Below are 128424 nucleotides of genomic sequence, written 5' to 3'. Positions count from 1 at the left end.
GTCCAGGCTTGAAGTATATTAAGACTTGTGTCCATCTGTCATTTAAAACAGCTAGTTTAGTTTTAGTCTTGGGGGGATTTTTTTTTTATTGTTTTGGTGAGGGCTTTTTTTGGTGGTTTCTTTTTTTGTTTTTTTGTTTTTTTGGTTTTTTTGTGGGTTTTTTTGGTGTTTTTTTTTTTGTTGTTGTTGTTGTTTTTTGTGGTTTTTTTTTTTTTTGTCTGTTTGGTTTGGTTTTTGGTGGGTTTTTGGTTTTTTGGGGTTTTTTTTTGGGGGGGGTTGTTATTTTCCTCTATGGAGAAGAAAAAAACCCACCAATATTGCAAACCAGGTATTTTTCCTTCAAGGGTTGGGTTTTCCTTTGACTGTTTGTTTTTCACATCGCAGTGAAACTTGAGCGCAGGGCCATTAGGACAAGAGCTTGTATTGCAGGCTGTAAGATGATGAAAATGGCAGTAAAGATTGTGCAATTGTCTTCTAAAGTGCAGCTCTCTAGCTGGTCATGTATCATCTGAATATGAAGTTCCCTTCGTGCCCTTCAGCACAAACTGAACACAAGGGAAGGAAATCAGGCATCAAATCTTTGAAGCTAACCCTGCTATCAAACTGGGGCTCTCACCAGCCTAATGGGAGCTTGTTAGACCATGTGGTTAAGCTTAATTGGATGTGAGACATAGCTGACTGTATATCAAAGTCATGTGCCTCCAGCAGCTTTATCCCCAGGTAACCTCAAATGAGAAAAGTATCACTGTTATTATTCTTTATTTGTAGTGCAGCAGAAGCTACAGGTCCACTGCCTTTATTATAGGCAAGGCACAAATCCACAACAAAGACTTTCCCAGGCCAAAGAGCTTTAAATCACACTTTCTGAAAACAGACAACAGGTGGATACAGGCAGGCAGGGAAAGCAGCAGGTAACCATGAGATTTTGACTGGCAGCAGAAGAATAATTAAAATGAGTGTTTACCCAGGGGCTTATTTTTGGATTTATGGGGGATGATTCAAACTACTTTCCCCCTCCTCTGGTTCTGAACCAGGTTCACTCCCATTTTTCACAGCTTGCAATTAACCTCCTTTTTTTCCCCTAGACAGTTGCATTAGGAATACAAAATTCCTCCTTGATACAGTGGGTCTTGGTGTCCTCTGGTCCCCAGCCATTGAAGTTTCAGTCTCCAGAGGTGGAGCCTTGACCGAGGCTCAGCAGGAAATGTCCTGGCTCCAGACACCTTGTTTGGGTCACAGCTACAGGCCCTTGCTTGCCACTGAGGAAGGAGGTGGCTCTAGATGGCATCTCTGCCCTGTGCAGTTTCCTCTTCTGGAGGGAGATGACTCAGGTGAGCAGTGCAGGTGCAGAGCTCAGCCCCACAGCCCTGATCAGAGCCAGACATTTGTAGGGCTGCTTTGGACACCCCATCCCTTTGGGCTCTGTCCTGACAAAACAGCAATCTGCAAAATCCTGGGAACAGCCAAATGGGCACTTCCCCTTCTGAGAAGGTCCTTCCTCCCCAAAATTTCAACAGTTGAAAGCAATGCCAAGTCTCAATTAGCTCCTAATGATGCCCATGATCAGTTTGCAGCCTGATGCACTTTGAGAACTCAGAGCTAATCTCCTTCCCTCTCCAACAGGCCATCATGCAATGCTGACAGGCACTCCTCAACTTGTCTCTACTACCTATTCTGCTGAGAAAGAATTCTGCTGTAGGCAGCCCCTTACCTTCCTCAGCTTGTGTAAAAATGTGCTGTTTCTTTTGGTTTATTATATTAAACTCTTGACTTTTTTTAGTTGGCATAATTTGTCATCACTATAATCCACGCTCTTTATTTTTATATATATATATGTATATAGCACAAAGCAGGCTCAGGTCTAGCCAAACAAATATTGATATTTAAAAAGGAACTTCCTTAATATATCAAAACCATTTCGATACATCTCAACCAAAGATTGCACTTTTGTAATAGGGACTATGTTTTTCATCTCTGTGAAGTCTGCATTGACCTCAAATAGTCTTTAATGTCAATCTGCAACCTACTTCCTTTGAAGAAAAAAATGAAAGAATTAAACATTTTCCCCATTAGATCAGACAAAGTTTCTGGCTTTGACACTAAATTAGTGTTAGGCTGGTTATATTCAGGGTTTTTTTTCTTTTCTCTAAGGATTAAGGCTGTGATTTGTTGAATTATACTTGAACTGGACCAGATGTACTATTTATTGAGCTTATATAATCTTGTTAATTTAAGTTTTGGTTTGTAAACAGTTGAAATTTGTTAGTACTTGTTTAATTATGTAGGACCTGTCACCAATATTAACTGATCTGTGTAACTGATTGCAAAGTGTTTCAATTTGTGTTTCTTAAGAAGAAAGATTTTAATAAAGAGAATTATAAAGCATATACATTGGTGGGCAATTGACCCAGAAACAACATGCTTCTAGCTTCCCAGGGGATCTATTAAAAATCAAAATGAATAAAAGACAGTTTAAGGAGTAAGAATGAAGCAGGGGTGTAAAAGGTTTGCTTTTAAATATTATTTTTACAAGTTGTGGTTCGTGGTTCTTGCCAGGGAGCTCCCACTGTACAGATTGGGAGTGATTGCCATCAGCTGGTGCTGAAGTTGAAGTGAGCACATCTCAGCAGTTCACTCTGTAATTATCATTAATTGTTATTACCCACTCCTATCCCTCTAGATATGTCCTTACTTCCCTTTTTATTTCCAAATGAACTGGGCAACCTGTCTATTCCCACTGGCTTTTTGCTGTCTCCATCCAGGTTGTCTTCTCAGCCTTCTGAAAGCATCACATAAAATATTGCCCAGCCAGGAACTTTCTCCATGCCATCTCAACCTACGTCCCTTAAGTTTACCCAGTTCTTTTGTTTCCCTTGTGCTCTCCCTCTGCCTTTCCTGATTTTTCTTCTTTTCAGCAGTGTCCTCCCCAGTGCCACCCCAGCTATACGAGGACCTTTCCCACTCTGGCCTTTTCCTGGCTCACCACCACTGCCACCACCCAGAGCTCCTGGAAAGAAATACTCAGCCTCAGCCAGGGTGACCTAAAGACATTCTTGTACTAAATATTTAAAGAATGCAAAGAGGACAAAAGCTGAGGGGAGACTTTATCACCAGATCTGATAAATTCATTCAGTGGAAAACACAGGGAGGAAAGCTGAGACACCAATGTCTGGTCCACGTGCAAGGCATGGCATGGAGCACTATCAAAGCATGAGCTACACCTCCCCTCCCCCTCTCTGGGAGGGAAATGGGTCCTGTCTGCCCCACTGAATGGCTGGGAAAATTCTGACTCTGCAGTTCGTTAAATCAGTGCCTTTTAAGTAATTGTTTTGCAGGTGAGGCACACATGTCATATATTTTAAGCACAAGTGGTTTCAGTTCTTCTGTCCTGGATGTACTGAAACCTTTGTTCGTGTGATACGATCTCACTGGAGCTGTGAATCTCTCGCTCTAGAAATCAGGCAAATGAAATAATATATTCATACCAAAGGGAAAAAACATCCAAACTCTGGTGTTCAAACACAATGTTTCAAGTCCAGGTTTTGTCACACTTAATATTCTTGCTGGAAAAGGGAACTCGGGTCTGGAAAACTTCACAGGTGAGCAAAGCATCAGCTTGGCCTTTTGACACACGGCTGTGACTGAGCTCACTTGGACAGCCAGGCTGTGAAACAGCAGGGCTGCCCAGCCTGCCCACAGTGCAGGTCAAGGCTGCCCCAAAACAGGAGCCCTGTGTGGGAGGCTGACCAGGAGGGAGGGCAGGGGCATGCAGGGAGCTGGGCATGGTGCTGCCAGCTTTGGGCCAGGCTGACGTGGGGCTGCCTGCGGGGCGCTGCCCTGGCACATCAGCTGGGCTGGCAGGCCCTGTGTGGAGCAGCCTCCCCTTCCTGCCTTTTCGGTGCCCTGGGACTGTGCTGTGTTTGTGCAGGTGGCAGCAAGGGCAGCCCAGAGAACAGGTTTGCCTTGGTTACGTTCCCACGTCCAACTCCAGCGGCCTCCACGGATCTGTGTCAATAGGTCGAGCTCTCCTCACGTGCTTCGCTCGCTGATGCAATGCTGCAGCACGAGGCCATGGGAGCATGTGGTGTGTATTCGTGGAGGGGAAGGTCCCTTGGCCGGGGACAAGAGGGGGACTCAACAAGAGACAGGGATTCTCCCTAAAACATCTTGGTGGAACTAAGTAATGCAGCAGTGGAACACAAAATACCGACGAAGATCAGCATTCAGCGCCCTGTAGTTGTGTCAGGGGAAGTTTAGTTTGGATATGAGGAAAAGGTTCTGCACCCAGAGGGTGGTTGGGATCTGGAACAGGATCCCCAGGGAATTGGTTTTGGCTCCAAGCCTGACAAAGTTCAAGAAGCATTTAGACAAATAGCACATGGTGTGAATTTTTGGACTGTCCAGGAATTGGACACGATGATCCTTGTGGATCCCTTCCAACTCAGAATGTTCTGTGATTCTGTGATTGTCACTGCACGGCCTGAGCTGGCCTTACTGACCTGATGGTCAGCAATCCTTCCCAGCTCTCCTGCCATGCCCCACCTCCCCTTTCCTTGCCTTCAGCAGATTATGGTGTATTACAGCACTGGCAATCTGGCCCCTATCATTTTGGAACAGTCTCGTACTAACCTGACTTACTCATGGCACCATGGGAACCTCAGTCCCCAGATGCAGAAGTGAAAGAAGCAGAAGTAGTTTCCATTTTTTCCCTCCTACCTGTCCCCTTTTGCTGCCAACATCAGGAGGGCCCTGGTTGGTGCCACGGGGGCATGGGAGCAGGCAGGAGAGCAGTGGGGCCACCAGGATCCATCTCCCACACTGTGAAGATGATTTTCTTAGGGCTGATCTGCACACAATTGCATCAGCCTTCTGCAGGGTGAGATTTCTAATCAGATACCCAAAGCCAGCAGCTCTCTCAGTTCACATCAGGCCTGTTCTGGTTAAAGGGCTGCCTGTCAGGAGCAGCACTCAGCTAGCTACCTGAACTGGCTTCCTTTAAATTGAAATAGGAGCATACATCAATTTTTAATTAACTGGATCATCTGAATGAGTGGGCACGTCCAAAAGCTTTTTGTGAACTAGAAAGCTGCGTAGGGCATGCTGAATTCAGCCTATTAAATGTTTAAATAATTGCCACACAGAGTCTTGGACACTATTCCTCAAGGTAACACAGTAAAGTATCAGCAGCACAGCCCTGGGTCAGGAGGCAGCTTTCTCAGCCTAATTTCTTCCCTGTGCCTTAGAAACAAAGGCTCTTTTTTAAAAGCTGGCCTCCCGTTGTTCCTGAGCCTTGTTTGAGGACATGCACATTAGTTCCACCTTCCTTAAACACTGCCTTGGTGTCTTTAGAGAACACAGGAAGCCTGTTTTGTTTGTGGGTTTCTTCTCTGGCTGGGCTGCTTTTGCATTGCAGCTGGTTTATCTTTGGCAGATAGCAACGTGTTCTTGGCAGCACATTTTCACCTTGAGCTCACGGGGTGTAGCCACACTGTGTTTTGCACACCTGTGGTGGAGAACTAGGAAAATGTTGCCTCTTTGTGTCAGTGCTGAGATGTAAAAACCAGTTTCCCAGCAGAACTGTTAGTGCATTGTAGAGGTTCTGGCTCCCAAGGCGTGGGCACACTGGAGGGTGGGTGTGCATGTGTGTGCATGAGCAAGGCTTGTGCTGCTGCATGGACTTTAGCACTGAGCAGCTGGCAATGGGACATGCTTCTCCATTACAATCACAAGTAAAGTTGTTTTGGTGTGCCCAAGCTGAGTTTTTGACCTGCTTATCTGCCCTGCTCACTGTCACCTCCCACAGCACTGTCTGTAGGTGGAAGCTGTGGTGACAAGCTTGCCAAGACACGGCCCCACCAAGACATTCACAGGGACTGGTGTCAGTGTTCCCCACAGTGCCCTTGGACAATCCACAGGGTCTCTGGAAAGAAGGGAGACCTCAAACAGGCGTGCTCAATAGCAGAGTCAGAAGAAAGAACACTGAGACCAGCAGCAAGAGCAGCCCAGGTGTGTCCTGATGCTAATGGGGATCAGCACCACTCCAGCTGAGCTATTCCAGTGCCTGGTTCCAATTGAGAAAGATTTACTCAAGCAGGCAGGATGGATATGCTAGATATTAGTCTGCCAAGATATCAGCAGGCTGATGCCCCTGTGACTGCATGTTCACAAGCTGAGTTACATGCTCCTCTGCTTTTCTCTTCCTGCAGAGGCAGGTGCTGATTCACGAGCTGCTGCTGTAGTTCAGCCACCAGCACATCTCTTCCCAAACCCCTTCTGGGGGGTCTGATCTTAAAACCAGCAGTGAGAGTCTGGTTGAGCACTACTTGAGCACTAAGGTAAGTTAAATACTTGTTTAAAACAGTAGCGGATATGAGCAGTGTGAGGGAGCACTCGGCTCTGCCAGCCTGGTGAAAGGAGGAAAAAAACTGGAAGAAACCCCTCAGAAATATTGCTTGGATATGTTCCTTCCAGGAGCTGCCCATCTCTCTGCACTTGCTATGTTGACACCATAGCAAGGAATGGCATGAGCTCACTTTCATTGATCACTTCCTGTCAGGCAGGCAAAGTGGGAAGTGAATTCTGTTTGCTGCAAGCACCATGCAGGTGCTCTGAGAGAGTGGATGTTGGCTCAGCAGGAGCAGGGAGTTGTGAGCAGGGAGTTGGGGTGGGTCAGCTGGTACCCAACGAGAGCCACTGTGGTGTCTTGATTGCCTGTGAATGAGCCTGAAGGTGCTCAGGATAAAGCAGAGTGATGCTCATGAGGGTTTTGAAGCTCATATTTGCTCTTATTTGGTCCTGGAGGCTTTCAGCAAAGACCACCCACTGAAACAAAGAAGAATCACTTTCCTGAAATGGAAGGGACCAAGTCGTATATTCAATCTCTTTCATACAATTATGTGATCTTGTGGAGCCTTTGAATTCTTCTTTACCTACAAAAGGTTTTCTGCAGAGCAAAATGAGTTCCCAGAGCAGAAAGATGCTCCTTTTTCCAAGGGGATATGGGTTGTTGAGGCTTCAGGTAATGCTTCAAGGTGAGTTGTCATACATTTCTAAAATAATCTTTTCCCACCACTTTCCTCATGTCAGCATTTCTAGAGCTCCAGTGCATTGTGGTTGCTGTTGTTATGTAAGGATTTATGAATGGCTGCAAAGTTCAAAGGCATATTGGCAACCCCAAGTCCCAAAAACCAGGAGTCAGCCCAAGCCCTGCCCCACTTCCCAAGACAAAGTTGTTTGCTGACTATTTCTTTTCTTAATTTTTTTTTTAATTAGCCCACAAACTTTAGGATCTCTTAATTCACCTCCCAGGTTTTTTTTTTTTTTTAGCTTTTAGGTTCACTAGTTTCATGGTTTCAAATCTTTCATCCACAAAACCTTGAGGGCTAGGGGCATACTTTGTTTATAAATGAAAGCTAAAATTCCCTTGTTTCAAGGAGCTGGGATTTTAGGATATAATCCCCAAAGCATATAAATTGTGATAAAATCACAGGAGTTTCCAGCAGTGCACTGTCTTCTGTGTTTGGAAGAGGAGGTATTGGATTGCAGTGAGCTGCAGGCATCACTAGCTACTGTTATTTAGTGAGTCAAATAAAAATAATATTGTGGTTAAACATGAGCTCTGCAGGCCTAACTAAAGAAGATAACCTCATCTATCTGCAGTGCTTCACAAAAGCACTGCCTTTGCAATCCTCTGGATTAAGGTTCACACTGAAGCACTCTGCCCCAGAAGCCTCTGCATCCCTGGCAGAGTGCATTTAAAGGATAAAGGCTCTCTGGGATGCAGGGGAGGCTGGTGCCAGCCAGGCATCTCCTGGGACATGTGGTTGTGGCTGCTTCCAAACCAGGAGCATTTCAACCCAAGTAATCCTTCTTTCTTCCCTCTCATTGCTCTTGAGTGTTGCTTTCATTTCAGTGTTGTGCTGCCTTTCACGTAGCCCCCCTCAGCCTGAATCAGATCCCCATTGTCTGTGTTGTCAACACAGCTGTTTAAATCCCTTCCCCCAAATTCCCCTGTCTTCCAGAAAGCTGCTGTCTGCAAGGCCCAGGCACTGCTCTGGGTTTGCAGCTTTCTGTCAGGTCCTGGACTGAGCTCAGATTTCTGTTTGGACCAGCATGAGGTAAAAATGGAAACAAACTCAGGAAAACGCTGCACTTGAGCAGAGCCTGTTGCTCCCTGGCTGCCTGCTGGAGGCTGCTGCAGCCTGAGACTGGCACTGCAGAACGAAGAGAATGATTAGCATTATTAAAAATGCTTTGCAATTATGCAGCACCTTTTCATCTAAAGATTTCAAAGCTTTGTAGCACTCACACAAAGTTACTTATTATCCCTGGCGTTTAGCAGAGTCAGGAAAGGCAGGAGAGCAGCTAAGTGACTTGCCTTAGGTCATGCAGTAAGTCGGCGTCAGAGGTGGGAACCCAGCCCCGAAGTGCTGACTGTGTGGCTCATGCCCCAGCGAGAGGACACACCCCACCTGCTCCTGCAGAGAGGGTGCCAGGCAGCTCCTCGGGGTGGGCAGAGATGGGGGAAGCACTCAGCCCAGCTGGAGCATGAGCACAGCCTGGGCAGCGCCCTGGAAACCCCTGGCTGGGAGCAGCACCCACCGTTCCCAAGCTCTGCTCCGTTCCCCAGAGCCCTGTGGCTGAGGGGCTGTCCTGGGAACCCTTGTGCCTGAGGCTGCAGTTCAGCTTGCCTTGGCATGCTGTGGGGTGGGTGAGTGCAGCCAGGGACCTGGAGGGCGAGGTGTGATGGCCCTGGGCTGAGCATGGCCACTGCAGCCCCATCTCCAGCCCCATCCCTCCTGCCCGCTGGCCATACTCACATGGGAAGGTCACAAGGACCTTCCTCAGCAGGGAACAATTCAACCTGGGGGACACCACTGAGGACCAGAGGTGGCTTTCCCTGTATCAGCACTGCCAGGCTGCTGTTCTCCCACCAGTTCTGGCTACAGTGAAGGTGCAGCAGCACTGGCGCCCTCCAGACCAGGTGGTCCAGCCTGGCAAGGAGCCTGGATGCACATTCAGACACCTGCCAGGACATCAGGAGGTGTTACACTCTTTGGCCAGCTCAGCGGGCTGGGCTGTGGGAGGCACTGGGAACCAAACCTTTATGCCCTGCAGCAGCAGAGCTGAAAATGTCAAGTCCTTGTATGCTGACACTTTTCTGGCTTCAGGCCAGTGGCAGGACTTAGGGACAGTGTCCTGTTTTCTGGGAGGAAAGTCAGAAGGAGGGAGAGGAGAGGTGGAGGAAAAAGCAGACGTGAAATGGGGTGAAGAAAAGCATGTAGACATTTAGACCTCAATGGTCAGGAAAACACCTTGGCTGAGTCTCTTGGCCCCAGTGAGGCAAAACACCTTGTTAGTGTTAACCACAAAAGGTGACAGGCACAGTTATAAATATAAAGTTTAAAAAAGAATATTCTAAAACACCGACTACTTCTGTTCCACCACTGAGCTACTTATTTTTACCCTAGAACTATAATGAAAATCCACTCTGGTCAATTTTTTTCTTGGAGACTTGAGAGGCTGCCGGTTTTTTAGTCATAAACAGTACCCTGTTCAAAATATTATATCCCATTTATGAAGGCAGGCGTGACTGATACAGCTTCAGAGTTCCAAGGGGCATATTTAAATAAGTAACAGGAACTAATCCATATAGTCAGCTTTCCTTTGGAGCCTGGGGATTTACATGTCTAAATTTCACTGGGATGAGACTCCAGGATAGGGGATAAAACTCTAGTTAACTGGTGATAAAACCCAGGAAGGGGAAAAGCTTGGAGACAGATGCTGCAGTTGAATGAATTTATACCTCAGAAATGCTACTTAGAATGAACAGTCATTGCAAGGAATCATTTTAAAAAGCAAAAGAACTGATTTGGTATAAAACTCCCTATGTCTCAAAAGGGAGTCAGAATTTTGTCTTTTAAAGGACATTAATAAAGAACAGGGAAAAGTTTTTCCTGCTTGCATAGAGCTGAAGAAAACAGGAGGAAGAAGAAATTATAGGGGATAGAGGTTAATATGCATTGGGTAAGTGCAAAACCTGAACTCACACTTTGCTTTAACTTTTGCTGAGGATGTTAATCATGTGGCTGCAGATGTGAGGGATAATAGGATGGGAGTATGGAAATGTTTGGGGCCAGGATAGAAGCAAATCTCAGGGCTGCTTCCTGCGCTGAAGGCAGAGGAACGAGCCAATCCACATGCCAGAGCTCTGGAAGAACTGGCCCGATGTCTTTAACAGGTCCCTCAGCCAGGGACAGGAGCACGGCAAACTGTACAGAAGTGAACTGATTTGGGCAAGAAGAGGCATGAAGGTTTCAGCTTAATAGCATAAGGACAGATTCAGAAAAAATGGTGAAGGAAAGGCTAGTGAAAGAGAGGGAGGTAAATGGCATGAGATGAAATGGGTTTATCACACCCATTTATCTTTCTTGGGTAAGGCAAGCTGCAAGCCATTTGCTTAGTGAAGGAAATGGGGTGGATATCACCTCTCTGGATTACATTGCACATTTCATATTGTGCCACGTGGGAAGTTCTTAAGAAAAGGGAGAGGTGATTTTGCACAAGGTATAACCCCCTTAAAGACCTGGTGTGAGAGCAGCAGAGCTGTCAGGCAGGAGGGCACTTACCTGGGGAGTGTTGAGCATCACTCTGCAGATCTGGCAAAGTGCTTTTGTAAATGAGCTTGGCACTAATGTTACTTGAGAACTGGTGAATTTGCTGATGACAGAAAATATGAAGCAACCTCAGGAGAAAGGAGGCTTGAAATATTACACAGAGAAAGGTAGATTGCAGAAAGTGGTGGTCAGAGGCACAAATGACCAAAGCCTTTCCTACAAGCTCCCTGGCAGTTCAAGCTTTGATCGCCAAGTGACTGACTTGTCAACAGTGGAACTAGGAAGTGAGAAATGCAATCCTGGAACACAGCAGGAGAGGTGCAGCCCAGGCTGCACTGAAGGCTGGGATGAGCTTGAGGAGAAGCTATCTCACTCCATTTTGCAAAGCAAATACTGTGAGCATGAGGCTTTCTCCACATAAACACTCCTAGGAAGGGATGAGAGAAGAGCTGAGGTGCTAAGGGCCAGTGCTGGTACAGAATAAATGATCAAAAGGAGGCATCAGACATTTTGATCAGAAGATCATTACCAACCATTTGACAATGTGGTTCTGGAGTGGCCTTCCCACTGCAGTCATGCATGCAAAATATTGAATTGCTTTGAGGATGGAACTTGACAAGGTCATGATAAGGATTATATCACAGGGTGCCTTTGATAGGAGACCTGATAGCACAGAAGTTCCTGCCAGTTCTAAGCACAAAGGTAAATGTTCTGCAAGCCTCTGTCCATATAAATATAGAGCATGTGATTATATTCACACAAAAAGCAGGCACATGATTTATTAATCACAGGACCTCAACTTGTCAAATAATAATTACAAGGCAATAACACACCTTGTTTTAATAAATGGCTCCCTAAGACTTTCTCCCACAGTAAACCAGTAGAAAGGGTCAATTATTCTGAGGTGGAGGTGGCATTTTGTGTTTCTGGTTGTTAGCTTTTAAATGAACTCACCGTCTGGAACTCTTAAATCAAGTACTCCCATTTTTCTGCACATTTCACAACTTCAGCCCTTTCCTGTAAAGCGTCTTTTCAGATGCGTGGTTGCCCTTTGTTAAGGCAAGAATGAACAGATGACAGCGGCAGCACGGAGCTGACATGCCCGGAACAGTCGGACGGAGCGAAGCCGCTGCTGCCGCTGCCAGGAGGGCGCACTCGGAGCCCTGAGCAGGGCAGGCTTCTTGTGCAATGTGAGGGGCAAGTCCTGGGAAGCCACGACAGAGACGGGAAGGCAGTGGTTCGGGAAAGGGTTTATGCAAAGCCATGGCAGTGGGTGACCCCTCGGTGTCCGTGCTCAGGGAAACGCAACGCGATCCCTTCTCCGAGGGCGCCCAGCCCCGATACCCAGGGCACCCAGGGCTGCAGCGCTGCCCCGCTCCCAGCTCCCGCATGGAGCTGCACGAGGGTGTTCAAATGAGCTCTAATTACTGAGCATTAAAAAAGTGAAGGCGTGTTTCAGTACCCTTTCAACCTGGAGCTGACGCTGCCTGATGAAGAAGAATGGGTGTGCTGTGTTTGCAGTTCATTTCATGAAGGCACCTTAGCAGAAGATGCAAAATTAAAAGTAATCTGAAGGGAAGGAAAGCAGAAGGCCAAGAGACAGGCAACTGAACAGAGCAGATTGATTTAACAGATATGATACATTTTTGCTGTCTGCATTATGTGTGGAAATTCTTATTCCAAGTGACACAGTAACAGACTCGACTGTAATCAAACAGCACTGCTGAGGTGTCAGGAGCACAGATGCTGCCTATCGAAAATATTTAAAACAGAAAGTAAAACTTTGAAAAATCCGCAGTGGGGAGCGCAAGGGAAATGCTCTGCGGCGTTTCTAACCCAAGGCAACTTCTCTCTGCTTTTCACTGCTCTCTCTGGTGCGGGAGGTCGGAAGCCGTGCGTGAGGCAGCCCAGCGGCAGCGCGGGCAGAGCTCGGTGAGCAGCGAAGGCCGGGCAGCCGGGGCAGGGCAGCGCGGACACGCGGTGTGCATTGTGCGCCGGGCACGGCACGGGGGAAGGGCCGCTCCACGCCTTTGGGGCAGCTCCAGCCAATGGATTCCTCCCCTGGCTGCTACGGGAGGGCTTGGCCTGCATGTGAGAAAGGGAGGGGAGAGTTTGAAAACAACCCAGCAGGCTCTAAAGGAAGGAAGACTGCTGGAGAGTGGCCTGCTCGCCTCCGTGCGAGCGTTTTGCTCCAGGTGATCGGCGGCTGTGGGGTGGAAGCGCGGCCGGGGCCGGCGGCCGAGGCGCGGCGCAGGTAACCCGGGATGCGGAGCGGGGGCCGGCCGGACACCCTCACCGCTGCCTCCAGCTGCAGACACTCCCGAAACGCTCCAAACAATTTGGGAGAATTTTTTTTGTTTGTTTTTTTAGATTTTTTTTCCCCTTTCTATGTGAGGAGGAATTTTGCTGTTTTGTTTTCATGGGGTTTTGGTGGTGTGTTTGCTATTAATATGTCTGGGGTAGGGAGGGAGGGAGCGAGTAGGTCTCTACAGCTCAGAGGTTAACATGTGATCAGCTGTTTTCTACTTATTGTAGGCAGCTTTGAGGTTAGAAAGGGAAAAAGAGGTGATGTCTATTAGTAGGCTGGTTGATACAATGGAAAAATACAAAATGTATTTCATGCACATCAGCTCTTTTTCAAGTCACAGTGCTTTAGAAATCGGAAAATATGTGCAGATGAGATTTTCAGTGATTGATAGCCCAGCTGCTAATAGAGATACTCAGCAGAAGAAAGAAAAACTATACAATTTTCTTGTCTGGAGGTGTGCTGGATGGTTTGGTGGTTTTCATCTTCTTTTGATTACTGACCCAGCTTTAGGCCTCTTGGAAGTGATCCCGACCTAAACTTTAGCAGAAAATCCTTTAGCAGTTTTCCATGGTGCTTCAAAAGGTGTAATTGGCATGATGCCATATTTTGTGCCATCTTCTCCTGTGCAGGTTCTGGTTACTGTTTCAGCCTCTCTGACACCTCTTTCTTCTTTACAGAAAAATCTCTTTAAAGCCCTACTCTGCCTTGCAGGGAAAGCTGAATCCCACCATCAGTGTTAACAGGTAGATTTAGTTTCCAAATCTCGGTGATGACACTGTGGTGGTTTGCTTGGTATGCACGAGTCAGCAAAGGTGCAGAGAACAAACCAGGAACTATTTTTTGATTGATGGAGAAATAACATCTTTTAAAGCTGCCTCTAGGTCGCGTGTGAAAAAAATCTTGTGTGAGCACTTTGGACTGTTCTGACTTGAAAAAGTCTGCAATTTAGTGTCTTCATGGGCAAGAAAAGTTTTCATTCTGTCATTTAGCTGATGGGGAAAATATCATGAAAACATGGCAATCGTGTTGCACATTCTTTTAACAGATTGTTGTCTGAGATCTTAAACCTGTTTTGGATGATTCATGCAGAGCCAGGCCAGTAAATTAATTCTGAGGCTCTAACACCAGGGAACTCTTATTTCAGGCAGAAGTGTACCTATGTGGAGTGGAATTAGATAGGAAAAATATTTAATAATACTACAAAAGTCAAGTCATAATCTGGTTAACTGAGGAGGTTACTCTCGCTGGCAGCTGGAAAATCGTGCTATGCACAAGTACCAAAGCAGAAGGGATTTGTATTTACTTCCCTCATTGCATGGGCTCTCTGGAGTGACAAATTAGGGAGAGAAGACAAAGAGTGAGCTGAGTTTTTGAGGAGAGGCCTGAATGGAGGCAAAGCACATGACAATTAGAGGAGACTGTCATCTTTAATTAGGTGTGTGCCCTCAGGCACTTCGTACAGAGTAAACAGGAGGGTAAATGTAAACTGAAACAAGGTGGGAAGTTTGGAAGGCTGTGGACCGACATGCACGGTTTGGTTGTCAATTCCAAAGCTAATCCTTAAACCTGTGTTGAGGGTTTCGGCAGGGCCGAAGGTGGCTGTGAGCAGCAGCGATCCCGCCGGACAGCGGCCGCCCTGCCCCAGCCCCGTCCCCACGCTGAGGGAAGGGCTTGTGAGGGAGGCGGCCAAAGGCCTCAGCTCCACTTCTTGGCAGAGAGACACACACAGATAAGAGGTCATAGGTTATTTTTTCTGATGGTTTTCTTCAGAAAAATTGACTTTTAATTAAAGATGTAGAACAGCACGTGGAGGAGGAACCAGGCACAGCTGCCGCGTTTCCGCGACCGCCCCAGGGCTAGCACCCAGCACCTCCAGGCGCGATGTGAGGAGCCGCTCTCGCACATCCCGGGGGCTGCCGCTCCACACCTGCCCCCTCGGCGGGCGGGCTCAGGCGATGCTCTCCCGGGGCGGGCGCTCCGGGCCGCGTCCCACAGGGCAATGGAGGATCCGGCCCAGGGGCGCCTCAGCTCCCCGCACCCACCCGCGATGGTCTCGCCCTCCCCGCTCTCCCCCGGCCGAACGCGCGCCGAGCCCTGCCCGCCGATTGGCTGCGGGGCGGGCGGCAGCCAGCCAATGGCGGCGCCGCGGGTGGCCGTGTCGCTGGGGCAGAAAACGCAGGCAGGCAGAGGGTGGGGCCGGGTGGCGGGCGCGCGCACGGCCGGCAGCGGGAGCGCGCGCGGCGGCGGCTGAGGGGACTCGGCCCGGCCCGCGGCCCTGAGGGAGCGGCGGAGCTGCGGGCGTATCCCGGGAGCTGCGGGCGCTCCCGGGCCGGGGCAGCCACTGCCAGGCCCTGCCTGTGCGCCGGTCCGGCCCCGGCGGCCTGAGCCCTCGGCCCCGCTCCCGGCGGCCTGCAGCCCTCGGTCCGGCGGCCTGAGCCGTCGGTCCCGCCCGCTCCTCAGCGCCGGCGCTGCGCCGCCGTTGGTCCCGGCCGGCGGCACGGGTTTGGTAGGAGTACCGAATCTTCCCGTGGCTTTTGTGTGTGCGGCTGCGAAACAGCAGCTGCTGTTGGCAGGTCTCCAAGCTTCGGTAACGGGGGGGTGTTTGCCTAAAGTTAGCGAGAAGGGAAAAGTGCATGCTCTGTGAAAGTTACTCGGGGATGCTTTGCCCCTCGGGAGGTCTTGATAACTTTTGGAAGCTTTGTCCTGCTGCGTGTGTTGTTCTAAAGGTCTTTGTGCCTGCTGAGGTAGATTTGCCTGTTTAGGTGAAGGGCAAGAAATGGTAGTGGGTACAGAGCACCGAACATGTTTCATCGGTGGATTTCAGTGACTTAAAAAAATACCCTTGTCTTATGAACTACTTTAAAAGTACTGTTCATGTCACTGATTCATCTTAAAAATTGCCATGGTGTTTATGTTCTGCCTAAAGTGGCTTCTGTCCATTTTGTTCCTGTATTATCTCTTCCGAGATGGATTCTGATGTTTTAAAAGCACTTTTGCAAATTGTGTTCCATAGTTTTATCAGTAGTGCTGTATGATGTAAGTCTGCAAATAAGAAAATGATGTGGTTTGGAGACAGTGATAAAATCCCAGCATCCTGAAGCTCCAGAATCTTCTGGTTTGAGTTAGTGAGAAGGTGCATTGCTAAACTGAGAGTGTATCTCCTATCTCCTGATCAGTGTGACAGCAGGCTGTAAGGCTTGGATATTCCATCACGCTTGTTATAATCAAAGCAGGGTGCTGAATCTCAGAGTGGTACTACGTGGAAGTTGGGTTGTTATTTATTATGTTGCCACAGGTGGAGGATTTCAGCTAAGGTCCTGTACAGGAAGAGCATTTCTCCCCTTGAAGTTTAGAACTTGGTTACAAATGATGAAAGCTGTGATTATTATTTAACACAGGTTTTGTCCTTTTTTTGTTTTTTTCCCAAGAGGTGGACAACTGATGGAACGTTCCACTAGGAAGGACAAAACTGTTCTTTCAAGGTAGTTTGTGTGGATTAGACTGAGACCTGCACAGAAAAATATCTCAACCAACAGTGACTGGAACACTTGAGAACTCCTGAATGATTGCTTGAGGTAACTCACGAAAAGTGTTGATTTAAAAAAATGTGTGGGGCAGGGAAGACTTATTGCACAAGGCTGGGAACTGTTTGGTTGGCATTAGGAAATACAGGACCATGACAGCTGAATGCTGTGCCCCAAACCAGAGTTTCTTTATTGCCAACGGTCTGGGATGAATCATTTGCCATTAATGGGTCTGTGGCAGGCAAGTGGGTATGAAAGGGGAAAACCAGGGAAGAGAAAAGGGGAAGGGAATGCAGTTGTTTGGTGTCACAATCTTGCCACTCAACAGTGAACAGTTTTCAGGGCAGCAAAGAATGAGAGGGGGAAAAAAGGGCTCCTGAATTCCTATGGGACAGACACAAACACCAGTAATTCTCCAAGGCCTCTGAAGGGATTTGTGAAAATGTTGCAGGTGAAGAAGTGTATGAGGGAATTCTGGCACTGCTTAATATTTTGTGTACATAAAGTAAAGATGGATGATGCCATCCTCTTCACAGTAACATGAGTTGATTTGGAGAATAGCAGCTACTAGGAAGGGGGAGAAAGAGGAGCCAAAAAGAGAAGTGTTTAAATGAGAACTTTATCCCTTGCAGATTGAATGGTGGTTGCAAGGAGTGTTTGAAGGGTGCAGAAGCACAGATGTGAAAACTTGATAGCTGTATGTACACATACAGCAAAAAAAACACCGTGTCCTTGAGGGGAGGATCAAAAATTAGCTTGTTTTCTAAGGGCTGGGCTGAACTCCATATGTTGGTGCCATTTTATCAGCATCACTCACATGAAGAACGTTTCTCTTGTGGGTGCAATTATAACACTGTTATTGTACATTCATACAGATAACCACTTGGCAGAACAGGACAGTCTGAGTTGATAGAGGTGGCTTTTATCAGCTAAAAAAAGCTGTGTACATGGGGCTGTTAGCCTTAAAATAACGGCTCTTGTCCCATTTATAAGCAGCAGAGCTGAGAGCTGCTAAGGCATCCAGGCTTAGGTGTGCTGGAGGGTGGTGCCTCTCTCTTGCTGCACCATTTACCTTCCCAGCAACTTTACAGCTGCTTCTAATAGTTAATTGTAACTGAAGCCCTCCCATTTTTATATTTTGTGAGTGAAGCCTTTGCATTTCACTTTGATCTAGTGGTTTTTGTTCTTTAAACTTCTCTGTTTCTGTTTAGGCCTTGGAGGGAAAACATTAAGACTTTACATTTCACAGTCAGCTCTCTTAAGCAGCTATGGAAATAGAAAAGGAGCACATTTACATTACCCCAACAGGTAAGTAATATATTCAATTGGTTTGAGTTTTTTTAAACTTAAAGTTGCTTAGCTGACCAGAAGGGCTCTCTGTAGAAAAAATGCATCACCTGAGAATTTTTTTAACAATACTGATTTAGAAAATAAAATAATCAAAACCTTACAGAATAATTCCTTCAATTGTATATCAAAGAACCCTGCTCTATTATGTTTATTTAAGTTTTATTAAAATAAAAAGTTAGCATTTCTGTAAGTTACTGGGTAGTAGTTGTACTTTTCTCCTTATCATCTGAGTTCAAGTAGTGCTGGTGTGAAGAAAAGGATAAACTTAAAAGTAAAATGTGTAGGTGTGTTTAAATTCTGCTTTTATGCAACAATTTACCTTAGAATTAGGGGAAACAAATGTGGAAGGGCTTGGCTGGAAGTGGGCTGACATGGGAAAAATTTAGGAAGTACACATTAGAGACTGCCATGAAATGGACTCTTTTGTCCATATCACACATTTATTTTATGATGCTTAGTCAAGGTAACACAGATTCATGTTGTTTTCTGTATCTTCCAAAGGTTGTGATGGTCTGCCCTGACTCTTTCATGTCAAAGAGATTTTAAGTGTTTTTTAGAATAACATGTATCTATTTTAAGATGGTGGGTAATGCAGTTGAGGTGGCAATATACTCCATATGATTTCTGATATTTAACAGAATTAGGTTAGTGCAGAAGACACCTTGGTTGTCACCATTTTAGAATTATATATGGCTAATGGGTGGAAAGCTGCAGGAGAGCTGGGTTGGCAAAGTTTGGACAGTTAAAATTGGTAGAAGGCTTTGTTAACAAAGGTAGCCCATAAAAGCACACATTTTAACTGAGCCTGCTAGGCTGAATGGCAGGGTAATGAGATAAATTTGGATAACTTCTTAATATATAGTAAGCAAAGTATTAAATTTGATTGAAGACTGTTGCTGCCTATATATGTATATGTTCTGTGAGGTGAAAATAAGAAGCTAGAAGGAAGATCTGCACCATTTGATAGGTTCTTATTATTTTATTTTATTTTATTATACAAGTTTTTGGAAAATAGTATGTGTGTTTAGTCTGTTCTTTGAAGCCTAACTAGGTAACTAATAGTGGAGGACCAGTTGGTTACCATATTATAGAGAAAGAGGCTTCAGCTGGAAGTTACAGTGTTATATAAAACCCAGTGTAGTAAGAAATATTAATTCTTCTGGGTTTCCTGTGGAGGATTTCTTTTAGTCTTGAACCTGAGATCAGGGCTGTGTAAGGAGGTTGGACTGTAGCCTCCCTTTTAATCCTTAGCTGTCAGAGTCAGGGCTGACTTGTGTTAATTGTTGGCAGTTTCCTTTGGAAACTGAGAAAGGAGTAAGTGGTCTTTGAAGAGTGGAGTTTCTGGACAGCCAGAACTCAGGTGTAAACTGGAGAAATTCATGGGAGACTGAGCATGAAGAAGAATTACAGTGGATTTGACTGAGAGGAGCTGGTTGTTGCTGATGGGGTCTCCTGGGGAATGAGAGGAAGGAAACCTGTTTGGGTTTGCTCTTTTTTTCCCCTCTGTTAGCTTTATGCAAATCCTTCATTGTTTTATTAAAATGTTAGACAAACAGAGAAAACCGCTTGTGAGAAATCTTTTCCTGGATGTGATGCATGCTTTTCTTTTTTAGCTTGCTGCAAGCATAAAAGGAATGCTTTTGTGGGAGTAATGAGTGGAAAGATGAAGCTTAGCCTGGAATAGCTGCACTATTGCTTAGCTGTAGCATTCACATCTCTGGACACCAGTATCTAAATGTTATTTCTTTGATCACAAAGGAGGCAGTTCCATCAACTTTTGCTCTGCTTAATATAATCTTTGATATGGGTAAATACTTGGAGATTGGCAATATTTTATTAGTCCACTTGGCTTTAAAAACAAATGTTCGTGAACTTGTTTCAAAGTGAAAAAAAACACAATTCTGAGAAATATTGCCAAATGCAGGTTGCTGATGAGCAGGTATTGGAAGGGTGAATTAATATGTTAGCTAAGTTCAAATGTAAATTTTGAATACTCTTCATATTCTGGGTTTATGGCAGTGAACTCTTCTGTAAAGCGGTTTTGGAAAAGCAGCTTCTTCTGAGTGCCCTCATCTTGCCCTGCTAGTGTTGGGGCTCTGGGTTGTCTTTAGTGCTCTGCTCAGTTCTGAAGAAATGGAGAACTGTGTAACAGAGAGCTGAGGCTGTTCTCTGTGTCTTCTAATTTGCAAAGACTCCCAGGGTACTCACTGAAATGTAAATTGATTCTCAGGTGCTTTTTCTTTTCTTCTTTTTTTTTCTTTTTTTTTTTTTTTTTAATCTTGATTAGTTAAGAAGGGGAAGAATAGCTTGTGAAAGCTTTTGTTTATAATGCTCTAAATAAGACATTCTGCTGAACCAGACAGCAGTAGTGGGGGACAACCTTAACTTTGTGAAGTAAGACTTTAGACCTAAACGTTAAATGTGCTTCCTCAGAGAGTGAAGTTATTGTATATCTCGGTGCTCCGAGATATTTACAGATCCTCAAGTAGTGAGAGAGTTTTTTGTTGGGTACAAAACAAATGTATTATGTGATTGTGTTGTGTGTAGAAGCAGTCTTGACAGAAGCTACAGTGAGAGACAGTCCATAGAGAAGAGAGATCCCACTGATTCACAGGACTGTATATTCTAGGAGTCTTCATTACCAAGCTCTCCAAGCTTTGTAGTGAACAGCATTTTTCCCCCATAACTTCAAAACCAAAAAATAAAATGAGTACTGTTTTAATTTTCTTCTACATCTAAATTGTTGCTTTTCTTGCTAGTGAGCTGTGTTTGAAATTCCTTTAATTGAATAAGGGGAATGTTGGTTGATGACTTAGGGAGTTAATTTCACTTTGGTGATGAGTCTTGTAACATTGGTAAGTTCCTACAGAATTTACTGAATTGGCAGTTTCATTTGTTTCTAAATCAAGGGAAGAGTGGGAGGAGTGAGAACGAGGCACTTAGATCTATGCACTTAGGAGTTGGGATAGTTTTTGTTTAACAAGGGTGGGGTTTTCTGTGGTTTATGTATTTATGTATGGTTTTATTAATTTGCTCTCCAGCTCTTGACTTCTGCTCTGTTTAGATTGTGGATATTTTGTGCAGGGGAATAAGGAAGTCCTTATTACTGCAGTATGCAGACATACCTTAAAAACAACCTCTGCCTTTACCCTGTTGAAAACAAGAGTTCTATATGATCTTACAATCCTTTCTAAGTGGAATGTGTTTTGGTATTCTGACATAAAACTGTTTAAAACTATAAGATTTTTTTTCTGTCTTCTTTTTAAGAACTTGAGAATCTAAATGATGCTCCATTTTCTGGTGATGAAGAAAGTGGTGGGTCTGAGGAACGAAAAACTGAAATCAATGGAAATTGGATTCCCGCAACTTCCATTACTGAAGCCAAAATAAACGCTAAAGCAAAGAGAAGGTTGAGGAAAAACTCCTCTAGAGATTCTGGGAGAGGAGACTCTGTCAGTGAGAATGGAGAGACACTGAAGGTTGGAGTTGTACCAACGAGCCCAAAGGGGAAACTCCTGGACAGGCGATCCCGCTCTGGAAAGGGCAGAGGTCTACCAAAGAAAGGTGGGTATGGCTTAGTGGAGAGACTACAATGAGAAAGATAAAGGTTTGTTCAAAGCACAGTGCATTTTTTTCTGCTGGGAATTATTTTCATAAATCACAATCTCTGTGCAGGCTTTTGGCCCTTTATGTTATTTAGTGGGTGGCAATAGCAGGTGGCAGCAAATCTAATATGTCAACATCTGTTTTTGAGGGAATTACATTTCCTTAGCAGGCTTAATACACAAATCTGAACTGCTCATGGTTCATGGGACTGTTACTAATGCAAATTGAAATCATGATTGTACTTGAAAATACAGTTTCAACCTTCAGGAATTCCTGTGCAGTCCATACTGCTTCTAATGTCTTTCTGCAAAGTGATGCAAAGTGGCTGAGGAAGTGGGAACTTGTCAGACAAACACACACTCTTCAGCATGTATTGTTAGTCAGGAGATGGGCACAAGCAGTGAAAGAATGCTGTGTTGAACTCACAAGTGTTGTTTGTAGGCTGGTGGTCCTTACTTATTCTCCCATATTTTTGCCAGGTGGAGCAGGTGGTAAAGGAGTGTGGGGAACACCAGGTCAAGTGTATGATGTGGAAGAAGTGGATATTAAGGATCCTAATTATGATGATGACCAGGTATGCCAGTAGTTTCTTTGCAGTGTTGGTTTATATTTCCTTTTATCAATTTCAATGGCCTTGTGAGTAACATGAATGTCAGCCTGGCTACACTGAAATGCTCATTTTTATGCTCAAGAACAGATTTTTGGCCAGTAAAAAGTCAGCTGGTGTAGAAGTCACAGAGTAATACTCACAAATCTTATTCCCAAGCCCTCTTTCTGTGCCTGAGTAAGCAGCATCCCTTTCCCACGTGTGTTCTCCACTGCTGTTTCCCACAGAGGTGGATGTTGCAGTGCTGCTCCATATTGCACACAAACACTGTGTTAAAATTGCAACACAGACTTGCTCAAGTGGGGAGGTTAGTGGGGACAGTGTCCTTTATAATAATATAATAATCCCTGTATTTCCAGCCTGCCCAATGTCTTGTCTGCTTGGTGTAAACACTTCATGAAGCTGATAGCTTGGACAGTTTGTTGACATATGTTTAGAATATGTTATGGAAGATTGTATCTTACAGCCATATTACTGAGAGAAGGGGAGAGAAAGCAAAGCTTATTGAGCAGAGGGCTTTCCATCATTGAAAGGGAAATGGTGATTAGGAGCACAGCTTGCTGAAGTCTCTGAGATCAGATCAATTGCAAGACAGACCATCAGTACACTCTGTGTGACATAAGCAGAGCAATGGTGGTGTCCTTTGAGTAGAGGCTGTTTGCTGTAGCCATAGCTGCTGAAGGTATGGTATGTGAGAATATCAAAATCTTCTTCCAGGATCAATTTTCACTAAAATTTGACACTTTACATTACATTAACAGAAACAGCCATTAAAATGGAGCTGAGAAGTGTATAGAACAAAGTCTAATGAAGAATGAGCATTCTGTGGAACTTTGATATGATGGACGGATAGGTTTTTTTATTTCTTCCATACTTCTTGATCATGAAAAGTTTCTTTCCATTAAACATTGGTTGAAAAACGTCTTTGATCATATGTCTTTGTTCAGCTCTGTAATATTGCTCTGATTGCTGCTTCTGTAGGTGCAGAATAGGGAACTAAATTAGAGTGGGGAGATGTGGTGCTGCTGGAGCTCTGCTGGACAGGTGATACATGAGGCAGTTGCTGTGTGCCTCTTTTTTCCCCTTCAGGGAGTGCCTTTGCTCACTGATGTTGTGAAAATGCCTTTTCTGTGATTTGTGCATGGCACCACCTGTCTGGTCACAGAGTCACCGAGGAGGAGGGAACAAGGCAGGGCTCCTGCCAGGGACAGGAGTGCCACTTGCAGGGGAAGGTGCTGTGGCACAGCCAGCTCTGCTGGGCTGGGCCAGGAGCTTCTGCTGCTCTCCCTTCAGGATGGAGGCACTTGGCCTCTGCTCCTGTGGCATCAGCTGAATCCTAGGAACCCAGTTTGGTGTGTTTACCATTGTTTAACAGTAAATTCAGCCTTTCAGTTAAATTGAGCTAACAGTAAAGTCAAAATATAAAGAAGTATGACAGTTAGCCACCATTATCTGCACTTCTATAGTAGAGACAGAGTCTAATGTTTTTTGGCAGAATATTGACTACCAAGAATGAAGTATTAAGGATTAAAAGCCCACTATTTTGATGCTATTAGTGCTGCATAAGTTGCAAGAAAAGACAATAAGGATATCTGCTTCTGTTGCCTTTTAAAACAGGAGAACTGTGTCTATGAAACAGTAGTTTTACCTCTTGATGAAAGAGCATTTGAAAAAACTTTAACACCAATCATCCAGGAGTATTTTGAACATGGAGATACCAACGAAGTTTCGGTATGTTATGTGCCTTTTTATTTCTGTGTGTTAGGGGTCAAAGCTGTAGCATACAGGGTAGTGCAATTGCCAGCTGTGAATGCATTTATAGAGAAGTTTGCAAGAAATATACTGTAAGAATAGCCAAGCAGTTATACTAATTATGTGAGCAGAAGCATATATGTAATTGTATAAGCACATAAATATATATTTGAGGTCTATTTATATATTTAAATAATAAAAATTATGAAATCTCACTGTTTTGTTTTTCAAACCTTATCTAGGAGATGCTGAAGAACTTAAACCTTGGTGAAATGAAATACAGTGTGCCAGTGCTGGCTGTTTCCTTGGCATTAGAGGGGAAGGCTAGTCACAGGGAAATGACATCTAAGCTTATCTCTGACCTTTGTGGGACAGTAGTAAGCAAAACTGATGTGGAAAAATCCTTTGATAGACTGCTCAAAGAACTACCCGAATTGGTGTTGGATTCTCCCAGGGCACCTCAGGTAAATTTGTAAATCTTTATGCCAGTAGTCAAAAGCTTTTTGTGGCTGAAATAGATCAAATAAAATGAAATACTCTGTGTTTTGAAAAATACCAATTGATTTTCTTACTGTCTGTAATCCTCTCCCAGTTACCCAGGCTGTGTTTTCACTTTGAAACAGCTCATTTAAATAAAGCCTGGAAACCAAACACATAATTATCTACTTAAAACTTCTTTGAAATTCAGCATTTAATAAAAAATGTTTCTGTTGTGTTGCAGTTGGTGGGCCAGTTCATTGCTAGAGCTGTTGGAGATGGGATCCTAAGCAGTACCTACATAGATGGCTACAAAGGCACTGTGGATTGTGTCCAAGCAAGGTAATTTCCTTACTTTCTCTATAGTTATCCTTGACATCTGGAATAGAAAATGATCAGGACTTTACAGCTTCAAAATAAATCATGCACTTCTTGAACTTTTTTTTTTTAATTTGAAATTAAAAAAAAAGCCCAAAAAACCAACAAAATCCAGAATGACTCAAGTCAGAAGAGAAACACTGAGTTCTGAAAAATGTATTAATACATTTGAGTTATCAGGTTTGTTGTCCAGCGTATGTTCAAGAGTGAAAAATGAGCTGTAAGAAGAAGTGGTTATGGAAGGTTTTGTCTTAGAAAAAGCTTTGATGTGATTAATGGGTAAATATAGCATCAGGGCAGCTGCTGTAAATATATTGTGAAATACACAAGGGATTAACTGTTTTGCCTTGCAAAGGTTTGAAGCCTGTGCAGTGATTTCCGAGACTTTCTCTGTAACGCTGTTTGTTAAGAAGTACAATTGTTTTCCATGTCAGTGTGAGAAGTTTGAAGGAGCAGTCTCTGACAAAGAGGGATGTTTTAATAATGAGTCATGTTTTTTCTTACCCCCATAAGTGTATGTTTCAGGCCTGATATGGAGGTGCTGAACTCTTGTTTCTTCCAGAAGTTGCATTTGCAGTGATTATAGTTTGGCACTTTCAGAAGGAGGAGCAGTTCTTAGCTGCCTACCTTGGGGGCTCAAATTGAGAAAATTGTCTGTCACTTATATAAATGTGTCCTGTGATTTGAGGGATTGTAGCCTGCATTCTGCACATCTGGGATGCTTTGCTGCCTTTGTTATTTCTTGGCCAGTCTTTCCTGCTCATTAAATCTTGGTGAATAGAGTTATTGTTATTGGCTTGCCCCCAGCATGAGGGCTGGGAGAACTGTTCCTCCTTTACATGGACGGTACATACTGTATCCCAGACTTCTTTTTTGTCACCTCACTTCCCTTTTTATACTTTTTTCAATAAACTGGCAGGCATCCCTAGCTTGTGCTATTTTTCCAACTACATATTTACCTTCTGAAGTGTTTTCTTTGGCTTAAATTCTCAAGGTTTCATAATTCTTCAGACTGAAATGGAAAATAGTATTTCAGTAGAAAACTGTTCTTGAGCGTGGCAGCGACTCAGGCCTTTTTTGTTTGAGATCTACCTGCCAAGCTGCATTCTTGGAGGAGTCTGGATAAAATCCATGTCTGCATAATAAAAATATTCAGGTGTTTTTTGTGAGGATGTTTCAGGTTCTGCATTGGTGATTTAATCTACTGCCATCACAGCATTGTTACCTGTCCTTGGTATGAGCAGCAGTGTAAGGTGACAGAAGGGCGATGTGGGGAGTTTATATTTTGCTGGTTTTATGATCTGGATGGTCACCTGCTAACCCTGACCCCTTCCCAAAGATCTGGTAGCTTTGTCTGAGGAGCTGTGGCCATGGGGGCAGTTGCAGGTGCATTAATGGAGTTCTGTGATGAGGTTTAAAGCTCTGCCTCTGCCTTTAGAGCTGCGCTGGACCGCGCCACGGTGCTGCTGAGCATGAGCAAGGGAGGCAAGCGCATCGACAGCGTCTGGGGGGCTGGAGGGGGCCAGCAGTCTGTCAAACACCTGGTCAAAGAGGTAAGGCCACAACTCCCCACTCTCCTGTGGGCTGCTGCTCTGAGCTTCTCTGTTTGGGGTAGAGGGAACAGGGACGAGTATCCCATACTAAAATGATGTCTTACGTCATGAGTGTTGGCTTTGTAGATAATTTAGTTGATTTCGTAGTATTTGTCACTGGTGGGAGCATGCTAGTACAACATTCTGTATTGCAAGTATATGTTTATCTTTGCTTCAAGCAAAACTTGTAAGCATTCAGATTTTTAAGACCTCACAGTATAAAGTGATGAAGTAATTAAAAGAGCCAAGATGAAACTGGCTAAACTAGATAAACTATTATATTTTGGCATTGCTGATCAAAAGCACAGTAATAACTGAAAAAAGAGAGAGGAAGAAAGAGGAATGTTCAGAGATCCATGCTATAAAGTAAGCAGGTTTAAAGGAAAAGGTCATGTTACAATTTCTAGGTTGGGAGCCTAACAGATGATAGGAGGAGGCATTCAAGGGAGAGGATAAACTTAATGCCACCCACATGCTCCTTTTATGGTGACACACAGCTTATAAAACAATGATTTTGGTGTTTCTGTATCAACACTGTGGATAGGTATTTGGCTTACACTGTGTTCCAGGTTACTGATAATGTCTCCGCTTAATTAATGCCTAAATTTAATTAAATTTATAAAAGCATTGGCAGCAAGTTTGAGGAACTAACTTGCTGCTGGGTTGCTAGTGGATTATCAAAATGGTTGACAGCTTTTACATTTTATCTCTAATTAGTGTTGGGTTTTTGTTTTCAAATTCAATAGATTGATATGTTGCTGAAAGAGTATTTGCTTTCTGGCGATGTATTGGAAGCAGAACGCTGCCTTCAGGAACTGGAAGTACCCCATTTTCACCATGAACTTGTATATGAAGTAAGGAGAAATCAGGTCCCTTTAATAATTGTTGGTGTTTTGATGTGGGCATGCAAATAATAGAACTGGCATCTGAAGCTTAGGTTGCTTGCTCTGTTATTTGAATAACTAAATTGTTTCATGTAAAGTTAAAGGTTTGTGTGTGCACTGTGCAACAAGTAAGCTGCTGCTGACTCTGGGAAGATCCAGAAGTAATTTCTGGGGGTTAAATAGTTGAGTTCAGATTATTATAAGTTCCTGAAAATAAGAGCTCAGTTTATTTTCTGCTGAGGAATAGCAACAAAGAAAATCCTCCCATGCTTTGTTTTGGTGTTTATTTCCTTCTAGTTTCAGATATCTGGGTATTCTAATGGGTGTTACCTGTTTTTGTTAAGTTATAGAGCTTCCTTTTTCAGGGTGGGATTGTTTCACCCAGCACATTTGTAAAAGCTTACATATTTCAGACCCAGCCTATATGGGAGGCTGTTCCCATTTGTACTGTTTTTTCTGCCAAATTGAGAAATGGTTGTTTACCAATAAAGCTGAACACCCACAATCTACAAAATTTCCTTTTCAGTAAATTGACTTGTAATAGAAAATTGCTTCACAATAGAACTACAGAATCATTTCAGTTGATGGGGGTTGTGCAGGATTGTAGATTTTAAGCTTCTGGGTCCTCCTAAAATCACAGATAACAAACCCCCATGGATACAAAATTAAAATCCCTTGGATACAAAATTAATTTCACAAAATTAATTAATTGCCATCTGTACTGCAGCAGCCATATGGATATAGTTATGTAGTGCTGAAACCAGATAGAGAAAGGCAATGCTTTTCACTCTGTCTAGTCCTTTCTGGTTTTTCATACCTTTTATCTTATCCAAAGGATTTCATTAGTTTTTCTTTTCTAATAATAATAATAAAAATATCAAACTGAAGGCGTGAGTGCATGTAGCAAATGGGCTTTTTTACCCAGAAAATTCATAATGACACATTCAGTCCTTTCTGTACCTCATATGCTCACACACCTTGTACCTGAGCCAGTGTTTTCATTTTAGTCAAAACACTTGCACGGTTTCTTTTAGGCCATTGTACTGGTTTTGGAGTCAACTGGAGAAAAGACCTTTAAAATGATACTGGATTTGCTGAAAACTCTGTGGAAGTCTTCTGTCATTACTGTGGACCAAATGAAAAGAGTAAGTATGGCATTTAGAGAACTTTGTAAAAGGTCTTCCAAAATTTCCATCTGCCCTTATGCAGTTAAATGGTTAAAACTAATAATCTAAAATGCTGACATATTGCTTCATCTTTTAAATTTGTCTTTTTATCTGGTAGTTCTTTGTAACTGAAGTAGTACAATAAAGGCCTACTAATTACAAATGTCAAGTAGAGCAGTATAAAAACCAGTATTTTCAACAGTTGGAACCATCTGTGACTTCTCAGGATGAGTACAGACAGCAATTCTGTCCCAGGGCAGACTGGAGACCACACCAACACTGGCATAAAAATTGACCCAGCTGTGTTGCTGGTGGGAAGTGATGAAGTCATCTCTGTTTTCCCCAGTCTCCCCTGCTGCATAAACTTGTGTTGGTCATTTGTGGCTGCATTTTGTTCACTTACATGGAAGACATTCATTTTCTTCCCATGTTACTGCCCTTGTAGTAACAGGCAGGTTAACATACAGATTTCAAACTGTGAATTTCTGACTTCCTTAGAAGTTAAAAGTTCAGGTTGTGTTTTTATATGGATATTTGTATAATGGTATGGGCTGATATTATATACCTTATTTCTCTGCTGACTTATAGCTGCAATGCTTTAGGTTTGTGAAACCATATAAAAAAATAAATCCTCTGGAATGCAGAAGGGTATTTAAAAACATTGTAATAAATCATAAAATAACCCAATGATTATGTGAATCCTTACACTGCAGGGATATGAACGGGTTTACTGTGAAATCCCAGACATTAACCTGGATGTGCCACACTCCTATTCTGTGCTGGAGCGCTTTGTGGAGGAATGCTTCCAGGCTGGAATCATCTCCAAACCACTGAGAGACCTCTGCCCCTCCAGGTACTTCTTTCATTGCAGATAGGAAAGGCTTTTCATTCCTGTCATAGGGTACAGAAAGCAGCATCTGGGGACCAAAGTGTTGCTGATTGGAAACTGGAGGATGGACCAACAGTTGGACTGGAAAAATATGTATTAAGAAGCTGCACTGATGTGAATCCCAGGTAGCACCCCTCAGTGCTCCTCAGAGGATAAAGGCTGCCTCTCCTCAGGTTTCCTGATTTGCTTGGTAGAAATCAGTGCAGCACCAAGCTGGAAGATCCAGGTGTCACAATGGTCCATGTAGGTGACAGAGGAAAACTGTCAGTTATACTGGGGAAACAAAAAAATAATCCTTTAGAAATGGTTTAAACTTATCAAAACAGCATGAGTAGAGTTCTGAGATGAGACAACCAATCCTAATATTTACATAAAATGGAACAGGACACTAATAGGGGATAAGCTCTGCACACCCCATTCCTCATATCTGTCCTGTGATTTGTTTAATGCTTTTGGGGTTTTTTTTGTTTTGTTATGGCTTGGTTATTTGTAGCATAAATGATGCTGTGTGAACTGTACCTAAGCAGTATGGTGTTACCTCCCTACTGGTCACAAAACTGTTAAAAAGTTTCATTTCCTCTGGGGAATATATGTAATTTTTTTAGTAGTATATAAATACTATTATTCACAGTTTTATGCATTGGGAATAGTATTTATTTGACAGGTCTTTTCTATTTTGGTGTTTTGTTAGAGTTCTTAAATGTGATAAATTTGGATCTTGGAATGTTAGCATCTTTATCAAGAACAGCCTCCATTTGTGGACTTCACACTTAAAACTCTGTGTGTGTGTGTTGGTATGAAATGCTTTGCAGGTTTGGGTGTGTGGGAGGATAGAGAGTCATCACTGCATCAAAAGCTTGATTATGCTTTGGTTACCATTTATATGTTGAGAAGCATTTTTGGTTTATGTACTTCAGTTTTAAGTAAAAACCCACCATTCCTAGGTTTCCAAACCAGCATTTTTAAGCAGCTGAGCTGACATTGTGATCACTGCTAACCCTGCTGAACTCACACTTTATATTTGACTTCCAAGACCCAAGGGAAGATTGTCCTCAGCGATAAAAACCAAGCAATGCTACTGTAAATGACTGAAAAGAGACTTTGTACTTTCTTACAGGGGCAGGAAGCGTTTTGTGAGTGAGGGAGATGGAGGTCGTCTGAAGCTGGAAAGCTACTGAAAGTGAGACCTGCCTCCTGCAGCCCTGCAAGGGAACATAGCTCCTGTCCATGTATACAGCACGCATGCTCCTCTGGTGTGTGTATGGATGCACCTCTGGGACTGACCAAATTTAACAGTTGCTTAGCACAGTTCGTATTTTTTTAAGAGCACATGTTTTGGGTACAAATTGTTTTCTTTTTTTTTTATTTTTAATAGTTTTGTAAATTTCAGGAAGAAGTGTTCTTTCTTTGGGCATATAGTAGAACAACTAGCCACTCTGCTGTGGTGGTGCCTTGAAATAAGCTATCTCTGTATGTGCCATGTTTATGACCTAATCATTCCATGTGTGCATCGATGTCTGACTGCCGCTCGCTCTTTCCAGGACAGTGCTGTCATCATAAAATCACTGGTTTATACAAAGCTTTATTATAGAAGGGTCAAGTTAAGCTGCTGTGATCCCATTTCCATTGCTGCTAAAGAAATACTGTGCTTTGGGAGTTAAAAAAAATTAGCAGTTTCTTTGTTTTAAAGAGCCCAAGAAAATACAGCTGGGGCACAAGACTAATTCATCTGTTTCAGGGCAGAACACTGGTTGGTTTCAGCCCCCATGTACCAAACTTGTCTTTTTTTCTATGTAACTGGAAAAGTGAAAAGTTCTGGTAAAACATATTAAAAATATTTTTTGTGAAGCTCTTGTTTCTGCCTCCTTTTTATTTATTTTAAACAGAATAAATTAAGCAGTACATCTAATGCTGCCCTTTGGTATTGCAATCAGGAGGAGAGCACAGAATAATTAAATTCATGGCAAATGAGTATTTACCAGAATGTTTTGGAAAACACGACTGACTTGCGTAGGAGCGTCCAGGCTGGCACAGATACTGTGAACCTGTCTTTGCAGCAGAGCTTCGTGCCAGCCCTTGCTCAAGAACAAGATGGATCTAAGAATGATTCGCTTCCAGGAACTCGGTAGAGCCTCTCCTTTGTTTTTCAGTTTCACGTCAATATTTCAGGTGTTCTGAAATGCTGGGAATAGCCATTCCAGGCCGGGAATAGGCTGTGCTCTAGGAGCCAAGCGCTTCAGTGCTCAGGCGGGTCTGGTAACCCCGGCTTGGAGCAGGGGATGTGGAACTCGCTTCCTCCCGTCTGTCTTTTCTGGTACCTCTAAAGACGCGTTTGAAACAGCGCCAGGGCAGCGACCAGCGCAGCTCCTACCCCGCCAGCGCCCGACGCGCGGCCTCCCCGCCCAGCCGGCACCACCGCCCGCGTTCAGGCCGCGCTCAGCGGCAGCGCCGCTCCACAGCGGTACCTCCGATCGCGGCTGCCGCCGGGCACGACCCTCCCCGCGCTACTGCCGGGACGGCGCGGGCCCCGCGGACGGCGGCGGGGCCGCCTGGGCCGCGTCCAGCGCCGCCTTCTGCAGCTTCTCCAGCTTCTCCAGCGACACCGACTTGAGGGGCAGAATCTTGGGCTTGCACAGCACCAGGGCGGGCGTGTCCTCCACCGAGAGCTGCCCTGCAAAGGGAGAGAAGGGCCGTGAGCGAGTGCCGGGCCGGGCGCGCAGGGCCGGGCGCGGCTCGCCGCCGGTACCTTGCTTGGGCAGCACCTCCCGCAGCGCTCCGGTCCCCTCCGGCATGGCGGCTCCGGCACGGCACCGTCCTCGGGGGCAACTACAGCTCCCAGCTTGCACTGCGCGGCGCCACGCCCACGCACCCCTCTCGTGCCCCCCGGTGCGTGCTGGGAGCGGTAGGCCCGACGGGGCTCCGGCCGCCCCAATGCGCGCTGGGAACTGTAGTTCTTGGCGTGGCGCTGGGGTTGGGCCGCCTCGGACGCGGCGGGAGCGGCTCCCCCGGGGCTGTCCCGGTCCCGGGATTCCGGGATGCCGCTCCCCGCCTCAGCTGCGCCGGCCTCTGCTCTGGGGTGGAGCCGTCCCACCTGCGCGGGCCTGCCCGGCCCGGCGAGCTGCTGCCTGCCCGCCCGCTAGGGCCCGCCGCGGAACTCGGGCTTTGAGGCGCTTTTTTGGTTTATTTTCTGCTTCTGTAAATAAAATCCCCACCAAACACCGTCCGGCAGACGGGCGTGGCCAGGGCGTACGCGTCCCGGTTTTCGTTTCCAGGCAGCGCCTCGGGATTCGCGCTGTGAATCACGCTGCTGTTTGACATGTAAACAGCAGGAAAAGCCGCTGTCTTTCTAAACGCTGCGGGCTCGAATGCCGCCGAACCGGACGGGCCAGTGCGCCGGGATCCCCCACAGGGGTCCGCCTTCTGCGGGATCTTTGCACCGGGAGCAGCTTCCCTGGGAAAGCCCCCGCGGAGCCGCGTGTGTGACCCGGGAGGGGCCGGCAGGGATTCACCCGTGCTGGGCCTCGGCCGGGCCCCGGCGAGCCCCGGTGCCGCGATGTGTTGTAATTTTAGAGTTTGCTAATGAGCTTGCCTGTGTGCCCTGCACACCCTGTGCGCCTGGGGATTGCCAGCTCAAACTGGTAATCCTGCTAACCTGGCTCCTTTCAGTGTGCTGGGATTGAGATCTGGCTTCTTGCTATGCACAGGGATGGCCGTGGATGAGTAAAATGAGGGGGAAAATTATCTTTGCTAATAATTGTTTTCCATTCTGCCTTGGTGGTGGCTGTCTGCATGCTTCCTTCCCTCTGCTAGCTCAGGGGGGACCTGTCAGCTGTAGGATCCAAGGTTTGCTGGGAGAGTAGTGATAAAACTTTTAACTTCCAGTAAGTGGCACCTCTCTGACAGTTATTTAAAGCCTCTGTCTGCATTGTTCCAGAACAATTTCCTTTTTCCTCTAGGCAACCTAGAGTAGGAAGCTGACAATCCCTCAGGTACCCAGTTCCACCTCGCTGGAAGCCTCTCCTGATGCTGGGTTGGAGGCCAGCAGAACCCACAGAGCCTGGGAGCAGGGCTCCTCCTCCTTCCTTGCGGAATTGGCCAAAGGGAACTCTCCTGGGCTGCTCCAGGGCACCACAGAAATGGGCTGGTTTTGGCCTTACTCACATATTCCACTGTCATGTCAGAATATCAGCATTGTGAGGCTGTGAAATGGATGTGTTTGCTGAGGACATCCTTCTCTACCCTTTGAAGTGCTCAGAAGCATTCCCACTGATTTCTTTGTCTGATGTGCTTTTCCATGTGCCAGTCAGTATTTTTTGCTGCCTGGAAGGGAAAGGACAAGGCACTGCTTTATGATGGATGTTTTTAGACTAGGGGATTTCAAACAGTACATGCAATTTGCAGATCAGTTATTTGTAGATGTTTGTCATTTTGTTTGTAAGAACTGATCCAGCATCTTAGGTATGGCTGTGGCTAAAAATGAGCATAAAAGACACCCAGTTATGACTGAAAACTTTGCACTGTGAAAGCAGGAGTTATTCCTGTGGTAGCAAATATGGCCTGCAGAGCAACAGAAATGAGCTGAAAGCAAGATGCTGAAATCAAATTGTAGGCCAGGTTTTTCGCCAGTGTCCTTCACAGTGCCAATGCCACCTGGAGTCCAGCATTATGTGAACACTTGCATTTGGAGTCCATCTCAGCTGTGCAGGGAATCACTTTCCAAAAGCAGTTTTCCTGCCAACAGGGTTTGTTTGCTTGGTGATAAGAAACAATGGTCAGCTCAGTTTGTTGCTTGAGCATTTTAGTGACTGAGAAGTCTGGCATCCTGTACTAGATCCATTTTCTTAGCTACTCAAATGCCAGCTTGGCAGCCTATCTAGGAAGCTGATAGCGCTGGGACAGGCGTGATTGTGGAGGTTGTTTTCAACAGTTTCTAGTAAGTCTGTTTTTAAGACAGCTCCTTCCTTTTTTCCTTTCCTGGGGAAAAAAAATCATAGTTACCACCTTCATGACTGGGAAGTCTAGATGAGAGAGGGGAGGGAGGCATGGGCATGCAGCTTAATATCCTACTTTTCAAAGTGCCTTAAAAACAAGACTGGGTTTAGTTTTGAGTAAGGCTGGTATTTATTCATAGTCATACCCCATTTTTTGACCTTTTTGGCCTCTGGGGTTGACATGTGCTCAAGCACCCATTCATTTCTCTCATGGGCCTTTCCAGTTCCCAGGAATAGCTGGGAAGCTTTTGCCAAAACCCTTCCATCTGGGAAAAGCACTGTGCACTTGCAGTGGGACTGTGCTGAGTCAGTGCATTATCTTGGTGCCATTCCACAGGGCTGAAGAAGTCAGAACAAGACTGTCCTTGTGCCCAGGTCTCAAGTTGTGTCTCCATGGCATGAAGCTTCCCAGAGTCCTGAGACTCGACCTCGGGCTGGAGCCCAGTGTTATTTGAGAAAGCCTGAGCATGGTATCCATGGAGAGGACAACGTGCTCTAGGTGGCACATCCTTATTTTACTGATGTCACAAACAAGTTATTCTTGTGCACTGCAGAGAGCCTCACAGCCACAAAACCAGCAATAATTTTATAAATGATAAGCTTGTTTTCCTCCTCCTGTTCCCAGATACTCTGAGTGCAGCAGACAGCAGAGATGTGCATTGCTGGAATCCAGAGGGTTTCGTAATTTGGCAGCCACTTGCTGAAAGCCCTGCAGATACAAAACAACACTTATTTCAAGTCTTGAGAAACATCTCCTACTAAGTAGAAGAAAAAAGCATTTAGGTGAAGCAATGTTGCCAGTCCCATTTGTTTATGAGGCTTGGGTTTTGTCTTTATACATTTTAAATGCTTTTTATTTTCCTCCTGCTTTTTAAGCCTTTCAAGTTCATGTTTTCCATACGACAAGAAAGTCTGGAATCAAGTTCTTAGTTTTAAAAGCAAAAATTTGGTTCAGAGTCCTGTATTGTCATGCAGCTCCAGACATGGTGTGTTTAAAAATAAAGCCACTTTGATGAGAACTACCCATCTTGAAGGTGACTTTCTGTTCTGAGTTTAAGTAAATACTTTGTTGACAGTTTAAGAAGCTTTTCACAGCACCTGATCTGTGTTTGCTTTCCACTTGGATGTCTCTCTCTTTTCTTCTTTTCTCACATTCTAGAGCTTGTTTCACCTCTCTATGTGCTGATGAGTTCAGAAATGTAGTGTGGCAGCATTTGGTAAACAATGCATCCCAGTGCTTTCAGAAATACACCTGCAGATTTCATGAAGTTGTCCCTGAAGCTGCTAAGTGGTACCCTGGGACACAGAGCCCAGCTTCAGAGAGAGGAGGAGGAGGAGGAAGGTGGTTTGGGTTTACTGGGTGGGGTGAGGCAAGGAACGGAAAGCCTGGCGTGGCTCCCTGTGGGAATCCCAGATGCCTTCGGAGCCTCAAGCTTGATTGCTTGGTGTTTAACCCAGTCCTTGTTTTTGAAAGGAAGTTGACAGACAAGTGATTTTTTTTTTTTAGTTGAGCTTTCTGAATATACTTATTTTAAATTTGTTGTTTGGTGCAGTTTGATGGAGTTTGATCCTCACGCTGTGTGCAAAAGGCAAGGAGGCGTGCCTGGAAATGCATTATCCAAGGGACACAGACACAGCTTTTTGACAGGCTGCTCTTCCTGCTAACACCTGGTAAATGCAGAGACCTGGCTCCATGTAAGTCCCATTCTGGGCTCCTCAGCCAAATGCTCTGCACTGGCGTTTCTAGGAGGTTACTGCTCTACTTGTGTGGTTTGAATCCCTTAAGTCTTTGGCCCCGTGCCCTGGAGTGCCAGCAGAGGCTTGCTGTAATTGCCCGTAAGTGCACCGTCTGTCAGATTATTGTTTAATTATTCCAGCTTCTCACCACCACACACTGCTCTGTGTCTCTCTTGCTATCTTTATTTAATTGAGTGGAAGAAATTCGAGACTTGTGCTTCTCTTACATCACTTTGTTTTTACCCATCCTTGCCGTATCCTACTGTCAAGTCCCACCTTTTGTTTGCAGAAGTCAGTCTTCTTTTAGAGAAAAAAACCATTGTCAATATCTCAAGCATATGTTAGAAAGAGAATCAATATTTTAACACATGATAAAGTCAAACCATAAATCTCTCAACACAGTGAAACGATTGTATTATTCTCCCTTGAAACACCGCTCCTCCCCCTGGGAAACAAGAGAGGGAAAGAAAACTCTTGGATAACCAAGCCCTTGTCCTCACAATGCAGGACTGTTCTTAGCCCTTCTCTCTTTGCTGCTCCTTCCTCTTCAAGACCCATCTTTCCCCAGCCCATCCCTGTTCATCTGTTCCAGAGTATTACTGGGATATCAGCTTGTGATGACCAGTTCCACTGCCTACCTGCTGCCATTCTAACACCTCTGTGCTTCTTCCCGTCCTTGCTACCAGGCTCTTAATAATGTGTGTTGGTAAAATAATCTTTCTGAGCTATCTCTGACACTCCTTGTCTGTATGGCCTATAAAAAAACCTGGCAACTCTCTGGCTGCCTTTCTTCTCTCATGCTCCCTGTGCCTGTGATAAATATGTGTCATTTTTCTGGTCTTACACTTGGCTTTCAGCCTCTGAATCAAAACACTCTTTTTGTACAGCCCCCCACACAAAGATCAAGGCTCTGGTGCACTAGCACAATAATAGTAAGCATTAGGGTTGTTGCCACTCTGCTCTAGTTTTCATGGCTCTGGGCAGAAGGAGTTTAATGGTGTCCTTTTGGAAGATCTATCTACACCTGAATGATTTAGTTTTCAGGGTTTCATTTAGAAATCCTCAGCTGAAACCCCCCTTTACAGGTGTGCTCCTTGACTGATTTTTGGTGTTGTTCTTTCCACTTCCTGTAACTGAACTGTAGGATTACTTATTTCATGCTGCTTTCTGATTTTATTTTTCAGCCATCTCTTTTCTTCAGGAAGGAGCAAGTTATGTAAGAATTTCAGTATGGAACTGACTTTAGGCTTTATTGCTGTTTGTCACCCTTCAGGAAATACATCCCTGGCTCCAGCACTCAATCCCTGCTGGCATTCTGAAGAGGAAGAGAAAATAATAGAGCTGCAGCTATTAAGACCAACAGGCAAATATTTTATTCAAACTCAACTGCTTCTTCCTGGGTCACTCTTAAGGAATATTTTTCTGATTGTGAGAATGTGAATGAGGGTTGTGATTGTTTGTCTTCCTGGAGACTCCCCTATTCAGCTGATCTTCATCTTCTTCCACATTTCAGGCAGCAGGGCTGGCAGCAGTGACAAGCTGTAATCCCAAGGAAAACTGCTTGTGCCTGTGGCCTGGGTTAACCTGCTGGCAGTGATACGTGCCTGGGCAGGGGCGGCTGTTTCACACAGCTCAGCATGGACGTGCTGCCACTCCCAGCCACTTTTAGGACACAGGTGAGGTGTTTACAGCAATCTCAAAAAAGCCTGTAATAAAGTTGTTCTGCCTTCCTGGAGCCACCACTGCCTGAGACCTTTCCCCTTTCTTGGCTACTGTGGGAGCCTCCTTCCTTCGGCTTCACACCTTTATCAGCTGAAATGATCCAGTCAAGAACTGGCCGAGGTCAGGTTCTGTCTCACAAGGAGGGGCTACACTGCCACTCTTGTGGCTGCTGAGAGCAGGAAGATCAGAGCAGGGAGGTGGAAGCCTGCTCCCTCTTTTATGTGGAATAGAGTCAGGATATGCCCTTGTGTGAAGCTGAGCAGAGAAAAGCTTGGGCTGCCCTCGCATTCCTGCGCACCGTGCCATTCCAGTCAGCCTGGTACTAATCTGCAGGGATCTCTGGAGGCATGAAACAACATGCAGTGCAAATGAAATCTGAGCCACACCACAGTACCGGTGCCAGCCTCTTTTAGAAGGCTGCCATGAGAGCCAAGGGAAACAGGTACAATGGTAGGAGATGCCTTGTACCACCTGCAGGCACAGACCTACAGCACTCCAGCAGCTCGTGAGCCATGTGAAAAGCTGGTGAGCCCAGGGCCACTTAGACTTGAATGCACTTTCCTGGGGAGGAAGTGGCTTTTCCCTTGGAAAGCTCAACTCCCCAGGGTCTGCATGAGGTCAACGGAAAAAGTGATTTCTTCAGAATGTGATTCAGAGTGCCTAAGCACTGGGCTTATCTTACTGACTACAGAGGAAGCTCAACTTCTGTAGATTTAAACTCACTTTTGAGAATACTCATCCCCTCTTGCCCCTTAGGTGTGGGAGTTATACTAGACCTGGATGTGGTTAGGCACACTTGGAAGGCACACTACCTACTGAAATTCAGGTGCTGCAGACCAAAATTAAGAAAACTTGTCTACCAGAGCACAGGGAGTCCTGTTGGATCCTGTTTTGTCCTTTTGAGTTACCCTGGGATGTCAGAAATGGATTTGCAAGTACCAGAAAGGAAAATTAAATGAAGAAAGGTCGGTTTCTTCATGGTTGTCCTGACTGGAGCTGGAATAATCAGCATCTGTTTCAGTTTAACTGAGTTTTCATTCTGGGCTTTTTCCCCTTTCAAAGTACAGGCAACTGAAGCCTTTAATTTGCCCTGTCTTTCACTGCAGAGGAAAATAGGAGTCTCTAACAGCTGTTACTATCCTTTCTAGAATAGCTACACTAAAAAAAATACAGTTTATTGTCTGTTGTGAATGAAAAAGCTCTTGCTTGTTTCTGTTGTTTGTTGTGTTGACTTTGAAAGATAAATTGTTTGAACTGGTTGACTCTCCATTTATATAATTGAAGATTAGCTTGCTTGATAGCCTGCTGGATTTACAGTTTTCCCTTGCTCTCAACAAACTGAAGAGCTGCTGGCCTTGGGACAGTTAGGACACAGCACATACTGAAAAAAGTTTGTGCTCATACAGGTAAATAAGAAAATAACTTCATGCATGACATTATGGATGTGCTGCTTCAGTGCTGATATGTCCTGTCTTTCCACCTGGAAGAGTTCTGGTAAGAACTAGGAAGCCTTTTTAAAAATTGCTAACAGACATGGATAGGTGGCTAATGAGTTGAAAGTAGAAGCTGGCAGGACCAGAATGAGTTTTTACATGGTAGTTCTAAAATCCTAAATCATGCTGCTTGTGTTTGAGAACATAGATACTCTGTCCTTTTATCATACATTTGCTTTGTAAAAACAGTTGGAGAAAAAGGAAAAATAACTTCTTGTCACTCAAGTAAGCAGACCTGGCCCTGAATATATAAAAGGAAGTTACAGTAAAAATAGCAACATCTTATTGTACTGTAGTCCTTCAACAGAGAACCATATCTTGAAGTTCCCCTTCTTTGCATCCTTCTTTGTATTGCAAAGACATCTTGCCCCAAGCAGAAGCTTTTGCTCTGGGGGGTCAGAGTCTGATTTCAATGGGACAGAGCTTGGTGTCAGCCAGTGCACTGAGGATCAGCTTCTAGACATTGACAAGGGCTCTGACCCTCCATGTGCATCCTCCAGGTTTGGTTTCTGTGCCTTCCTCGCTCCCCTTCTGCCAAGTGGTCCAGCCTTCCCAGTTTTTGTCTACTCATAATAAAGGCAGTGGAGCCGAGGTGCCATTCAAGGGGGAGACAGAAAAGAATGACAAAGGCATTCACTATTTCCATGATAGGCATGGTACTCACAAAATTAAGTGGGATTTGTTGTGCCATCAGCCTTCAAAACATGCTTCTATCCTTCAGAATAACTAAACCCCTTGCAACCCTTGGCCAAGAGACTGAAGCCAAACTTCTGGTAAACTGACAATTCAAGGGAAAGGAATGGGATGTGACAGGAAGGTCTACATATACTGAGGTGTAGATGAGAGGAAGGCAAAATGTAGTGTGAAATTTTGAGATCTGAGACATGATAGTGGGAGATTGAGATACAGAAAGGGAGAAAGAAAGGGAGAGGGAGGGAGGGAGGGAGGGAGGGAGGGAGGGAGGGAAGAAGGAAGGAAGGAAGGAAGGAAGGAAGGAAGGAAGGAAGGAAGGAAGGAAGGAAGGAAGGAAGGAAGGAAGGAAGGAAGGAAGGAAGGAAGGAAGGAAGGAAGGAAGGAAGGAAGGAAGGAAGGAAGGAAGGAAGGAAGGAAGGAAGGAAGGAAGGAAGGAAGGAAGGAAGGAAGGAAGGAAGGAAGGAAGGAAGGAAGGAAGGAAGGAAGGAAGGAAGGAAGGAAGGAAGGAAGGAAGGAAGGAAGGAAGGAAGGAAGGAAGGAAGGAAGGACAACTGGGAATTAGAGTTTTATGTTGAGACTGGTTGGCAAGGAACTGGCAGACAGAAGGCACAACAGAACTTCAGTAAAAGGGAAGAAGGAGGAAGAGAGTGGAAAGTCAAGGGGATAGGCAGTGACATGAAGAACCACACAAGAGACTGGACTAGGACCTGGCATGGGGAACCAAAGCTGGAGGCCCTATTGGAGATTAGGAAAGGAGGGACAGTCTGGGGAAGGAACAGGTGATCCAAGTCTGAGAGTGGGGGTGGGCACAGGCAGCAGGGAGGGAATGGAGTAGCAGGGGGGAGCTGTGGGAAGCAGCCCCACACGGGGCAGAGCAGGGGCTGTGTGGGTGGAGAGGGGCACCACGGGCTCTGCCTGCTGGGACATCCTGACTTGCAGAGCTGGAAGTGGAACAGAGCTTCCCTGAGGCTGGGCTTCATGTTGGCTCAGCCAGCAAAGAATTTGCCTCTTGTGCTGCCTGCCCCAGCAGCAGCAGCACAGAAACCACTGGAGCTGAGTGTCCTTGGCTGAGGCAGCAGCAGCAGCAGCTGCCTGGGGGAGGAGAGCAGGCTGTCGGGCAGTTGGATGACAAGAATTTTACAGTTGGGAGGAGGCAGTGAAAAGGCCACATGACCGAGGGAGAAAGGGTCAATTCATTAGTCTGGCAGCCACTAAATTAAGAAAAGGCAAGTGGGACTATATATCAGAGGTATCTGAATTCGGTCAAAGATGATTCTGAAGTTGCTAGATTGATCTTGTGGTCGGCTTAAGCAAGCTTAACTAATTAATTGCTTTATTTTAGTTCATTGTGTAAGAGCTAGCTCCTAATCACACTGTTTTGTAGAAACATGCTTGAGACAACTGTGTAAATACTAAATAGCCTTAGGAATGGTCTTATGAATCCACTGAATAATCCAAATTCCAACATTCATCCCCCTCTGCTGCTGGTCTGGATGGAGGATAACAGCCACTGCTGCTGTAACTTTCAGTAAAAGGAGAAGTCTGTGCTGGACACACAAGGGTGGGGACACACAGCTGATGGCCCATGGAGGTGCTGTGATGCTGCATGAGCCTGCACCAACAGCTGTCCTTTTCAGGAGCACAGGAAATGCTACAGGTGTTACAGGAACACTATGAATGTTGCAAAGCCAAGCCTTTAAACGTTAGGCAATGTCCAAATGAAATTGCCAGTGAAACCTTTATTCAGAACCATGTAGATTACGAAATGCTCTTTAATTATATTTCTCCTCCTGCTTGTTTCAGTGTGGATGGCAATACAGTCCTGTGGGGTTTCTGGGACAACAGTCTCTTGATCCTGAGAGACCCTTCACTAATGCCTGTAAGGACTGTGAGCTCCTGTATTCACCCTCTGCTCTGGGACAGGTCTGTGCCCATGAGATCTGGGGACAAACATTGGTGATGGAGACTGGGAGTAGGTTGGAGCTTTCCAACTCTTTCCAAGCTGAGCTTTCCAGCATCCAGTAGGAGGGTATAAATTTACCTACTCCATTTGGGCAGATTAAAAACAAATCTTTCATGCATGAATTCTGCCTTTGCAAAAATGTCTGTTAGTTCTGATTGTTGGCACAAGTATTGCCATAGTATCAGTCTAATCTCATATGACACATTTAAGGATTTGCAGCAGAAGGGTGGAGTTAGCAGTGTAAATTTCTTGGCTGATTTATCTCTTGTGACAATTGTCCTGCTCTGCTTTATATCAGCTTTTCAGAACAAATCAGGGGTTTTGAGTATAAAGTAACATTTCTTTAGATTTCAAATAGTATTTTTTTAAAGCAAAGTGAGTGGAAGCAGAAGTAGACTCTCCAACAGAACCAGAGTACATGTAGCACATATCCTTGGTAAATATTTCAGTGCTAAGGCAACTGGGCAGTGACACTTTGCACACAAAGGGCCTGAGAAATGTAAAGGTACATGACAAAACATTCAGATCCCCCTATAACACTATGCAAATGCAAATGACTGTGTTCAATTAACTCACACAAGAAACATTTTTTTCAGACTCCAAGCTCTCAAGGCAGTGTGTATTTCCATGTCTTGTAGAGGATCCTGCACAGTCCACAATGAAGTTTTACTGATTAATAACAGCAAATAAACATCCAGTCATTGTAAGAAATATTGCTACTAGGAAATTTCAACTGGTTTCTGTCTTGTGACCCAATATGCTAAAAATCCAATTCTGCTTTTAATGCTGTCCAGCATTTATTAATAAAAGCCCACATAACCACATTGAACTGTCTGGTTTGCCAAAGACTCACACAAAGGCAATTGGCAGAATTTTGGTATTTGATAATTGAATGTGAATAGCCTTGTTTCGCTGAAACCAGCCAGATGATTGCCAAAAGTTGTAAAAAATCTGATGGAAATAGCAGATACTCAGATCTGACTATCTGATGTGGCTCCCACTCATGGTTTTGATTCTGCTGAAGTAGCTGCTGAACGTGAGCCTGTGGGCCCAGTCCAGACTAGCAAGTACTGAGATCAATTAGTAGACTCCTATTAATTTGAACGTATTTAGAAATTATAAATTTGAGATGCTACTGCTGTGCAGAATCCATCAAGGCTTGAAAGGGGAACTGATTGCAACCACCTGAGAACTTAGCATCAAAAAGCTAAACCTTTCTCAGCAAAATACTGAAAGATCTGTTATAACAAGTCGTCAAGGAACTTGCTTTTAAAGCACATCCTGAAATGAAAGGGCGACTGATGGCAGGTGCTCTGTCACACTTGGGTATATTTGTCTACACAGAGGTGTGGTTGTCATCCTCTGGTATCCCTTGCAAATGCAGCTTGCTTGGGCTTAGCCTGAGCTGTCTGCTACAGGAAGAAGAGTCAGCACATTGGTCCGAGGTTACATTGGCTGCCAGCTGCGGATGGTCCCGATTTTGTGGCAAAAGGAGACAGGGGGATGTCGCGGTGCCCGTGCCCGTTTCTTTGGCGGAGTCTCAGCGGCTGAAGGCGCCTTGCAGCAGGAGCTGTGCCCTGAGCGTCCAGCACTGAGGAGAGCCGCTCCACAGCAGCCATCCCTCCAGAACTCCCGGTCCTGGCTGCGCTGGGGCCAGCTCGCCATGCAGCTGTTGGAACGGCAGGAAAACACCTCCTGTTTGCTGTAACACTTCAATGAACGGCACTGGGTCACCGACCGAGTTACGGGCTGCCCTCCGCGCCGGGTACATCCCGGCAGCGCCGGCCCGACGGCAGCTTTCAGCGGGGTCTGCGGGGCCGGGCACCCACCCGGGGACCGCCATGGGACAGCGCAGGGGAGCCGTGCCGAGCCCCGCGGGGAGCCGGCCCGGGCTCCGGCCCTCACGGCCCCTCACGGCCCCGCACGGCCCCGCTCCCGCCGTCGCCACGGGCAACGCGGCGCTTCCGCCGTAACCTGGAAGCGCTCGGTGTCCGCGCTCGGCGGGCCCGCCCCGAGAGCCGCGGGAGGGCCGTGGGCGGGCGGTCCCGTGACGGCTCGGTGCGCACAGACGGTGGCCGGCAGGGCAGGGCCGGGCGCGGAGCGGGTGCCGAGCGCGCCGCGGGAGGATGGCGGAGCCGCACGGTACGGGGCGGGCGGGCCGGGGGGCTCGGCCGGGCGGCGGCTGACAGCGGGCGGCGGCCGGGGGCGGCGGGAGGCCGCGGGCACAAAGGCGGGGAGGGCCGGGGCGCAGGTGGGGGCGGCGGGGCGGCCGGCGGGGAGCCCGTGCCCGCCCCGGCGGGGCTGCCCCGCCCGGTCCGCGGGGCCCGGCGCAGGTGGGGCGGAACGGGCCGGGCCGGGGGCGGCCATCGCCCCCGCGGGGCTCGGCCGAGGGGCTGCCGGGCGATGGCAGCGACCGCCACAACAACAACAACAATAACAACAAAAAGAAAGGAGGAAGCTCCGTCTTACAGCCTCACCTCTTCTCCTCGCCGCCAGCTCTCGGTGCCGGGAGCTGGCACGGAGAAATTGAAGCGATCTGGCGTGTGTGTAGTGGCGGCGGAGCTCCGGGTAATGATTACCGGCGTGCGGGTAATGATTAGCGCTGCCTCTGCCCGTGTCAGTGCGTCCCCCACCCTCTCGCATAGGCGTGAGGCTCTTTTCCTGTTTCACCCCATGTATTTATTGTGGCAGTTCTGATGGAGCCACAGAGACAGAACCTCGTTTCAAAAGTCGTCGCCTTCCTGTCTAGCCAGGTGATTTTCCCGGTATTTAAAACAGAGAGGTGTGACAGAGAAGAGCGGTGTGACAGCTTCCCGCGTGTATTTGTGGCTGTAGAAGGCGTCTTCACCGAGCTGTTCGTGTCTTTCCCTAGGAAATGCTCCAAAAGCTGTAGTAACCTTAGTAAGGTGAACGGCCGCCTTGACTAAAATTGCGACTGGGCGTGAGCTGCACAGCAATTCAGCAGAACTGAAGTTTGGTGAAACTGTGTTGCTGCTTCACTTGTCCATCCTATTTAGGAGCAGGTATGGACACGGAATAAAACGTCACCCTGTGTGAGAAAACAATTGTGAAGTGCTGAAATAGTACTGGTAATCTGTAAGTTGTGTTTTTGAGATGGGACTGTGGAAGCATTGAGTTTTGCACATGTGCAGACTTTTGATGCAGAATATTAATGATCAAGGAGTTGTATTTGTGTGTATTGTCGTTGCTGCAGTATTTGGTGGAGATTTGTCTGTCACAATAGAAGTTGAGATGGTTTTGGTAATCACTTTTGGGATCTTAATTTTCTACTGTTTCTTGTTTGCATGTTTGACCTTATATATTGTTCTTTTTACCTCCTAAACTGTGTCTGTTGGTTTGTTGTTGTTTTTTTTTAATCACTAATCATTATGTTATACTTCTCTTTATAAAATCAAGGGCTTAAAGTAGATGGTGGTCAAATTAAATCATGCTTATTTACAGCCATATTTCAGGCATATGTTGTATAGTGATCTTGATATAAACTTAATCTGGTTTTGGGAAAGATTTACAGTATCTTTTGAATTTGTTATTACACTACTGTGCATACATTTTAATTTTAGTAACACCCTTATCATCTTAATTCCCCTTGAATGTTTTGGATTTCACTATTTTGTTTTCTATGTAATTATTCCTTGCTCTGGATGAGTAAAATGGGAGATAATTTTCCTCATGTGAAGCTGTGTTCCTTTAATTTGAGGCGGTTTGTCGGCCATCAGCATTTCTGTACGTGTGGCAAGGCAAAGCATGTGTATTAGGCAAAAACTAATTTTATATATAACCTTGTAATGCACAAAGATGATTCCAGACAAAGCTCTCCTTGTGTCCACAGCCTTCCTTTGAGGAATACTGAGGGATCCTCAAAGAGGATGCTGTCTTCTTCCACATCCCTCTGTGTGCTCTTTCTAGAAACAATCCTCAGCGCTTTTTGTTTGCGGTGATGGCAAGGGAGGGTCCATGAGCAGTTCTGGTTGTGAGTAGCTGCAGTTGCCGGTGTAGTTTTTCCTGGTGTAGTTTTTCCTTTCCAGCGTGGCATATCTGTAAGGCAGGAGGTGCTGGGAGGGGCGTTCCTTTGTTATGTTGACACTTTAATCGCACTGACGGGTGCATTCTCCTCCAGGAGTTCTGTGTGATTGAAGGGATTCCTTCAGACGAGGAACATTTTCTCCAGCTGTCTCCCTGCGCCGTTAGCCCGTGTACAGAGATTAATTGCTCGGAAGATCACTGCTGTGCGTGTGCCTTTTAGGAACCCCTTGGATTGATTGTGACTTGGCTGTGGCTTTCTAGAAAAGCATGTTTCTGCTGGAGCAGCGTGTGTGTGGCAGTCCTGGCTTGTCACCCTGAGCCGGCAGCTGTGTCCAGCACCCGTGAAATAGGTGGATGTACATGCTCGTGTGTGGGCACGGTGCTCATGCATGGTAATTGAATTAGGGCTGTCAAAGCATCTTCTGCACGTTTGAAATAAGGATCACATTCTGTGATCCCTTCTTCACAGGGCTGAGGAAATGCAGTAAATAACAAAGCTCTGTTTTGGGAGGGTTTAGTATGGTAGCAAGGAAATAAAACTGCCTTAAGAGACCTCAGTGGTTCCAAAACACCACTGTGGAGAATTTGGATGGGTGCTAGGAAGGAGCCATGTCTCTGTAGGAGCAGGTTCTCCTTCGTGTCTGAGGAAAGATGAAAACTTCTGTGCACGGGAGGGGAAGGTAGCGTTGTCCCTTCCCGTGTCCCACCACAGCCCCTGGGAAGGCTGTCCCTGGTGCCCACCTTGCCCCTGCCCTCCCCAGCGCCTGGGTTTGGGGTGTCTGTGCTGTTCCTGGGTGCAGGAAAAGCTGCTGCCATGTCCTCATGTCCAGCCCGCCATACCCTCCCGTTCAGCATGGCCAGTGGCATCTCCCACCCAGAACACCTCGAGGCTCATTGCTTTGGATTTTATTTTTCAGGGGCTGCTCTTTTAATTGAAGTGAAGCTTGCTTCTCGCTCTGTTGTTGTAATACCTTGTATTTATTTTTACTGCTTGCAGCTGCATCTCAGAGGAAATATTTCTGCCTCTCGCTTTTTGGTGGATTTGTGTGTGTGAGAGAGGGCTGGGGAGGATGCAGTAGAGAAGATTAAAAAGCCAGTTACAACTGATGGTACAGATAAAAAGAACTCTCGTTTTCTGGAAACTGTACTGGCCGACGTGGTCTAGTCTGTTTGATACAGTGGTCTTGCTGTGTTACAAATGGATAAAATGTAACAGGTTGATATAATAAGCAAGGTAATGTTTGCTGTATTAGCCATTGACCTTAATTCGCTTGTTTTTTGCTGCATTGCTTTGCCTTGACTCTGTTGCGAAATACTCATCATGTACAATTATAAATCTGGGAATTCTCCAACATCAAATTTGGTTCAATAAAGGCATTTTTAGGATATCCAGGTCTCTGGATGAAAAGGGAATTTTAATTACTAAGATTTTTTTTCCCATCGTTAAACTCCAGGTAATGTATCTTTTTAATAGAAATTATGGACAGTTTATAATTTCTTTAAAAAAAGTGAGTTTGTGCCGTGTGGTGACTTTAGACTGTTTTAAGATTGTCGCAGTTTAAGAGGTTCTTTATCTATATTGCTCTACAAGAGAAATGAGAGAGCCCATCATATAGTTGCAGACATGCTGACTGCTGTGAGGATATATTAAGAGGCTGTGAATTGGTGTAGATAAATACTAGGATGCACGGTCAAAGAACTTTTTAAAACAATCTGGCTTGCCGGTATACTTGGTTGTTTTAGTATTGTTTTACATTAAGGTGTACTTGTTGTAAAAAAAAAAGGTGAATACTTAAGTCTATTAGTTTGCTTTTTGCTTTCTCTACAAAAGCACAGTCTGTTCTCAGAGTGGATGTGCATTAGATCCTGGTTTGCACGCCTGACTCAATCAGTGCTGGAGAGAATTTTGTTTTGTTTTGTTTTGGTTTTTTTTTTTTTTTTTTTTTTTTTGCCACAGGAAAGTACGTCCCCGATTTTTATGTACTATTTTTGAGCCAAGTTGAAAGTTTGCTGCTGTGTGTCAGCGGTAGGGGGTTTTGCCGGGAGGAGCAGCCCTCGGGACCGAGCTGTGCTCTCTAGTGAGACATGAGGCTGGTGCCCGCATGGAGTTGGCTGTAGCTTGTTCTCACCTTTGCTGTGCTCATCATCTCCGTGCTTTTGTGCCCAGGGACGCTTCACACTCCGGGTGTGAGCCCGAGGTGCGCTGCGATCCAGCAGGCAGGATTTCCATGGGGCCCTGTGGATCCCGCAGATATTGTATCCGGTTCAGCGGACCTGCCTACCCTGTGGTCGGAGGCTTTTTGTTATGCATGCATCCTAATTGTTCTTTCTGTCGGCATTGTGCGCTGACTGAAGGGGCTGTGCACCAATGCAAATCGCCTTTCTAATACCTTCCGCATTTGCATTAGAATGGCTGCATAAATATTGCAGCACATCTCAATTCACTCACTGCTTTGACTGCTGGGCTTTAAAATAGGTTCTTTCTGTAGCACAGATCTTGTTCGTGGTTGGTATTGCTTTGGAGAGGGGTTCTGAAGTGCATCCCTATTAAATAGTGGGGCTTGTTTGTGATGAGGTGCAATTTTAACTTAGCTATGTTCTAGTCTCCCACTCCTTTCAGCCCACAGGTTGATACATGCTCTTGGAGGCAAAAAAATTTCAGGCTTTAGCAGTTTTTCACCAACTATTTCTAAACTCACTATATTTGGGGTTGCAAAACATGTTTGCTTGAGGTTTTGTTTTGCATTAATTCCAGAAATCCTATCTGTGAGAATATTTCCTACATAAGGAATGTGAAACGTTGTGCCACTGTTGTTTTAGTGCTGAAACATTTGTTGACTTACTGAAAGTGTCGATACAGGGATGTGACTGAAAGCAGACACTCTTTTTGGGAACCGGTGGCAGATTGCCATCACCTGTCTGTCAAAAGTTTGCTTTACAGAGTTGTTAAGCAGACCAGTGATTAGTATCACGTACTTGACTCTTAGTGATTAATAGATGCACAGAGACTTTTTAAAATCATCAGAGAGTGCAGTTTTTCTTGTGGCTATAGACATGTTATTGATGCAATGTGTCAGATTTTGGGAATGGTAGTACATGAAACTAGTATTTCTATTTTTTGGCTAATCTGTTTTAATCCTAGGGTTCACTCTGTTTTATGTGTTTTAGTGTGTGAAAACTGCAGCAAGAAAGGTATGTTTAAATCACATCTGATGTTAGTAGCTTGTCACTCTTCCACTTGTTTGCACACATATTAAAGCAGTACGAGTTATTCAGGTTAAGGATATGCAGAATGAGTTTGTTGTAAGAATTAAAATTACAGAAAGTGTTTTCTGAAACAGTAACTGATAGCATTGTAGGAATCCTGAATTTACTTAGGACTTCTATATGATGATGGATGATTCACTTGCATATGAAGTATTCTGTGTAGTGCTGCAAACAGCATATGTATTATTATAATACAGTACTTTTAACACTTATCCTGTCAAAAAATTGTGTCTATTAGAAGTTTAGAATAACCGTAGTGATGGGCATGAAAATGCAAGGTTAAATAATGTTATGTGAAAGCATAAAAATAGTATTGAAACCCCAATACCTGTGGACACTAAGCTATAGTGCATCTATACTTAATGTACAGATATATATGGATTTTAATTATCTATTAGATATTACAGATAATGTTGGTTTAGTACATCAAGAAATATGGCAAAACCACCTCAGGATTTGCAGTTGTATTTAGATCTGTGTTTTCAATGTATCCATACTAATAGGAATTAGTAATAAATCAGAAGTTGAAGAGTTATTTCATGACAGCTTGAATTGTCAGAACAATCCATTGGTCTGGCATGTTGTCTTGACTGGGAAGAAAAGTAAGTATATTTATTACTTTTATGAAGAAATACCTGACTGGCAGCCAAAACAACCAGAGCCTGATATTTGTTTGTAGCTGAGGTGCAGCAATGATTGTGGGGAGTCAGATTTCTCCCTTTTCCGTTTCCTTTCTCTTGCCTGTGCCCCAGCCATTTAAATCTTGGCAAATAGGGGATTTTGCTTTCTCTTTGTTATGAGGCTTCTGTGCTGTGACTGCCAGTAATGGTGGTGTGTCTAGCTGTAGCATGTGAACTGTCCAGTCTCCTGTATAATAAGATCCCTGACTGTTGTAAGTTTATTTTTTTTTTGATGCTGAAAGTTATAATCTGTTTTGTAATGCACAGCATTAATCGTGGTTATTGAGAATTGTCCTGGGAGGAAATACTCATGTTGTGTCAGAAAAACACAACAGAGCAAAAAAAACCCAAAAGCTCAGAGCAAAAAAACCCCAAAAGCTCTTTTTTACTATTTCTTAACTGTTGAATAGACTTTTCTTTTATAAACAAAAGAAACCTATTTGGTGTGTCACAACTTAAAGCTTATATTGCACAGTAGTGAAGGTTGTAGTAAATCTATAATTAGCTAAAACTCTGTGTTCAGTGCAACTGCAGGTGCTGAGTAAAGTGCATTGTGCTATGGAAAGGTTCAGACTCTTAGCTTCAGTCTTTCTTTTTTGTTTGTGTTAGACCTAATCTAGCATCATTGCATCCTCATTAAAAAAAGAACACCTTGTAATCTCTCTCAGTGCTTCTCTCCAACTCAACACCCCCCCAATCAACCTGCAGCTGACCAAGGCAAAGAAAAAATGGAGCAATCATTATTCTCTTCATTAGATGAGAAGTTGTGTTTCTGAAATTGTGGTGTTGGAGTTTTGTGTTTTGTTATATTCCCCTTCCCCCTCTGCTGCAGAAAAGCAGAACTGTGCATTTCTTTTAATTCCAAGGGATAACTCATGGCCAGGAGTCTTTTGCAGATTGCTGCAAATACCAACTCTTGTTTAGAAGCATGAAGTTACATGGAGTTACTGTGTGCAGCAGAGAGAAAATGACTTCACTAGCAAACTATATGTCTCCTGGAGGCATCAGGTGGCTTAATATGTAAACAAAAGTCCACTGCAGTCAAAAATAGATCTTTATAAAAAGAAATAGTGCAAAAAGTGGCCTCCTAAACAAGGAAGTGGAGGGCTAACAGAGAATTCATCTGTGTAGTCCTGTAAAATGCTGATTGTAGCAGAATATGAAGGATTTACCATGAAATCCCATTTTGCTGTTTCTTCTGATGTAGCACTTAGAGTACATGACTTTTAAAAATGGTACATGTAGAGAAAATGACTGTACAATCAAAGGGTCTAAAGCCAAGGATATATAACATGCATAATTTGGAGTGATTTGCACAAATTTCTTAATGAAGGGATGTATGGGTTAAATGAAACCTCAGCTCAAATGTTCTTGTTAATATGTTAAATTGTGACAATTACTTTTCTAATAGTTGTTCAGATCTGATGGCTATTGTTCAGTACTTACAAAACCAAAAACATTACTTATTAAAGAGAACTTTATAATACTGGCAGTTGCATAGGCTTTATTAAATTTAAAATTGTCAATTTCATGAAAAGGGAAATTCATATTAGTAAATAGCACAAATGAAAATACCTGGGAGCTTGTGTTAGTGCAGCAGATTTTGTTTTGGTAAGTCTGTTCAGGTCTTTTGGACTCTCTGACAGTGTGCAGATATGATCACAGATTTCAGGTAATCATATTTGTTTTTCACAGTGGGCTATGTATTTGCTTTTTGGAATACTCAAAAAATTGTTTGGCAGTTGTCTTTATAGCATATTGTGTGTGACAGGCCTAGCTAGGAGGGAACAGAAGTTTAAATATTATACCTTTGAGTTGTAATTCAGAATTTAAATGCAAGATGGATTTTTTTTCCCTCCATGATGTCATTTCATCCATAAATTTATTTTCTGTGTTTTAGGTCATCATTAGGGACATTTTCACAGTAGTAATTTCTCTTTTCTCATCCCCATAAGAAGTCTTCAGATAAGTCTTTGTGGTTATTTCTTGCATTTAGGCTGTATCTTGTCTTGTCTTTTAAAATTTATCTGTTTGCAGGGCGGCTCTTTGGAGAAGCCCTAAGTCATACCCAGCTATCGAGGTTTCAGTTACATGTTCTCACTGTAGTATCATGTTTTCTTCTTCTAAACTGAGATGCTGTTTATTGAACCAATTAGCTGCTGGGTGCAAGCCAGAACTTTCTCCTGAAATCAGAATTAATGAATAAACAAATTCCTCTGGAGGGATTCCTGTTCTCACCGGGCAGTGACAGTGAACGTGTGACAAGGGCGCTGTTCGTGTCCTGTACCTCAGTGCCCGTGTGTGTGTCTGGGTCTGTACTCGGCCCTGCCAAAATCCGTGGGGTAACTTCTGAGCATGGATCACAACGTTCACATCACATATTTGATGGTATGTCTGTCTTGGGCTGGTTTTGAAACCATTCCAGCTCTTGTGCAGTCAGCAGATGGGATGCATACGCCTTCATTAGCAAGCAGTTAACTCCGCTGCTGGGGCTGTTTCCATCACGCTCCGGGTCTCTGACTTGGCTCTTTCTGCATTCCAGCTCCCACTGTTTGTTCTGCTGTCTCCAAGAAGAAATCGACAGGAGTGTTACATGCTCCTGCCCTCCTGTGGTAATGAAAACCCAAATGTTTTCCCCAAAATCAGGTTGTATAAAAATAAAAGAGAGAGAGAGGAGAACAAGGAACTAGTTTGTCTCTTCTGGAGCAGCTGCTCACATCTCAAGATGTGCATTTGCCTTTGGTGAGATGTTCTGCTTCAGAAGCCCTGGAAAAATCATAGTTATTTCTGAATTTGCTGTTGCAGGATCAAAAAGACCTTGTAGCCTTTTATAGTCTTGAATAAGCTTACTTGCCTTTATGTGTCATGTGTACTATCCCTTTTGCATTAGAGAAACTAAGGCGCAAATTAGAGGGGAGAATTTGGCCAGCAGCAATGGCAGTGGGATAGCTCTGTCTTCCCTCCTTTGACCCAGTGGTAGCTGAAACTCAGTCCTAGGATGTGGCTTGGAGACACCAAGCTCACCATGGTTGAGGAACAGAGGTGGATCCCAGCCCCAAACTCCTCACTCCTCCCAGCCAGTTTGAAGGTGGAGAAAGGCAAATGGGCACAAACCCATGGCTGCAGTGAGATCTTTGTTTGGAGAGTAGCATGTGTCATCTTTGAATGTACAGTGTGGTAACAAGTAGTCATGGGGCCTGAAAGGATCCTGAAATGGTTGTAATCTGTATGTGACCTCTTATTTCTTAATGATCCTCTGTATTAAGAATACTAAAAGAAAGATGCTCTCAACTTCAAAGCTTGTGGTGTATATAAACGATGGGCTTACACCCTCTCTGTAGGCAAATCTTTGTGTTGTTCTCAACCTGTAAAGTCTTGGAATGAGAAATCTGTGTTTGTCACAGCTTTTAGTCCTGTGATTTTCAGTGTCTACTGAAACTGGTTTGTTTTGTTTTTTCCACTTAAACCTGCTTTATGTTAGCAGGAAGACTTTCACAGTTTGCATGCTGTTGGTTCTTTGGGCCAGCTTGCTGTCTGTCTTTCAGAAGTATTTAATATAAGCTGATCAGTTGTATACCATGGTAATCTAAAAGTATCCTTGAGAGCTGCTTCTACTGATTTTTGCATTGCTTTATACTTTTACAACATGATTTTAGCTCCCTCTTCATCTTTGAACTACATAATTAATTGTTGAAATACCTTCTGACAAAAAGAAATGGTCCAGAATATTTTTTTTAATCTTGGCTATAAATGTCTTATTTTTTGACACAGAAACAAGTTAATGCAAGGCTGAAGTGTGTAGAGAGCATGAAAGGTACTCACTGTGGCTGCTTGTCTGTATTCCCTTATCCTGAGGTAACGTGAGGTATCCTGCCTCCATTAATCTTAATGCACACACTCAGGTATGTGTGCATGCCTGAACTTTTTCCAAGTCACTGCTATGCTTCCACCATTGAGTTACTCTGTTTGCAAGTCTAAAGGTATAAAGTTTTCTAATAAAAGTAGGGGGAGAGAGCATGGGAAGTTTGTGAGTGCCACTTTCAAATTACTTTTTCTAAATAGAAATTAATAATGGTTTGAACTTTCTCATGCACTTTTCCAGTGCTAGAGCAGTGACTTGTCATGTGAGCAAAAAGTTCTGCTTGTGTTGCATGTAGCTGTAAAAGCTCATGGACTGAATTTCAAGTTTTCTAGGTGCAGAGTGTAAAATTACTGCTGAGACTCTTTAAATACCTTCCAAGACTAAGTTTTCTTTCATGTGTAAGCAACTTTCTCAAGTAGTGGAGGGTGAGATCAGTAACAGCTCTGGATATATCTTAGTTATGATTTTGATGTAAATTCAGTGTTGTATAGCCTGGTTTATAACTAAATGAGGCTAGGAACTCAGGAACCAATTAACAAGTTTTCTTTTGTGGGGTTCTGCTTTGATGGATCTTCCTGAAGTACTTCAGGTGTGTGTTTATATTCATGCACTACAAATGTGCTGCTCTTCAGTTACCAAAAGTAAATGGGCAGAACCTGATTAATAGAATAGAATGAATTATGATGAAAATAATCTTTTCACCAGATTTTGACCGCTTTTCAGGTAGGTACTCCAAAATAAAGTTATTGATGCATTACAGAGATGATTAGTCAAGAATCACAGCATTTAGGATTCATTTGGATTCTCATTTTCCTTGCTGTCAAAACTCTTAATTACCAGCTAGTGAGCACTGTAAGTTCTCTTGTCAGTCAGATGTGGGAGGCTGGTTGTATGGCCCTTTTTCTCACCTCCTCTGATCATGGGCACTTTTCATCCAAGGCTGCTGCTTGGTTTTGATTATTATTATCATTATTAATGTGCAGCTTTTACCGCTGCCTAGTGCTTGCAGCCAAGTGTAAATAAAATATCCCAGCTTGAATAGCAGTGACAAATGAAAGCTTAAACAGGTGATCACAGAACAGAGAAATTAGCCAGTGCAAAGAAGTGATTCTTTTAGGTCAAGTTTTTTATTTAGATTTAAGGGTCACTTGCCTTAAGGGTCACTTTTTAGTATGAGTTGTTCTGATATGCTGACAATAGTTGTTATTATGCCATTATAATTATATATCCATCCATATATATGTATATATATGTATATGTATGTATATATATATATACCTATAAAGGGAGGGGGGAGAATTACTTTGCACTTTGTGAAGTTTACCAAAGTCACTTGTGGATCACTCCCAACTTTGCTTTGGTACTTCTGGCGACAACTAATAGTACTTGAATTAAGTAATGTGACTTTTATGCAAACCTCCTAATATTTGAGACAGTATCTAGAAATAATAAATAACAAATGGAGAGCTCCTGGTGATAATACAGATGAGGAAGATATTTTAACTGGAACAGATGGTATTTTTTCAGCCTAATTTGGATTTGCTGTGTTATCTCCCTTTTTATTTAACGGTCAGCCTTTTGTATCTCTATTAGCAACTTCATTTATTGTATATGGAGGCATGACTAATGTGTTGGAGCATGCAGGGCAGCATGGCTTGGAAGCAGTCCACAGGCCAGAACTGCCTTGCAGGGCAATGATTTGCTTCCTATTTCTAAAGGACAGGTGGAAGGGCTATTTGAGCAATAAATACTTTGACACTGTTTTTTTTCTTAGATAGCATTTTGTAGTCCTGTCTAGACACAATGGTAGTATGGCTAAAGGATGAAGGGCATAGACAATTTTCTAGCAGATTCTTGCAGTTATGGTGTGTTTATAAATATGAGAAGAAGTGGCCCCATAGAAACATCCATTGAAGAAACCACATTCTTCTGGAGAGAGATGAAGAGCTCCTGAATCAAAATAATAATTTATTGATAAATGCTAGAAGTAGGAACAAGATGATGCTGTGTAAGATCATGCTGTAATGCAGCCCACAGTGATGAGTCTGAGTGTTGGCAGGGATCATCTGGTCTGGATTTAGTGGTAGTGTTATTTGCTCTGCAAAATAAGCTAAAAGTTGATTGTGAGAAAAAAGAGCAGTGAAACAGTATCAGCTGCACAGATCTGACACGAGGACTTTAGGAGTTAGAGGACAGCACACAGTGTGTCAAAAACAGAGCCTGTGTTTAAACCTTTTTCTCTCAGTCATATTTCCAGCTGCTGGTCCTCACAAGCATGGATCAAATTGAGCCTTAGAAAGCAAGAATCATTTAAAATGAAAATTTCCTTCTTTGCATCATGTCTGAATTTGATCCTCATATGACGCCGATCTAATATAAAGTGATTTAATGTGTATATTGGTGTATATTAAAAAAATTGTTAATTTATGTTTATAGCACTTAAGTGTGCTTCAATACTAAGTTAATACTGACAGTTGTCAGACTATGCTACTCTGTAGGAATTTACAGAAGCTTTTGGTTTGGTAGGAATTTGTGCAGTACACACTGATATTCAGCTCTTCAGATTGCAGCTTCTCCACCTCCTGTTTGAGGAATTATTGTCAGAGAATGTAAGAAGGGGAGGAGGAAGGAGGAGTTGTGGGGGAGAGAAGCTGCCCCTGTTTGCACAACCCTGTGCCCAAGAATCACAGCAGCTGGGGGCTGGTGGGGAGGAGGTTTCCTCAGACATGTGCTGATCCTTTAGCCCCAGACAGGAATAAAATAGTGCATGTAAGTGGATGTTTCTTGCCTTGCAGCAGAGGGAGGGATGGAGCAGGCTTGTGGTGGGATGGAGGAGCAGCTCTGGCTCGTTGTGCCTGGCTGGGAGGGTGGCACTGGCTGTGCCCTGTTGCAGGGCTTGCAGCAGTTCAGGTCCTGCTCCACACATCCTTCTTGGGCAGTTCTGGTGTCCTGCCTGTCTGTCTGCTACTGCTCTTTGGTTATTCCTGTACATTGCCAGAGTTCCTTGCAGCCTGTACCCAGTGCTCCTGTCTCACTTCAGGTGCATGCTGGTGGTTTTCATCTCTCTTCTACCTGTACTGCTGTTTGCTCTCTTTTTCTCATCCTTCATGTTTTTATTGGAAGTGTCATTCTTGTGATTTTTCTTCCTTCTTCACTATTTTGAGAATGGTTGAGTGAGAAAGGAACAAGCAGGTAGCAAGTATTAGTTAAAATTAGTTAATCAACTTCTTTGTTAAACTGATTTTTATTTATTTGTTTTTAGAGTTCCAGGTACAGTGTTTCTACAGTGTTTCAGTTTCTTATTCTTTCTGTTCAGGAGCTCTGTTCTCAAGTCCTCAGATATGTTCTTAGTATTCTCATACTGTTCATATATATATGTATATATATAGTACCCTTATTTTGAACATATTGTTCTGGAGCATATTGTCATACTAAAATTTGTTCAGTCCTTCAAGTGAATTTATGAGGCTGTATATTTTTTCTGAGTGCTTTGAGCATATGTCTAATACTTTTTGGATTATTCTTGGTTTGAAAAGGACTCACTGTCTTTTAATCTGAGTTGGTTCAACCCCTGCAACTCGTGAATGTCACTTAAGTGGTTAAAATATCCCTCTCCTGCCCTGTACATTAGTACAAAAATGAAGGCTCCATCACTTTGTTGAGCTGTTAGCTGGGGGTTGGGTCAGGGTCACTCTGCAAGGAGCTGAGAGCATCCTCCCCTCTGTGCAGGTCAGAGAGGAGCAGCTGTGGGCAATCCCAGTGCAGGGCATCACCTGTTCTCAGCTGGTAAAGTTCAGTGCAATCCTCTGGTCCATCTGCTCAATGGGAACAGATTCTGCAGGGCACAAATATCTGCAGAGCAGCAGGCCTGGTGAGACATTGTTGTACCTGAGCTGCTGTAAAGGTTGCATTTTAAATGTTCACAAACAGAAAATTCTTGCTGAATTATCTAGACATTTATGACATCTGTTTTCTTTCTTAAAGGCCAGTAAGATGCAAAAGTGTCACTCAGTATAAATAGGTATATAGTAAATTTTGATTTTCGTATTGTTAGGATAGTGATGTGAACTTCAGTGTAGCTCTAAGCTAGCCTGGTTATTTATAATTTTTTTTCAGATTTACATTATCATTTTAATTTCTTGGAAAGTGGTGAGGTAAAAGGTATTGTTGCAATATTTATACAATGTTTTATTCAGATTGCATCTAAATATTTTTCCATGACATTTTTTCAGGTTAGCACTGCTGCTGCTTTCTACTTCTGCAATACACAACCCTTTCAAGTGTGCTAGGAGTCTATCACTGAGCTGATTTTTGACAAGCAGAAATCATGTTTTTCACTGTTTCTAGGAAAATTGTAATTGAAGACATTTTGGTGGTGGGGTTTGTTTTTTTTTTTTTTGAAGAAAAGAAAAGGATGCCTCATCTGAACATATTTTGAAGAATCTGCTTGGAAGGGATCATAGATCTTTTTACTTTTTTTTTCTTTTGAAGGAAAACATCTTGTTCCTGTGAAAGGACCCAATTTATCATGTGTTTTCCAGAATTGTTAGTATATGTGAAATAATCTTTTAATTGGGCTCAAAGTTATCAGCAGAATAGTGTTCAGTTCTGGGGCTGAGGGGGTTTGTGCATCAGGCTCTGTGATAGTGGGGATGAGGAGAATTCATTGTAGGTCTGAACATTTCATGGTTTTTAACAGGAAGGTGAACAGAGCTTTCTTGTCCTTGTTTGTTTCACTTTCATCTGCTATCCTGGGAAAGAAATCTCTGGGATCATCTTGGGAGTCTGTAAGAATGTGGATGAACTTGCAATAAATTCAAATGCTGTCATTTTTGGATTTTTTGTAATGCTAATGCATTCAATGTTGAGTGGGGAAGAAAAGATGTAAAAAGCTAAATAAAAATACTCCTAAGAAGTTATGAAAATTAAATTTTCATTATAAAGCAATCAGAATTAGGTAGGTGTGAATGAGATGGCTTCCAGTGCTGTAGGTGACCATACTTGTCAGAATGTGATCAGTACCCCTCCAATCACTACAGAGTCTCCAAGACCCCTTCTCCAGGCAGTGTGTAGGAGCAGGAGTGGTGCCTGTTGACTGATTATTTTCTCAGGATTTCTATGTCTGTGATATTCTCTTATGTAAAATTTCTTATCAGCTGCTTCTTGCCCATCACCTGTGCCATCACTGTCCCATCCTTGTTCTTCTCCAGCTCCTGCCTCTTTCTCAGCTTGCCTGTGCTCCTGGCAGGAGCTTTTCCTCTGTGGGGCTGCTGTGACCCAGAGGGAGGTGGGGAGGACAGTAGGAGGGTGTTTCAGCTGAGAGCAAAGGCCTGTTTGGCCCCTCTGGGTTTGACTTGCTCTGTGGGAATACCTTGTGTCAGAAGCTGTTGGTGTTGAGGAGGTGAAGCAGGCTCAGGAGTGAGTATGTGGTGAAATTCACTGTGGCACCAAGCATTGTAATAGATTTGAAGTCCCTAGTCTAAACTAAAACTGCCATAGTTATGAAACTGGTGTTAGGATTACCTTCAACTTGAATAAAGCCATGTGCTTTTACCAGCTGTTAGTCTTGCAAACAGCTGAACCAAGTAGATTATCTTACCTTTTCCCTCTATTCTTATGCTCCCTCAAGATCCCTCTCTCCAACCCCAAAACAATCCAAAAATTCCTGAGGGCTGGCAGGCAGATGCTGCCAAATGTCAGCTTGAAGGGGTGAAGTTTTGTGCAGGTCAGTGTGTTTGAAGAAGCCTTTGCCACAGAGCCCTGGCTGTAGTGGCAAAGGTGCAGGGCCACCTGAACCACCTCTGGAATGCATCTGTTTGTTTCAGTAACTGCTTTCTGTCCTTGGGTTTAATTCTGTCATGCTCAATGGGGGAAAGCAGTTGAAAGCTTTGAAAGAGGCTTGGGAGTAATTTTGGTCTTCATCACCTCCTCAGGGTATGTAATGAGCCTACATTTCCATGGTGCCATTAATTGGTGAAGTTCCCTGAGGTATTTCTGAGTTGCTTTGGCTTCTCCAGCTGTGGCTGAGCATCGTTTCAGGCAGTGGTGCAGGAACATGGGATCCATTGGAATGTGGTGCCCATTGGAATGTGGTAATCTGCTTAACCATGTGCAGTAATGCAGCATTAGAGGGTGAGGGCAGGGAGGGAATAATGCAAAAGCCAGTTGGAACTGAGTGGGCAGAATGCAATTAAGCTCAGAAATGTAGCAGTTAAAAATGAGACTCCAGCTGGAGTGGGCACACATAATACAGGGAAAATAGCATTTCTCTTTGACAGTTTCTGGTTCTTGCATCTGAGTATTTGGATGGCAGAAGTGGTTGGTCACATCATGTTTAGGCAAATGATTGCTGGAGAAAAGAGATGAGAATATTTTGACTTATAACTAGTTAGCTGAAACACAACAATTTCTTTGTCCTAATGTTATATATACATTATATATTTATATATTCACACACACACATATATATTAACCTGGCCTGAATCAGTTACTTTCACCAGGTAAGATGCATTTGTCTGAAAGAGTCAAATTACAAAACCAAACAAAAAAGCCTCACTAGAAAGAGCACTGCTTGAGCAGTAATGGGGGAAGATGTGTAGATTTTTTTGACTTTTCATTCAGTCTACATTTGTTTTGCTTTCCTGTAATATTTAAATATATAATGTAAAAATTTGGCAAAATATAATGTCATAAAGAAACAACACTAGCTGATCATTGTGCAGTTTTCAAAGAAATTTTATTTAATTTAGTTGTATTGAAGTAGAAAGTTACGCTTAGAGCAAATTTGATGCTGATTGTGGTTGTTATCTTTTCTTTGAAAAGAATGCTGATCTATTCAAAGAGCTAGATGTTTTCTAAGAACTGATCAGATCCAAAATATGTTAATGATTTTAAGGGTGAGGAGATGTGTAATTGGCAACTTGTGGGTAAAGTATTTTTTTGGACTTTGACAGACACTTCTATGTCTTCCAAACTCACAATGCTAGTTGAAAAGTAGATGTTACTGCAGATTTCCTTTTCAATGCATTAGTTATATTTAAACTAGGTGTTCAAGAAAACAAATATGTCCAGACTTTTGTCATCTTAACTGAAGATCAAGAACTGCAAATACTTTTAGCTTAAAACAATAAAAAAATTGAAGAGAGGCCAGATATTGTTCAGTGCTGAGCTGCAATAATGTAGTTTTTGTGGCTTTTTCTGCTAGAACATAGAAGGTAAAGAGTTGTTGCTCCTTTTCGTGTACAAAATTGTGTTAAAACCACATCTTAAGTTGTTTTTAGATAGTTTTTTGGTTTCTTTTTTTTTGGCATAGTGTTCCTCTGCAAAAGGATTCAGTGACATAAAAGTCACTAGTTATGGTCAGAAAATTTGAGGGACTGGTAATCATCATCCAGCACTGAACTTTGTGAAATTGTCATGATTATTACAGAAAAGCATGTTGAAGAAGCTGAGCAAACATACTGTGTCAAATTCAGAGATAAATAAACAGAGAACTGCCACAATAAACAAGATTTTTGGTAGATAATCCTGTGTTGCTCTTAGGGGCCAGGGTGGGATGCTACCCTAGAGTGTAATTGTTTTTGTTTAGCTGTGATGGGGTTTTGTGTGCGCTTTGTCCCAATCTCTGTAGGATCAACACAACTTAATTTGTTGGTAATGTAGATAATTAGTAGATAATGTTACTCTGCTGTTGCTTTGTGTGTTTACTTTCTCTCTTGATTGTAATTCATGTTTGAGTCTCCTTTTGAGTAGATTTTGTTTTGATAAGTTGTTTTTATTGCTCAGAGGAAATGATGAATGAATGAAAAATATTTGATGCTGGTTTGTAGTTTGTTTCATCACCTTTGGTGGGACCAGTGCCATTTTCTGTCAAATTGGTAACAAAACAGTGTGTGGCAGGTTGTTTATAGGAGCTGTTGAGGGATCTGAATAGTTGTGTCTGGGTGCTGTGTAGTGGTAATAGTGAAAGGTTGTTTTATATTGGAAATTAAGTTTTTGCTGATCTTTATTCAGAGGAGGGTATTGGGTGGATTGGGAGTGCTTGCTCTTGTAGAAGGTTGTATGCCACTATAGATAGAGAAGTTGTAGGGTCACAAAAACAAGAACTGGGTTTTCCTAGATTGGCAAATCCATTTAGAATGACCCTTTTAAGAGATATTAGAACCTGCACTAAATCCTGGAAATTTGTTTCATCTAGAAAGCTAGGATTTTCAAATTTCATATATTACGCAGGATTACACAGCCTGCTGATAAAGTGAGTTGCCATGGAAATGGAGACATGCAGCTCAAAAGGTACATGCTGGGGGGCCACACATGTAGAAAGTACCTTTTTACATATTAAAATAAGCTGCTCCATGGAGTTAGCAGAATTCTTTGCTCTTGGAGTCTGTTTTGCAAAAATATGCAATGGTATTTTATAACTTGGCCAAAAAACTAGTAGGTTTTTGTTCCTGCAAAGGAGACGAAGAGAGAGTGCTTCATAAAAATAATGTTGGAGCACACAGAATGAATCACAATATGTGTATTTTTGTGCTTGCTAGGTGAGTTCAAAGTCAGGGCACTAAAGATTATTTCTACCTCCTAGGAACTTAAGACGTGGGTGACTTTCTGTCTGCATAGGTGACTTTCTGTCTGCCAGTGTGGAGCCTTTTTGTCCCGACTGCTCTGGATTTGGACTTAGTGCAGGGAAATGCTTCCAGAGAGCAGCAAAGCTGGTGACCAGTGAGTGAAAAGATGGATTCCAAAGCTTCAAACCCAGCAGTGTGTCCATGTGCCTGCCCATTTGCCCTGGAAGGGCATGGTTGTGTCAGAAGCTGGGATGGGGTGTTGTCGAGGCGGTTATGACAAAAGCAGAGACCACAAGCAGTCTCAGTTGGCAACACTTTATGAGCGTGGCTGATCTTTTATACACTTTCCAATTGTTTACCCTTCTTCTACTTTAACTATTGGCCACAATAAGTCAATACCATGCTATTGGTGAAAAGTTATAGTGACTTCTCCTAACTTTCTAAAAATGCTCATCCAGCTGCAAAGTGCTCTTATCTTTCTTCTCTCGATCTCCTTGGTTACAGCCTTGGAGAAAGCTCCTTATCAGCTTCTTCTTACTTCTCAGCTTCTCGCTCCTTTAGCTAATAGGCCCGCTGTTAGCCCCTTCTACAGGGTGTCCTGGGAGATCTGCCTGGTTCTGCAAGCACACAATGATCAACCTTCAAAATCTTTACAAACTCACTTGCTTATTCATAGTTACTCCAGGTGTAACTGCACATAGGTTTATAATTAGGTGCCCATAGTTACAGACATGTTTGCAGGTTTAAGGCACCACAGTGAAGCATAAGGAAGCCCTTAGAGGTGGTCTGAAAGCAGTTGTTGCCCCCTTGGGCTGAGGTTTGCTCCATCATTCCCTCGGCCCCAGGTTTTGCTGGAATGCGAGGCTGGGTTCCGCTCGGCTGTTTGGCAGCCGTGGAGGCAGCAAACAGTCGGGATGCTCTTGGCTGCAGGCCTGTGGCAGATGAAGATGTTCTGAAGGGCTTGGAGGCTGTCAGGGCCCAGGCCTCCTCCTTGCCCAGCTCCACAGGCTCAAGCTGTGCCTGCAGTGAACAAGCCGCTCCCTCAGCGTGAGAGGGGATTAGGGTGAAAGCTGTGTCACATCCTGGGGTGTTGAGATCAGGCTGAATTGGTAGCCTGTGAACTACCATCTGCTGGCCATCCACTCAGAGAACTGAGATGAATTTAATGGTCAGCCTTTTCTATTGAACAAGCCAACCAGGGTAGCTGGCACCATGACAGTATTGCCCTGCTGCCATTGAGCACCCTGTACTCTGGATTAACAGGTTTCTTCCCAAAGAAGAGAAGCTGTCTAGCTGGCGTATTTCAGGAGCACTGCTTTTGTTGAGATAGATGCTGCTGTTTTTGATCTCTGGTGGAGTGATGGCTGGTTGTTCCTTTGCTGTCTCTGTACCTCTGGGTGAGGTTTTGTGTTTAGAGGAGCTGTGCAGCCGCTGGTGACTGATTCAGCAGTTTGCTCCCAGCTGGTCTGTGGTGGCTGCAGTGGCAGAAGCTGAAATGCACTTACACAGATGAAAACTCTGTAGCTCAGATGTTTGAAGCTAGCAAATTGTAGGAGAGAATGTGCTTTGTTTGCAAGTGACTCGTTGGCTTAAGCTGTTTGGGTTTCAAAATGAAAGTAGTGACTATGATGGTTGAGGTTTTTTTGGGTTGGCTTTTTTTTTTTTGCATATGTGGTATGAAATGAAATGGAAATTCATTGTAGCCACTTGGGCTAAGCTTTAAATTTCATCCATTGCTTATTGATGTGGTGTGCTGGGATATGAAATGTTTTTGATGTATCCCATGCTGCTCTAATTAAAAGGTAAATAATTTTAACAAGGTAGATTTTTTTTTTGGTGTGTGTTTGTTTGTGAAGAGGTGTTGCTGCAATTACCAGATAGCATTTGAACTCTGCCTTGTTGTTAAGAATCACTTAGGGCTGACTAATCAGAAATACCTAGATCAGAATTGCAATCTCAGAACATTTTATTTATTATTATATAGTAGAATAATTTTTTGCTTACTTCAGAGTGTCAAGTAGGAGCTGATTCCTTATTAAAATTTTTTTGCATTCAGAATGATCCTCTGCTGTTTTTTATGTTGAAAAGCCCTAGCCATGGTGGGGGTTAAGTTTAGTACAAACACAGAATAAGGAGAAAAAAAATCATTCCTACTGTGATAAAAAGTTGTATATGTAGTAAAAAAATTTCTTTTAAAATGCAGGCCTGTATGTCTCTTGCTACATTACAGAAGTAAAATTCTGTTACAGTTGAGTGTAATGTGTTCCACTTCAGTGGAAATGATGCCTTAGATATCACATGCTTAGAATATCAGAAATGTTTATGGTTTGAAGTGCCTGGTTTGGCTCCTGAAACACAGAAGGGGAACCAGTAAAGGTTTAGGTGGAGCTGTAAAATGACCATTTTGTAAGATGACGTGCCACAATGATTTTCCTTTGGCAGAGAATCCTGCTGTTGGTTAGCCTCCTCACTTGAGAGGGAAATGTTTCAGCTGTGGGAGACTCTTTATTTCAGTTAACAATTTCTTCTTCAAGCCATCTCTGTGAACTCACAGGAAACTTTCACATAATTACAAGTCACAAGACACTTGAAGGCATCCTCTGGGAAGTGAGGGACTGCTGGGAGTGTTTCATGCAGGGAACAGCCAGTTCTGGGGGGTCCCACTGCTTTGCAGTAGTGGGTAGGAGACAGTTAAGGTTTTTACAGCCTTACTTGAATAGCAGTTGGCTGAAATCCTTTATCTCAAGCCTCATATTGTGTTAGATAGTGACCAGGAAGCATTGGTATTTATATTGCCAAATTGCACTGATTAGTGTAGTGTTATTCCTATAACTGCAAAATGTTCCTACATTACCGCACTTTTAATAAAGCATGTATTGCATAAATGTTTTAGGTTGTGTTGCTCAGAAAAACTGAAATCTCTTTTCAATTACTTTTACATATTTTAAACAATTGATTAAAATTTACAAGGTAAATGTGTTCCTCTTTTCCACACAGTAAGGAAGGTGATACAGTTTAGGCTTAAGTTGCTCCTGTTTCTGAAGTTTCATCAGTTACAGATGACAGAAAAAAAGAAATGCATCTGGTTTATGTTTACCAGACATCAGGAGGAGTGGATCAAAACTCTGAAGTTGGTTATTTATAGCTATTTACAAATATTTTACTTTATAAAAGTAATACTCGGAACAGGGAAGAGAAGAGATTATTTTCCTTAACTTCTTTAAACGTTATTTTTCCCCTCACATACTGTGCCAAGCAAGAGTCTTATTAAATTTTCCAAGTTCTCCACAACATAATAGTTAAATGTTTTTATGTCAATTAATATTGACAGGAAGTCAGTTTGAACAGCATTGGAAAATGGAAGTAGTTGGCAGAACTAGCTAATTTCACTTAATTTCCTTTTGCTAAAAATATCTCTGAAAGAAGCTCTCCTTTTGGGATACAATGAATGCTTGTTTGACTGTAGTTTAGAATTGATGGTGACTCTTGTCCTTTAACTGAAAGGGCTTGAAAAATATGCATAACCTTCTGAAACATATTTAACTTCCTCGGTAGTATGTGTTATTATACTAAGGCCCACCAAAAGTTTACATACAGGTTTGACTTATGTATGTGAGTGACCCCATCAGCTTGAATGATCTGCAGTAGAGATCATCTAGAGCAATCCAGATGAACATTCAATTTCTTTTTGGCAATTAAAGTTATTGCTAACCAAGACAGTGAAATGCGTGCAGATTATTTGGAGCCCTTGCACTGCCGAGCTGCTTTCTGCAGCACTAATCTCCAGCAGTCTTTCCTTTCTGAGGCTCTTTCTAAACCTCCTCCAGCTGCTGTGCACATAAGAAATGAAACAAATCTCTTGGTGGGTCCTACATTTGATTAAATTGAAAGCTCAAGAGAGCAGCAGCCCTTTGAGTATTTCACACTTTGAGGACTGGATGAGGAGCAGTAGCTGTTCTGGCACTCAGGTCTCTTTCCTGTGTGTTATTGGAATTCAGAAACTGTGTTAGTTCTTGATTCTTTGTGTTACTGTTTCATAAGGAAAACCTTGTCAAGCCTTTGTGGCTCCCACCCTTTACTCAGCTGTGTTTTTGCATTGGGAGTCATTGCATGTCCTATTACTGGTGTTTTACAAGCTATAGATTATACATTGCTCAGAAGCAGTTTTAAATATAATCTGGTGAGGTTAGCAATCTTGAGGAGAGGTTAAATTAATGGATGGTGTAACAGCCATGTGGAAATCTTAAGGATAGAACCAGTAAAGAACTTCTAGCAAAGAACTGGCTTGTGCTGCTTTAGAAAACTCAACAGTGCAGAAAATTTCCAAGTTAAAAACTGTTTTTGCTTGCTGCTGCTAGCGTTCAGCCGTGGCCCTTTACAACAGAGTTGTCCAGAAGACAGGAACTGGAGGCAATTCTGGGCTTCTTTTGAGGGTGAGGGGTTCTCTTTTTTTAATATTACAGTGTTTGTAGCACAATTGGTGATGCTGCAGCAGTAATGAATCAGGGTGAATGACTGGAAGGCACCTCCTAGGGCAGGTTCTCTTTTGAGCATTGTTACTAAACAGCTGGATTTTCAGCTGGGGTAAAGTGCCTTGTCCTTCTGATCATCTTTAAATAGATTTTCCTTATCTTAAAAAAAAATTAATGAATATATATATACATATAGAGCAAAGTGTGCAGCTTTGTGTTCTCCATGTACATTTTTGTATTTGAAGATAATCATACATAGCGTGACCACAGTTAAAAATGGTTACTTGAGCTTTGCTAAAAAATGTTTGTATTTATAGTACTTGTCGTGGCTTAAGTATGCAAAATATTATTTAATTGATTTTGATTACAAGCTTTATGAACTTGTGCAGAAGTTGGAATACCAGGACAGTGACACAGTTCCTGTGAAGGTTTTAAGAATATTTAAACAAGGTGGCTGGGAAACAAGGGATCTTGCTTCAGCAGTGGATACTTCATATCAAAGCTAAAAGGTGGACTAATATGGAGATGTGAAATTATTGTTGCCATTGATTGCTTATTTTTCTTCCACAAAGATACATTCCAAAACCTTTCCACATTTCACAGAATCATTAAGTTCTTGGGCATGTCATGTGTTTTGAATTGAAACATGAAGAAAAGCTACTCTCCATGGTGCATAATGATTTTGTAAAAATGTAAATTAATCTTTATAGGTTTGAGACATCTGTTCACTTATTAGGCTGCATTGTATTCATTGAGGGGGTAAATTCAAGATGTGGTAAAGATATATTGTGTCCTACTCCCAAGAGAAATTCCTTCATAATTTTACTTATATTGAAGCATAATATATTGTTTCTTCTGGGCTTTGGGCTGACTTTCTGATAGGTGTATTTTAAAAATCCTTATGCTTGGTTCTTCAAAGCACATGAAGCTGGTGAGAATGTTCTGCTCCAAATGAAAACCAGAGACTTGCAGTTCAGAGGTGGTCAGAAGAGACACCTCAAGGCAAAGTGTTTGTGTTACTGAGCATATTAGATTTTACTGTAAATTGAACTGAGATTCTCTTGTGCTGTAAGCCTATATGGGTTTCTTTGAAGAGACAGGCACTTAAAATTATAGCAGATATTTATTGGCTGATTGGGCATTGAGGGAAGAGAGAATATTGATGTTGATGACCAGGGAGTAGTTGTAAGAACTAGGTAAGACATAGGATGGTGACTCAAATGTAGTACTGAAGGCAGTATTATGTTTAAGAATTGTGATTTTTCTTCCCTCATATATACTAATTAGTACAGTTCTTGTACCACAGTGGGTTTTGTGAGCAATATGTGTAGTATTTCTGATTTAGCCTTGGGTTTTTCATTGACATTTGAACAGAAGGACAAATCATTAACCTGACTTAGCAAGCACAGGCTCGATGTGGAAACACTCAGTATTTAACTGGAAGTTTTATATTTACACTAACTTTGGCTTCTCTTCTCTGTGTTCCAGAAATACTAATACGGAGCATTTGACCTGATCTCTACAGCTGGATCTCCTGATAGCAGGATTAGGAAAGAGTGCCTTCAGAACCAATATGTAGCAAATGGGTGTCACACCTCTGAAGCTCCCCCCTGGCTTCAACATTTGCGTGTTTTAAGGATCCTTGTTGCCTCAGCATTGAATTGTTCTTGTGGACTTCAGAAACAGATTTCATGTGGTGCTTGCTGAACGTTGAGTCACCATGAGTAGTAATCTAGGAAAAGAAAAGGACTGTAAAGAGAAGGATCCAAAAGTTCAATCGTCAAAAGAAAGGGAGAAGGAGGCGAAGGCCTCTGGAGGATTTGGGAAAGAGAGCAAAGAAAAGGAGCCTAAGACCAAAGGGAAAGATGCCAAAGATGGAAAGAAGGACTCCAGTAGCACGCAGCCTGGGGTAGCTTTTTCAGTGGACAATACGATAAAAAGACCTAATCCTGCCACAGGTACTCGCAAAAAATCCAGCAATGCTGAAGTGATCAAAGAGCTCAATAAATGCCGGGAGGAGAATTCTATGCGCTTGGACTTGTCCAAGAGGTCTATACACTTGCTTCCATCAGCTGTCAAAGAGCTAACGCAGCTGACAGAACTTTATTTATACAGTAACAAACTGCAGTGCCTGCCAGCAGAGGTGGGCTGTCTGGTGAACCTGGTGACGCTGGCTCTGAGTGAAAACTCACTCACCAGTTTGCCTGACTCTCTGGATAACTTGAAGAAGCTGCGCATGCTTGACCTGCGGCACAACAAACTGCGAGAAATCCCCTCGGTGGTGTACAGGCTCAGCTCCCTGGCCACGCTGTACCTACGCTTTAATCGCATAACTACTGTGGAAAAGGATATCAAAAACTTGTCAAAACTCACCATGCTTAGCATACGAGAGAACAAAATCAAGCAGCTACCTGCTGAAATTGGTAAGTGACTGTGCTGACTGAAAGCGTGATGCCGTTTTTACATTCCCTGCAGTTCAGTTAATTATACATAAACTGTCACTTTATTTAAAACTACACAAAATTATGCTCTTGATCATGCTGTTCCACTGTTAGCTTGAGAATAGTCAATACCTTGTATATATATTTGTTTTTAAACAACAAAAACTCTTTTTCTTCATCTGTCATCTTAAAATCAGATATATACTGTTTTCATCTTTGCTTTGTACTTTCACATATTGTGTCTTGAGAGCCCAGATGGTTTTAAAAAAAAGAGATACAGGGGCATTTTTTATTTTAAGGTGTTTTATAAATCATTTATGAACTGTTCCAAGTTATAAACACATTATGGGCGTGTTACAGAGGGGTGTGACCACAGCAATACAAGGTAGAATAGGTAACTATTACCGTGAGCAAACTATTGGATGCTGTAACAGTTAATAATCTAGGTTTATGATTTGTGTGTCTGCCTTTTATAAGTCATGAATATATTAATACATGGACTCTGAAGTGACCAAATGTTGTACACCTGGCTGATGATTCTTATGACTTTGTAATGACTTGTTTGTTTTTCCAGACATGGTTACAAGGGTTCAAAAGATGGTAAACTAGTGTGACAGTATTTTATTATTTTAAATGGTTTATTACACAAAATGTGCTGGATTAGCTGTATATCAGAACTTCTGTGTTGTTCCTAATATATTCTGCTTCATGGAAAATATGTCTTTATAACACTGTTTGAACAATGTGTGTGCCCTATAAAAGTGTGATTCTCTTAATCAGTAGTTTTTTTTTCCTATATGTCACCAGTTTTTAAAATGCAAGTATAGCTTAGCCCTTTTAGGGGGTGGGGGAATAGAAACTTCACACAATTAAGAAACTGCTTTGACTTTCTTCAAGTGTGAAAAAAAAAAAAAACAACCTTGTGAAAGCCCTTGTAACACTGTGAGTAATAACTCCCATGTCCTGTTTCCAAAAGCTGCTGGTACTTTCCTATTGTCCAAGCCAGTGTGAGTGTGTTGCTACTGAAGCAGCCCCTATGGTCACCAACTTTGCAAAGCTTGGGAAATGATCTTGTTTGTATACCTGATAGATCTTTCTCAAGCCAGCCGTGTTTGCTCTTTATCTTGCACATTGATATGAAAGATACATAAGATAACATGTTCTTGATGGTGGGAACTCCTGGGCATGCCCGAAACTGCTCATCCAGTTACCAGCAGTGCCCAGTACAGAGAGCTTTGTCAGTGGTAACAGGAGTGGAGAAATGCACTGGTGATGCCAGCTGCTGCTCTGAGCCTTTGGCTCCCTGTGGCAGCTCTGGGGATGCATTCTGCTGGAGCCACAGGAACACTTTTTGCTAGGCAGAAATGAAATGATGTGGTATGTTTTCTGATCCATGTGATTTTTGAATTGTTGTGAGCATCTCAGCAATCCTTTGACTTTCCCCTGAGAGAATGAAGGAATTACAATTTTCAACTATTTTGACACTTCAGTTTAAGTTCAGCAGCCTTGTTGGATATTTTGCTGATTAGATCAACAAATGATACTGGAAACCATGGGGCTGATGTTTACAGAAAACCCAGCATACTGCGTGTTTCTACATTCATTGAAGGAATTGTGGCCAATTTAGCTGGTTGAGCTGTTACACAATTGTCAGTATTTTACCTGGTTCTGTTTGTGGCTCACTTATTAGTTAATCTAGCATAGATCCCTCTTCTGAGGTTCAACTGGGGATAGTGCTGCATAAATTCAAAGTAATACTAGTAGTGTGTGAAGAAAAAACTTCTGTGAGGTGTTGGATCCTAGTGTTTGATGTTGTGCTTCAGAAACTTCTCTTGTGTGTTTGGTACTGCAGGCATTGCTGCTGCTGAAACCTCTTTATTTCTTTTGTTTATTGAATATGATTTACATGGAAGTATGTAATGTCTGTGTTTGCTCACAGTTGTCTTGAAAGAGATCATGTGTAACTGCTTCATGGGAAAATTAGTAGGTACTTGTGTCATGAACGTGTGACTTGTTTCTTTCTTTTGTATTTTTTATTGTCTTGATATGTGTACAGGCAGTGTTCTCAGTTCTCTATAAAACCCTAGCTTGAGAACATTAACTGCTTTGCTTCTGTCTTTGTATCCAGCAGTTAGTCCTGCCTTTATTTGAATTGTGATAATGCTCATGTACCTTTTTACGGGTCAGCACCTCATTGTGGAAGGCCTTTTAGAAGCACAAATGCGACACAACTGTCACCCTTATGAAGAATTTCAAAGAAAATCATCAAATTCAAGCATCCTTTTTTATTCAAAGTAAATTCCTCAGACTAGGTTGCCTGAAATTAAATCAGAGGAAAAATAAAATTAATTGGTGTTTAAGTAACACAAATAATTTCAACTGCTCAGACACATAGTACAAGCATTTGAAAATCTTTTTCATCAGAGTAAACCCAGATAGGATAGTTTAAATTTTGTAATTGATTTCTACTCACTTACTTTCGTGTTACTTTTTTTGATAAAATACTTCAGTTGAAAGCAAAGCTGAAAAATGAATCTACTGAGAAGTGTATTTCTGACTTTCCAATGGAATTTGTTTCTTTGAACACTTTCTATTTCTCTACATTTCACATATGCACTTCAAAAAAACCCTTCCCTTTTAAGTCTCAATGCTTTTAATCCCTTATATGTTTTCTAATACAGTATTTAAATACTATAAACTAGGAAGCACTCATATTATCAGCTTGTAAATAACAGAAGTTTTTCTTTCTGCAGAATGGAAAGTAAAATGAAGCCATTATCTTTTACAAAGCAATATCGTGTGGAGCATTTCAAATTCTTTTTAAAAATGCCCCATTGTTCTAAGGCCTAAGGCTCACAATGGCATGCTAGTGTGCTTGTTCATATTTCTAAAAATTCAAAGCTTATGTAACCTGCTGACTTGTCCAGAGAGGAAGAGTCTTGCAGCAGTTAACTACAATGTGCTCATGTTGTTGATCTGGTGCACACTGTGCAAGGAATCCTGGGTTTTCTTTACTTTTTCTATTGAAAGTAGATGTGCTACAAAAAGGTTGGTCTGGGCAAAAAGAAAATTAAAGATCCAGACTTCAGTTTGAAAAATGTTGCTATTGTTCCCTCAAAGAGGGATTGCATTAAGGCTTACCCTGGTGCTACAGACTTGTGATGACTTTCACTGTTACACAAAACTGAAAATTTTTGTTTAGTAAGAATAAATGACTTTCCAACTTTAGGACCTTGTTATAAGCTATCATCCCATTGCTTTTCTAGGCATCTTTATTCTCCAGCCTTATAAAAAAAAGTTTATTTTCCTTCTGGTCTTACTGAAATAAATTGAATGTTGGACTTTTAAGTGCTCTGATAATTGAGGCGTTTCATCCAGCACCCAGCATATCTTTGAGTAGTTGATTTTTGTGCCAGTGATGTTCCATTGTTCTTAGATGCAGCACTTTCCCTCTGTTGCCTACATTTGTTCTCAGGTGGTCCTGGAAACTGCTTTACAACTGACCTGTTTAAGGTGTTTGTTGTTTTGGGGAAAACCTGGAAGAGGTGAACCTCCCACCTGAGCTGCTGGGAAATAAGCTAAAGTTTGGTTCTGTTTTGGACTTTAAACTGTCTTTAGTAGCTAAACAACACAAACTTTAATTAGGGGACTACACCTGAGGAGAAGTTGCTTTGCATTTAAAACCAGTGTTTTAGTGAGAGAGAGGAAATGTTATGATCTATAGTTACTGAACAGATGTGTGTGTTTCTGGTCTTTCCCCCTCCCCAGAATTAAGCACCTCTCATTCCATTGCATCCAGTTGCTTTATTATAGGTAGATACATACTAAATAATTTCTGCTTGTATTTATCAGACTTCTCTTAACGCTTTTCTAGCAACATCTATATTGCTTATACATTTTTAATGCAATTTGAAATTATTTCAGTCGACTGCATAGTAAGCTGAGGTCTTGGTGTGCATTGTTGTATTTTCAAATATAAACATATTTGTTTGAATAAGATGTAAAAATACTCAAATAGTTTGTTTTGTTTTTTTTTGCCCTGTTTAGCCAAGAGCTCTGCAGGTGAATCAATGGGAGTTTTCATGAAATAGATGTGCTGATGTATAAAAGCTTCATGATACTGAAAGTGACAGGATCCACTCCCCTCCTGGCAGCTTCCCAGATGCTACATTTGTTGTCTGTTACTTTAGGTAGTTGAAATCAGTGTAGTTTAGATCAGCCTGGAGCTGGTGTGGGAGGAGGAGTGGGAGAGCATGAACTGGAACAGGGAGGGCAGGACACCTGAGCTCTGGGATCCCTGGGCTGGCTGCAGCTCGTGTGAGCATCCCCGGTAGGATTGCTCTTATTGTGTATGAGTATGAGCATGACAAGAGCACTGCAGGTGCTCTGGGGAAGGGTGGATTGCTGAGAGCAGAGAGCTGTTGAAAATGCAGCAAGTTATATTTTCAGAATCTTTTTCTCCTTTCCCACTGCTTTTCATGTCTTGTACCACAAGGCCTGGAAATCACCTGGTGTAGTTTACTGGAATCCTGGTAGCCTGAGCTCAGCTGCACCTTACTGAAACAATGTTTTCATGTAGAGTGGTGAGAATCCATTGATGAGAGTTTCTTGATGGCAAAGCTACTCTGTTCTTCTTTCTTACAAATTGCATCCTACCTAGCAGGGTGATAAATTGTTTCAGAGTGCATCTTGCTCTGTATCCTGGTTCTGACTCTAGCTTTAAGCAGGAATGTGCATAGAAACAGAGTAAGTTTATATATGAGGCTTAAACTGACTCCTTGCCCACATCCAACTGTTTTTGTATCAGAGATTTCATGAGTCTGATGCAGCTTGTTTTTTTAGTAATTCTCAGTACCCTCTTCTTCCAAAGGCTTGGCCATTTTTTTTCTTTAAACTTCTGTAAATGCCTTTCATCTTTAGTAAGGTCTGCAAGTTTGCTTTGAATGTTCCTGTCCATGAAGGTCACTGTTATGCAGATGTTATATATATATATAGAGAGAGAGAGAGAGAGAGAGAGAGAGAGACACACACACACAAGCACATCAAGACAGAATGTACCTGTTCACCTGGCTGTTCAATCTCTAGTGGCATCCATGAAATAAAACCTTAACAGAAAGGTTATCTTGTGAAAACTTTGCCAAAAGACAATCTGGAGGGATAATTGTGGGGATGAGTTCACAAGGTGGACACCAGCTTCATCTCCTTATCTGGTAAGTTGTCCATTTGCACTGAGATCAAAAAGTGGAAGATTAGAATGGAAGAATGTGAATGCTTTGGTGAGTCAGGCAGTCAGCATGAGAAGGATGAAAACCAGAGGAATTGTCTTGGGATGAGGCCAAGCAAATGTTTCAGTTTTCAGGCTGTTACTTAAGCAAGCCTTTTGCATTTCTTATATTTGGAGTTTTATTGCATTCCTCCATGTTGTGTTGAAGGAATTGTTTTGCACAATCAAGTTGATAACGTTTTCTTTGCAAAGACAAGGTTGCATCTCATATCAGTTTTGAATATTTTTGTTGTGTTGGCACACAGAACTCAAATAGAAATTATATTGTCAACCTGGTTGAAATTACATGTACATAGTTTCTGCAAGTTTCTTGAGACTCCAAATATTGTGTTTTCTGTCTGAATGCAACTCCTTTTCTGGGGAGAATCTGGTCAGGGCTGTTCTGCAAGGGAAATATTTTTAGAATGCAATTCGGGGAATCTGCCTACACCAGGCTAGGAATGTCTTTGAGACTCTCTTCTTCTCTTCCCCCATCTACCCAATATTTAGATAGTTTGTGGTTTCTTCACTGCTTTGAAACTCTTTCATAACACTTGCACCTATTTTGTTTTCAGTAGTGTAGACAGTGGACCAGATGTGTGCAGCCACATTAGTTCAAGTCTACTCACTCCACACTGAATGTGGTGCTTCCTTATTAAATGACTTGCTAGTTGCAAAGCTTTTCAGTGATGCTCTGAATTTCATTTCCCCCCCCTTTTTTTTTTTTTTTAAGCAGAGCTGATAATATAGAGAAATATTTGTTTACATTATTTGTATCTAAGAACACCTTCCCGTGTTTCATCAATTTGAAGGAAAAACAAAATTGTGTTTCTGGGCTTAACTGGTGTGGTAATGTCTGCAAACAGTAGTTGAGAATGCTTTTATATGTTTTTATTTTAATGTGATAAAAGCATGAAGTTGTTAACAGGAGTGGAATAGATACAAGCATTAATGTATGTGTGTTGGTCTCTAGGAGTCAGAGACAATGACTGCTTATGTGATCCAGTTCTGGTGGTTTTCTTGAGCTGCAGAAAAAGTGTAGAACTCTTTTGACCAGCTTCAGCTTTAGTAACTGAGTTCTGATTCTTGTGAGAGCTCTTATGGGGATGCAGTTTTGTCTTGTCAGCTAGTCAAATTCCTCCTGATTACAGTTTCTTCAGGCTGGCTTTAGGATAATGATAAAGTAGTCCTGCCTTTTTGATCTGCTTGCAGAGCTTACTGGGATGATGCCCCAAGTGTAATTCCAGTAGATAACTGACAGCTTGTTAGAAGTCCAGAGTTGTTTTGGGATTTTTAAAAAATTTTTTAATTTTATTATTTTTTTTTCAAGTTTTATTTTTTTAAATCAATGCTGCAATTATTTTAACTGTTTGAATACTTCAGTAAGTACTGAACAGAGGAGAAAAAAATCACCTTCCTCAGGCTGCGTTTTCTAATGTAGCCTGGAAGGTGGTTAGCCTTTATTATTTGAGAGCTTGCTCCACACTGAAAATGGACAGGATCCAGGTGTTAGCCCAGGCTCAGCACCACCAGGACCCCCTGGTCCTTCCCTGCAGAGCTGTTTCTCACCTCCTGGTGCAGGGTTGTACCTCTTTACAGGGTTATTCCCTGCTAGGTGCAACGCTTTGCCTTTGTCTTGGCACTCAAATGAGTTTCTGCTGTCCGCCTCAAATCCTGCTTTGAGCCCTTGCTAAGACTTTTCTCTGCATTTTGCATATTTGGGATTTTGTTTGAACACGTTTTTAATTTTATTTGTATTTTTTGCTTTCAGTTGTAAGCAATAAGTGTTTGCTGTTGTGTCTTGTTGAAGCTTGTTTTAGAACAGATTTTGAGTCTTTTCAGCTGAGGTTCTGTGGTTTTGAGTGGTTCCCACAACTAGATCCTGGTGTGCATTTTGAGAATAATATTACTGTGCTTATTTCTTACTTACATGAGTATTTTAACTTTGGTAGTCAGTAAGTCACTCATGACCATATTAAAATTGCATTCCTTCTCCTTGGTAACTCTTCTGTGTAAGTTAGAGTTGTGCAGCAATGATTCAGAATGGCTCTGACTGCAGAACAAAGAGCTCAGGCTCTCTGTCACAGTGATGTACTCAGATCTCACAGAGAGTTAAAAGATTCCAAAATTCTAAAATTGTTTTTAAATTTTTTTTCTAACATCAAGAAACCTGTCCCACAGACTTTGTGTAGACTGAAAATTCTTTCCTTTTATTTTCTCCTTTGCCAGCAGAGAACTAAGTCAAAGATGAGTAGCTATGAAAGTCATGGAACTGTTTGTAACTTGTTCCCAGCATTGCTGATTTGGGATAATTAATTCTTACATATTAGCTTATAACCAATGTTATGACACATCAGCCTGAAGTCCCACTAATATTTGCATTCTCCTCTTCCTTCTACTTTCCATAAGAGTCTTGATCCTCTTGCTGTGTCATCTGGCCTAGGATTTATCATGTTGTGAAGGATTTCATAATATTCAATCTGCTTAAGCATGGGCAGGCATGTCATTAATCCAGTGGAAAAGAGGCTACATTACAAATTGTGTTTGCCATCCAAGAGTGGTGCCCACTGACTGAATTAGTGATTGGAGACACTGAAGCCTCTTTGCTATTGACCTAGATACTCTCTCCAACTGTTAATTTGTGTGTACTTGAGTGTTTTTTGATGAAGCAGGATTTTGTGTTTCATATGGCCAAAAAGAACTTTCAGAGTTTTGTAAGTCAGGGCATGTAACCTGGCCCTCTTGTCATAACAGGCTTTCAAAGTTGGCCATGAAATGGGACTATAGTTCTGCCTCATTATGTTGAAAATATTAGTCATTTCACTGTGCTGGCTTTTTAAAAGCAGGTATATGTATCACTGTCATACTACAACATTTATTCTTTGTGTGTATGAGAACAACAGTGAAGTGATTGCTCACTCCACCTTTTTTAAGGATTGTTGAGGTGAATGCTTAACTGTATTTCAACAAGTTTTTTTTAAATGGAAGGTGGTTGGAGTCTTTACAAACTGTCTTTGCTGAAAAATGCATTTGAATTGTGTGATGTTTTTTAGGGCCTTTAAAATACAAATTTTTAAAAACTACATGCTATGCTGTAACTGACTATTTTTTGTGAAGGTTATTTATAGAGAAACTGTTTTATGTTTTTCAAATGAGCATTGCTCCTACTTTAAAATCTTTTATTGTCAAGCCAGCTAGTACGTGCAATTCCTGTCTGCTTTCTTGGCAGACTTAGAGCTTTAATTGCTTTTTTTCCCTTTGCAATCACAATGTAATATAGTAAAAAAAGGCAAAAAAATTCTCCTCCCCAAGAAAACTAACTCCAAACACTAGGACCCTCCTAGTTTATTTTTTAATTGTTGTGAGGGTGCTTACCCCTTCAGTGCAGCTGTAAGTAGTCTATAGAGAATCTTTTATTCACTACTTGTCTGTTTTGGACATTATTTGTGGCAAAGAGTTAATTTAACCTGTGGTTATTATTTCCCTGAAGCAGTGCTTGCCTTATTGTAGTGATTTGGGGTGTTTGAACAATATTTTAGTGAAGTGATGCACAAGTTATCCGTGTGATGAAAAGGAATGGGTTTTTCTTCAGGAAACTGCTTTCTGGTTAAGGCTGATTTTGATCTGCTGCGCATTTCTAGCTGACTTATTTCTGTTAAATCAAGATAAAAATGTGTTTCAGCAAATTTTAGGTAGTACACAAAAAATTGCAGATGTTGATTCTTTTACTAGGAATAAGATCGTGAGCTCCTTACTCGTTAGACTTTTTTTTTTTTTTTGTACCTGATCAAATCATTGCTTTAGGAAAAAGATTTTTCCCTTTTTTTTTTTTTTTTAATTTTGACATATGGTTCTTATCTTGGCAAAAATGACAGATTTCAGTTGTATCTCGGTGAAACTTATTTTAACTTTTTATTTTTTTGGGAAGCATTTCCTCAGTTCAACTGCCGCTGTTCAGACAATAAGGACACTTTGACTCGCCGAAACATCAGCTCCTGGGAAGAGCACGATGCAGATGGCCTCGAGTTGGGGCTCTGTGCATTTGCAGATCATTGTGTGTGGTGTGGAGTGCTCCTGCCATGTGTTTGTGTGCTGTGGCTGCTGACAGAGCCGCTCTTGTGAGCGGTGCCTGCACAGCCGCAGCCACAGCGTGGCCATTCACGGTGCGCTCACCCAGTGGGACCAGAGCTGTCCCCGGGCTGTGGCTGCTGCTCTGGTGGCCCCGAGCCCTCCTCATCCCACTGGGGACATGGGATGGGATGTGCTGGGATGTGTTCAGCAGTGCTGGGCACATGAGCTGTGCTTTTGCTGTGCTCAGAGCTCAGAACAGGGAGATCCTCACCCGGCAAAATAGAGCTTAAAGAGAGGATGGGCCAGGTGGTGCTGGTTGGCCACAGGACATGACTGGCATTGGTTTGTAAGCACTGGACCCTTTTATTTCCTTATTCCTCTGTTTTCCTATACTTGCCCTTCTAAGCTACATTGATTCCTCCCTTTCCCGTTCCGTGAAGATTCCCTAGCAACTCTTACCATCCCTGGTTGCTCTTCCTTTTACCTCACAGTAGCTGTTCAAGCCCCGCATGCAGCAACAGCCTCAGGCTGCAAGGTGCTCTGAAGAGCATTTCCATTTACACACAGTCTCGGCTTTCACACATATGGCCACTCAGTATTTTAGTATTTTAGTTCTCAGACCACAGCTGAGAGAACTCTGTGTGCCTTTGCTTGTGAAGATGTAAAAAACCATTTAGCTCCGTTGGTTAGAGCATGGTGCGCATGACACCAAGGATGTGGGTTTGGTCTCCCTGTGGGCCGCTCACTAAAGAGCTGGACTTGATCCCGAGTTTCTCAGTTAACCTCTTTGTATGTGTACTGTTAGGCTTATGAAGTGATTCTGAGACTTCCTTTCCTTTTTATCTCAAATGGAGTGTTTAAGTTGATAGGCTAGGTTCATGCTCTTCACTTCTGTGATCTGAGTCTCTATCACATCACCCAGATGGTTTTTGCCTTTTTAAGCATGTTGGATGTAAGATTTTTTTGCCATATGTCATGGAGAGCAACAGAAGAAATGTACCTCGAGTGATATTTGTTGACTTACATGCTCTCTGTTGTATCTCAGTAATTCAAGTTAAAGTTTTGAAAAAATTGCAGTGCCAACAGCATTTCATCTCCCTTCTCTTTCTATCCTTAGAGTGGGCACTAAACCCATTTTCATGAAATGCTGTTAAACTATAAGTACACAATAAATGTCCAAGAACAAGATTCCTTACTGAGCAATGGGAATTAAAAGCTGAATATTTCTATATTTCTTTAATTCCTTTCCTTAAGTCACTATGCTTCATGATAGGGCTCTAGCTTCTGATTTCTGCTCTAAAGCTTAAAATTTGTTGAGCAGTCCTCAATCTTTTTTAACATTCAGTATTTTTATTAAATGCTACTACTGTTGCTTTTTAAAATAATGCCTGCGTCTTTAATGCGACAATATTAAGTATGGCTATTCAAATTAAACTAAAGTGTTTGGTTGCCCTTAATTTTCTACAGAGACATAGGCATTATGTCTCTTTTCATTATTTTTCCTCCTCAGGATTAGGGAGTAAGATGTTTGTTTCAAACATTTAGCTTGCTGTTGTCAAAGATATCAGCAGGTGCAAAAATGAAGTGCAGCACATGTTGTTGCAAAACCCCCAAGTATTTCTTCGACTTCAGCAGATGTAGAGTGGGAAGAGTCAAGTAAATGAGAACTCAGCACGATGAAATGGAATTTATGCCATATTTCAAATTTGACATCATTGGTTAAGGCCTGAAGTGAAAACAAATGAAAACAGCAATCATGAAGTCAAAGCTACTGCCCCGAAGTGTGTGAAGGTTCTTGGGTTACCTCAGTAAAGTTTTGCGAGGCTCTTTTTTTGTTTGTTTAAAGGGAGGGATGTTTTAAGTCTTCCTCAAGCTTTTCTTCCTCCTATTGCGTTCTACACTTTGCCCCCTTTTTCCATGAATAATAAAGATACCATTGTCACAGACCATTAACTCTTGCTTAATTATTTGTTACATTTGCTTTCTTCTGCCTGGTAATGGCATTGACATGTGTGGGTTAGGCAGTGCTGGGTACAGCACATTTAGCTCTTGCCTCTGGTTGCCTGGACTGCACTTGATTGCTGATCTAAGAGAGGGGACACACAGTGCTGGAGTAGCTGCTTGAGCACCAGCTTTACATTTCCATCTTCTTAGCTTGCAGAAAAACATCCCATTTTGGGTTAATTAATGCAGGAAATAAGATATGTTAACATATCAGCTATATGTTAACAATCTAAGAAAAACAGAATAATGAAGCTTTGAGGTTGACTTTTTTCCTGGCCTTTCACAATTGTTCTGTGATACATAGTGAGTATTGTGGCTACATGACGCCTGAACTCTGGACAGAGTCTGAATTCATATTATTTTATGATTTATTAAATCACCAGTTGTGATTATCTGCTGACCTAATGAGTAGACACTCTACACATCAGAACTTGCCCAGGATAATCCTCTAGGCCTGTGAGAAAATCCTTGTGTCAAAGATACAATGCTGAAGCTTAAAAATAGATATTTGCTCCTCAAAAGGAATTTGCTGCTCTTCCAAATTTGTTACTCACTGAGTCATGCTCTAATATACAAGTGCAGTGACCTCATCTTCACTGGAGAGTAGAAGCTGTTCAAATAATATGCATTAATTTTACCTCCATCAGATGCAAAAACTGTGAATACATACACATGTATTTATGCACGCATTTGGTTTTTTCTTTTTTCAAACCCAACAATCTTTTGCTCAGAACACAGTGTGTTTGACATAAAAATAGGTGAAACTACTGTTCAGAGAGTTGTGCCTAGCTGTGCTTTTAAATTAACTTATAAGTGTTAGAAATGAAGCAGTTCTGTGTGAAGTGGCTGTAAACTCCAAGCAAATCCAAACTTATTTAATGTTTAACAGATAATCCTTTTATTTCAAACTTTTATTTGCTGTAGGTCTGCTTGCATACACTTTATTTATTGTAAGTTGTCTTTTTTGGGATGACTGTCACCAATGTTTAAACTGTTCAAAAAGAGTGTTCAGGACTTTAGATTGTCTAGGTTGTCAGCCAAATAATTTTTCTGTCTCTTAATTGTTGATTTTATGGCTGAAAGTAATTCATTATATAAAAAGTGACCCTAATTTCTCAAAATTTAGTACAATTCATTTACTTAGTAATGTTTTAAAATTCTGGTCAGCCTGAAACAAGTGTAAGATGCAAGTTTTGTGCTTGTATTCCACAGCTTGAGCTGTCAGAATAAAATCAACCAATAAATTACATTTCTTTGGAGAATCTATTAAAGCTTTATCTGAGCTTTTCAAAATTGTTGATCAGGTTTTAGATCTGACTGATGAAATGATGATCCTGTAATACCTTATTTTATATGTATAACTTTATGGTAGCAGTAGCTTTTTTTCAGCTTATCCCAAAATCCGTCTGATTCTTTTAATCTGTGTGGAGGTCACTGCTGAGAGTTGTACATTAAAGTCCTTTATGTTTTGGTTTTCCTGTGTGCTTTTAGGTGAGTTGTGTAACCTCATAACGCTGGATGTAGCGCACAATCAGCTTGAACATCTTCCAGAAGAGATTGGAAGCTGCACGCAGATCACCAACCTTGACTTGCAGCACAATGAGCTCCTGGACCTGCCAGAAACCATAGGTAGGTGAAGAGGCTGGAGAGGAGAAAATAAATCACTGTTTCAAAATATTCATTAAGGGGAACAAATTCAAGAATGAGTATTTGTTGGTGGCTCTGGAATGACTGCTGTTCAGCTCAACACAGAGATTTACACTTCATACTTGAGATTTAAAGCAAGGTGTGCTTGTTACCTTAAATGTTACCTTAAGTAATTTAAGAATGAGAGTTGCAATGAAAAAAATCCAAATCCATTACTTCTAAATCTTAAGGTGTTCTGTGGTTATAAGCAAACATCATCTACTTGTTTGTTCATTCTGTAATGAAACTGAGCACATAAAGAAATGAAAGGCTCACTTACAGTTGAAGTGCAGTACTTTGGCAGATAATTTTAACTTACATCTTTGCCTAAAGCAATATAAAGCTAAAATCATAAATATTTTAAAATAATTATGTATGTATTATAGTCTTTGGTGGAACATTTAAAAAAATCTCAAGTCCACAAGGTCATCATGTCCTTATGCAATAGAATACAGAGAGTTTGCAACTTACATTGGGAATAATAGACTAAGATAAACACAGTCCTGGTTGGTTTCAGTATCTCATATGGGATAAAGCAACAAAATATGCCTTTTCCTATCTCATTAAATCAGTTTTAAACAAATGGCAGAAGAAGATGGCTGCTGTGATTTAAAAAGGCTAAAAACAAGGTCATGATTATTTTAAGTTCTGTCACCAGAACATACTCAGAAGAATGAGCATTATCAGTTTAATGGTATTCAGTGTTGAGTACTTATTAATGTACTCTAATGCATGGTAAAGTGAGGAACCATTTAATGACACTCCAGCTTTTCTTCTAGCGGTAAATTGTTGGGGATGAAGTTACTATGGCTTTTGGTTGAGAAAGTTTGATGTGAGCAGAGTTTACACTGATGATGTATCCACTGGAACTAAACTTCCTTCCTGGACTGATATTTTTAAACTCTGGAGATCCCATTCCATCTGGAGTTTGCATCTAACTTACACCATTCATAAGTACAGCCTTTGTTTTTGTTGCTATTTTGTAAATCTTGCTGAATGTTGTTTTACATAACACTTATGTGTAGTGTATGTGTCACATTTATGGAGTGAATTCCCTGGATAAACTGTTAATTATGGGAAAAAGTCTCCAAGCAAGTGTGAGAATTCCATATTCAAGGCTTATAGACTAAAGCTGTTAATTCCTGTGAAGAGTAGTAATATGGTTTACTAAGTTGTTTAGTGCCTGGTAATCACTGAACGTCTCAAAGGACCAGAAAAATCTCACTTGTTATATGCTGCAAGACTGTACTTACAGGGAAAGGTCTCTGGGTAGGAGAGGCACAAAGTTATTAGGCAGTTAAGTCACTTTGATAGATAGGAAATTGCTCACTCTGCAGTCAAGATAGTTTGGACTCACCTATTTCTTCAGAAAGTTTCTGTAAGCTTAGGTGGTTTCTTTTGAGTCAGGTTCATACCTGGTTGGACTGGATTTCTGTTTTCTTTGTTTAGTTTTTCCCTTGCATTGTCTTTATAATGTATAGAAGTTGTTTTTAAATGTTGGTAGCTGTCTCTTTACATGCTTATCTGAGCTGAATATCAATGTTTTAGAGCTCAAGAAACCACCAAAGATAGCTGAATAATGGTAGGAGACAGGAGTGAGCCATGTTGTTGTTAACCTCACTCTAGTTCGGTTTTGCTCCACTGGAAAATCTCTCTTGTAAACAGTAAGTTAAAAAAAAAGTATTTAAATAAGACCTTGAAATCAGAAATCCATGTTTGTGCCTCATGTGGTTTGCAAACAGAATTTAATAGTGAAGGAAAAGCTTTAGGTTCCATCTTAAATGATAATGATCAGCCTACATTTATGCATGTTGCAGGAAAGGCAGCCGTAGCCAGTTCAGCAACATTGGCTTTATTTCTTAGTCATCACAGTTTTGGTTCGACATACGAAAGCAAGCTGTGGCATGATTTTTAGATTACAGCTTGCTTTGTGGTTGGCATTGTTCAGGGAGAACGCTCTGAGTGCTGCGAGAAGCCCAGCGAGTCAATGGCGCGTGGCTGGGGCAGCCCTTGGGCCCCTCCAGCTCTCACTGCAGGTTCTCTCCCTGCCTGCTGCTTGCCACAACTGCCTTTTCTTGCAATGTTTCCATGCTTCCAGGTGTCAGGATGCTCGCTGTGTGAGTGCTGTTAATGGTTCTCAGTTCAAACTCTGGGTTACACACCAGGGACAAAGCAGACCAAGCACATTTGCTCATTGTAAGTATTTGACGTTCTGTGAGCCTCCTGGTATGGACCAGGCTTTCCATTGCTGCCAGGTCTGTGCCCTTCTCCCCCACTGACACCCTTTTGATTGAGGCCTCAGTTTTTCTTGAGAAGGATGTTTTTGTCATGCTGCTTTGAAAAACCAACAGCCCCCTTTGCTTTTTATTTCTCCTTCCCCTCCATCAAAAAACCCTCTGAAAGTAGCTGCTGAACTATATAAACAAGCTTTGGTTTTACCACAGGAAGATTTCAGAATCTGCCAAACTTAAAAAAAAGCTTGTTTGGTAACTGACAGCATGTACTGAAATGTGCTGGAGCTGTGGGAAAGGGACGTGAGGGTGACATGCAGGGGAGTGGCATGGAAGGGATTATGCATCAGCAGTGATTACAGAGGTTGCAGAGCCAATATACCCACTCTGTAAAAATACCAAGTTCTTCTCTCAACTAATGCTGTAGAAGCATGCTTTTGTGCAGTAACAAATGTCGATTTTAGATATTGGTTGTCAGGAAGTGACCTAATGCCTTGCTTTATAGATATTGGCTTCATACATTCATATCTGTATTTCTGTTGATTGAAAATTGTAAAGTACTTTTTATATTAGATCATTTCCTGTAAGAAAAATGAGCTTTGTGGAATGGCTTAGCACATTCCGAGAGTCTCAAGCCCAGAATCAAAATCATAGTGGGATCGTGGCTGTTTAGTGTTTTCATTGCAGATTGCACACCCCCCCATAATGTGATTTTTTTTTTTTTTTTGCTTTTGGAGGGTGGTGGAATTGTTAGCTACTTTTATTTACACAGTGTCTTATCTCTGTATACTTAGCTGGCACACTAATATATCCAACACAGAAGAAAGTGAATAGCCTATCATTTATATTAAAATTATTAATTGAATTTTTGAGACTGGCAACAAATTTTGGGTGGAGTAAATTGTTTCTTAGGATTACAAGATAGCTTAGATAATTTTGTCCTGCAAATACCAAATAGTGAGTGTTTGAACTTCTCTTTGAACTCTTTGAACTTCTAATTTTAGCATTCTGTACAAATGAGTTCACAATTTCATATGTAAAAGCATAGAAAAACTGATTTGAGAAAGAAATATAACAGAAACAGAGTTGCAGCTTTTAGTAATACCAGATTCTTCATCTGCTTTTGTAATTTTGTGTGCTTACATGTGCAGTTTGATTATGGTCAAATGTGCCATATTCACAGGCATCTAAGGCAACAGAAATTTTAATAAGAAAAAGAATAGTCAGTTGTAAATGTTCCAAAATTATACTTGAAAAGCACAGAAAATTCTGTCAATGGACACACTTTCCAGTGTCTGACATAGCACTGTTCCTAAGAGATGGTTTGGGAAATAGGATTTACAGTTCTGCACTACTCTCCTGCCCTTCTCTGTGGCACTATAGCTCAGAGGCTGAAATCACAGCTTTCATGAAGTTAAATACCATTTATTGATTGGTTTTGCTGGTGAAATTGTGCTCCAAACCACGCTTCTAACCTGCTTAACCCCAGTGTACCTCTGAGAGCACTGTTTTGTTCTTTAAACCTACAGCTGATAAAACATGAAGCACTGACCAGAACCAGACACGTGAAATTGGTACAGATCAGGTTATGCAAAATTGTGGTTGAGAGCTTTAAGTCCCTAGAAGCAAAGATATTTCTGAAGAAATGTGAAACTACTTTAAAATGGTATTTTAAATTTGGCAGGTTTAGCAAAATCAGGAGTCTTGTTCTGAAATGTCTGAGCACCTGCAGCTCCCTCAGTGATCAGGGGCAATGTTCAGATGTGACTGATGAGTTTGATGTGGTTAATTACTCACTGTTGTGATGGAGCAAAGTGTAGAGGCTTCTGCTCCAGCTTTCACAGCAAGATTCATATTCTCAACATTTAAGCACGCCCTGGTGCTTTGGTCAGTGAGCATTCTGTTTTGTGGCATCAAGCCACTTTCCATAGGCTCACTTTGGGAGAGCTGATCAACATTCAGTGCTTTGTCTAAGGTTTTGTTCTTGGACTATACTGTTAATAAAACTTATTTAATTGGATTCTGCTAGTATTGGGCAATTGCAGTAAGTGCAGCCTTTTCTTTACCTGTTTGAAAGCAGTGGCTCCCACTCTAGTACTCTAATTTTTGTATTACTGTGTATTACTGTCTAGTTCTCATGCTGGTCTCATAAAGGAAAACTTCTGGTTCTTGTTGCCTTCAATTCTAGACTTAGTAAATGTAAAGTAGTGAAATTGACTGGAAAATGTCAGGTGGAGGGTAAATGGGAAGGGACTTGCTCATTTTGTACTCCAAGCTCAGAAGGGCAGGCGTGAGGCTGTGAGGTGTTGTGTCACACTAGTGAGGCTCAGACAGTACTGCATGAGATGGGCAGGGCACGTTTGGGTCTCGGTGTTTGCCCAGGCTGATGCAAATGCTGAAAGCTCAGGGTGTGACATGGCAGTTATGCAGAAGAAAATCATAACAGTTGCTTCTACATTTGGGAAATCACTGTTGAATCTTCCGTCACTCTTCAGGAAGTTTCAGGGTGTTCTTTCTCCTTTCTTTAGGTTCTTTTCCTGGTATCTGCTGTTGGACAGCATTCAACTGCAGGGAAGATACGAATGGAACCCTGGTCTCCATAAAATAATTCTCACATTACTTAATTGGCTAAAATTGTAAAGATATATTCATGTGTTGTACATTTCACGTTTTCTTTATATAGTAGGGCAGCATTAAAAAATTAAACGCATCATTCACTTAGGAAAGGTTAATGTTTTTATCACATTGCCAGTTAGGCATAAACTGTTCATACAATATGATTTACATTTATATGTATCTTTACTTTCCCAGAAAGGCTTTAAGTAGTATATTTGAAAAGGGAAGAAAGACTACCAATGAAAAATTAAATTGAATAAATTTCAGTTGCTTTGTCTTTACTGTATACAGTGTGAATTGAGTAAAATGAAATGCTTTCACTGATAGCCCAAAATAAGGTCCAGCTGTTGTTTTTGTCTCTGTTGCAATGTGAAGTGTATTTATGTTTTAATTAATACATTTCCAATGCAAACCCAATATAGTTAAATACATATGTACTATTTCATTAAAGGTTAGATTGCTTCTAATGGCTAAGTAATTCTGAGTTTATTGATTCAATGTATTTATGAAAATATTTTTTATTTTGTGTTTTGGTTGGATATTCATCCTAAGACTAGAGTGGGGGCAGTTTATTTTAGTGAATGCATGTACCTTCACACAGAAATTAGATGCAGAGACCAGTGTGTACAGATGTATTATAACTGCAGCTCAGCATTTTCAGAATGATTAGTATACTGCAGAAAGAAAAAGCCTATAATACTATTTTATTTATATGAGAAGCAGGCACAAGGGAAGAATGATTCAAAGGAACACATCAGAATTGAGACAAGTGGGTCTGTGAGTTACTTGCATTTTGATGAATGCATATTAAATGAGTTTTAAGTTGAATTTTCATCTAGACAGTTTCAGAAACATGTCACTAAGAGTTTGTGCTCTCTAGCCTTATGCAGATGTTGTGTTTGTTTGTATTGGGTACCTGAGCCTTTGTTGCTCAGGTTTTGCAAGTATCTTGTGTGCATCTTTTACACAGCCAGCAATGTTAGAGTCTGGAATCAGACTGAGAAATAACTGACTGCCTGTGGTCACAATTTAGCGTTTTAATATTGATGAGCAAAAACCTGTCTTTGGATGATATCAGACTGAAAGTAGAGAGAACTCTTTGCTCTCTTCAGATGGCATATAAACTTGTAGGGGTGGTAGAGACTAATTTTAAATTAATGTTAAATAGCTTTCTAATAGATAACATCTTCATCAGAACTCCTAGACTTTGCAGAAGGAGGATAATGCACTTTGATTTGAGCAGGGCAAATAATGATGGACCCTGCTGACTTTGGTAATTTGTGAATTTGATTTTGCCTCCTACACTGGCCTGCCTGGTATATCAGGAGGTATTGGTGGGTGAAAAGAAAAATTAAAATACTCTAAAAGTCACTTTTCTGTTAAACCAGTGAAATTAAGTCAAACTTTGTATTGTGTTTAACTACACTTTTCTATTTGGAATGGAATAATTACATCTCATGCTTTGGCTTTGGTAGTTGGTAGCAATGATCAGGAGGGGTTCTCTTCTCTCCTGCAGTTCTGCTAAGAGTGGTTCCCTTCCACCCCCATCACCTTTCTGTTCCCATTCCCATTTTTCTAGGGCATCAGCCTTTAGCCAGAGCATATTAAACATTAGGGATGTAGGGACTGTAGAAGGGATTTGTTGTCTCTCAGATGATGGTCAGTGACACAAGTTTTAATTTGTACAAACCTACAAGCTTTGATTTAGGAAGAAGGTGCCCCCAGACCAGATGAATGATGGCTGTGGGATTTTGTTCTTGTTTCCTCTGCAGCAGGGATCATGAGATCTCTTTTGGGGTGTCTTGTTGGACCAGTCACTTTGTGCTGTTACTCTCTGCTTGTGGTGTGCAACTGAAGGTTAAACACTTTATCTGCAGCCTTTCGTTTTACTCTACAGCTATCAGGAGAACCGGTTTGCTTTCTGATAAGAGATTAGATTAAACACCAACAGCTCCTTTCACCTAAAAATCTGTTGTACAGTTAAAAAGTTGTCACAGAGGTTGGCTGACATCTGGAAAACTTGTATATAGTAAGTACAAAGTGTGGTACAGGCATCTTCTGACTCAGGGCTATTTCAGACCAGGAGCCACTGTTGAAATGTCTGAATGCAGTGTTTAATCTCTGTCTACAACTGCCCCTCTGCAGCATGTCTGCTATCTCCCATACAATTTGAAATTGATTTCATATTATCATCTTTGTTATTCTCACTGCAAGATTAATATCATGTGGTGTATTACATTTAATTAATGTATTTTTTTAAAGTGACATCAAGTTTAATTTTTTTTAAAGTATTATTAATTTTAGCTGTACTTCTTGCTTTCAGTTAGTTAAAAATGACACCTGGTATCTTTGTATGCAAACTGGCAAATTTTTTTTGCTAGAAGATCCCTCAGTGAATTAAGCACATGGCATTCTATGAGGTGACATGTGCCCATATCAAACATGTTCTTTAGTAGGTGACTGCTCATTGTGTGCCAAGTTGAGTCAAATCAAAATCTAAGAACATTTATACAAGTTGGACCATCTGAAATACTTACTAGTGCCATGTTGTTTGTAGCAGGTTCCTGCAATTTTCTGTTGTGTGCTGAAGCTCACATATATTGTTGATAATGATCTTATGGGATTTTGCTGTGCACAGCTCTTATAAGTCAAATGTATGTTTTTAACATTATCTGTGGAAGTTTTGTCTAGTGAACAGATTTTTAAATTGATCTGATGCTTTTGGTTTACTTAAAAGAAAGCAGCTGATCCTGATAGCAAATTAGCTTGGTGAGCTAAGTTTCACATTAATAATGACCTTTCATCTAAGGATAGAGAATTTGAAGGATTATTTTAACTAAGGGAGTGAAAGGAAGAGGTGTGGTAAATCTCAGAAGAAGAGAGCATTTATCACTCTGTTTAAAAAGCACTAGTAGGACTTTGAATTAGGAATTTGTATTTCTTATATTATTCAGCTTACCAGTTCTTTTTTCTCTTGATTTTGAAATACTTAAAAAAGAGATGTAGAGACCTCTTCATGTGGTCTTTCTAAAAAATATTGTTTTGTTAACATAGTTTCCTGCTTTGTTTTCTGTCTTCTTTTCTCTTTTTTTTTTTTTTTTTTTGGAGGGGGACATTGGTAGACACCTGCTTTTCCTTTGAATAATATTTTTGAAGTACCCTTAATAAAGAATTAATTTAAACCATCTATTTCGCATCCCTTTTATTGTATCAGTTTAGTCTAATATTTCAGGATTTGCATGCTGCCAAGGATTTTTAATTCACTTCTGTGTAAATGAAGCAGCTAATCCTGAGAGAGACGTAGTCACTCCAGTGAAGGGATTATGAATTCTGTGCTTAGGTTGCTTCAACCCTGAGAGCTGGCATCTGCTCATGGGTGTTAATACTGTGCTGGTGAGAAAATGGTCCTGAGACAAGGCGTCTGTGAAACCTGAATCCCAAGAGTAGCTGTTTCTGACAGAAGTTGAACTAAAGCAAGTGACTTTTCAGTGACTTGCTTAGGCCTGGTGTGAGTTTAGGGCTTGGTCAGGCTTTGCAATCTTATTTTTAGAAGTACCACTGAATAAGGCAGTTGAGTTTACAAGGGTTTTCATAACAGGCTCTCTAAGAAAACAAGTTGAAAGGCGTTTTGCTTGTTGCCTTTCCTGCTGGTATCTGCTTTTCACTTGTGGTTATCAAACTGTCACGTACATGAACATCCAGTGCAGCGTTTTCTGAGTCATTACCTGCGAGGGGCTGGTTCAGAGCAGCTGCTGAGGTACAGCTTCAGTGCCAGAAGTACAACTGCAAATGGTCCTGGTGACAGTCTGAGCTGATCATGATCAGTGGTTACCTTCTTTGCCTTATTCCCTAGACCTGGCCTGACAGCCCATCAGCAGATACCCAGTGCTGTTCCATCTCAGAAGGCAGTAGCTGAGCTGGAATGATGGAGATGAGTGCAAGCACTGTGAAGCAACTCCAGATAGAGGTATCAGCTGGGTAACCCTGAGCTCAGGGAGCTGTAAGTGAGGTGATTTGGTGGTTCAGTGCACTAGGTGTGGTCTGGAGCAACTTGTGACTGTTTCTGTGGTAAAACAGTTTGTCACTTGGTTTTCATGTTAGCCCACTGGCCCCTGGAGGCAAATGTTAACATTGTACTGGTGCATTCCTGTCAAAAAGAAAAGTTAACTTGGATGCACTGGGCAGAGGGAAGAGCTGTATCCTGTTTTGTGAAGGTGGGTCTAGGATCTGGCTTGTCCAGCATGTGAAGATGAAAGCTGCTAAGGGTTTCACACTGTCATGCATTCACAGTGAGGTGTGTGTACACACTCCAAGGAGGAAAAGGTAGCTGAGCCTTGTTGACAGAAGACTGAGAGGCTGTAAATAAATTCTGATTTGAAATGAGAAGGTGGCTCATGTTGCCTGTATCAGTTGGGCTCAGGACAAGAGCAGTGTGAGAGATGCTGCTGATGCAGCTGCAGCTGAAATCTTACTAGTTTGTCCTCAGGAATAATTGTATTTAGTGCTGTGATGTGTAAAACAATCATGAGGAATGTGGTACACACAGGATGTGTCTTCTGTTATGCCTTTGTGTGCCTTTCCTATGGAGAAGAAAGATAACTAGTAAAGAAACAGCGATAAAGTTCTATTAAGAAATGCTACTTATGACAAGGAGAAATTACTGGGAGCTGCTATTTATGCCTCCTTTCTCCTCATGATAATGTCATGAGGATCGCCAACGTGTGTCATTCTCTTCTTTATGGTACATTTTGACTCTCTCTAGTGGCTGCCTTGTTTCATTTTTCTGAAATGCCACATTGCTGGTAGGAAGAGAGCCATGTACATACAGCCTGTGCTCACAATCTGGAACTGGCACAGCAATGTTGTATTGCTAAGCAACAGTTGGCATCACGCTGTCTACTTCCCTGTTCTTCCTTTTCTCCTGAAAAATCCAGATCAGCATCTAGCGCATGTTTTAGGTAGTGAAAAGAATAATAGGTTTATATCTTACTTTGTGTGAAGTTTGTTGTTCATTCTTTAATAAAATATTAAATAGCAATTCAGAGAAATACAGTCAGGGTGTGCTTTGTTCATCCCTAGGATGGCAAATCCTAGTGATCTTGGAGCCTTGCAATAGAATGTTTTTTGTGTGAAGTGAGGCCAGTTTTTTATTCAACCAGCAATGCCTGATCTCACAAATACAGCATGAAATAGCTAAATTATGTACAAATCTGTGTCTTTTTACTAGTGGACTGTAGGATCAGAATAGGTCTTTATTCTCTTTAGTGTGTGTATGCATTGCAGGATTTAACAGGAAAAGATGAAGATTTGTGCACTGCAGTGCAGTATTGATAGCCTTGGATTTTAAATGCCTTCTTCTGATTAAATGAAGACTTTCTTTGCTGCTTCTATAAAACTTAATTTTATACTTGTTTAGAATCTGTCACTTCAAAAAATAGAACTCAACACCCAATTGAAAATACTATTAGTTAAGCAATGGTGTGTAGCTACCTGTTGTGACTTTTGTTTAGTTGTTGATGGTACTAAGAAAAAATTGTTGCCAAGATTGTCAGATAATTATCAGATATGCACTGAAAACTCATCCTGTTTTTTTCGTGACTTGGAAGATGTAGATGATTTTTGTTCTATATTAAGGGGTTTGTGGGTTTTGGATTTTTTTCAGTTGCAGTTTTATGGGGGAGCTAACATTTTTTGGTTTTTTGTTTTACTTTCACTGCTCTTGTGACTTCTCTGTTTTAGAACTACAGTGAAATCATTCAGCATTCTTTCCAGTTTCAAGTTCTTATTATCTACATCCCCAACTGTTTGGTGATGTTGGGGTATTTATTTTGACCAGGTTCAGGAAAGAGATATTATGTTACTTGCTTTGGTGAAAGTTTTTCTCTGTTTAGCAGACACTCTACATTTACTTCTTCCTTTGCTGTGCTCCAGTTTGTATAAGTGCTCATGCATAGCCACTAATATAGCTTTCCCTTAATGAGCAGTTAGACTGTACATATTAAGACCCCTTCATCTTCTAAAATTCTTCTGGTTATTCATTCTACCATTTGTTAAATTCTGTGTTTCCTTTCTATATGTTGTTCTGGTACTTCAATTTGCAGAACAAAGGTGTTGTGCCATGGGTGGTCATAAAAGCAAGTGTAAACCAGCAAATTTTTGCAAGGAACTGATTGTGTGAATTAATTGTGTGTTCACAAGCTCCCCTGGTGTGAAGTCCAAACCTGCACAGACACCTTTTCTGATTGAAGGGATGAGGCACAGGTGGAATTTCTTTGTACAGTTTGGCAGTTGGCTTTTCAGTGCAGTTCAAGGCCTTGCTACCTGCAGGAGAGGCTAAATGCCCCGGCACCCATCAACAATATCTTTGAGCAGTTGGTTTTGGTCTTTAGAACTTGTTAGATGGTAAAGGTTGGAGCTAAAGGGAGCTTCAGATGGGAAATTTTCAAGGTGCAAGTTTCTCAAGATTTTTGTTCCCTGACAGAAAGACATATCAACTGGGGACCATCAGCCCAGCAATATTCAGAAATACTTTTACATGCACTACTGTCCAGATTTTTGTAGACTTCCTCCAGACTTTTCCTTCAGTATCACTCAAAAACTTGAGAATTCTGGGGTTTTTCCTATCACCTGTTGAAGGTTTTCTTGCTGTTGGAGGATGGTAAAGCTGTGGGGTTTTTTTTCCCCTGCAGAGGAAATTGTTTTGCCAGGACCTGAGTTGTATGATGCATGCCCAGGTTCTGGTAATATGGTTCATGACACTGAATGATACTGTCTGTAATTTAAAAAAGTTCTTTTGGGACATCTGGAAAATGATAGTATGTTTTGATGATAGAAAGATCAGGATAGAAGGACTTTTACAACAGGACAATAAGCTTTGCTTGCTTATGATATTATGCAGAACTTCAGAATTATACTTAATATGCACAAGCTACTTCTGCATGGCTGACTTCAGCATTGGAAATCTATGATTCTCCTGTTTTGGGATGATACCTCCCATTTCACCATTTGAAATTTTGAAGTGTAGGGTGAGAGATAACAGAAGAATCAGAAGTCACACCTTGTTCTGTGTGTTTGTGTGATTCTCACAGCATGTTAACACCTGTTTTCTACCCGTAGGAAATCTGTCCAGTCTAAGTCGTCTTGGCCTGAGGTACAATAGGCTGTCAGCAATTCCCAAGTCTTTAGCAAAATGCAGTGAACTTGATGAGCTGAACTTGGAGAACAACAACATTTCTACTTTACCAGAGGTGAGGAGTAGAGGGAGTGGACTGGGGAGGGGATGCTGCTGGAGAGCATCCATATTTTGTAAAGGGCGTGGAACAAGGGAAATTATTTCATCTTGCCTCTTAACTCTGAGGAATACCCTTTGTTTTAACCTAAAAGTAATGTGAATTATGTCAATTGTGTAAATATTAGGTATATTTAATCAGTATAGAAAGACTAATGCCATACAACCTGAGTCAAAACTGGGAGCAGCACATGTGTTGTATTTGCTGTGCTGTATCTTTAGAAAACCTTAAGTAATGAGTTCAGATTCCCACCCTTCAAGCCAGGTAAGTGTTTCTCGGTGGTTCTGCTTTGTGAAGCATTACTGCCTGGAAGTAATTGTTCAGATGACAGAAGAAATATCTGATGTGATTGCTTCTTATTTTGGATATTTATTCAATTTCTTTAGAACCTTTTAAGATGAAGACTTCATGACACAACATAAAGTTTATAGTCTCTTCTGTTTTAATGATGGTCAAACTGCTTTCCTAAGCTGTCATCCCCATGACCCCAAGTTGTCTAAATTACTAGTGTAAAATTATGTTAAAGGTAATCTAAATATGTATGTGGCAAACTATAAATAGAAGAAAACAAAATGCATTAGGAATTAGGCAAAGTATTTACAGTAACAAAGGCCAGTAAGTAACTAATTTTCCTCAGATAAATTTCTGAGCTCATCAATGGTAGACTGAAACAGAGAATTCAATAAATGTTTGTGCAAGACTATAATTTAGGAAAATGCTAGAGTGAAAGCCACCAGGCTGCTTTTAGGATGAGAGCTAAGCTAGCCCACCCCACCCAGACGTGTTACAAAAGCAGCTGCAGTGTAATTACAAAAAGCTAATGTGAGGGATGATTACTTGCTTTAAAACACGTTCAGTCATAATACAACCCTCTTTGTAGCTGTGCTGCCTTCTTCAGGTATATTTGCCCACAATACGTTAACACTTAATTTTGCAGAAGTGTATAGTTTATACTGTAATCTGTTTAAAATAAAACATGTTATGCTATAAGACAAAGAACTGTATTTGTAGAAGAAATTTCTGAATTTCAAAACATAGCTGAAGCTGCTGACACAATGCCAAAATAAATATTTTATCTTAAAAGGATGGGCTGAAAGAAAGCAACCCTGCCACAGCTCTCATAGTTGTAAGAGCATTGTTCTCTTTGTATTGCCAAAGCTCTCTTGCTTCCCTTCAAATGCATTTAATTACTCTAGGCTATTAGAGTGAATTAGCTAACATATTTTAGATATTTTTTTGGTATACAAGCAGCCTTCAAAACCAGCTTTCTGAAATGCCAAGATCCATCTGAAACAATAAACTGTCTTAGAGCTCAGGGACTGCCTAACCCTAGGACTAATATCTGTTATTTAAAGTATAGGGAGAAACAATATTTCCTAACCAAAGATTATACTAATTAATGATTGGGTTAGATTGATACTGATTTGAAGATCCATTATTTTATCTGTAGTGGGGAAAATGCTTCACTGATATTTGCTGACATGCCCCCACTGTCTAAATTTTTAGCCAGGGCACATTGGTAAGTCCCCTTTAGATCCTATTTTATTTACAATAATGTTAATAAACTATTTATAAAAGTAGCCAAAGCTTTGCTGGTGAAACAGTAAAGCCATGTTCTTAAAGCATTTACCATGAATATGGAACTCAAATTGCAATCCAGAAATACTGACATTAGGAATATGGTTGGAATAATTATCTTGTTACTGCTCATTCCTGATTGCAGATGTTGCATTATTTATGGTATGTAATGCCATGCATAAATCTCCAATTTCTGTATTACTTAAGCAAATAGGGCTGGATTCAAGTTGGTGTAGTAATAAGCAAAGGTGACACTTCAGCAGTAATTTAGATCTCATTATCCATCTCCACAGTTCCAGCAATGTGCTTGGCACGTAACTAACAGAGATATGGGCTGCTGGGATTTTGGAATCTAATTAGATTGTCAAAAGAAATGAAACTCTGGATTCAATGGAGAGCCCTTGCTATCCAGTTTACCTACAGGCTTCTTGCTTTTTATTTTTTAAGGGGAAAAAAATAGAGCAGTAACTACTTAGGAATATTTTAGAAAAAGGAAAAAACAATGGAATTTTCCAACCCATCCTATTCTTTTTCTCTGTCTGATTATCTGAAACTATTATGGTGTAATTATAAGACACTGACAAGTTGTGATCACAGTATGGATGTTTATGAAGTTACCTAAGATTTGAACTGGAATTATCAAGTGCCTCTTTTGGGAGCCATTGTGTGGGGTTGATATTCCTTTGGGCCCCATTTTGATGTGGGTGAGTTGCTGGAGCCAAAAATGCTGCTGGGGATGGGATGGACATGCTGCCCCTGTGCTCCTGAAGCAACATGTCATTAGAGAAATTGCTTTCAGAGGAGAAAAGAGTTACCAAACCCCCCAAACCTGTGCTTTTAAATGTGGTCTGTTTGCTTTTTTGGTATCTGTCAGCATGCAGGGAGCAAGGGGGAAATAAGGTAGTGGCTGGTGACTGTGAGCAGAGGTTGTTGCTGGTGGAAGTTTTATCAAATTTAACACTGGTTTGTGTGTTGCAACACTTCTTCAGGGGATGGACTTGAGGGGGGAAAAACATTTCTAATTAGACCCATAAGGGAAAAGAGATGCATTCAAATAAATCTGTCCTAAGTTCTTGGGTGGTTTTCTTCTTTCTACAGGGTCTTTTATCCAGCCTTGTCAAACTGACTAGTTTAACATTGGCCAGGAACTGCTTCCAGTCCTATCCTGTGGGTGGCCCGTCCCAGTTCTCCACAATCTACTCTCTCAATATGGAGCACAACCGCATCAATAAAATCCCCTTTGGAATTTTCTCCAGAGCTAAAGTATTAAGTAAGCTGAACATGAAGGTGAGGCACAGAAACATGCTACTGTGTAAAATCAATGAGGAGCACTGTTTGCTGCTCCATGAAGTCTGGCAGACTTAATAATGTAAGGAATGAATTTATCATGCTGAAGTGGATGTTGCTGCTATCACATATATAAATAATTCTGTATTAGTGTAAAACTGTGCTATCAAGATGTTACTAATTTTCTTTATGTTTTGTTAGTTAAGATTTTGTCACATTTGCTTGAGTTTAAACAATGAAAATAAGAAAGCTGACTGCAAAGTTCTTAAATATCCACATGGGACGCAAGCATGTAGATTAGTTTATTTCTCCCTCAGACACTGTTACAGTTTACATTTTAAACAGAACTATGTAAAATACTTTTTTTTAATATAGTCTTTCAAAACCTGAGTCTAGAGACTTTTGGCTGTAGTTGAAGAGCGCAGCAAAAGAATTTTTAAGTGTGCTAATACAGTTAAAGTAGGGAAAAAAGATGATATTTTTCTATTAATAGATTTATTTCAAGAAATGCTTGAGCAGTAGCTAAGCTCAGCTACTGTTGTAGAATTCAGTTTGAGACAAATGAATCCTCAATTTGCATTGTCCAGTTTTTTCACATACCCATTTGTAACTTTGCCAGTTTACCACAACTTTGTGTGACCGTTTTTTGAAAGATTTTGTGGTGTCTGGTCTAAATCAAATATTTAAAAAATATTTTGAGCAGTAACATGTTCAGAGTAATTTCAGATGCTTTTACTCTGAGACATTAAAGGATATGGGGTTTTTTTTGGTTCCTTTTTTTTAGTTGTAGGTTTGTTGGCTTTTTTCCCCTCAGCAGGGTTTGGGTTGTGGGTTCTGGTGGGATTTTTTTAGTGATGATGTTTATTTTCTTGATTGCTTTGTTTGGATTTTTTTAAACTCCATATATTTTTAGGATTCAAACATTTGCTGATAGTGCCTTTGTAAGTTACAGTGAACTTTCTCTTCTTTTTTGGAACCCACCATCAATTGTATTCAGCAGGAATAGGACAAACAATGTTTTAACCATAGTGTGAGATCTTGAGAATTTTGTGCTTTTTGTTTTTCCACTTCAGTTCATATTAGTAACAGAGTCAATTCTGTAACTCTAGATTGGTACCACTAATATTTGGTGGAATTAAAAAAAAATTGGCCAATTACCAACATTTTGTTCTTCTGATTTTATTATCAACTATGTTATTATGAAGTATTTCTGTTAGCAGTTGGTTTAATCTGTCAGATGCCTTCCCAGCCTCTGGCAAGAGCAGACCCTAAATGTTTGATATGTTAAATCACAGGACAATCAGCTGACGTCTCTGCCCTTGGACTTTGGGACTTGGACAAGTATGGTAGAACTGAACTTAGCAACGAACCAGCTCACAAAAATCCCTGAGGATGTCTCTGGGCTTGTTTCTCTTGAGGTGAGAAGAGTATAAGTTAACAGCTAAGTGAATACTTGCAACATAGGGATTCTCTACTTCAGGTTTAAGTAATATTACTTTTGGGTAAAATAAAGCTACATAAATTTGTATATCTGTGCTGTTTAATCCCCTGTTGCATCTGTTTGTGGCTGTTGTCAATGGCTTTTGAATGTTCTTTAGGCTCTTGATGAGTGTGCACAGACCACTACCTACAGCTATATTTTTAGCCAGGTAGAAAGAAAATTTTTCTCAACAGGAATCAGTGTTGTAAATGCAGTGTTGCTGAACTTGGTTCAATTCCTGGAGAACAGCATGGAAGCAGCAGGGATCAGAAAAACATAATGAAATGTTTGACAGCCAGGGGTGGTTTGAGTGTAGCTCTGTGAACCTCGTAGGCAGCCAGGTGGGAATTTTCAGCCTTTGAGGGAGAAGAACTCATAGGTTAAAAGCATAAACTAAACCTGCTCTGTCCCCTCATCCTGTTTCTCAGGGTACCATCAGCAGAGACAAATTATTGCCTTGGAGGGACAGAAAGACAGAGGTACTTGTTTGAGCAGTTGAGGGGACTTTTTAGGCTCTGTGAGTTGCTGGGAAAAATCTGTTAAAGAACTATAACAAATTACATATTTGAAATTGCAAATTTCTAATGTGACTTCTTCTGTGAATATTTAATTATTCCTGTAGTGTGAGGCTAAATTTATGACAGAGTAAGAGTTACTTAATAGCCCAGTTCCCTTTTAAGTGAAGGCTGTGGTTGATGTGATTGGGAAATTAGTAACCTCTAACAACTGGGTTTGCTGGTGGTCTGTCAGCTGCTGAAGCTGGAGAGCTGCTTGGTTTGCTGACCTGTTACCACTGTGTTTCTCTGTAATTAAAAAATCAAACACAAAGAGCTGTTGGGGCGGTGTTTACACAAAAGTGAAGGTTCCCACAGCAGTGCTAAGTCAGCTGCATTGCACGTAGGTAATATTGTCTGTTCCTGCCTTTGTTTCTTGATAGGCAATTAAAATATTCCTGTTCTCACTGCTCCGTGCATGTGCAGTGCATAAAGGATGGTCACTGAAATGCTGCTTGTGCTAATCCTCAGGCATTGGCTTTCTTTCACTTTGATTTTCACTTTGATTCCCACCATGCCTTTGTTTTGTTCCTGTCTGTGGTGTTTGCATGTTCCATGAAGCCAGTGAGAGCTGGGATTATTGGTAGAACAAAGGAACTCTCAACCTTGGCTGGTTCTGTGTGGCTGGCACGAGGGTCCACACTGGCTGCTCTTTCACATCCTCATGTCTCAATGTGCCTCCTTAAAGAGCTAGATAACAGCATTATTTAATCAGTAATTAATTACCTGACTACTCACGGTGCTGTTATGAGGCTTGATTACTTCCAAGAACTGCAGGGTTTCTCTGGAGGAAAAATGGTGTATTAGTGTAACCCCTGTTAACTTGCCTGTGAAATAATGAATAACTGTTACCTCTGTTAACTCTGCTAACCCTGCAAATAAGGATACACTTCTTGAACCTGAGGCATTTATAATTCAGCTCAGAAATGAAGAGAAAAACAAGAGGACATCACTGTAGTAGGCATGGGTGTGTGATAGCAGCCCATTTTGGAAAGCCTGTGCTCTGCTTAGGTGCTCCCATCTGTGTCTTTATTTGCTGCTGCTCCCAGCCAGAGAGACACAGGGAGAAGAAGAAGTACTAAGCTTTTTAAGGAAGATTTGGCAAGCACAGCAAATAATGTAAAACATGATTATGAGATAGCTATAAGGAAGCAAAACAAAATGGTAGGCAAATTCAGGAAGAAATTGTTTTTCTTTGGTCATTTGAAGAAATAAGGTTTCTATTGTATTTGCTTTACATTTATTATTATGTATAATAATATTTGAAAGAAGTATATCCTAAATGTATGTATTTGTATCATTAAAGACTTGAAAAAAATTATGTTAAATCACTGACTTGTTTTATTTTTTTGAAATGTTCAACTACTTCCTTAATGTAAATGTAGACTAATATTGGACTTCATTACTTGAAAATATTAAAAAAAAGAGTATTTTAATCTGTTATTTACTTATTTTGTTGCTGAAGTTCTGTGTTTGGTGTTTCTTTTTTGAGGTTCTTATCTTGTCAAACAATCTCCTAAAGAAACTTCCCCATGGAATTGGAAATCTACGGAAACTCCGAGAGTTAGACCTAGAGGAAAACAAACTGGAATCCTTGCCAAATGAAATAGCTTACCTCAAGGATCTGCAGGTGAAACAATAATTGGTCAAGATAACATCCTTTATTTACACCATGCTGATTTAATTGCAGCTTTTTGGATGAGTGGAAACTATTTGAGACTGGACATAGAATCAGAAGTTGAGTCTTGTGCAACTTCACGCACAATTATTCCCCATTAACTGTTCCCCAGCTTCATTAGTGAATACTGAACAAAAAATTTGTGAAGGTTTTAACTGTTGTACCATGAGCATGATACTACCCCAGGAATTATTTCAGTCGTGCTCATGAAATCTTCTATGTTTAGGCATTTGTTTTATTAGGCATCTTTTTATTTTTACATTCAGTGATGCTTCAGAGAGACTTAAAGTGTTGATGAATGATTGTAATTTTTCTTGCTCAAATTCAGGAGAGTAGAACCCATTCATTTGTCAGCCACATATCTTGTTATTTGCTGTCATTCCAAGCAAAAATCATTAATTCAATTTGTAAAAATGTGTTTTTCCCTTAGAAATTGGTTCTGACTAACAATCAGCTGACCACCCTTCCCAGAGGAATTGGTCACCTTACCAATCTGACGCACCTTGGGCTCGGAGAGAACCTTCTCACACACCTTCCTGAGGAAATTGGTAAGATCCTCTTGTCTAGTTTGGTGCAGTGTATCTGGGCAAAGGACATATCATAGCCAGCTATTTTGCCCAGCACTAAAAGCCACAAAATTAATTTGAAACTTCTAGATATGTGCAGCCTGATGTGAAGGATGTGCCACAGGAACAGCATTAGAGTGATGTGCAGATGAAGAAGGCATGGTTTGTCTCTTGCATCATCTTTGGTGAGGAGCCATTACAGCTGCTCATCTCAATGTGAGAAAAAACTAAAATAAGCTAAACCCAGAGCTTTTTAATTTATAAGCTAGTGGAGAGAGTTTGCTGTGGAAACAAACCGTGGAATTAAAATCAGTAAGAACATGTTAAATACCATTGAAGGAGTACAGTTTGGTTATTAAAGCTGGAAGTCTTCACAGATGACAGCTTATTGTCAGGTGTGGCTGTTTCATGTATCATGCTATCAACTGTTTTCTTCTATAACTTCTCCTTTTGGTTGATTTACTATGCCATGAGTCCTGCCCACTGCTTTCGCTTGTGAAAGATTAAATAGTCTCTTAGGTTATAGGAGATGTTTATGGTATATAAGATTGGAAAGTGGGGAATATTTTGGGGAGGACTTCTATGATTTTGAAAGGAGAAATGGAAGTCTTAAAAAGAAATTACTCTGTTTTCCAGCTTCTGGTTAATCTGTATTGCAGTATGTGTAGAGGCAAACTGTAAAATTTTAATTCAGGAAAAAATTTTCCCACTTGTTAGTTCCATTTAATAAATTCATAAGTTAATCTTTCTGTGCAGAGAAGTCACACTCTTCTGCTTTTTTACTGTGACACATGGCAGTTATGGTTTCAGGTCTTTAATATATGGTTTCTAATTACCTAAAAGGAATTACATAAATACTTTTAAAGAGAGACTAGATCCTGTATGGCATAAGTATTTCCTAGGTTCTTTTGACTAGATAGCTGTTCCATGTTGCCTGCACTTGCATAGCTCATGCATGGCTATGGTGAATTCCCTTTCAGTTCTCTTATTCTCTATATTTGCAGTTCATTTATTATCTAAAGGAGATGCCCCAATGTATATTTTTACAGGGAAATTAAAGCAAATTGGTTCTTGCTTAGGTACTGGTGAACAGAACTTGCTGTGCTTGAGAACAGGAGTCTCACTGACTCAAGGTTCTGTATAGGGAAGAGTCTTCAAGTGGACTCAGAGCCTCTGTCTAAAAGTTAGAAACTGCATGAATCAAAAAGACACTACTACTACTTACTATTTTATTTTAACCAGGTACACTGGAGAATCTGGAAGAACTGTATTTGAATGACAACCCCAATCTGCACAGCCTTCCCTTTGAGCTGGCTCTTTGCAGCAAACTGTCAATAATGAGTATTGAGAACTGCCCACTCAGCCACCTTCCACCTCAGATTGTTGCAGGAGGACCCTCCTTCATCATCCAGTTCCTAAAAATGCAGGGACCATATCGTGCCATGGTCTGATGCTCATCGACTTGTCCAATACACTGTACAAAATACAAACTGCATTAATGTTGTAATTGTCTGTATATGTATATATAATATAATATATGTGGTTTATATTATATTATATATATATAAATATATAAATAATATAAAAAGGCAAATTTAAGACTGCATTGTGTTTCTGCTAATAGAGGAATCATAGCCATTTAGATTTTTTTTTTTTAATTCTGTAAAAATGCTTGTCTAAGTTTTCTTTGCTGAACTTGATGGAAGTTGTCTGAATAATCTGAAAATGCCAGTTCATTTAAAGCAATTGCCAATGAACTCAAAGTTTAAATTTAAGGGACAAAACCAGTTTTGCTTAGATTTACTTTCAGTTAAGAGAAATGTATAACCTTTATATAATGAACTTTTCTGTTTTGCTCCCCCCCACCTCCCCCCCTTTTTTTTTTGTGTCAAAACCTGAAAGGGTCACGTCCCCTGAGGTTGGTATTTTCTTTTAACTTATTTTGAGATTTGAAGCAAATGGTGTTTTTATATTGTTTACAGTCAGAGTAAATCACTGGATTTTGTTTTATTCTGATTTGCTCTGTTTTAATCAATCATATCTAGAGTTTATATGCCTCTGCTGATGAATTTTTATCAACCAGTTTGTATACTAAAAACATACTCATCAGAACAACTGGCAGGTGAAAAGGATGCAGTCAAAACAAAAAGAAAAGAAAAAAAAAAAGCTTGAATTCCTTTAAATCTTGCTTCCCTGAGTTATCAGTTGCAGGCATAACATATCTGAACTGAGCCTTTTGCAGTTGGTCTTTTCTAGCACAAGTAAACCTTTTCAGATTGGTAAAAATGTGGAGTATCCTCAGTGAAGAGCGGTTTTCATTGTGTGAAGTAACAAGTCCATGAGGTCTAACAGTACAGTTAAGTGACAAGGAAATAATATATATGTACATTTTTATTACAATGTTGAGTCATAAACTACAACAGGCAATTTTAAGGATTCCTTATAGACCTTGTACAATAAATGAATGTGTCTTACTTTTAAACACTGCAATATATGTAAGTTTTAAGGTTGGTTAACAATGTACTATGGTTTTATATCTTGACTTGCCTTGTACCTCCTTCCATTATGGAACTTCTGTGTCCAAGCACAATATCTTCACACTGTGCTGTTTTGCTGCTGAACTAAATGCACTTTTCCCCACAGCTGGGGCACTTGCTTCAAAATATTCAGTTCAGTATCTTGATTATTCTTTTTTAACTTCATCCTATCTGTTTCAGTATTAAACCGATCTATTAAAAAAGAGGCACCTTTTTCATTTGTGCAGAGATGTTGGTAGCTCAAGAGAAACACTGTAAGTAGTGGACATTCAGTTTTACCATGAATTTCTTGGCTATTTAGAAGGCAGAAGATGCTTCAAGGAGAGTTTCACTATTGCTGCACTTGCAGCTGTCCTTGTTCAGGAGGGTAAGAACTTGAGGCAGTCACGTTCCATGGTTACCCAAGAACTGTTCTGTTTATACTCACTGGAATTGCTGCTGGGGTAGTGTGACTTACAGGGCTGTACCTTTTGCACAAAATCAAATCAATGGATGCCATGGGAAATCTGTTTCACATGCAGAAGTTTGGGAATATTATTTCTGGCTTTCAGGTGTGCTTATTTAGACATATTTCCTCAATCTACTTGCATTTTGTTTTGTTGTATGTCTTTTCATTAACAAGGAGTAAGTTTTAAATGGAAGGCAGGTGGAGATATAAAACCTTAGAGGGCTTAAACATGCTGTAAAACTATTGTAGATGTCACTGGATTTTTACTAAGTAATGTTCTACTCTTTCTCACACACTCTCTGTCGTTCCCCCCCTTCCCCTTTTTTTTTTTTTCTACATCTACTGTAGCTTTTCAGTTTAGACTTTAGTTTATAAAAGGCTAGTTTACAGTTCTGCCTGAGTTAATCTTTCTCAGCACTAAGGTGTTAAAATATGAAGATGCTGAAATGCTTAGTATCAAGACTGTAATTGAAATTCTGAATATACTGCAAAGTCCGTGTTTGTGCCCTCAGGTCCCGAGGGGGGAAACTGGTTTGGTTAATATGGTTCCTTAAAGCAAAAGTGGCGACCCCTTGTGTTTCCAAACGTCTTGGTCTCATTCCCTGTCTGCTCCTCAATCCCGTTTTTATAAGAGTTCAAGGGATTGAATTTGTTTAGTTTGTAAATATGTTGATTATTCACCTTGTTAAGGTACATGGTTAATGACTGTATGATTGGAGCTGGCCCTCTCTCACATAAATTCCTGTGGAGAAGTTGGCTACCAAAATAGTGCTCGTCACACTCACTTAAAAACAAGCTATTCTTTTCAGTACACTTATAGGAATAAATAAAGCTATGTTTTGATTAATTACTATATTAAAACCAGGATATTTTTGTCAAACTGTTTTTGTACTAGTATGGTTGTTGCAATGCCAGATAATCCTGAGTCCTGTTTTAGGAGTTTAATTTTATACACTTTGAGGTGAATGCTTGTTTTTTCAGTGTCTCAAGGGAGATTTGAGTAAGAGCAGTGTGAGAGAAGTTCTGGTGTAGGAGAAATCAAGTCAGAAGAATCTGAAAAGATCTTTAAAATGATCTGGAAGTTTAAAGCATTAAATATCTGGTACAGATTGGGAATACATGTATATAAATCCATATAAGTACAATACATGGATTTATATCCAGATCTATACATAGATCCATATAAACCCAACCATTTTGATCATTCAAAATAGTCTTACCTCCTGAAATAACAGACTTTTGCATTTCCCAGGATGCTGGATTGTTAACTAGTGCAGATTCTAGGTGATTTTATTGCCTGGTGACATTCAGTTGAACACACATACTGGCTTGCACATGTTTAAGAATTTTATTTGCCCATATCAGTTGAAGTATGAACGAAAAGAACTTCATTCTGACAACTGTATGCATACATAAATACAAAAATGTATTTGTGTATCTATACATGTATGAAAGCATAGACACGGTGAAGAAATAAATTATTTACAGCATTTTTGAAAATAAGATTGAGTAACAAGTGATTTCCAGATACTTGTATTAAGTGTTTATTCTCTTTGCTATACTGAGGGAAATAATTTAAAACTATTATTGAAAAATATGAGTATTTGGATGAAAATCATGACCTTGATTACTTGTCCATAGCCAAAATATCAATTTTTTATGTGTCTGTGCCTGTGTACATACATACTCATGACTCATAGACACTATCCTGAATCATGCCTTGATTTAGCAAGCTAAATTATTATAAATTATTTAGTATTATGGAGGTCTGGAAAGGTATAAAGCAGATCAGAGATTTGCGAAACCATGAAAAGAAGGAACAGTTGCTGTTGTGACTCATGTTGGTCACATATTGCATTTTAATTTACTAAATAGGAAATTTTTTTGTAATTTTTTGCAAAGATTTTTTAGCATTAACCTTTTAAAGTTTTGTATCTTGCTGTCCCATATTCAAGTTTGGTGCTTGGATTGTCTCCCTGGTTATTGTTAAACCCATTGTGTCACCTGGAAATCAAGAGTCATCTTCAATCCACAGAGATTGAGAAATCTCTTTTATTTAACAATTAGAAAAGCTTTGAGAGGTTATTTCCCCCCTGCCCCCCCTTATTTTTTACCCAAAAATAAATTAAACTTCTAAATCAGCACAAATCCATATCAGGAGACTTTTTATATCTGGATGCAACAAAGAATTTTCCTGTCAGTGAAACACCTCATTTTTATCAAAAGAAATGCCAAAATAGCTTCTAGTTAGAAACATGTAGTTGGTGGTAATTTGCACAACACAAACTTCAAGGCACAGTAAGGATGATTACAAACAAATTATAGGATCTACAAATGGATTTGTTTTCTCATTAGCAAATATCAAAAAATTGTGTTTATTATTATTCTGATTTAGATCTTAACCAGGACTGCACAGGACCTTTGCTGTGGAAAAATATCAGACCACACTAATTTTGTGGTTAAAAGCTAAGTGAGAGTGTAAACAGTCTACAAAAATGTACTTTTAATCTGAATTATTGTAATGTTGTTATGTCTATATAAAAGATTGCCTTGCTTTTTTATAAGAGTGATTCTGTATCAATGCATTCATTATAAATAGTATATTTGTAAATAAGCTGCCACTGAGTCTTTTCAAAGTTTTCTAGTATTTCTAGTCTGATATTAACCTGGATGTAAGTCTACTTTTGCAGCACCTCAAATTATTAAGAACTGTGTTCTCTTTATATACTTATCACTCTTCAAAAGATCTCAAAATATTGATTTTCATGTAGAACAATTACAGGAAACTTCAAAAGTTGGGTGATAGTAACTTCTTTACTCAGAGTCATTTAGAGTGGAGACCTTCTGTACAGCAAATATTGGTAAAAACTTTTATATTCATTTTGTTATGTTTTAGTAGGGCATGTAGTAAAAAAATTCCACAGCTTTCTCTCTGATGGGGAAAATAAATCTTGGATTTTAGTGCAAAATGCATTTCAGCAGCAACAAAATTAAAGTTAAGTATAGAATTGTGATGCCTAAAAGACAGACAGCAGCATTTAATCTTCAGGTTTAATAACAGACAGTATTGCCAAGCTGCCATGGCACTGATTAAACTGATATCTTCCAGCTCTGTCAAGCTCATTGCACAGACTGCTTCAAGAAAGTCTTGCTTACATTGTGCCCTACAAACAAACAAAAATCCAGTGTCCTTGGAAGTCAGAATAGAAAGCCCTCAGGAGTTTGGGCATGAGGAAAGAGGCAGAGGACTGCAGCTGGTTCCTTAAAAAAGCTGGAACCAGCTCTCACAGTGTGCAGCAGTCACTTGTGCAATAATGAGTGCTCCTGTCATTCCATCAGGTCCCTGCTGATTAAAATCAGTAGAGACTGATCAAAACACCTAAATTTTGGTCTTTGAGGTGAGTCAGTCCCTGTAACCATAAGTGATCTGACAGTGTGAGAACAAGCCAGTCTCCTCAGCAGCTGGCACTCCTGTGCTGTCTGACAGGGCTGTGCAGATGTGCACATCAGGGTGTGCAGCTCCTCTGCTGCACTGCTCAGAGCTCACCAACCACTGCTGGAAGGGCTGGCAGAAAGGAAACAGCATCACTGCATTTAGTAGCCTTGATAGATGAAGCAAATTTGCAGAAGAAACTTTATTTTTCCTTTTTCTTTCTTTTTTTTTTTTTTTTTATTTTACATCTCTATGTATTTCTGGCCTCTGCAACATCCTGTGTCTAATAATTCTACAATATAATTATGTGCTGGGTGAAAAAGTACTTCTTTTTGTTTGTTTTGAACCATGCCACCTTATTTCATTTGGTAACTCCTAGTTCTTGTAGAACTAGAAATTTATGAACAGTTTTTTTTCCTGTTCATCTGCTTTTTACCACTCTTGAAGGTTTTGGGTTTATGTCTTAGGTTGCCAAAGACAAACCAAGACAGTTTATTTTCATAAATGGCAGCATTTTTTCTCCAAGTCATGGAGTTCTAGTTTTTTAACTTCTCTTCAAACTAAACCTCTTCTATTCTCTGATAATTTCTGCTGCCTTTCTCTGTGGTTTTCTAGTCCCAGCTCTGAGTCTTTTTCCTGGTTCATAGCCTTTAGCAACCTCTTTTGTTCTTTGTGTACTTCTTCTGTGAAATAAAAGTACAGTTCTGTTATGAAAATTAAAGTTGAGTGGCTGTAACTCAAAATTAAAGTTGAGTGGCTGTAATACAAAGTTTAGTACTAAGCTTTGGTGAGGAATAATCCCACTAGGCAAGGATCAGGTTAGGATTTATACTTCAGATGCAGGCCACCCTTTACTGTAGTTAATTGTTTCCTCTGATTAGCTGTAACTGTCTTCCATCATCTCTTGCAAACAGGTATAAAAACCAGAATTAATATGAATTTTTTCATAGTGTGCTGATTTAAATAATGCCAGGATGTAAATACTACCTTCATGCTAGTAAGAGTTCATTGTTTTGGAAGATGTGGCTTTTGAATATTTCAGCTGACCTTTTTAAACTGTCAAAGCACAACATTTTCTGAAAATACTGGGAAATTTCTGATATTGCCTTTTTTTTTTTGAAAGAGACTGCACTGGTTGTGTTTTATTTTCTTCCTTAAGTCTTTGTAGAAAGCTACATAAGAAATTCACATAGAGAAGAAAAGAAATCTTCCCTGACCCTTCCATGACAGGGAGCATCCTGCCAACAATTGGCGTCAGCCAGAGCTTGGCAGCCACCTGGACTGCTTTTTGTTCAGATGGTTGAAATAACCACACCCAAAGATGAGCCTGGCCTCAAGAACCATGCAGTGTGGCTCTGACTGAGTGAAAAGTGAAGAATGTGTTGTGTTTCTGCCACCCTGTGTCCTTAAGGCTGTACAAAAGGCCTCAGCAATATGCAGATGGTGTCTTGTGTGTCTCTGGTGAGACAAACAGATGACATGTTTGTGTCATTAATCCAGCCCAAGTGCTTCAGGATACCCAGTGTCCCAGCACTGCTCTCCAGTGACAGGTCCTGCTCTCCACTGGTGGGAGTTGAGCATTTTAGATACCCACTGTGTACAAATACTGCATAAAATCTGAATACTGGGTAGCTCTGTAGAGCATAGCTGGTGCTGTGAACTCTTTCTGATGGCCATGGTAGAAATAGAAGTGTTAGAGGGCTGGAGATGGTTAGCTTTGATACAACTGGCACAGGCTGAGTGCCTTGAAAGCTAATTTGTTTCATTTTCACAATCCATCTCAGTCAAATAAAATACATCATCTCTTCGTTCAACCCTTGCCTCACTTCAGATTGTAAGAGTGGGAGATAATTTGATTACTAAGAACAAATGATGATGTTTTAGAGGAGGAGCCATCTGGAGTTTCTGAGTGAGCAGCTGGCAGCCTGGGCTGCATGGTTAATGATCTATGTGCCTTGCAACTATTTTTTTCTGCTGCAAAACCTTTTAAAAGTCTTTAGAGATCAATCTACCCCACTGCCTCCAAGTAAGATGCTATCTGCAAAATTGCAGACAAGTGTTCCCTTTTAAAATCTCTTCCCACAACACCCTCCTTTTCCTTTCTATTAGTATTTTTTTTGTTAAGACTCATAATGAATCCTTAATTTGCTGTAGTTTGGTGCTTGGCTTTGCTTGGCCTGGTAGTAGCTGCTTTGCATTTTGTTCTGCATTATTACAGCTGTACTGCCTGAAGTGATTTCCAAACTTCATGTGGTCAGTTTTAATGGAAATACATTTTTTCATTGAAAATTTTAAGATGTTTGAAAACAGCCACGGTAAAGACAGTGCAGTAAAACTCTTCTCTCTGTATGACCCAAGGTTTTTGGAAGCCTTTCATCTTTTTTGGTCCTTGCCAAGTAATGTTAACTGAGTGGGAAGTTATAACTAACTTAGAATTATCTATCCTTGCCAGAGCAGCAGTGGGCAAGAAATTTAACTAGGTATGGAGCTTTTGGTCAGTGAGGCAGCTCTGATTTCAGGCTTTTTAATCATCTCCAACTCAAGCAATGCCAGGCATTTCCAGCCTCCCAAAAAGCTGCATCTGACAGTGCCCCATGGTTCTGATGTGGGGAACCAGGAGAGTCCCAGGGAGTCAGAAGTTTGCCTGGAAAGACTGAAAGGCACTGGAGGCAGTTCCCTAAAAGGAAATTGAGCCAAGTGGAGAGTGGGTGGTACCTGCCAGCCTCTCCTGATGGATGCTTTGGTAGCCCAGGCTGCAGCTCCAGGCACAGCCAGGCAGGCAGGGGAGCACAGCCAAGATTCTTGGGTCTGTGGCTCCACCAGATGGATGGTCTTGGGGCCAGGCCACTGCTTTTCTGAAGAAGCTTTTGAAAGCTGGGGAGGGCTGATGTCACTTTATAATAGAACTATATCTGGAAGTAGCAGAATCCCCCATGAGAAGGAGGGGCTTCTCTAGCCTTGCTTCTTTCCCCCCCTGTGAACTCTTCAACTCCTACCAGCTCTGATCTCAGCCTCTCCACTTGTGCTCTTACCTGCCAACTCTCTTACTTCAGATTTCACTCTTTGGTCAGCAGCCAGGTATCTCACCCCCATGCCTTCCACCCTGTTCTGAGCTGAAGTAAATTGAGGAAGGCAGGGAGAGCAAAAAGGTATAGGACCAGTGACTTCTGCCCCATGAACCTGTTGGTGCAGCTAATTCTTCTGAGCTTGCTTTGTATTGGTTATGAGCCCCTTTTCTCCAGTTCTATTGCAGAATGGAAACACCAAGAGAAAAACAGGAGTTGGGAACAGATGGCTGGGAGAGGAAAATAAAAAAGATGGAGCAGCTGCACACGACACAGCTGTGCATTGCTGTACAGCTTCTCTGCTGGCTCCTTGGACACAGCCAGGTTTTTCTATTGTGTCTCAGAGTCCCTGTAAAGGGATTGATGTCTGAGTACTTGCCAGATAAAAGATTTGGCTTGGGGTACATGTCAAGACTCAGAAAGGAATGAATTTTGATTAAATGGCAATTCTGTGGCCAATCTGTGCTCCAAACCATTTAGGAATGAGGATGGATGGTTTAATTTTTGAAGTGACACAAAATGCTTAACAGTCCGGTAAAGAGTTCTGAAATATGTGTAATGCTTAATAATATTCATCACTTCTGTTTCAGGAAAACCCACATGCTCCCACAGTTAAATTGTTAGTGAAGTATTAATAAGAAAATGACATTCTCATTTCATACAGACATGTAATTCCCCAGAAACGTTAAAAAATTTACATTTTTTAAAGATATTTGTTGAAGTTGCCACAATTGCTTTTTACCATTTTTCTTTTGCTCTGCTTAAAATTGGCAATTGGATTGTAGTGAGGAATCAATGGTGATCTTCAGTGACTTCAGCTCCAGAGGACTTTGCTGGCCTGGCAGGTGTCCCAGTGCACAGGGACACAGGGGACCCTCCTAGGAAGGACATGAGCCTGGTGGCTGGGTGGGTGGATCAGAAGGGATCCTCAACAAAAGGGTTTTGAGGTGCTGTCAGCTAAAACCAGTGAGCTGCATTAGCAGTGAGCTGCCTTTCTGAAGATTTGAGGAATATTTTTAGCCTAGCTAGAATGAAAGGATGCTGAGATTTCATTTGTGCTCTTTTTCCTGTGCCTGTCTGAGGGCACTGGTACTATGCCTCTGGAAGTGCTTGGATGCTGTATGGCAATTTCCACTTTGTGCTTGCTGCCCTGCAAATGGCTTGGTCTCAGCAAGTAAAAAGAAAGAGTTCAGGGTGGGTTCAGTGCTCCCTGTCTGGGGAGCTCCAGTGTTTCTCATGGATTGCTTTGCCTCTTGCTCCTCCTGCCCTTGTGTTTCACTGGCTCTGACAAGCTGAACAGCCGAATATACATGAAGGAGCAGAGGTTGCTCCTTTCCCTTCCCTCTGCTATGGCTCCCATCAGGTTTTCTTGGAGTGGCAGAGGGTGTTAAAGACATCAAGCCTTGTGAAAATGGGGATGGCATCTGTGTTGATGGGAGCACTGACCTCCTGGATCCTTCATCAGAGTGCAAAGACAAAGTTGTGGCAGAAGAATCTGGCATTGTTCTCTTCAGGGTTGAAAATGAGTTCTCAGGGAAAAAAAAAGGGAGAGTTTGCAGCAGCAGAGATTAATGCTTACTGACGTGCTCGGTTTTCTGTTACACTTCAGGGAATGACATGGATTATTTTGCTCTTGAATTTTGTATGGCAGGAATTTCCCTTGGTACCTAGGATGCTTCCAGGGAAAAGGAAAATCTGAGTTGAAAAAGTGCAAGTGGAGATATAGCAGACTCAGCCTGCTTTCTCTAAGTGCTTTGTCCTCATTACACATTACCACCCTTGATTCCCAGATAGGATAAATGTTTCCTGGGGAGAGAGCCAGTTTGTATTGCTGAAAAGCAACTGACAGTGCTGAATAAGCAAATACATCAAAAGCTGGTGTTTAAACTTAATTTGAGCCTCTCAGGGAAAAAACAAGTTGTACCTTGCTATCTGTAATATCCCTATGCAATATCCCTGTGATTGTGCCTTGCAATCTCCAGCATCCCTGTGCAATCGGCATGGGGTAATTGTCTTGTAGGCAGTGTGGGAATGAGCACAATAATGATGATGGATGCACAATCTGCAAATCACTGTGAGGATGGAAACTGGCCCTGGAGAGAAGAACCCTTTGTCCTCTGCCCACCAGATGAAGATTGTTCTGCTCTGGTTTTGGCTCACCTGGCTGTCACCACACAAGCCAGGAAGGTGTTGGACCATGGACTAGCTGGAGTTTGAATGTGGGGCAGCACTTTGCCCTGCTCTGGCGGCTGAACCTGCTGTGACCTCCCCATTCTGGGTAGTCTCCCTGCAGGCAGGTGCCCTCTCCTTCCCTCTCCTGGAGCAGATTGTGTGCAAGACCTCCTGCCATGCCAAGTGGCTGGATTGTGGCTGGGATATGGAAAGGAGGCCTGGCCTTGGTGGAGCTCTCCCCTTTGGCATGGCCTGATGGCAAAGGGGCAGCACAAGGAGAAAGCAGCTCTGGAAAGCTGATGAAGGCAAGCTCTTGCCAGCACCCCAGGTACTTGTAACACCCAGCTGAGCCACAGTGAAGGTTTTTCCTTGGAGGTATGTGTCCCTTTCCACCTTTTTTCCCCTTCTCGCTGCACCTCTGGTTAATAACTCAGCTGAGGTGGGGATGGAAAAGTCTCACCTTGGAAGGGCTCTGCTCACCATGACGTCTTTTCCTGGGGGCTTGGCTCAGCCTGATTGCCAGGAGAGCTGGGTTTGCCCTGCTGTCTGTGCCTTCTGTTCCCTTGGGAGCTGGGGCCCTTCTGAGGAGGGGCTGGGGCAGGAGAGGGGGTGGAAGAACTGCTGCCCGTGGGAGAAATTACAGGAGCCTGTGGCTACAGCTGGCATGGGGACAGTGGGGACACAGAGGCACGGGGTGGGCAGGGATCCATCTGGGAGGGGAGTGCAGAGCAGTGTTAGTGCAGGACTGTGATTTAGGGCTGGGGCACTTGCAGGGCTCTGGGTGCTGCCTGTGTCCTCCTCTGTGTCCCCAGCTAAGGCAGCTGATCTAAGCACACTCTCCTTCCAGAGCTGCTGCAGTTCCTGGATGGCTCCTCGGTGTTATTTGCTTTTGCCACTAGATGGTGAGGTAAGGAGTGAGGGAAAGCTTGGGAAGTCTCTCTGTGTTCCCTGTTGGCCTCCCTCCCTGTGGAACCACGCTGACGTGCTCTGCTTTCTGGGAACCCAGCAATTTCAGGCAATTATTCCCTGGATGTTTTATACAGCTCAGCCTTCAAGAACTGCTGCTGCCACCCTGACTCTTTGATCTTTTTAACTCCAGTGCTGCCACCCTGCAGTGATGTAGGCAGGGCAAGCTGTGTTAGGCACAGATGGCAAAACTGCCTGACACAGGGACGTACAGAAAGCTGTCTCCTGCTGTAGCAATTCACTGTGGTCTGGCTTTTGAAGAGGGTGTGTGATCTGCTTCCCCTTTCCCACGAGGACCTGAACCTGCTGTGAGACCCACACCTTGGCAGGTGGGAATTGCAATCCCTGCATGGCTGCTCTCTGTTGTGCCATCTCTTTTCAGAGCTGTTTGCTTCACTGGAAGCATTGCTCTGGCTGTGCTGGAGGAGGTTGGGGATGGGTGATGGACCAGAGAGTTACAGCTCACCTGGGGCTCTCCTGCCTTCGCAAAAGGGATTGAACAAATGCTGGTGATGGCAGCCCCTGCCCCAGAGGCAGCAAAGTAGATCATGGAGAACGGGGAGGGAAAGGGCAGATGCACATATTTGGGCACTGGGGAGTGGAACTTGAAGGAATGAGTTACTCCTCAGCTGAGTAAATGAATGCCAGCATCTCCCAGCCGGGAAATTAAATGCTTTGAAGGGATGTGGTCTCAATTTTGTCTTAAACACAGGCTGACTCTGCTCATGAAGGGGAGCTTCTTGAGATGCAGAAACTTTATTGCTTTCATTCAGGGCAGGTTGTAAGGTGTCCAACCTTTCTGCTCTCTGAATACTGACCTGGGTGCCACTCTGCATGCCCAGGATCCCCTGCTTTTCATAGACTCATAGTATGGGTTGGAAGGTGTTTTAAAGGTCATCTAATCCAATCCAACTCCAACTAGATCAGGTTGCTCAGTGCCCCAACCAACCTGGCCATGAACACTTTTAGCAATGGGGCAATCACCAGCTCTCAGGGTGAGCTGTTGCAGGGCAGGCTTGGAGAGCCATTCCCTTTGTGACTGGCTGGAACACTGACCTGCTTGCTCTGGTCCCAGGAGTGTGGCAGTGCTTCTGGCTTGGTTATTTCTTGCTGGGCATTGCTGCTGAGGGGAGTATTTGCATGGCAACAGATCAGGGAGCAAGGCTGTGTGTGGGCAGCCTCCAGGCAGAAGTGGGGCCAGAGATTGGGGAGTATCACCTACCCTGGGTCTGGCCAGGCCTGGAAGGATTTGGCTGTGTTTTCGCTGTGTTTTGGCTATGTGGTCCTTAGGTCTGGAAAAGCCCTCTGGAGTCTGGTTCAGGGTTTTATGAGAGGCAATGACTCAGTCCCCTGAGCGAGACAGGGAGCAGTATGGAAGGCCCCTGTAGTATGTTAGGAATGGTCCATAGACGTTTGGTTTATTTTTTACTGTTTCCACAGTTCTTGGCTCATTTCAGTGGGATCTGTCTTGTGAGCTGGCACTCTGGGAAGCCTGGGGAGGGGAATGGAGCTGCTCCCCAGCACTGAGGGATGGCCCCCTGGTGTTTAGTTCTGACCATGTTGCAGGATGCAGTGAGGAATGAAAAGTCCCAAACAGGGAACTGAATATAGAAAACAACACTTCATAAAAACACACCCACCTTATGCTTGGCACAGAGGTGTGTGTGTATGTATTTGTGGGTGTTGCAGAGAGAAAATGCACATTTCCCTCTCCCTTCTCCCACAAGCATTGAAGTGCCTGAGGGACACAAGCCAGTTAGATGCAGGCAGCCAGGGAGGTTTCTTGTGCAGCAGTCCTCCTGCAGGGCTGAAATGAGCCTTTCATGTTCCTGAGGCCACCGTGACACCAGGCAGAAGCAAGAGGGAAAATACTGAACAAATAAACCAGAGGCTTGCATGAGCACAATCCCCATGTCAGCCTCACCCCTGACTCTGCCATGCTATAATCTGTAGCATGGAAATGTTTCTCTTGGCTGTTGATTTAGGGCTGTGCAATCAAATCTGGTAGTTAAAAGCCTGCTGAACAGGGCAGGCAACCCAAACAGCAGAGGAAAGGCAAGCAGAGCTTTTAAGTTGTTTGCAAAAAAACCACCTGAGGAGCAGGTGGTCATACAGCATCCATCTTGTGCTGTTTTGAGCCAGCTGTCTGCAGATGTGGCAGTAAAGAACTGCCACTGTAGGTAATATTCAGTGTGTCTCCTTTCCTTCCCCTCTGAACATCCGATACCATGGCAGCATCCCTGCTCGCAGGGGGATTAGGTGCTAGCACAGACCACTGCTGCTGTATCCAATTCCTACTGATTTATTCAAATAACTTGGAAAAGTACATCCAGCAGCTGAGTTCAGAAAAACTCTGTTGAAAAACATGCCTGGCTCTTCAGGGGCTATTGCTGTGAGATCTGTGGAAAGAGTAAACCCCAAACTCGCATGTGCAGCAGGGGTGGGGAATGGAAGGGTTGTGGGTCTGAATGTGTGTAGGAAGAAATGTGCCTGGGGTCTCAAAGCAGCTGGAGGGGTGGCCACACTAGACAGTTTTTGAATTTAATTTAGAAATAGAAGGAAAATAGGAATCACAACATTTGAAACATCTGCCTAGAAATGGATGGTGTGCTTGCTGTATTACTTTGCAGTGGCAAAGCCAGGTTTGCCTGCAGAATGTCTGTGCCTCTTCCCTGATAGCTCCTATGCTGTTTTTCCTCCTGGAGTTAACACAGTAAAAGGGAAAACAATATTTTTGTGTGAGTTAGGTGCCTCTTTGCTGGCTTGTCCTGGACCTGCAGGAAAACTGACCAAATTGGAGCTGCTGTGAAGGGCTACTCAGTCATTAGTCCAGAGAGGGTCATGAGCCATGGGATTTCAGTGCCTTACTCCCAAGGGTAACTGAACAGTTAGTAAGGCAAATACTCCTGAAAGACACCCTGCTTTGATACATTCAGATAAGCCCAGCAGCATGATCAAAATACACAGCTACAACAAAGGCTTCCTGCCATGGATATGCAAATATTGAGATCAGTGCAAATCACAGACCTCATGCAAAGCAAACTGTGACTGCTGTTTACCTCTGGTGCACAGCACCCACAGCTACAATGCTTCCCTCTTTTATGCTGGTGTCAAGTTGCTCTTGAAAAGCTTCTGCTAAGCAATAATTTCTGCACCTTGTTCCAGTGGTTGCCCCTTTCATGTGGTCCCCCCAGGAGTCTGCCATGCCTTGACATAGTTTTATGTTTGTCCAGTTTTCTCTAGCCTGAACCAGACTGTCTAAAAAGCAAGCCTCGGTCCTTCACTGGTATTTTTTAAACTTTCCCTTGCCAGAATCTCACTGCTTTTCTGGAAATAAACAATTCCTGGGGCTGCTTGCTCAAAACACACATTTTGCAGCTTATTACCATAGCGATCTTTCCCAGAGATTCTCTCTCCATATGTGGATTGCTTCGTGCCGTGAGCAGCTCCCAGACCGCATGAACGTTTCTCAGCTCCTTTTCCCCAAGAGGCAACAGGGGAGGATGGTCCCAGTTCCCTGCAATGGAGACAATGCTGGAAGTGATGCTGGAGTCGGGGAGTGGAAGAGATGCATAAACATGGAGGCAGCATGCCTAATTAATGACCTGAAACCAGCTGGAAAGGTCAGTTTGTTTGCGGGGGCCGCGCTCGAGGCACGAGTGCTGAATGCGAACTTGGCCTCGGAAAGGGCACTGCTCCCTCCCGGGATGGAGGGGAGGAGGGAGAGCCAACACAGGAGGCTTGACAGCCTTCAGCCTCACTCATTAGTGTGCACCAGCCTGGGATGGGTCTCTCTTCAGCCTCACTCATTAGTGTGCACCCAGCCTGTCCCCCCTTGTCTGGAGAGCCCCGTTCCTTGTGGGGTTCTGCTGAGAAGCCAGGCTGCTTTCTGGGGAAAGGGCAGGCTCCTGCAGGTCTTTGGTGTGGGATGCTGCAGAGAACAGGCTGTTTTTTCTGGGCTGTCTTGTCAGGCACTTGTCAACTGAGTTTGATCTGCAGAGTCTTATTACTCATATTAACGCTGTCAGCAGCACATGTGCAAAAATTGAGCGTCTGGATGCAAACGTCAGGGAATTGATACAAAAATGTTCTTTGCTAGCTGTTCTTTGTCCCCATGGAACTTTTTTCTACAGTGTTCCAGGGGCTAAAAATTCAAGTTTCTTGCCTAATCCCAGGGCTCTGGGAGTTAAGGCTTTATGAATACTACAAATTATCATCGAGCATGGTATGGACCTGTAAAGACAGCTGTCCTGTAGGACAAGGTGTGCCATGGGTTGTCATGTAAGATCTTCAGGGTACTTGCCAGCCCTTGCAATTTCTGACCACCCTTCATCTCAACGCTTGGGCAGAGCCATGAGATAACCTGCAGAGAAAATCAAGAGGAGACAGCATTACTGAGTCACTTTGCAGACAGTGCTGGGCACTTCTGGTGTCAATAAAATCACAGAGATGTCACACGCACAACAATGGTGGCAATGAGAGGAAAGTGCCTTTGATGAGGCAGGTTTTCTCCCTCTCTGAGATGAACACAATGCCATCCCAGCTGTTCCCCACTTGCAGAGAGCTCTCTTTCTAGTGGTGTTTCTGGGACAAACCCTTTTCTTCAGGCCTTTGGCCTCATGTTCCCCTTGAGCTCTTTGTCCCAGCAAACTGAACTGATCAAAGCTGCTTTTGCTATGCAGTGGGTCAGGAGCAACAGTTGTTGGCTGTGTTTAGCTTCAGGCAGACTGAGGGTGTCTAACTACAAAAGGAGACAGAAAATCAAGGCAGCTGGTCATGCTTTGTCATTTAAATTGGCAGTCTGTCTGTGTTGGGGAATGCAGAGAGCATGGGGGAAGGCATCATCCCAGGTGGGAGCAAAGCATCTCAGACAGTCCCTGGTGGCCTTAGTGAAGGTGACCTGTTGGAACTGGGATCAAACTGGTCACACAAGGGGTTGGTCATACAGGCAGAGCACAGCCTGCACCCTTCCCTGTCTGGGTCCTTCCACCCAAACAGTGACCAAGGAGGCTCCTGCCAAGAGTGATGAAGACTCTTTATCAGAGGAAGACCCTCTGCCAGGCAGAGCAAGGCACCTGCAGAGCACAGCAGTCCCCTGCAAGCAGCAGAAGAGAGGAGGTGTTTGCAAAGTCCAGCACATCCTTGATCTCTCACCTGGCCTTGCCATAGACTTAGGTGACTTAGACCTCTCATCCTTGCAGTGAAATCTGTGGTTGTATGTAATTTTTACTCTCAGACAGAGATCTTTTCTGTGGGAATGCCAGTCCTCTTGTGTTCAGTTTACAGGTTTTAAGTTACTCTCTGCATTTTGCCCTTTTCCCAGACACACCAGTGCAGTGGGCCTTGCACTCACTTGCTCAGGCAATGGGATTCCCCCTCTTTTTCCCTCACTCAGCCCTGTGCCAGTCCCAGAGGCTGTGTTCTCTGGCTCCCAGACCCTGTCTCTCCCATTCCTGTTCCCTCTCTTGGGCGTCACTGCTCCTGGGCCTGGCTTATAACACGGTGTGTGGCACAGGGACAAAGATGACAGGCTTTCCTCCCTGAAGGCTTTTCCTCTTGCAGAGGAAATCGGTTCATCGGTCTGAGCATTCAGCACAGGGATTGAGAGCAGCCTGAATCTGGAGCACCAAGTGGGCATAACTAGAACCATCTGAAAAGAGAGAGAAGAGGCCATGAGGGAGGGATCGGGGCTGGAGGCCGTGTGCTCTGCAGGTGAGTGATCTGTACCTGCTTGATGGTATACCTGGAGCATCACTATTGCTCCTTTGCTGTTACAGAGCTTTCATGCTGCTGCTGCAGCCCCGGCGCTATCGGGGAGGCTTTCCAAGTGTGGGGCAGCTGCCTGCCCAGGCCTGCTGCCCCTGGGGGACTGCCAGGAGCGAGTGTGCTGTGGCGTGGGGCGCCCCTGGGTGCCCGTGCAGCGGGGCTGAGCCGGGCTGGGCTCGGTGCGGGGCTGCTCCATCCGCGGCTGCCGCGCCTCCCCGTCCTCCCCGCGGCCGTCGGGCGCCGCCGCTCCGGGTGCAGTGAGGCGCCGCGGCCGCCAGGTGCCACTGCCCGGCCGCGCTGCCCGGGGCCGCGCCCGCCCCGCGGGGCCCTCCGTGCGCCGGTGCCCCCATCCCGGGGGTGCCTCCATCCCGCGGGGCCCTCCGTGAGCCGGTGCCCCCATCCCGGGGGTGCCTCCATCCCGCGGGGCCCTCCGTGTGCCGGGTCCCTCCATCCCTGCGGGGACCCTCCGTGAGCCGGTCCCTCCATCCCTGCGGGGACCCTCCGTGTGCCGGGTCCCTCCATCCCCGCGGGTGCCTCCATCTCCGCGGGTTCCCGCCCTCGGGGCCGGCAGCTCAGCCCTCCCTGGTTGACTCGCGGGGCCTTGCGGAAAGCGCTGCCCTCGGGCTCCCAGCGAGCGCGGCCGCACACCGGAGCGGAGCGGAGCCCGTCCGTTCCCCGGCGCACACACAGAATGGGGCGGCAGCTTTCCCTCCCTCGCAGCCCGGCTTTGTGCATCCCCGGCCGGCCGCGGAGCCCGCGCAGCGGCCGCACGGTTGTCGCCTCCAGGCGCCCCTCGCACGCTCATCCCCGGGGACTGAGGGGTCCGCTCCGCGGGGCCGCTCCTCTCTCCGGGCGGGGCGGGACCTTGGGATGGGGACTGGGGGACAGCGGGTGCGGTGTGAGCGCGGAGGTGCGGGGAGCGAGCGGGAGTGCAAATACAGGCGGTGCCAGCGGTGCGGTGTGAGCGCGGAGCGAGGGGCGTGTGCGGGCGACGCGGTGTCCGTGTGGGTGCAGGGTGCGCGGTGTGCGAGCCGGGCTGCGTGTGTGTGTCTGCCTGTCCATGTGTGTCTCTGCCTGTGTCTGTGTGTGCGTGTGCGCGCACCGGGGGCAGCTCCCCACGTGGGGCTGACGCGGCAGCCCCGGCCCGATCCGGGGCTATAAAGCTGCTGGGCGGCGAGCGAGGCAGAGCAGCCGCGGCCGGCTGCAGCTCCAGCCTCGGCCCCGCTCCGCCCGCCCCGCCGCGCTCGGGGGTCCCGGGCAGCGCCCAGCATGCGCCGTGCCCGCCCGCAGCCCCCCGGCCCCCGGCGCGCCGCCCTGCCCCGGCCCGCGGCTCTGTAGGAGCGGAGCAGCCGCGCGGAGCGGGCGCGGCGCGGGTCGAGCCGGGGCGAAGGGCGGGGGTGTCCGCGCAGCCGGGGTTGATGTTTAACCTGGAGCGCCCGTTCACGGAGAGGGGCCACTTCTTCTCCTCCATGGAGTACCAGCGGCAGCTGGAGGAGGAGGAGGGCTACCCCCCTCCCGGCACTAACGGGACCTTCAACGACAGCGGGGCCGGCCCGGGCTGGGACGCGCCGTACCCTCTGCACACCACCATCACTCTCATCAGCCTGGCCAGCTTGCTCATGCTCTTCACCGTCTTTGGCAACGTCCTGGTCATCATCGCTGTCTTCACCAGCCGGGCGCTCAAAGCCCCCCAGAACCTCTTCCTGGTCTCCTTAGCCTCAGCTGACATCCTGGTGGCCACGCTGGTCATCCCCTTCTCGCTGGCAAATGAGGTGATGGGCTACTGGTACTTCGGTAAAGTGTGGTGTGAGATCTACCTGGCCTTGGATGTGCTGTTCTGCACCTCCTCCATCGTGCACCTCTGTGCCATCAGCCTGGACCGGTACTGGTCCATCACACAAGCCATCGAGTACAACCTCAAGCGCACCCCGCGACGCATCAAGTGCATCATCTTCATCGTCTGGGTCATCTCGGCTGTCATCTCCTTCCCACCACTCATCTCCATCGAGAAGAAGAGCGGGCAGCAAGCCGACCAGGGGGTGGCATTGTGCAAGATCAACGATGAGAGGTGGTACATCATCTCTTCTAGCATCGGCTCCTTCTTTGCCCCCTGCCTCATCATGATCCTGGTCTACATGCGCATCTACCAGATAGCCAAGAGGAGGACGAGGGTCCCGCCGAACAAGCGGGCAGAGCGCCCCGAGAAGAAGCAGAATGGCTTGGCTGACAAGGAGGACCTGCCAGCCACGGCGCAGCTCAATGGGGAGAAGGCAGCAGGAGGCAGTGGCGGGCAAGAGGGAGAGGTCAATGGCATAGACATGGAGGAGACCTCTTCCTCTGAGCACCAGGAGAACAACCAGTGCAAGAAGTCGGAGAAACCATCGAGAGGAAAGACCAAGACTAAGCTGAGCCAAATTAAGCCCGGGGACAGTTTACCCAGGAAGACAGAGGAGGAGAGGAACACCAAAGGGTCCCGCTGGAGAGGCAGGCAGAACCGGGAGAAGCGCTTCACCTTTGTGCTGGCAGTGGTGATCGGGGTCTTTGTCATCTGCTGGTTCCCCTTCTTCTTCACCTACACGCTGATGGCTGTCTGTGAGAGCTGCTCCGTGCCCGACACCCTCTTCAAGTTCTTTTTCTGGTTTGGTTACTGCAACAGCTCCTTGAACCCTGTCATCTATACCATTTTCAACCATGACTTCAGACGGGCTTTCAAAAGGATCCTCTGCAGGATAGAGAGGAAAAGGAGTGTTTGAAGGACCCTTTGCTACCGACAGGACTAACCAAGACTTTCTAGTCTCTCTTGGGCTGTGCTTGCATGGGATGGTTTCCTTCAGCTCGTGAGCAGGAAGCCTTTAAAACACGAGATGAGCCTGTGGGAGCACCGGGCAGCAGCAGTGAGGAGCAGCAGGCAAGTGGAGCTCCAAGCTGTGGCATTCGACTTTCCAGGGGAGGATGGCCTTTGACTCGCTTGGTTTATTTTGTTAGTTTTTTTTTCTTTTGCCAGAATCTCTCAGTGGATGTTCTCATGACTGCTTAGTTTGACTCTTTAAAGGCAAACATCGTGCAGCTCTGTGAGATGAACAACAAAGAGGGAGTATGCCACACCAGAGGTGTTGGCTTTTTTATTTTGTTGTGTCTTTTTTCCCCCCCTGTTGTATATGTAATGAATTTTGACCCCCTTGTAAAATAGAGTATTGTATTCTTGAATTTGAATGTCTTAATTTTTGTAAGGCAAGCAGCTTTGAAACTGTGAATGCTTTAATTATCTTTGATACCTTAAAAGTCTTTCTTTTCCTACCCCCTGCAAAGCCCCTCACTCAAAACCACTGACCAACTAGAGCCATCCTCCTACCTGACAGTTTGATAATATTACCAAAATTCCCAAAATTCCCAAATTCCTGGTTTATTTTTTTTTTTTTTTTGCTATAAGCTTAGGATCACAGACCTCACCAGACTGGCTATTTTTGTTGCTATTTTTTAATGTCATACCTGTTTCTGTTTAGTTTCTGTGCTGCCTGTGACACAACACAGCTGAGATGGCACCTGCCATGTCGTTACTGGTGAGAGCAGAGCCCGACGGAGCGGTGGCTTTGCCGTGCAGGCAGGGATGTCCCAGGCAACAGGGACTGTCCCTCCCTTGCAACGTGAGCCTTGGGACCCTGCCAAGCTCCCCTGAGTTAATCTTGTTTGATATTATACCACTCTGCAGCACTGAAATGTGTTCGATGCTCACTTGCTTCCTCCACCTCAACTGTAAATAGGTAACGTTTCAAAGCAAACAGCAGGGCTCTGCATATCATGTTATCTCATCTGTGCTGATTTGTGATGGTTTAACTCCTGCAGGATTTCCTGCAGAGGGGAAGGGGTTTGTGCACAGTGGCCATTCGTCTTTCTCAATTAAGAAAGAGTTCAGTTTTTAACCTGCCAGTCTCATCTTTCCTAGGAAATAGGGAAGCATCCCTCTTTCAGTCTTATACAAGGCAAAACTCTGAAATGGGAAACTTAACTTCCAGTTTCTCCATTATTTTATAGTGTAATTAAGCTTTTTTTTTTTTAATCCAAGTGTAAATATTGTGAGATTGGAGCAGGACAGAGAGTTAATACTGCTTTTACACTCTTTCCTGAAATGGCTTTCAGCTCTTTGTGCTAAAAAAAAAATAAATCCAAAACAAAAATGGACAGAACAAATCTAACATCCTTGTGCCATGAATAAATTACTGGAGAACATTTATAGGAAAAACTTTTGATTTAACACAATAAATAAACAAATCTGCAAGTCTTTTAATGTTAGGAAAACAGCTTTATCAAATGCTGACAAGTCACAGAAATGGTTTGGAGAAAGCAAAGTTTGTATACGTTGAATGTATAAATGAATTTGCCTTCTCTGGAGTTGTATGGTACACAGAAAGAGACTAAAAATACGTTTTTACTTTTGGGGAAGTGTTTTGTTGATTTTGCTCTCTCTTTTGACTTTCTAATTAACTCCAAGTGTCCCCGGATGCATCTTGGGACTTGGAGAGCAGTGTTTACATTCACTTGCATTTTCAGAACTGAATCCTCAAGAGGTGAGGAAAGCAAATAAACTGTGCTTTAATGTAAAAAAAAAAACAAAAACAAAACCAAACCACGAGCAGAAGTTGCTATAATGGATGATTATTTTTATTAAATAAAAAAGTGTTTACAGATCAAGTGTGAAAATCCTCTGAATAATGTTAGCTGTTTTATTGTATTGTATTTTATTTTATTTTCTGATCTGCTCACTGAGCTGCTGGTAGCTTTGCACTTGCCACTTTTTGAAGAACACGCTGGGAAAAGCACTTGTGCTGTCTGAAAGGGATTGTCAGCCCAGGTAGGAACAATGGCTCTGTTCATTATGCAGTGGCATAATTACAAATGAGCCCTTGATATTTCTTGGGTATTTCCACCCCCCTCCCCTCTTTGTGCCCATGTGGGAAGGGCATTCATGTGTTTGTTAAAGAAAAGAGCGAAGGTTTGAGGGTGTGATTTACACCCTGGGAGTGCAGCCTGGCATTGCTGCTGAGGACCTGCCTGGCATGGCACTTGCAGCCATTGGGAGGGTTTTAATAATCAATTTGCAAATGGGATTAGAAACAATTAGGCTGGGAGGCAATATTTATATTTTGTGATATATGCAGGAGTGTCCACCTGAGTGGGCCTTTGTTTCCAGAGCTTGCTTGCCCTTCCACCGGTGCTGCCAGGACCCTCCCTGAAGGAGATGATGGGGGAACATTCTCCCACCGAATGTGGAACTGCTTCTGGTGAGAAAATAAATGACCAGAGCCCCGTGTGGAGCTGCTGCTCTGGTGGCCCCACTCTGCCAGTGCCCTGGTTGCAGCTGGAGGTGCCTGCCATGGTGGTGGGGGCCCAGGCAGCATCTCTGCTGGGTTTAGGGCACCTGCTGGTGGCCCAGAGATGAACATCTGGCTCACCTCATGGTGGCCTTTGCAGGTCAGGGGAACTTGTTTTGGGTAGTGTCCTGCTCCCACTCTGGTCTTGGCTGACCCTGGTGGCCTGGGAGGGTTTTACAGAGCAGAGATCCCATGGGAGACTCTGGGTCAGCTCCTGGGACACGAGGGGATCCAGAGCCATTGACTGCCCTTGCTCCACCCCTCTGCCTGTCAGTTGTCCTTGCTGCCAAATCTCTAGCATGGACAGTAGAGTGTTTTGCTGGGTTTGGGGCTGGGAGACTGAGGCTCTTCCCCTTCTCCTCCTGACTCCCTTCCCATCATTGCTTCCAGGTCGTTCCCTTGCAAATGACGCATTAAGGGATGTAATGAACTTTGATTGTTTTTTATGACCTTTCATTTTGGGGCTGAAGGGGAGGGAGGGGGACCTGTCTGCCCAGCTGGGTGGGAGCCAGCCAGGCTGGCACAGCAAGCACCAGGCACAGACTCCACTGCCAGCTCTGCCCTGGGAAAGGTTTCTCCACCACTTTCCTCTGTGGGGTGACCCTGCATGCCACCCCTTGGGTGGGCACCCCCGAGGAGGGCACCAAGGCGCCACACAAGGGGTGTGCATGAAGGGCTCAGGTGAGTTGGTCTGGTGGAGCAAATGTCCTGAAATGCTTCTGGGAGAGCGGCATGAGCAGCAGGGCTGCCCTTGCAGAGACCTGTGGCTGCCTGCCCAGGGCCTGTCGCTGACCCCCTCAGAACCACGGATGTATTCATTTGTTTCCATGGGGTTCTGGTCCATGTTCTCAGGGGGCCAAGGAGCTGGACACACAGAGGAGCCTCTTTCCGGTGAGGGAGGGACTTGGCCTGGTCACTGTGCTCACACAAAATGAGTTTCCCACACCCAGAGGAGCCTTGGAGCATTTCAGGCAGTGTCCATTGGCCTTCCTGTGCTGTGAGTACCCCCAGTCCCGCTCTGCATCCTCCTGCCCAGGGGAAGGTTCCCTCTGGGTTGGGTGGTGGCCCCACTGCCTGTGTAGCTTTTACCAGCTGAAGCTCTTTGTCTTATTTCTTAACGTTCTCTGTTCTTTGGAAAAGTTCAAAGTCTGTTGAGATTGCTCCATTATTACAGCCAGCTCTGACAGACTGCTCCACTTGCAGCTCTCATCTTCTCTGGTATGAACTGCTCTTTGCAGCGGGCTTGTAGGAACATCTCTGTGACTTGTGGAATGTTTGTAGTAGCTGTGGTTTCTGTGCCTTATCTCAAGTTGTAGAAATGGAGTGAAGAGAGAGCAGAATTTGTGTCAGCCCAACCCTTGCAGTAGCCTCTGGTACTCCCTCAGCTCACAAATGCTCAGGAGCAGATCCCAACCCCTCTGGGAACAGACAGTGTCACAGTCTGAGCCCTGGGAAGCCCAGGTGAAATTCCAGCTGGGGGTCACAATGCAGGGAGGCTACAGCACAGTCCCAAATATCCTCAAGGCTGAGCAGAGGGGATGGTGAGCAGGGCTGTGGAGGACACAAAAATCCTTGCCTTTTTGTGTCACACCATGGCTAGTCCCAGGAGGGAGGTGTCATGCAAGCAGAGGAGGAGGAGGAGGCCTGCTGTTGTGGAGCAGGGCTTGTTGAGAGGTCTTGGATGGAGATACTGATGTTTGAGCTGGTCATTGAGCATTCTTCCATCTTGGGACACCTTCTTGGACATTTCAGTTGTCCCCTAGGAGAACTCATTTCCCTAGGAGGACCACAGATATTGAGGACATCATCTCAGATCCAGGAGTAGGGGGGTGTGAGGGGGTCTCAGCACCCAAATCCAACAGAGAGACATGAGGGTAGGCCATAAAAGGGAGGAGGAAGACAACTCCCTCCCTTGAGCACAGGTGTCATCAACACAGGTAAAAACTTGTTGGCTTAAACTACCTTAAAACTGCTCTAGCTGGCTCTGGTTTAGTCTGTTGTGATCATCAAATCCATGTTGGCTAAATTCAGAGAGAGCCTCTCTGCTGGCTTGGATCTAAGGTCCTGCTTTGCTTCTGTGTCTCTGAGAGTGGCCTGAAGCAGATTTCAGGGAACAGTGAAGAGCAAGGACCCTTCCCAGGAGGCTCGGGGGTCATTGGGTGCTCTGGGATTTCCTGGGGCCAGCAGTGCCTTTTGCACTGGTGGATAAATTCCACTGACATGTGTTTCCTGTCGGCAGTGCTCTGCAGCAGGAGGTCTGGAGGGCTTTCAGAGGCATGTTTGAGTCAAAAGCCAGCATTTGGGTCTGTGTGAGGGTGATGGGGGGAATGGGTTTCATCAGGAGGTGAGATGAGCTGACCTGAGCATCCCTGCTTCCCTGCATGCACTGCCTGCAGCCTTTGGTCCAAATTGGTTTGGGCACAACCCAGGATATTGCATTTGCAGGAGCAGCCTTGAGGCCCCCCAGAGCTCTGTGACCTGCTGCAGGGTTCACTCTCAGACATGAGAAACATTGGCTTTAAGTCAGCCACTACATGGAGGAATAGATTGCTCTGTTGCTGCTTGAAACAGTTATGTTTTGCTGGACCATGACTTCATGGCCTTTTTCTTGTTTGTTTTTCAATTGCTCCCCACAGAAAAGAAGAAAATAACTCCTCTCTATGTAAGGCTGAGCTTGTTCTTGGTTCCATGGTGCAGATACTTGAGCTGAAATGGCTCCTTGAACGGGGTTTGTCAGAATGGAGTTCCTGTTTTTAATTTAGGCAGCCTTTCCTTGGCACAAACAGCTCTCCATGCTCGTTGTCTCTGCTGTGCTGTTACCCAGACAGGCACAGGGGACACCAAATGCAGCACTGAGCTCTTCTGTTCCCCAGGGAGTGCCCAAAACACAGAGAAGTGGCACGACCCCAGTCAACCACATGGCCAACATGAAAAGGGAGTGGAATCTCCCTGTTTTTCTCTTGGTTATGGGTTTGACCTAAGCACAACCCAAAGATTTATACTTCAGACATGTTAGTTAAAAGCAATCCTGCATTTATCATTTTAAAACAAATGCCTTGTGGCTTTAAACCAGCCTCAAAATCTAGTGGGGACAGAAGAGTTAAAATGTCCAATTCAAATGAAATCACCTGACTTGCTTACTTTGAAAGATTTGCCATGCAGGGCCTTTGGCGTTGCTGTCTCAGGGTAATGAAGATACATCTGACACATTCTGAGGACCAGGATAATTGCTGTCATCAACACCAGTCAGTGTTTGGGTGAGATGGCTTTAAGCAGTGCAGCAG

At 42.8% G+C, this 128424-nt stretch overlaps 3 protein-coding genes across 11 annotated transcripts; all 3 read left to right on the top strand.

The window, feature by feature from the left end:
• Nucleotides 1–12754: 12754 nt before the first annotated feature.
• On the top strand, nucleotides 12755–30997 carry PDCD4 (programmed cell death 4). 5 transcript variants are annotated; one of them, XM_059476805.1, is made up of 13 exons: nucleotides 12755–12870; nucleotides 16353–16499; nucleotides 17660–17756; nucleotides 21066–21362; nucleotides 21884–21978; nucleotides 23629–23742; nucleotides 24006–24227; nucleotides 24485–24582; nucleotides 26057–26171; nucleotides 26957–27064; nucleotides 28129–28239; nucleotides 28974–29113; nucleotides 30267–30997. In XM_059476805.1, exons 3-13 carry the CDS (start codon nucleotides 17717–17719, stop codon nucleotides 30325–30327), a joined length of 1401 nt encoding a protein of 466 aa, XP_059332788.1. In that variant the 5' UTR covers nucleotides 12755–12870; nucleotides 16353–16499; nucleotides 17660–17716; the 3' UTR covers nucleotides 30328–30997. The 5 variants fall into 5 exon arrangements, with proteins under 5 accessions (XP_059332788.1, XP_059332792.1, XP_059332789.1 ...); XM_059476809.1 differs by having other exon boundaries at nucleotides 12795–12811; XM_059476806.1 differs by lacking the exon at nucleotides 12755–12870 and adding an exon at nucleotides 15180–15430.
• Nucleotides 30998–43831: 12834 nt separating this feature from the next.
• SHOC2 (SHOC2 leucine rich repeat scaffold protein) lies at nucleotides 43832–108523 on the top strand. Of its 5 annotated transcripts, none has more exons than XM_059476863.1 (10): nucleotides 43844–43890; nucleotides 44621–44771; nucleotides 68129–69063; nucleotides 81911–82048; nucleotides 94069–94199; nucleotides 96918–97106; nucleotides 98402–98524; nucleotides 100633–100770; nucleotides 101249–101366; nucleotides 102627–108523. In XM_059476863.1, exons 3-10 carry the CDS (start codon nucleotides 68361–68363, stop codon nucleotides 102833–102835), a joined length of 1749 nt encoding a protein of 582 aa, XP_059332846.1. In that variant the 5' UTR covers nucleotides 43844–43890; nucleotides 44621–44771; nucleotides 68129–68360; the 3' UTR covers nucleotides 102836–108523. The 5 variants fall into 5 exon arrangements, with proteins under 5 accessions (XP_059332848.1, XP_059332846.1, XP_059332849.1 ...); XM_059476864.1 differs by lacking the exon at nucleotides 43844–43890 and adding an exon at nucleotides 44461–44501; XM_059476865.1 differs by lacking the exon at nucleotides 44621–44771 and having other exon boundaries at nucleotides 43832–43890.
• A 12666-nt stretch (nucleotides 108524–121189) lies between these two features.
• Nucleotides 121190–124460, top strand: ADRA2A (adrenoceptor alpha 2A). Its single transcript, XM_059476963.1, has one exon. The coding sequence runs from the start codon at nucleotides 121190–121192 to the stop codon at nucleotides 122522–122524; it is 1335 nt and encodes a 444-aa protein (XP_059332946.1). The 3' UTR covers nucleotides 122525–124460.
• Nucleotides 124461–128424: the final 3964 nt, after the last annotated feature.

Source organism: Ammospiza nelsoni, chromosome 8, assembly GCF_027579445.1.
Source record: "Ammospiza nelsoni isolate bAmmNel1 chromosome 8, bAmmNel1.pri, whole genome shotgun sequence".
Taxonomy (NCBI): domain Eukaryota; kingdom Metazoa; phylum Chordata; class Aves; order Passeriformes; family Passerellidae; genus Ammospiza; species Ammospiza nelsoni.
The sequence above is the reverse complement of the archived record's forward strand: the minus strand, read 5'-3'. Positions and strand labels throughout refer to the sequence as shown.

What these genes read in the sequence shown, in the direction of transcription:
- PDCD4 (XM_059476805.1), top strand. Translation starts at nt 17,717, where the DNA reads ATGGAAATAGAAAAGGAGCACATTTACATTACCCCAACAG. An exon ending in CAGAGGTCTACCAAAGAAAG is followed by an intron (nt 21,363 to 21,883) that starts GTGGGTATGGCT and finishes TATTTTTGCCAG; the next exon opens with GTGGAGCAGGTGGTAAAGGA. An exon ending in ACCATGAACTTGTATATGAA is followed by an intron (nt 27,065 to 28,128) that starts GTAAGGAGAAAT and finishes GGTTTCTTTTAG; the next exon opens with GCCATTGTACTGGTTTTGGA.
- SHOC2 (XM_059476865.1), top strand. Translation starts at nt 68,361, where the DNA reads ATGAGTAGTAATCTAGGAAAAGAAAAGGACTGTAAAGAGAAGGATCCA. An exon ending in ACATTTCTACTTTACCAGAG is followed by an intron (nt 94,200 to 96,917) that starts GTGAGGAGTAGA and finishes TTCTTTCTACAG; the next exon opens with GGTCTTTTATCCAGCCTTGT. An exon ending in TAAGTAAGCTGAACATGAAG is followed by an intron (nt 97,107 to 98,401) that starts GTGAGGCACAGA and finishes GTTAAATCACAG; the next exon opens with GACAATCAGCTGACGTCTCT.
- ADRA2A (XM_059476963.1), top strand. Translation starts at nt 121,190, where the DNA reads ATGTTTAACCTGGAGCGCCCGTTCACGGAGAGGGGCCACTTCTTCTCC.